Raw genomic sequence first — 117,092 nt, 5'->3', positions numbered from 1 at the left:
TGTCTGCTGTGGCAAAAGAAAATTCTGGTCTAATTCCAATATTTTTCTCTGCAGTTCCCAGGAGTTCTCCATGTTTCTGTTTGTGAAAAGCTTTTGCTCTAGGCAGGAAAGGAGTTGTGAATCTGGTTTCCACAACAACCAGCTACAAACATGCTTAGTGTATTATGCCAGCAGGGACTTAAAGAAGCTAGTGCCTTCCTTGTCTAAACAACATGGCTGTAGTGTTAGCTTCTGCAGGTTTTCTTACACACCTTTTTCAGATTTTCTGGGAATTTTCTTGTGGAGTGCCTTGGAGGTAACTTTCTATACGTCAGTAAAAATAGAATAAGATACTATTTTCCTCTTAAGGTACTTTTACTGTCAGAGCTGTAAAATTATCAGGTATGTATATTTCTAATTCTTAATACAGTCTTAAAATGTATTTTACCTCTGGATTAAGCAATTCCTGAGTATATATCTGGATAAAATATGCATTATACATCTGCATAAAATGTGTGATACTGCACTATTTGATATTGCAAGTACGTTAATGATCTCTAAAGCCAACCTCTTAGGCTATTAATTTTTGCTATGCTTTAGCAAGCAAGTACCTTATTGTATTGCACTGAAAGTACCAATTTAAAACATCTGTCAGTTGCCATTTGACTGTTTAAGCCAGTATAGGTAAAAACTGTGGAGTGACCGAAAGCTGGACAAGTTATGGTTAACTGAAATGAGGTGTTAGGAATATTTGTCATCTTGAACATACAGTTTCACAATATTTTTCTCAGTAAAGCAATAGGCATATATAAAAAATGTCTTGAAACAGAAGCTCTATAACATTAATTATTTTTTTATTAAAAAAAAAATTTAATGCCAGTATTTTATGTGCTTGAAATGCTGTTTTTCAGTGTATGATGTCCTTCATGCAAGTTGTCAGTGTTTTATCAGCTTTTCTCAACAGCTGTACAGCAGCAAGATGCTGGCCAGTGTGGGTGAGCACACCTGGACCTGAATATCCACTTGTGCTCTGGAAGTACTCCCGTATTTTTCATTAGAATAGAGCCTTTAAGCTCTGCATGATGTAATTTGCTTACAGAAGGGAGAATGTCTTATAAGGGCTTTCAAGAAAGCAGACCAAGATTCTCCAACTTGCTTACTGGTCAGTGCTGGATATTTCTGAAGAAAGGTCTAGATGACTTCAGAGATGGCTTTCCTCCTTCACCTGATAACATGCTTGTTAATGGCAGGAAGCAGCCTGTCTCAATTACCCTTGAGAACAGCACACCAAAATCTTTGTCCAGAGCTCCATGGAAGAAAAGGAACCAGTGCAGCAGAGCAGAGGTCTGTCTTTGCAAGCTCAGCCTGCTACAGCAAGCCAGGAAGGATTATGTTGCACAGAAAGAGTGCTATCTGAGCCAGCAGCCTTCAGTGCGCTACCCATGCTTGGAAAAGAGCACCTCCCCAAAGGTAATCATATTGTAACCTTGGTTAAACATTGTTTCTTTGGAGAGTGGGAACAGGAAACCAACATAGAAGGCAGCTACTATTGTCAATTCAAACCACACACCTAGTTCTGTTTCTTTCCAAACTAAAAACAAGGCAAATAATATTAATGTTAACTTATATTTAGATGGTCAGTCCAAATTGCTGGCAAGTTAATTGTGGAGCAGTATTGTAAATGGCTAATTGAGGAATCAACAGATCAAGGAAAATGTGCTATCTGCTAAGTTATCAACAGGCAGTGATGCAAATAGATGTTATAGAGCAGGAAACAACTCTAATCATAATTGTTAAGAATATACCCAAGATAGCAAAGTATATCTCATTAGCTTTATTTCTCAGCATGTTTACAGAATCTTCCTTTCCTTCCTTGTTTCCAGTTCTTGATATTGCTCTGCTTCATGCAAGCAAAAGGTAGCAAGTTACCTTCTGTGCAGCTGGGAACTTCCGGAATGCTCTTGTCTGGATGTTGTGGAGGGTAGATAGTGACTAAATACAATGGCAAAACTAAGTTATTTTGCTTCTAGTACCTCTCAAAAGGAACAGGGGGAAGCTGGGAGACTTTTGGAAAGACAGGCTTTATGCTAAAGAAGATGGGGAACTGAATGGAGTGCCTTAGCATTATTTTAGCCTTGTCTAAAGGGATATACTTCCCTAAGGCTTGGATGCAATAAGATGATAGATGGGTCCAGGGGGAGAAGCCTTATATTTCAGAGATGGAAATTGGGTGTCTGTTCTATGAGACCAGGCTCTCCCTGATCCTAGGCTATGATTACTGGGACAATGGGATCATGAAACCAGGGGTTGTACTGACAGGAAGGAAACCTAAAAGTAGTTGAAGGCAAGCTTCGTATGTGGTATAGCAGATGGCCATAGAAGATGTCAGAGACTAGACTTAAAGCATGATTCACAGTTCTAGCAAGCAGCCTGAGGTGCAATTAATGCTTTAGAGTTTTTTGGAAAAGGTCTGTAAATTGAGGCTTCTGGACTATGAACTGCCTTAACTGCTAGTAGATGTGTAGGTACTTGCATGTCAGGCAGTCCTTGACAGCCCCCAAAGCAGACTTCCTCCAATGAGGTTGCTTTTGATCACAGGATGTCCTTTTGCTTGGCTTGCAGATCCTGAAAGAGGTTGCAGGTGTCCTGGATCCTGACATGATGCTGAAGAGTAAAGCTGGCTACAGTGACTATGAACAGGAGAACCAGCCTGGTCAGGAGGTGCTGGGTCATATGGAGGACATGCAAAGCAAAGTAACAGCTTCCAAGACACAGGTACAGTGAGTACAGTACAAGATGAAGACAGCAACAGAAATGGCTCTGAATGCCCCGTTCTGAGATGAGTGGAAAAATAAATTAAAGCACTTAATTAAAAGTTACATCATTCTGTCATGGGAGTAGTTATCATTAAAAGATAGGTTCCTTTGCTTTCCTCAGTGATCCTGATTAACTGGCATCCCACCTTGTTCAGAGGCTAGTCGTGGTTGGTGCTGAGTGATTCAAAATCATAAGGAGACAGCTTTGCTGGTGGTTAGTTTTGCAGGCTGAATTAGCTGAGTCAGAGTAAGTGCTATCACTTGATTCTTTCCTAACCACTTCTGATAATGGCAGGCAGATGTGGTGATGGATGCATACAGTTACAGTTTTCTATTCTGAAGGTGGCAGGTTGACTGGTGACAGCTGCCACAGCAGATAAAAGGTGTTTCACATTGTACTGCATTAATACCTGCAGTGGCAAAGAGTCTTGAGTCAAAACCCCATGCGTACAGCTTCTCAAGAAGGTAGCAGCAAGAATAAAGGAAGCCACACTGGCTGACTTTGTTCACTGTGACAAACATGTAAAGCAAGCAACCAAGCATTTTTGTGACTGGCTTGTCTTCAGTAAGTAAAACAAAACTGCCACTACCTGCTTTCTTTGATTCTGTAGACTTATTTGCTACTTTTTAGGCTAAATGTGTTTGGGCTCAAGAAGTAAAAATGTGACTCTGGATGTGCAAATCTGAGAGCCAAAGTCAAAACCAGCATTTGACTCACAGCTCTGTCCTGTTGGGACTAATGGGGCTTAGCCCACTAAAATGAAAAGCAAGGAATAAATATCGCTATACAAAATTACTAATTAAGTTTGCTGCAGAATATTTTTTTTTTTCCCCAGGAAAGCCATCCATGTCCAAATGACCATTCAACTGCCTCACCTTGTAGCAATCCCCTTTCATATGAGATTAATACACCAATCCATGTGTTAGATCCGAACTTTGTGCTTGCCTTGTCACTGTGATGATTCTAATGCAAGCATACTTGTAGATCAGCTGAAACTATCACACTGAGTTGAGTTTAACAATAGTATAGATGGCAAGGAGGCGGTAACAGAAGCAAGAAAGTACTACTACTAAGGAGATGTTGATTTCTTCCCCATTCTGGCTCTCCTGGGGTGGATGTTCTGGGGTGGAGGGAATTGGAATATTGATGAAGATACCCTCATAAGCTTGCTCAACACCAGCTGTGAAAGGGAGGCCACTGTCCCTTCACTTTCCAATGCTGTGAAATTCATCAACATGAAACAAAGCAGCTCAAGAGCCAGGACGTTTCACCTCCCCAGTTAGCTGTCAGGAGTTCTCACTACCTAAGGAACCTGCCCTGCCAGGTTAATGTAAGGGACCCCACATTTATACTTGATAAAGATATAATTGTTTGGATGGTTTGTGGTGGAGCCTCTGGCTCCCAAAGTATGAACCTCACATGGTTCCTTCCCAAGTTCTTACAAAAGTGAGTTTAAAAAATGGCCAGATGACTTGAGGGTAGAGATTTCCAGAAGTACCTTTAAATACTGTTTCCCTTTGAGGGGAGTTGTGAGGAGGGAAGGGAAAAAATTGCTAGTCATTGTCATCAGCTGTCACCTAAATATTGTGCAGTTGTAGGATATAAGATCATCCCTGGTAGACTCTTCAGAGGTGGCATTCAGGTTCTGCGATGGTCTGTACTGCCTATGGTATGAGGGACAAATGCCAAGATGATGAAAGAACATTGCAGTAGTTATTTCGTTTTGTTTTTTTTTTCCTTCCAAGTCCCTTCCCAGACAAAATAGGAGAAGATCAGGTATGGAGCATGGTATCTTGATCCCAAAACATGGAGAAAACTGAAAGCAAATGAACCATTAAAATAACCAGAGGCCACAATCAATAGCCTTGGGAGTGCAAAGAACTGGTTTGAAAAGGTACTGTGAAAGTCAAAAGCAGTATCCATTCTTCTGTGACATAGCTATGAGATTTTCTCACAGGGATGTATCTGGGCACTTTATTGTAATTGGCAGCCACAAACAGATGTGGAACAGACCATGTTATCCAAGCTGAGATCACCATGGTTCAAACAGGCTCATTGACTTGGATTAGCCTGTGGCTTCATGGCACCAATATGTGGACAATAGCCCCAGAAGGCAAATAAGCACAAATCAAGCTTAAATAGCTGTTGCACATTTAGTTCTTTTAAGAATGTTCTAGGGTGTGCTTATCTTGGTTTAGTTGTCCTGCAATACCCACCTTGACAAAGGTGCTGGATTCAGCTGTGGCACAAGGTGTTGTTAGGAGGAGTTTGAGGAGTAGGCAGGTTCTTCAGTTGCTGGCCTTAGATGTAGGTTTAGTTTCCACTTTATTAAAAAAAAAAAAAAATTACTCCACCTTCACACTTAGGACACAGTACAAAGGGAAAACGCTGTTAATGCTCTAGAGGGCAGTCCTTCCAAAGGTCAAACTGAGGAGCTGCTGTGACTAAAACCATGCCACATGCAAAAGGCTGGTAAGCTGATGACAAGTGTTGCTCCTGGTTTATGAAGAAAAAAGACAAATGAGTAATTTTGGCAGGGAGGATGCCTGGGAACAGCTGAGCTCAGAAGAACATAAATGCAAAGGTTATAGCTGATGCTGCTAAAAATAAAGGAAAAGTTTACAATTGAACAACAATCTACCTCATTTTGTTCAGCTTTTCCTGAAAATAGACTGCAAATCAGTGAGGGTAGGTGTGCTTACTTAGAAAATGAAGAATAACTCTTCCTGCCTTGATGCTTGCCAAAGCTGCTGGGGGAAATGACTTTGTGTAGTACACAGGACATCAGATTATGGACCATAGGTTATAATTTGATAAAACCAATTTCATGTTCACAAAGCAACCTCATTGCTTTTAGAAGCAAAAATGAAATCTGAACTAGTTAGAGCTGTTAGCAGTTGAAATACGTATTGGTTGATAAGCTTTCATGAAAGTTGGACAGACACATACTGCATGGTTTCTTTAGGCATGTGAAACATACATGAATATGAAATGTGAATGTTTTAATTTGACCTACTGCGGAAATTAATTCAGGAGATAGAAGTCACACAGCTCTACAGCACACAGGCCTTTAAGGAATTCCTAGAAAGAAAGGGCCTCAGACAGCCTTTGGTGAGTCATGAGAATCTGCTTAGGGTGTTGTGTGCGTCCCCAGGTTGATGTGCTTGTGGCTATTGCTGTGTTGTCCTAATGTCCTGGTTGTAAAAATGCCTAGACCAGGGACTTGGAGTTGTTCTCTCCTATGTATTGGAGTTTTTGGAGGGGAGGAACTGCTGTAATAGCAAAGGGGGGGCTCAGAAAGCAGCTGGGGCTCTGTTGAGCAGGGGGTCTTGAAAGCAATGCTGTGATTCCCCCTGTTCAGACTTAGTATGAAGGACCAGTGCAAAGTGCCATCCTGGGAACAAGCCTACAGGTATTGTGATGTACACCTGGGACTCGTGTAGCTCTGCAGCTTGTGTGGCTGGAATTCTTAAATGCCATCAGCATGTGCAAAACCCTGTGCTATGTGTTAACTGTGGATGCAAAGCAGATTTAAACCTCAGTGCTGGAGAAGAGACTAGACTGAGTTGGATCTCACATCACAGGCAACAGCTGCAACTCAGCCATAGGTGCACCAGATATTTTACCCTTTCTTTTCATGTATTTTACCTTGTTCTTCAATTCTAAGTATCATTTGAGGCTGCTAATCATGTTTATGTTTAATCTCTTGTTTCAGTTCCTTTGGAAAATGGTGGCTGAGAAAATGATAGAGCTCCAGAGGAGTCAACCAAAGCTTGCAAGAAAGTGTCTGAAGAGGTACAACAAAATAAGAGAAGGCTGTTCATGACCATGAATTAATACAGATTTCTAAATTTTCTTAAAAGGAATAAAACTAGTAGCTGAGTTGCTCCTAGAAGAATATTCTCACATTGGAATAAGCCTTAAGGTAGTTTGGAGTCAATTCTGAAATGGACAAATAGTTTGAAGATTGGATTTGGAGTACTAAATTCCAGGCACAAACCACTTGGCTATCTTAGCAATGCTTGGGCTTGGCTAGAAGGCAGTCATGATGTCTTGTGCTGTAAGCTGCTGTCTAGACAAAGATCCTGGTCCACAAACAACTTCCTGCTTTTTTAAGCTTTCACTTTGTGCTTACTGCTTTACAGAACAGAAATAAGTGATCTCTGAATTCTCTAAGGTATAACTGGTGCTGCAATCTACACACCTACTGAAAATTGAAACCTTCCAGCTCAAAGTGTATAAGGCAGTTAGCTATAACTAGACAAGAAATGCCTAATAAAGACAGCTGAAGCCTTTGCAGTGCAAGAACTGGGCTGTCCCATAACCCTTTGGCCTATTTGTGAGTGAAACTGCAGCTTTGCCTTGTTATCATAATAAACTGCCCTGATGGCTGAATTCCCTACTGTAAAAGAATGCCTTTGAGCTCAAGGATTTGTTCCTCTCAGCCTGTATATGTGCTGTAATTTATGCTGCTAATTATACTTTTTGGTCTAACTAGAAACAGGATTTGAGGATAAATTTCCATAGTTTAAAAAGGATGTCTGAAACAACTAGCAAAAAAATCCCTCTAACCCCACATTGTGTAAGCAACAGAACAGGATTTAGGCAAGGAAGACAGACCTGGGAAGAGTTAAGTCTAAAAGCAGTCTGTGAGGAGATGAAATAGAAATGTATTCCTACAAGTCTGAGGCAAAATGAATTAAGCTTAAATGCACTAATTATTCAAGAAACATTAAATGCAGCTGAAAAACCACCCTGACCTGTGAAGAGCAAGGACCTGGTAGGTAAGCATTGCAAGCCCAAGGGGGAAGCCTTGTCCCACCTTAGTCAGAGAATGAAATGAAGGAGTTCACACCAAGGCATGCATTCTTCCCCCCAACATCAGGACTCGCCAAAAAAAATCCCACTTGACGTAGCAGCTGCACAATCTGAGAACCATGATCTTTCAAAGCAAGGTGTGGTTTTGTTGGCACAACTAAGCCTCCAGCAAGGGGTATTTGTCTCATCCATCAACACTTCCACTGGTTAGAAGGCTGCAGACACTCTCCAGGGTGCTTTCAGAGATAAGTAGACCTCACTTGCTCCTATTTTACTGTCTTGGCCTTTCAGGTAAGGATTCAGAGCCTGGTTTAACTTGCTGTGTTGCTTTGAGTTGCCTAAAACCTGGTTAACACAATCCAGGTTAGTGGTGTAGGCTTCTCCCTTTTAGAAAACATGGAGGGAATGAATCCTGATGCATTATAAAGCTTAAAAGCACATAGGGAGTTTGCTGAATGCCTTTTTCTTGTTTCCCAATGGCTGATTGTTCTGCCCAAGGTGATCTAAGCAAGTAGTTGCTCACAGCTGCTTTGACTTCCTTCTTCCTGAATGCCTCTCATAAGTAGTCTGTTGTGCTGGTGTTGCTGGGCTTCCAAGATCTGCAGCAGGGTGATTTCCAGTCTTATGGAGGTGAACCTTCCATTGTCTCTACAACAGGATGCACAAATCGATATGGAAACTTTGTATTTAGGCACAAGCCTCTAGAGTTAGAGGCAGAGCCCCAAGGACTGACTAGTTGTAACCTCAAGAACTGTGCTGGGAGATGAAATGCAGCCTCACCATGACATACTAATTTCTTATATCATATTTGAAGAAGAAAATGTCTGAGATGTTGGTGAGTTTAGTACCTAGCCCCTGAAATATGTATAGTTGTGTTAGCAGATGGCAGGAGTCTCTTTGCAGGGAGGCCCCTTTGCATTTCTCTGAGTTGGCATCTTTTTGCCGTCTTTCATTTTTGAGTGCATGGTCCATAACTCTGATGTAACAGAATGTAGTTAGGGTAATCTGTCTGTCCTCTTTGCTCTTTTCAAGACTGTTTTTTCTTGGAGGACAAGACACCTTGTATACAAATGACTAGCCCCTGGCATACCTGTCTTGAAGGCACTTTTATCAGTGGTGAGGTAGGATTCTGATCTGCACCTTGCAATTTCAAGAGTGATTTAGGTGATCTTTGGATGTTCAAGCTCTGGTCCTACACTGACTGACAGGGCCTTGAAGCAGTTCAGTCAGGTGGAACTGATCCTAAACTCATAAACCAGTTCAGCCTTGATCTGTTATAGCTTCTGCAAGTACATCATGATATTTCTATCCCAGTATTTCAGAAGGCTTTGCCTGTAAGTATAGGCAGTTATTTAGGGAGAACTTCTTCCTCACTGTGAAGGAGGGAAGAATACAATTATAGACTTGGCTTTTTCTGAGTTCTCATTGAACATAACACACAGGCTGCTGCAGAAAATATTTTATTCAAAGTTTCACTAACAAAGCTACAATTAGGGGAGTAAGGCTTTTGCTGGTTTATTTCAATTATGTGTGAAGCCAGAGATCAGCCTAAGGCTTAACAATCAATTTCTGACAACAGTGAAAAACATACCAGCCATCCCAAACGTAATGCTGGACACCTTGGGCACTCATTCACAATGTCTCTATGGGCAATAGAGAGTAAACCACATGTCAGATGCAATAAAGAATCGGCTCCTTGATTTGGGTGGGGTTTTTTGTATGAAGAGCAAGTCTACTGATGTGAAAGAAGGAATAAATCCCTAGCTAAGGCACTGCTTGAGCGATTGAGTCACCATGGGATTTCTTGAAGTTTTAAATGCGAAGTGAGGAACAAAAGGAGATATTTGAATTATCTTGTGACTGAACTGGGAGCAGGAGTGGAAGAAGGCACCAGTATCAGTAAATAAGCATGGAAGGTGAAATACCTAATGTTCTAGAGGGGTTTACTATTCCTGGCACAGCTGAGCTCCTGGCAACTTTGCAGAAGAGTTCAGGGTAGAGTTATCTGTTGGTCTTCTCCAAATGTACATGCAAGCTAGAAGCTTGCAACAGTCAAAGTGCTTTAGAATGCCCAAATGAATATGACCTTTGAAATAGGAATCCTTGGTCTTATCCCTCATCTTTTCTCTCAAATCTGGTTGTACTTCTAATAATGACACAAATTCTGCTAATGCAGTCAAAGGGTTTTTTTTTTAAGGTTGTGCAGAGGCTTGCTTGAGATGGCTCAGGGAGAGAAATACACAGATGTTCCAGCAGCCTTGCTCAGATGAAGACTGTTGGAAGACCACCAGAAAGACGAGCTCTCCAGTGCTGTAAATCTATGTAGTTCCCTTTCCTTAAAGAGAATTACTGATTTAGATCTACTTAGGATCTGGTCTATATAGTGATAACATCTGGGGCATACAATAATGGCATTGTAGATATGTGCCGGGGATGAAGAGTCTAACAACCAGTACCTGTTCTTGGGAGATGGCAGTAGTCTGCTGTTGAAAACAGTATGAAGAAGCAAGTTGGCATTACTCTGGGATCTGGTATTTTGGACACTCTTGTCCAGGTGCTAATGGTGCTATACAATTTTTTTTATAGGAATACTAAATGTGAGGAGGCAGTGGATTAAGCTAATCAGCATAGCAGGATGCTGGTGTCAGAACTGCTTGCAAGTTTTTCATCTCTCCGTGGTAGAGGAATGGGAAATTTGTAGTGTAGCACTTGTCCCGGTTGTAGGTGTAGCAGGTTTCAGGTTCATCGCAGGAGGTGCTTTGCTGGGCCTTGTGTATCTCACCACCCAGCTCAATCTCTACAGGATCACATTTTTTGCAGCTGGAAGAGATGGAGAACAGAGCAAGTGTTCAGAGCTGTGATGAGAAGATGCCCCTGGTGAAACCCCCATCTTCCTTGCTGATCTGTACATGGATCTAGGAGAGTATTGTGGCCTTTTTAGGTTTTACAAAGGAACCCCCAGCCAGATGCTTTTAGTGTTGTCAAACTGCTATTGTCAAGACTGGTCCCTGAAAGGGAGGGTTAAGCAGGCTATGTGTAATCTGCTTATATTTAAGACATTTGAGATGAACAAGGGTCAGAATGAAACATTTCCTGTAAGTGTGAGCCCTTTTCATGTGAATTAATGTCCTGGGTTCAGCAGTAGCACTCATTTTTCCCCTTCTTGGTAGCTGGTGCAGTGCAGTGTTTTGACTTTCAGCTTGGGAACAGAGCTGATAGTGATGTTTAGGTTTGGCCAAGGACTTTGTGAGCCTCATGCTCTGCCAGGGAGGAGGGGAGGCCAGGAGGAAGCAGAGACAGGACACCTGACCCAAACTGACCAAAGAGGTATTCCATACCACAGCACGTCATGCCCAGGAGGCAACTGGGAGTTAGCCGGAGGGGCTGGGAGACTGCAGGGTTGGAGGAGGTATCGGTCAGAGCTTGGTCGGGCTGGGGGGGCTGGTGGTGAGATGATGTATTCTCTTCCCTTGTTATTTCCTTTATCATTATTATCATTGGTGGTAGCAGTAGTGATTTGTGTTATACCTTAGTTACTAAACTGTTCTTATCTCAACCCGTGGGAGTTGCATTCTTTTCGATTCTCCTCTCAGTCCCTCCGGGAGCAGGGGGAGGGCAAGAAGGAGGGGGGGGAGTGAGTGAACGAGTTACCTGACTGGGTTTAAACCACGACAATTAATCATGGAGATAACTATTTCTTGGCCTGGAACAGAATATGAAAGCTGGACTGTGGGGAAAATTTTCCTCACTGACCCTGCCTCACCTTCTCTACTGGCCTTCGAGCATGTTTTTGAGCTTGGGTAGACAATGCTGGTGGGGTGATGAAGTCTTAGGAAATTACTTTAGTAAATAATTACTTACAGGTCAGTCATGCGGTAGACAAAAGTGGTTCTGAGTGGGGACAGGGGGTCAGAGATGTTCTCTCGAGCCTTCAGGGGGACTCTGCAAAGGAGGGAAGAGAATCACTGTCATGAAAACTGCTTATTAACCAGAACTACTCTGCTGGGAACAATTCTGAGTTCTCGTTGTCTTGTTCAGACTGTTTGCATTCCAACTTTTCTCTGTAACAAAGCCCAGGAGCAGCGCATTTTGGCCCTTCAGTGCCCTCAAAGGCAACCCCAAGATGACTGCAGCAATTTCTGAAAGTGCCACTTGGAAGGGGACAGTGCTGATAATCCTTTAGTTTAAACTCTGAGCTCTCAGATGCCTGAGAGACTTGCAGGACATGGACATGTTTAATTACTGTTTCCCGTGTTGTGAGCTCTACCAGAATCCCTGTGGCTCTGAGCCTGAACTTGGTCCATGTTTCAAAGACACACACACTGCTGTAAGGTTTGTGTGAATAAAGAAGACAAAATCTTACTCTTCAACTGAGGCATGCCTCATAGAATTAACCTTTGTGATAGTTCAGGCATTAACCAGTTTTCTCAGCCTATATAAATAGCAGGCTCGCTTTGAGTCCAGCGTCATCGGCCCAGTTTGGGTTCAGATTTAATCAGCTGTAGAAATGTTACACCCTACTTCCCCAGTCTATTATGTAAAGCTACAACGGGACTTCTTAAAACATGAAAATGCTTTTTGTATCTGAAGGAACAAAACACACATCGATTCATGTAAACTATAAAAACATGAAGCAAAGGGAACATTCCAAGATACCGTAGAAAGCAGCCCACAGGAAAAAAAGTTCAGTTCCTTAATGCAAGAACATGGGAAACAATGCAAAGAAAAAGGAACTCTTGTAACACTTCATGTAACACTCGTCTGCCACTTACAGGATGCGTATGTTTCTCTGTAGAATTTCTGCATCAGGATTTTCTTTGGAGGGGACGAACTTTGAGGTCACTGTTACACACTGACACTTGTTATTGACCAGCACGTGCTCCTCGTCCTCAGGGTCACGTGGATAACCTGTGAGCACAGGATATGCAATCCCAAAGTCAAGAAGACAAACCCTGAAACCTGCTTTAGCAGAAAGCCAAGTGATGAAAATGCCAGAACTGCATTACAGATACCATTACTGCATCTGGGTTGATTAAAACCTGGGTTGCAGGTACAAATGAGCCTCTTGGCAAAGATGAGTTCTGCTGTCCTCTCTGCTTCATCTACAGTATGGTTCTGTATGCAGAGGCGATGGGACTGGGAAGGAGCAAATGATGGACCTGGACACTGTGTGGCTGGTCAGAGGCAAACATGCAGCAGTTTCTCATGAAATAGGAAGAAAATCCCCTTGCAAGCCTCAAGCTACACTTGAGAGCTGAAGTCCTGCTTTTACCTGAATGGGAGAGGTTACCCAATTCCTTTGTCATGCACCAGGACTAGTCCAGCAATCCAAATCCTAGTTTGGATCTGGCCTCTAAATAAATGTCCCTGATTTTGCCAATGTAACAGTTTTCCTTAAGTAATATGTTGTCCTTCAAGCCCTTCAGGGAACAGATGCCAAAAAGCATGACGACCCAGCAATACAGCAGCCTGCTGACTTGGCAGTGAAAGGCAGGTGGCCCTCATGCTTGTGGTTTGTAGGGACGGCTGCAGTTTTGATGTTCTTAAATAGAGAAGAACCACCTTAGGTTCAATATGAACTATTACTATTCAATATGAAACCCAGTTAAAATGGGGTAAAACATCCTGTCACCCAGGGGCTTTTTGAAGGTTCCTGGTTGCGTGCGATACCTTCTTACTGTGCAGGTAGATGGATTTTAAGTAGCTGGTTCTTTGCTAGTTGGTTTTGCCCAAACCCATAATAAGCCAGCCCTGCTTCTATATGCACACAGTCATACCCTTCTTAAGGGATTGTTTTACCTCCCTCTGTATTTCTAAATGCTGCTGAAATAATGTTCACAGCCATCAGTATGGTATTGCTCTTCTTACAGAATCTTCAGCCTGCTTAGAAGTACCAAAACCAGTGATCTTTGTCAGATGGGGTAGTTTATATTGGGCTCAGCAGGACCTCAGTTCTGGGGACTGTCCTACTCTGCTAGTCCCTTGGCTTAACCATGGAGGGAAAGAAAAAACAGGCTGATGATGCCTGTGTTCATATCTGTGAAGGATTTCAGAGTCATTTTGACTTAAACGGTTTGGTCCCAGCAGCTGGGTTTGAGTTATCAAAGCACACATCAGTAATGAAGCAGAAACACACATTGTATAAGCTCATGTCTGGTTTTTCTCTTAATCTCCATGTCCAAAGCTGCTGGGTTTTATTAGCAACAGAGCCTGTTGCTACAGGGTGAAAGGGATAGTGCTCAAAGCCTGTGGGAGCAGCGCATGGACTCTCAGGTGGGCTGTAAGTTTTCTGATTGTCAGACACTGTTGGCAGCAGCTTAACTGTTACGTAAAGCTGTATGCCAGACCATGCAAGGACAGGTCTCTGCAGTGTTGACTGGCAGAGCCTCCAGGTGTCTAGTCCATGCAATGTCATGCCAATTGCATTCCAGGTTTTCTACCTAAGGTTTCTTACAGCTTCCTTCCTGCTCCACAATATGTTGGTCTCATCTGCTGCTTCCTTTCCTCGGGGTTATTTTCTGTGATCCTTGCAGATGCTGGTTTTGTGAAAAAGCCACCAAAACTGTAAATGATGACTCAGAGTGACCCTAAAATTCCCCAGGTGGTTACAAATGCAGTTTCTGTGACAAGCAGCAGCAGAATACTTTCCTGAATAGGACTGACTGCGGAGTTTCTTGATCAGGAAGGAAATTACTTTGCTTCCTTACTTTGGGCAGTGGAGCAAGCCACCATGGGCATATTCCCCCACTTTTCTTTATTTCTCTAAAGCATGTCCTGCTATAGCATGTGCCCATTGAGCCCTCTGGAGCAAGGGCTGGCTTTTAGCATTTCTCTGTACTGCACCCAGCACAACCCAGCAGTACAAATGCCACTGTAAAATGTGACTGTGACCTCTGCGAGTCTTGGCCTTTCTTTTGTCTTATACAAAGTCTCTTGCTTCTTGTCCTTCATACAGACCTTCCTCTGGTGTCTGCCAGACATGCATGCAATTCCTTATAAATCCTTAATTCAAAGCCAATAGTCAAGTCAGATTCTAATGGCTTTGGGAATTGCTCCAAAAAGTTTGGGAACAGGCTTTAATTCATCTTCTAAAAGCATATTAACATACTCTTATGAATATGCAGAGGTTTTTTGACTGTACTCTAAAAACAGTGTCCTTATTTAATTCCTTGTGTAATGCTCTTGGCTTCAGTAAGCATAAATTAGATATATTCTATATAATGTTTTCAAATTAAAATTACAAAGCTCAAAAAAGGGTGGCTTTATCAGCACTATCTCCATGCACCAACCCAGTAAAGTCCCTTTGGGAAGATGGTAGTTAAATAAAAAATTTCCTCATGCCCTTTTAAGTGTCTGCAGGTTAGATTTTCTGCTGCATGATTCACTGCAAGATGGGTGTTCCCTCCCTCCTTAACAGTTACACAGATTTCAATATTGGCTGGTCCTGTAACACACTATGAAGCCCAACAGAAGCCAGCTTCAGCACAGCGAAGAAGCAAATGCATTCCAAAGATCTGTTCAAACCCTGCTGCAGGTCCAAATGGCTAATTTATTAAAGTAGGAAGAGGCTCAAATAGCCCAAAAATACATTCATTTCAAGGTAAACAGTCCAAACAGCAATCCCATAGCTACACATAACTCTAAATTGACCTCCCCTCTAAACTGCTCATGTATATATATGTTTCAAGCCATGCATATGAATGGGGAAAGCCAGACTGGGTTCTGTGTTGAACCAACACAGTTGCTGAACTCAACATTTTCTGTCTTTTCAGCAAATAAACTATACAGCTGGATGCTTTTCACAGGAAGCAGTACTTTACAAGGACCTGCCTGGGTAGGGAACAAGATGCCCTTTTCCCAAAAGTGGGAGGAAATGCAGGGATGCTGCTGTCCGTGCTGTTGGGATGGTTATCCTCGAGCATTGATTTAATCCTGGGGACCAGACCCACCTTGTGAATGAGGATGACTGTTGTATAGTATTAGTACAGTCAGCACCCATTATTTGTGAACCACACTGAGAAGTGTGTTGGGATGACAGTCTGATCTCAGTCTAAATCAAGAGTATCCAGAAAATTCAGTGGAGTTAGACAATAAATTACAGTTTAATTGGAAGTAAATTTGCTGTAGCAATATACAGGATTACCAGAAAAACTTTGGAATCCTTTAAATCTGGCAGGTAACAGTCTTGCAAGCTTCTTACCACTGCAGAAAAGCAAGCATGCATGTTTGCTGTTTGTTGCTTCAGAAACCCAATGAAAAATGGCTAGAGTCTTAAATTTGCAGATAGTCTTGGCTTTTTTAGCCTCAAGGCAGCAATTAAAACCACACAGCTCTGTGGTGCAGAAAGACTCTGAGGTGTCCAAGCGGCACTGAAGCGTGACTGCTTGAGCAGGACTTGAGGTAGTATTTTTGGCTTATAGAAATATTACTGACTACACAAACCCCATCACTGATCTCTTAAGCAGAGTTGTCCATGCTCTTCATTTCTCACCTACCTGCCACCAGGACGAGCCCCAAGGAGATGGCCAAGGCCACACACAGCAACAAAGAGCTCTTCATGGTGCCTTCCCTTCTTTTGAAGAACACTAGTGGACAGCCTCCCTCTGCCTATAAGGGTGCGTGGAAATGATACAGCTGTTTCCTAAAATAAAAGCCCAGCCGGCCAGCACAGCCACTGTGGAAAATGTGGCTGGGGACTGAAACCAGGCAAGTTCACTGCATGAAGACTTCCGGCTTTCAGAGATGAAGAGGGGCAGATGGTTGCAATATTACTGTGCATTTTTATTAATCACAAAGTAACAAAGCTGCTGAGTGCAAGCTAGTGCAAACCCACCCTGGTCCTTAAGGGACATCTTGTCTTCAGGGCTAGTGGTGCTGAAAAGGAACTCCATGGATTTGCTGGTTAACAAAAAGTTCTGAGTCAGGTCCTGGGCAAACTCTGTGAGGTACTAGGCAAGCAGACTTCTCCTGATGGAGGGGAACACTGGAGAGGACCTGAGATTTGGCTTTTTTCCCAGATTTGGGATCACTTGTATAACTCTGAAAGCTGTCTTTAGGATGTTTATGTGACTTGTGCAGAAAAGCCCACTTCTTAAGGGAAGCCCAGTCTTAGCGAGGGCCTCCAAACACCTACACTGGGGGACAAATGCGGGGGGCAGAGCAAAGTACAAACCCCTGGCCTGTTCTTAGCCAGGGTTATTGCTTCAGTGTTTCCTGAATTTCTCCTCCTGCAATGTGTGTTTCTCTCAATTAACATGAGAAGCACATGGTAAATCTTCCTGCATCCTCCAGATTTTCCTTGTGCAGCAGAGCACCAGCCCAGTGACCAGATACAGGCTTTTCACCCACCCCATGCCACCTTGGGCTCACCCAGGGCTGGTTGCTCTCAGGAGACTGAAGTCCTTAGGCCATGCTGCCAGGCACCCAGTTCCTGAAAGGGCAGCCTGTCATCTCCTTTGTTCAGACCTTGCAGGCTGTGTATCTGACCCTAAAGGTGTTCAAATACTCTGGGATCTGTCCCCTAAGCTTTTTCTCCTAGCACAAGCATCTCCTATGGCAGCTGCATGATGCAATGAGCTGTTGTGTTGCATCAGCAGTGCTCACACGCAAGGTTTCCCCGGGGGGGGGGGGGAACAATGACATGGGTACAAGCCCACCTCCCAGCAGGGCATCAGGTTATGCATAGCTCTTTATAAACCTTGTTCTCTCACTAGGGCTCCATCTTTAGGAGGGCAAAATTTGATTTCGTTTCTTTTCTCCCTCCCCAGAAAATATTGCCAACAGTTTCATGTGGAGCTCTCTTCTGAAGCAGCAGGAGCAAGAGGTTCAATGTGCTCCATATTTTGCATAAGGTTAAAAATGAGCCTGGTTAACTATAAGGTGGTAGGGGTGTCTGTCTAAAGCACTATTTGGTTCAGTCACCTTTGTAACAAAATAGGTAACATATTAAAAACATACAAGATGGTGGGACGCAGGCAGCAAAATAAAGCACTTTGCAGAAGATGCTGGTTCTGGTCAGTTTTGCCAAACCGCGCTGATAAAACACAGCACTGGTAAGATCCAAGCAGAATCATCCATGCCCATTTTCAAGCCCAAAGGGAGAGACTGAGCAGAATTATATTTAGTGTGATGCTGTTGATTTTGATGTGTTTCCCCAACTGCTGGTGCTCAGCACACCTGAATTTCGGTTGCTATATCGATATGACTGCATATAGGCCCTTTGGGCTTTATATGGTGGCACAAGAGCTATTTTAGTCCCGGTCAGCCACCTGCATGTCTCTGAGCATTTTGATCTTGCTTGCAAGCTCTTTAGAGGAAGATATCTTTTACGGTCTGTTACTTTTATGGACTACCCCCTTTTTACTGTGTGACATTCTGAATTACCAGAATATTATCTGGGGAAGCAAACATTAAAGAACTGCAGCTGTTGGGTAAGGGGCTGGCAAACATCACTGGCAGAGGCTAGTGGAGGAGTAATTGAGAATTTGAAAAGAAATGGGAACCAGCCTTGTAGTCTCAATCTCCCTTCACTTGTCCTGTGTCTCCCATCACCCCTGGACTTGCTGAATGAGTTTTCCAGGTCAGATGCTGGACAGGTGCCTGGATAAAGTGAGACAAACTTGTGTCTGTGGGTGTCCTTGCCATGCTGGGTGAGGAGCGGGAAGGAGGACAGCTGTACCATGGCATGGGCCATCTCCAGATAACACACCCCTGCTAGCAGTCTGTCCTACAGCTGGCTTCTCTCCTCATTTCTCATTTGGAAGCAAAGGAACTGGTGGGTTAAATCAGACCTACAGTGGTCACTGATTATTGTATTGGTGGTGGTTATTCCACTGATGCTTACAGCAAACCCCTGTGGTTTGGCTTGACCAGTTCCCACTAACTGGATGAACTGACTCACATCAGATATCGTTTCCAGCTTCATCAGAAATGGATGATGTTTTCAGCAAGTCCTGGAGAAGGTTCACATGTCTGTAGATGTGATTTCTGCTTTTAGACATGAACCTTGGACTCAGAGGTAACACATCAATTCCATTTAAATCCAAGTGGAAGTTTGTCTGATGTTAAGGCTCTGAATTTTGAAAGGGCAAGACTTAAAAAAAAGAAAAATAAAATAAGATGAGGGCACTATGTGGTGAGGGCAGTTACATGACAAGTGTCAGGGACACAGTGAAGGCCTGGGCTTCTGTAGGTCACGCTTACAAAAGTTACCTGGAATTTTAATGACACAGAAATCAGCTGCAGACTTCTCTGGGTGGACTTCACACAAAAGAGGGTGGGATTAAGCAGCAGGATTACAAAGCCTCATTAGCAGAGATGGCTGTGCTTTAGTGGCCAACTAGTATCAAGTGAGGATTTCCACTGAGGTGTGGCTAACAAATTGAATTAATGCCATGTCCCACCAAAACCAACTGATTTTTGTTGCTCTTTGTTATGCAGGCCTGTATCCAGGGGAAGTGGTATCTGAAAACTGGCACAGATGGATTTGGAAAGGGTGTCTTAGCCTGAAGTGAAACATATCTTTGGTACAAGAGCATACATGGAAAATTTAGACCCAGAAGTGACTATGCAGATGTCAGAAGAAAGGCTCCTAAGTGAGACTTGTCTGCTGTCAGACCTACCAGCATTCAAAGGAATCACTAAAAAGTGAGTAAAGTTGTGCTTTAAAGTTGTGCACCCCCATCCCCCCACCGTTTCAGTTAACTTTAATATTTGCTTGTCAGGTCTTTTTCCACAAGGAGGTGTGCAGGAGTATTTATAAATAGCACTGCACCTGTTCCGTGGTGAGAAAAAAGCATCTGCACTTGTACACAGAGCTCCTCTTGTGGGCATGTGTGCCTGCCTAATTTATCAGGCTTTGGGTTTCTGAGCTCAGACTAAACTCAGCACTGTGCCCCCCTCTGCTCTTGTGGCACAGCTACCTGCATCTTAAGAACAGACCGCTTCTGGGTGGTCCAGTAGTAATGTTATGTGAAGACTGGGTGATGGGAAGCACTTGGAAGAGTTCATGATCTCAGATGTGTCCAGAAAGGTTTTCAAATACTTTTTCTCTCTGAAAGTTTGATGCGATTGTGGGGGTAATAAGATGTTTCAGTAAAAAGGGGGACGGATGTCAGGTGCACTTTGTATCTTGCTTTCCACCTCCCCCTTGTTGTAAGACTATACAGACAGCACTTGTATGTGTCTGTGCTTTTAGGCGAAGACAAGACCCCCTGAGGAGGGAAAAAGGCACTCTTATTGTTGTGCGGCATTATTCATTGCTGATACCTGCCACGACTGAACTAACTCCGTGCTTGGGGCTGCCCGCGTGGCACAGCTCCTCAGGGCTATTACTCTATTAAAAACCTAATAGTAGAAATAAACTCAGTTATATTCCAGACTTTGGAGTGGCTACGAACTGGAGTTCAGCCCATGAACTAGAAGCTTAGCTGCAAGCGGTGGGGTTTGAATGAGCAAGTACTTCCAGGAGACACACCGGTGAGGGCTGGCCAAACCCCGGCTCAGAACCCGCCTCTCTGCGCTCAGGCCACCACGAATCAGCCCCACCGCGCAGCTCAGCCCTGGGCCCCGCACGGCGGAACCGGAACCGGAAGCGTGGGGAAGCGGAAACACGGCACGGCACGGCACGGTGGAAGAGCCGGAGCGGAGCTATGAGGACGCGCCGCGGCACTCTCCTGCGGCCGCGGGCAGAGCCGGCCGAGGAAGAGGACGAGGATGTCGGGGAGCAGGCGGCCGGCGGGCAGGCGGGCTCCGAGGGCCTGCGCGACGAGGTGGAGGAATTTCATGAGGCACAGTTCCAAGCGGTGATGGCGGCCCTGGAGAGCGGGGAGGAGACCGGAGGCAGCGAGGAGGAGGAGGAGGAAGTGCTGGGGCTGCAGCTGCCAGAGGACAGTGAGGAGGATGGACACGGTGAGGAAGAAGAGGAGGAAGAGGAAGCACAAGGGGTGGATCTTTTCCTGGACCACAGCGCAGAAGAGGATGGAGGTGAGGAGGAGCATGATGGGGAAGGTGAAGACAAGGAAAGCGAAGGTGAAGATAAGAATGGGGAAGGTGAAAAGGAGTTAGAAAACGAGGTTGAAGATGAAGATGGGGACTTGTCCATGGAAAGCGACTTGGAGGAGCACCATCAGGACACCAAACTGCCTCATGAGCTCTCCTGGGGCCAGCGCAAGCATCTCTACTACGACACAGACTACGGGAGCGATGCCCAGGCCAAGGGCAAGCGTAGCCAGCAAGAGGTTGATGCTGAGGAGGAGGAAGAGGAGCAGGAAGCTCAGGTCATTCAAAGGCGGTTGGTGCAGGACTTGGGGGAAGATGATTATGGTTTAGATGTGTTTCAGGGCTATCTGGCTGATCAACAGAAAACCCACGACAGCAAAGGGCAGAAGATTGACAAGGATTTGCAGGCACTTTCCAAGAAGGAGCAGCTCAAGCTGCTGAAGCAGGAGTCCCCTGAGCTCCTGCATCTGATTGAAGACTTTGAAGTCAAGCTAATGGAGCTCAAGGATGAACTGCACCCACTACTGCAGATGGTCAAAAATGGCACTATCCCGCAAGGGAAAGGCAGCCGCTATTTGCAGACCAAGTGTCATCTGTACTTGAATTACTGTGCCAATATCAGTTTCTATTTGGTTTTGAAGTCAAAGAGGATGCCAGTTCATAATCACCCTGTTATCGAACGGCTGGTTGCTTATAGAAATATAATCAATGACCTAGCTGTTATAGATCAAAAGCTGTCCTCACAAGTCCGTATGCTTCTGAAAAACTACTATGATAAGAAGGAAGACAAGTTACGGAAGGAGAAGAAATTTGCAGTGTTTCTACCACTGGATGTTAAGAAAACCAAATCCAAACATGCTCCTGTACTTGCTAATGGCTGGGCTTCAGCTGGTGAGCCCTCCAGTGAGTCAGACCTGGATGAAGAGGCTGCCCTAAAATACTACCAGATGATGGAGAAGAAGTTGAAGCTCAAGAGAAAGAGAACTGAAGATGAAGACAGGCTTGGAGAAGAAGCAGTGTTGGATGGAGAGGATCCAAATAAAAAGAGAGGTGTCACTTACCAGATGATCAAGAACAAAGGCCTCACACCCAAGAGGAGGAAGATTGATCGGAACCCCAGGGTTAAGCACCGGGAGAAATTCCGGCGAGCCAAGATCCGCCGCAAAGGCCAGGTCCGTGAAGTCCGGAGGGAATTGGACAGATATGCTGGGGAGGTGTCTGGCATCCGCGCGGGTGTTAAGAAAAGCAGGAAGCTCAAGTGATAGTTCTTTTTCTGCGTTCCTGAGAGCTGCAAGCAGCACTGCTGAATCCAATAAAGATTTTATAAAAGATTATGTGTTTTTTTTATTCTTAAGCAAGCTGGGGTTGGGGTAGTACGTGGGTTTGGTTTTTTTTTCACAGGATGCTTCTGAGAAGGTGCCACCTCTAAAAGTAGCACAGGACCCTTCCTCATCCAGCCTGTGAGTTAAGATGTTTTCCTCCATTGGAACACTGTCATCTTTCTATACTGTAAATGCTGGGTTTGGGGGGCTGCAAGGGATGTGTCAAGCAAATGGAATAATGTGGGACAGTGGGGAGATGGGATGGAGTGACCTGAGGGCAGGTTGTGAATAAGGTTGATGCAGCTGTCACCACCTTTTCCTTTTTACTGTCTTGGTTTGGTCCATCCTTTTTCTGTGTTGAACTACAGAATGAGATGCATATGGTTATGGTATTTAGTTGTTCTGATTATCTCCTCTTTGCCCTCATGTTTTGGAACTAACTACTCTGAGGCTCTCTTAAATCTCTAATTTTCTAACTATGCAGAAAGCTATTACCCTTTTCCCCTCCTCCTGAATTCAGTGAGAAGCCAAGCAAAGACTTTCCTGCATTTCATAGCTGTTTGCCAGTGATAAAATACATTAAATGCATCTGTGATAAATATGTTGTCTGCTGTTGTAGGTCTAAAGTAGCATTGATACAGGACAGACGGATGAGATGTAACATCGTCTTCAGTTTGAAGGTAAACTCATTTAACCACACTGAATTTCTGACTGGGAGCTCTGGTTCAGGCTGTAAAGGAGGAATGACTGATGAATTTTTCTTAAAAGCTGAACAAACACTGTCTCAGGTAAGAGCTGCACTTGAGCCTGGGACAGTTTTCAGAGAGCCCATCCTTTGTGTTCCAGTAGCATGTGAAAGGTACTGCTGTCAGTTTTCCCTGTGAAATCATTTACGGGGAATGAATGTTGCAGACACCCTGGTTGTATCTAGGTGGTCTGGTTTGGGTTATGTTTTGTTTTGAGGGGTTATTTTTGTGTGCTCTGCTCATTTTCTCCAAGCAAAATGTGCTTCCGTAGGTTTTTATGTCAATCTTTACACTCTAGGCCTGTTTATGCCAGGATTGTGCTGTTAATTGCAATTCTGAAGCAATTCTGTTGAATTTCAAAGCTGATTATTAAAGGGGGAGGTAGAAAAACAATTAACTTAAGCTGGGAACAGAAATAAGGAGACTTTTTGTAGTCCTTTTATGTCCTGGATCCATGGGATGCAGAGCTATGCATGGTGATTTCAGAGGGAATTCTGGTATGGTAGGTAGGGGTATAGGACAAAACAGTGAAATGACAAGTTCTGTTGATCTGCATGTTTACCCTCTGCTGCTTACAGGCCAAAAGGCATCTAAATGCTCCATGATTAAAAAAAAAAAAGATTGCTCCACAGAAACAAACTGCAAAGCATTGGGAATCAGTCCCTGCCATAGAATTGCCTGGGTCATGCAGACAAAGTTGAGGCTTTCTTCAAGAGGCTGCTGAATATGTCTTCTCATTTGACAATGCTCTCTGCACCTTGGTGGCCTTAGGTGAGATGTGAAACATATTAGCTGTGCAGATAAAGATATCCTTCACCTGTGCTTTCTTGTCTTCCCTTACTGTGAGCAGCAACCAACAGCGTCTTGCTTTTCCCATAGAGAAATGCAAGGCTTAGAGCTGGTTCCAGCCTTAGCAAGGAGGGAGACAGAGCTTCCCAAAACTGCACTTTGTATTAACCCTGTGTTGGGATCATGATGGAGGCCACCACTGATAATGCCAAGCTATGCTCCTGACGTCAGTAAAAAGGTAACATGCTAGATAAAAAGCAGCTTTTTCTGGTGAAGAATGGTGTGTAACAGTCATCACATGGGATGAGAAGAAGATCCAGCAGATCTCAGTACAGCACTTGGCCATGTACGTTTCACACTTTGTACAAAAATTAAAGGCTGATGATGGTTTGTAGATCTGCAGTCAAGCTGTAAGTATCCACGGCAGCTTTGTGGTCCCTTGAAAAGCTTTAGGCAGCTGGCATGAAAAATTCTGGCAACTTCCATCTGAGCAATAAATAAGAGAAATACTGAATTAGTGCACCATCACAGACACACTCCCAAGGAACATAGTGATTGAGGCCATACGGAAGAGGGAGCTCAGTGTTTTGGCACATCCAGCACAGGAAGCCAGCAGATGGCCCAGCACTGTAATTAAGATTAACCACAGCATTAAGTTCAGTTGGTTAGTTCAGAGATTGGACAAAGCCATGAACAGCTCACTCCTGTATGGTTTTATGAGTGAGTGATTGTGGGAAGGCTGTGAGTATGGCCATGTGAGGGAAGGCACTGTGATGTCCTAAGAGATGCTTCTTAGAGGGATGTTTTGAGCTGAAGGGAAATCCTTGGTGCCAAACAGGTTTTGAAGATCCCTGTGAAAATGGACACATGCAAATAAGGGGAGGACCACGGATGATGGTCAGGAAAATAAGTGAGAAGTGGGGCAAGGTTGTGGTTAATGGTGTTTTGGGGTTGGGATTTTTTTTGCTTCCAGCAGTGCTTCTGGATAAGGTTCTGATACTGCCAAGTGACACTGAATGGCACTTGTCCTCACCAGGCTCCTGCTTAGTGAGTGCTGGCTGCTCTGCTCAGAAGGGGTTGGTGGTGGGGTCTGCCTCAACAGCACCTAACACAGGTTAGCATTTAAACACTCGGGCAACAGTCACATCTCACATGAGTTGGCCCACGTGGCTGTGGAGATACCTGCTCCTGCATTGTTACAATGCTTCAAGCAAGCAGATGGAAATTCAAGAGACAGTCCTTTGTGCACTTAAATGTGAATTATTTGTGTTTAAAAAGCACATAGGCAGTGTGCAGCAAGCTCTAAGGAGAGGTAGAAGGTAGTCTGTTGTCTTTATACACATGGCAAACAGTCCTTGGTGGGCGATCAGCATCTAGAGAAAGCCTGGGTTGCCTTTGGAAGCATGGGCAGAAAAAGCACAGTGGCAGAGAGGTGGACAGTGCTTTTCCTGAATCACAACCTGAAATTTCTATTGATTCAAGGTAAGCAAAATACATTGAGTAGCTTATACAGAAATACTCCTGCTGCTGCCTTAAATTTTGTCAAGTCTTTCCTCATTGTCTTCCATAATACTCCACCACAGTCTGGGTGTTATTTCATTCTTGCTAACACTGGAAAATTGAAATTCAAACATTCAGCTTTGAGATTTGGAAAACGAGTTAAAGCATCTGTTAAATTAGTTGCAGCAAAGCAGCAACATGCTTCAGCTTCACCACAGGGCACTGAATGCAAAATATTCTTTAGAAACAGGCAGATTCGTGTTCTCCCTTCTTATTGACAGCACTACAGTCCACAGCAACTGCCCTGCCTTAATGAGAAGTCTTTATTACTGTCTTCAGAGAAATAATCTCCTAAGTGAAATTCCAATTGGCATGGTCGATGTGGTAGTTGTGATAGTAAGGAGTATATTTGGACCTTGTATTTTCACCTTTTGTCAGAGAATGTGAAAACGTTGTTGATGGGATCTTGCCCTTGGGAAGGTGAGGGGGAGGCAGGATGTGGTGCAATAGCTTTTCTTTGTGGGTGAGTTAAAGCATGTGTGAGTCCAACTTCCTTGTTGCCGTGTGAAGGGGTTTTCTTACGATTAACATCTGTGTTTCCCTGTGCAGGCTCTGGTCCCATGAAGGCATCTTTACATGTACAAGGCTGCTGCTTCCTTCCTTCTGGGCCAGTGTAGAAACAGACAGTGAAATACAGGTGATAACATTTAATTGGAACAGGGCGGGTGGTGGTTGTAGCAGGGTGGAAGGTTTATGGTAGAAGCTGAGGTAGGTTCACCTTGGTTTTGATAAAGCGGGAGAAAGATGAATTGGCAGCAGTGACAAAGAACGTGTTAGGGTATGAGGCTGGAGGCAAAAAAAATCTCTCGGGAAGAAGGGTAGACACAAGGCTCTATACCGCGTGGAGTTCGGTTGCCCGGTTTTAGTCAGTCTACGGTGAGCCATCCTTCGGGGAGCGGAGGCCTGCTGCCCCGGGCAGAGGGGAGAGCTCCTGCCAGGAGCAGGGCCGGTCTGGGGCCGCTGCAGTCACGGCACCGCCGGGCTCCAGGCGGCAGCAGGTGGGCGCAGGTCGGGTCGGGGCGGCTGGTGTAAGGGGGTCGCCGCAAGAGAACCAGCCGCCCCTCCCCGCAGCGGGCGAAGGCGGACCGAGGCGGGCCGCGGCCCTGCTTCCCGGGCGGGGCGGGGCCGGGCCCTGGCGGCGATGGCGGAGGCGGAGCGGGCGTCGCTTGTGCCGCCGCTGGCTGAAAGTTCCCGGGACGGGGACCTTGCGGAGCTACCTCCCGCCATGGAGCGGCGGGACGAGCCGGGAGAGGGGGTGGCGGCAGCGCTGGAGGAGGAGGAGGAGGAGGCGTCGCCTGCCTCGCCGCCTGTCTCGCCGCCGTTCTTCCTCCTCTACCCCGGCCATGGAGGCGCCGCCGCCGCCGCGCCGCGCGGTGTGTGGAGACCCCCGGCGCCCCGCGGCGGAGACCCCCTACCAGTGCTCGTGCTGAGCTATCCGGGGCCGGCCGGAACCCGTGAGTAGCAGCGGGGCTCCGGCTCCTCCCCTGGCGGCGGGAGCTTCCCTCGAGGCGGGGTGGTGCGTGCGGGGGGGGGGGGGGCGGAGGTGCCGCGGCAAGGCTGAGGGCCGCCGGGCGAGGCGGGGGCTCCGACGGCGATTGGTGCATGGAGCGGTGCCCGTGAGGTTTTGAAGGCACCCTGCCTTTGGCTTGGGGTGTAGTTATGTGGTGGGCAACACCCGCTGGGGCATCCGCCCGGTGCTGGCATCGAGGGCAAGCCGAAGGCGGGGTACTTGGCGAGGCTGAAGTGTGTTGCCGCCTGTGGGGCGGGGTGGATGGGTGGCAAAGAGTTTTCTGCTTTGTATGATTGCTTGTGATGTTCTTGCGGTGTATTTGGGTAAGCCGGAGTACTGTGAAGTAGGTGATGTGTTTTAAAACCAAACAAAAACTATGTGTATGGGTGCATATAGAAGAGGTCTCCCCCCTTCAGCCCATCCATCTTGAGTGGATAGCTGCAGCTTCTGGGCTTGGGCCAGGGTGTGGGTAACCCACCTCTTTGCCTTTGTTGTGTCTGCTCCTGCCTATATCCCAGGTGAGTGTTCACTCACGTATTCGCTGATTATTTGGGGAGGGTATCTTTCCTTCTCTCTCACCCTCCTCCTCCCTCTTCATCCCCCCACACTCCAGCAGAGCACTAGCCTGTGAAGGAAAAGTCCATTTCTGTAATGCCAGTAGCAGGTGAAATGACCCAGCTTTGCTTTGAGCTACATGAAGGGCTGTCTCTGATAGCAAACTTTTGTTCGCAGTCCAAAACACCCCCCCCCCCTCCATGAGTTGGTTAAACTGACAGCGTCCTGTCAAAACCTTCATTATTACTTCTCTCCCTCCTGTCAGGAAATCTTTACTGAGTGCAGTCCTGTGATGTGTGTGCAAAGTACCGAGCTATTTCTGACAGATAATAAGCTTTTAAGAAAAATATGTAACCTTAGCCATCATGCTTCTGCTGTTCAAACTTCGTTGTAAGAAGGTTTCTGTGTAGATGTGGCAAAACTGAGGCATTGAGGTGGGCAGCATTGGTTCACAAGGAGTTAGTGTAAAACTTCACTTGTTGGGCAACGCTTTATCCCTCGTGTGAGCCTTGTTCAGTGGCTGTACGCTTTGTGGAAGACCCTTATAAAATAAATGTACGCGTTTCCTTGTTCTTTGCTGACCCTGAGGTAACAGATGTCTGTGCAATATCCTATGTCAAAGCCTCCTCAGGAGGCATCAGTGATTGATGTGGTGATAGCAGTGTCTGAAGGGAGCATAGATCATGGTCTGCTTGCATGGTGTCTTGGAATCTATTTCTCCCAGGGCAGACTCTGTAAGTAATTTTTTTCATCATGTCTTGCTTTTTTTGTTGCGTTTTCTTTCCCGGTTCTCATGTCTGTAAGAGCATTTATCATTGAGTAGCAGGAGCAATGGATTCTGCTGCTGTCTTGCTCATTCACTTGCTGCTTTGGGTTGACCTTAAAGCAGTGGGTTGAACTTCACTCAGGAGCAGACAGTATGTTGTGTGCTTAAATGTTGACACTAATCCTGGCTACCTGTAGAATAATGTGGCCTTACAGGTATTATCTCTTCTTGTATCTCCTATAAATGACAGTCATTCTGTGCAGTGGTGTTATTCATGGTCTGGGTTATGAAGACTGTCATGTCTATGCTCTGCTTCTCCTTTTTCCACAGTAGCACCTGAAGTGATTCTCCATGTCTGCTTCCCTTGATCCTTCAGTGCTGGAATTACTTTAAGAGTTAAGATAAAACAAGGAGTGTAAAGAAGGCTTTTTGCAGCTTGTGTGTATATTAAAAAATCCCAGTGATACACTTCATGAATACTAGTTCCCCTCTATGTAGCTGTGAAATGAAAGAACAAATGCAAGTGAAGGGTGTTTCCTGCTACATCCCAAGTTCCTCCCTTCAGCACCTGAAGGCTGTTATTTCCATGATTACTAATAAAAATAATTACTATGTATTGGCATTTGTGTGTTATAGTGGAGGTAGAGACCAACGCACCAAAAAGTCAATACTTGAGAATATTTTGGAGGCTTGTTTAATCTTGGGGTTTTTCCTGATCTGACCCAATGCTTAAATTGTTGTCCCTCAAGAGGTCTTATGACAGGATTGAAGGGTACTTTCAGCTGCTTTTTAGATACAGGTGTTTCCAGACAGACAGAAGGAACGAGAAGATTTACTTAAACATGCTGAGCTGCAGGAACTACAGTGAAAGCAACTTGATTATGCTGGCTTTACAAACAAAACCAACCAAAAAAAAAAATCCTGCCAAAATAATTCCTTGCTTTCACTGAAAGCCTACCAGATACCATGATACTTCAAGTAGAGTTTTCCTTCCTCTTTTTTAATGGTATCCTCAATTAGGGGGTTTACTTGAATTCTTAAATAATATCTCTGCATTTCACAGTAGGGAGACAAAAAGCAGTTTGTCATTTATTCTAGAAATTAAGGAATTGTGTCGCTGCTTTTCAGGCTGTTAAACTTTCTTTTGCCCACTTACGTTTTTAGCATGCAGGGTTCAAAGTGCTGGTGTTATTTGAGGTAATATATGAATCTGTGCTGACGGAAGAGTCAGAAACGGGCTTTGCAGTGTAGATGCTTTGTTACTAATTTTAGATTATATTCCACCTAAGAGATTGCCTGGAGAGAGGCTATTGGAAGAGCATATGATTTGTGGAGTAGCAGCTCTGTTGGTTCGTGAAGCAGGCACAGCCCTGATGCTGTTTGTAGTTGTCACAACTGGTAATGCCATTGCTGGATGGCACGTTGATGCGAAGTTGAAGCTGAAGTGAAAGAGCAAAAGTCATGTTCATAGGTTTGCTAGAAGGAGGTTTTCACATGTCAGGCAAGAGCATGGGCAGAAAATAGGAACATCAGAATTGTTTCCCTTAGAAATTGGGAGCTACCTTACTGGACCAGGCTGCCAGGCTTCTGGGTCTGATAGAGCAGTGACAAACAGGTTACAAGCATTAGGAGAACTTGGAGGAATCTGCTCACGATTCATATTTGTCAGAGGCTGCAATATAAAGACTTGTATTTCTTCATAGTCTGAAGTAATACTCTCATCTGCCAACACTGGCACTTTGCTGTACGGCTGCTTTGGTATACACAGTGATGGGGAAAGTTTTATCGTAATGTCTGAAGTTCAGCTTGCTGGCACTGGAGGTAAACGTACACCCAAAGGTGCCCCTTGGAGCCCAAAAGGCTGTTTGGGAATTTGGTTTTTATTGCTTAGATGATTCTAAGTTACTCAGCTTTTGAAACTAAAAATACTTCACAGTACAGCTGAGCTTTCAAATCCTGGTGGCTGATGCAGTGCATTGCTCTCAGGTGGTTATTCTTAAAATTACAACAAAGTCAATCTCTAATTCTTTAATCATGAAAACCTTTTTGCAAAAACTGCCTTGTTTTGTCATCTAGCCAAAGCCTCCGTCTGCTTTTGCCAAAGTGTGGCTAACATGAGGGTTTTGTAAGACCAGCCAAAGCTGTCTGACTCGTTTGAGAAAGTGGTTCTTTGTGAATAACTCCTCTTCATATATACCTGCATTTGGTTTTCTTTCATCCGTGGACCACCCCTTGAATCCTGATGGAGTTTTATCAGTAGGCCTTGAGCTGGACAGTAGTTTTATCAAAGAAATTATGAAAATACAAATATTTGATACCTTTCTCTTTTTTTCATCAGTGTTTCTAAGTATATCCATGCTACATATATTTTTTTTTTTTTCTTACAGGACTAGAAGGTACAGTTTTAGAGAGGTGAAGTAGCTCTGTTTTAAGGTGGCAATTATTAAGTGGTATGTTGTGTCCAAAGCTTTGTTTTAAGAAAAAAAATCAAACTAATAAACTGAAATTATTTGAAGTTGGGAAATTATTTTCCAAGTCCTTTAAGTATCCTTGTGGAATATTTGCAGCAGGAACTTGGTGTAGAAGAGCCTGAAAATAGAACTGAGGTGGACAGGGCAGACTGGCTTCATTTATTTCTTCATGTTAAGAAGTAAACTGTATAAAAGAAATCCAGTGGAAGTTGAACAGTTACTTATTTCTTTTTAACAGAGCTCTGCTGTGATGCTGTGATTCAGCTTGCCAGTGCTGAGTTCAGTTGAAGACCTGCGCTGTGAAACGGGAACTGCTGGGTCACACCTAATGCTGTTTGCTTTTCTAATTGGTCCAAACAAAAAAAGAATTAAACTGTCTGAGGATTAGGTATGTTGGACACCACCTTACACAAGGCTTATTGTACTATGTTGATTCTAAGGAGTTTATCTTGATCATTTGCTGCTTGCTTAGGCTTTTTTAAAAGGTTAGCAGGAGGGACCAGCTGTTCTCCTGTAGCTGTTTGTATATGGCGATTTCCACTGGTTTAAGAGCAGTGAAACTACAGGTTGTCATTTATGACAGGATGTATAAATATCACAGGAGTTAAAATGCTGTCATCATAGTTTATAAGCCCCATTCTCTCTCAGGGAGGAGGAACAATAGTAGCTGTTGTCGTTCATGAAATAACTCTCCTTTGCATCACTAATAACACACTGCATGGCTCTTTGTTTGCTTTAGTCTGAGGGGGGGAAAGAGTTGCTGAGTCAAAATGTTATGCACTGAGCAGGAGGCTTTCACTAAAAGCAAATTCTTCCTCTTGCCTGTCAGAAATGACAGCTCTTAACCCTTTTTGCCAGTGTTAGGAGGTTATTACGTAATGGGTGCTTTTCTTCAAAAATTTGTATGCACTGGTACGCTGAACTCTGTCAAATGATCAGGTTTTGTATTGCACAACCTTAAGCAATAGATGTACATCTTTGTATTTCTTCAGGGAAGAGCAAGTACAGAGAATAAGGTCCAATGCATTAATCATTCATGTGTTCCTATAAATATACTGTTCTGGTCAACAGTCAGCCTTGTCCAAATTTAGCTGGGGGGACTAGGCGTTAATTTCAGGTAGATGCACCGTATCTGCTCTCCGTAGGGGTACTAGAGCCACGCAGGAATCAAGATAAACTAATTTAGTGTTGCCTGATGTCACAGTTCAGGTGGGTGGTGACACTGTGTCCTGTGCCCTGGTTAAACAGTGACCTCCGGAATAAGGAGGGTGTCTGTGACCTGGGACCTCTTGTCCTTCAGCGGTGGCTTGGGGAAACGGAGGTGATGGAGCTGGCTCTGAAGCGACAGCAGCACAGTGCTGTCACCTGTTTTTGAGTCATTGAAAGCCTGTTTGTCTGCCTGTCTGCCTGCAGGGGCAATACTTCATCAGCCTCACCTGAGCTGTATCAATTTTCAGATGAGGTTTTGAAGCGCTGAAATTCTGTCATGAATCTTATAGATGTTTGTGGTATTCACCCTCATTGTTCTTCTGTGTGCATGTGCCCTCCTAAAAAAGCTTAATCCTTGACACTGAAGTGCTTGGAGCCAGGTCTTTTTTCCCCCCCCTCACTGTTTCCCTGAAAGAATAAATCCGTCTGAACATTGTTCTGTGTGTGGGAAATCTTAGCTCAATGGTACCCTTTGGGAAGGTAGCGCGGCGACTAAAATACAAATTGTGACTTCCACATCTACTATGAAAACAAAGGTGGTACTTTAATTCCTGTAGTGGCATCCAGGCATGCGGAAGGAATACAAATGTGGCTTTGTATTCCTCACGCTGCCAGTCTGTGCCTCTTTTGTAGTGTGGAGATGAAGGATGAGAAACCTGCATGTGGCCTTATGCTTGCTCCCAAATGGACTAGCACAGCCTGATGAGAAGGTGCTGTGCATGAAGAGAGCCTAATTGCTGTCCCTGCATCAGCATCCTGGGAATTGCTTGCCCTCCGCTCGGAGCAGCTGATCACATGAGCCTGATTTTTCAGTTCAGTTCATTAGTCAGCCATTTTGGTCACCACCCTGTTCACTGCGCACAGCCAATCCTGTCGGCACTCCGGCTTTGCTGGGAGAAAGAGACCAGCAGTGTGATTCTGGCAAACCTGGATATCCATCTCTGCATTCTTTCTTTGTTTTTGCTTGGGTAATCAGCAGAGGAAGCCATTCTTTTTCCTTGTTCTGCTTTGCTTTTTTTTTTTTTTTAATATATTTTTTTTTTCCTTGTTTTTTCCCACCCCCTGGCTTTGATGCAGCAGCCAGGTCTCCTGTGGTTGCTTAGGATCAATAGCCTCTAGCACAGCTGAAGACGACAACAGTTGGTGGCAAGAAGGGAGGAAGAGAGGAGCCTGAAGGAGCAGCCTTTTTACCTTGCTTTATATATGAAAAGGCCAGAGCACCCTGTGCGACCCTGAGCACATCTGTCCTTTAACAGCAAGGTATTTCTCATTTTCTTCTTCGGAAGGCTTTTCAGTCCTGATTTTTTCCCCCTGTTCCTGTTGTTGTTGTACCAGCTGAGTCATCATGTCTGCTCTGACGCCTCAAAGCGACATGCCAACCCCCACCACAGACAAGATCACTCAGGCTGCCATGGAGACCATCTATCTTTGCAAATTCCGAGTGTCGATGGATGGAGAATGGCTCTGTTTGCGCGAGCTGGACGACATCTCGCTGACACCTGACCCAGAGCCTACCCATGAAGGTATGGTCCGGTTCCCTGCCTTGGGATCCCTGCACCCATCGCATTCTTACAGACGAGGTAGGAGGTGTGTCTCCTGGATGAGATGCTCTCGTCTTGCCTGGAGAACCTTGGACACCGTTTGACAAGTTATAAAGCCACACTGGTGCTTTGGACTGCTCTTAGATTTTGCTGTGTCTTTCACAGTCCCGCCCCCCCCCCCCCCCGAGAGAGATTCATGCTTAACTGTTAGTATTTTTTAAGATGTATCTGGAAAGATCAGCTTTGTAGGTCTCAGGAAGGAAGATGACCGTGATGTGTGCTTAGTGATACATTTCATCACAATTTTACTCTTAAAACAGGGCTTATAGCTTTATTAGCTGCCAGCTTATACAAATGGAGCACATTGGCAAAACACAGCCCTGTGTCTGCATATGGTCGGTGGGTAGTTTTTGGAAAGCCGCAAGTGATTACGCAGTTCGGCCCGTTGTCAGGTGATGATACCATCACACATCTGCTCGCTCACTTCTGTTGAGTGTGCCAAGTTTATACTGTCTTGGAAGCCTGAAAAGTGTTACGTATCTTGCTTTCTCCTTGAAAAGGGCTTTGTTATCTGGGTTGTGGGTAAGAGCACTTTAATACCACCAGGTCATATAAAATGAGGTTTGAAAGTTTTGTGATACTAAAAACACAAGAGGTCATACATGCATTGCTCTACCAATAAAAAAGTGGGGAAGAAGGAGGTTTGGTGTATTTCTGCTGGAATTTTGGCCAGTAACCAGTGCTGTCACCAACACCGTCAGGTTCTAAGTGCCCTTTTGCTGGATGCTGAGTGTCTTTGGGTCTTACAGTGAGAGGGCTCCATCTTTTTATGTGTGACCCTTTTCCTGTAACTACTGAAGTGTCACTCCACCAAGTAGTCTTGCTTGACCCGTTTACTGGCTTGTTAAGTCAGTAATGTCTTATATTGTTGTCTTGCTGGATAAGGTAACTTAAATTGTGGTAAGGATCTGAGCTTTAAAATTAGTTCCCAGGTGATAATTTAATTCCTATTTGACAGCTGCTTTCAGTGGTGGCAGCCCTTGGCTTTGGATTTGCTTGCCAGATTCTTAGTCACGCAGTGGGATACTAGACAGAGGTTTCAAAAGCAGAGCCTAGTGCTCCCTTGGAAGCATGTCCTGAGATTTCAAGGGGGGTGCTGTAGGCACAGGAATGCAGAACCAGAGTAGTGAGCAAAGGGTGAGCCAAGGATGCAGTAATTCAACTGTCTTACTCTTGTATGGGGCGCAGACCATTTCAGACCTTGCTTGGTCTCATCTAATTTTGGACTGAAGTGTTTTGGGTTTTTGAACAGTACATTCTAGTATAGGTGGAATGATTTTTATATATTCTCTCTACCTCTTTCATAAATGGTACCTACTCTCTTGGCTTGTCACATTATAGTCAGTAAATGGCCTTCCAAGCAGTCTAGGGCTCTTCTCTTAGTATTGCCTGGAAAACCTTGCAGTCACACTGTGAGTCAGTCCTGCAACTCCTTGTTTATTGTATGCATCTCTTTCCTATCTGTTTGCTTTCTTGCTCTGAGCAAATTCATGGGGAAAGCAGGCTTGGCTGAATCCAGTGTCTGTAATGGAGCTTTTCTGGGTTGCCTTACTGAAGTATGCTGAATATTCAGTGTATTGAATATATCTGTACACTTCAGTGTACAGTTTTCCCCCTGGGTTGCCTAGGTAAGCAATTCTAACACTAATACTAGACTAATCATTCCCCAACTAGAAAAATAATTGGTTTTAAAGCTTTAATTACAGTCACTCTCTTGCAAGTACCATAAAGGGTTAGAAATCAGCAAAGGGTTAGTATTTGCTTATTTCATTGCCATTATATTTAATTCTATATAAAAAACTGAATAAAGAAAGCTGTATCATAACGACCTTTACAGAGATGCTTATACATTCATAAATTAAGGTTGCTTGTTGAAAGGCTGTGAGACTGGTTATTTTGGGGAAGTGAGGGGTGGTTGAACTCAAGTCATTTTTTTTTAACAGAGGTAGAAGGTCAGGAAGAAGTGTGCATAGTAGAAAAGCTGACACATCTTTATTCCTAGTGTTTGAACTGGTGCTACTGCATCAGCACTGCTGCTGTGTCCTCACTGTATGTGCGGAACAGGCATCCAGTGCTTGTCTGAGAGGAAAAGCAGGACAAGTAAGACCTGAGGCTGGTGTGTCTTGTAATATCTCCATAAAACTAATGTAAAAAAGTGGGGATTATGAAGAAGAAGGGGAAAAAAAGTTCTAGACTTCTGTCAAAAGCATAACAAAAAGCTGCCTTTTTTTCCCCTTACAAATTAAGACATGTAAAAATAGTATATTGCAGCAGCAAATCCAACAGTTTGTTGTCATCAGCGTTTGAAGTCTCCAGTTGCTGTCTTTCAGCTCTTGTTGCTTCCTGACAGTTTTTTGCCGCTGGACTCTCTTCACTCTGTCAGCTGCTATGCCCCAGCCCACAAGCAGCTATCCTGCCTTACACCTCCCTGTGCACCCATTGTGTGGTCCTTGTTTTGCATGGTAGGTGTCTGCACCCATCCTTGCATCCCAGAACTGCCTGCCCATAGTGTCATAGTGAGAAGAGGAAGATCATGGATGTGGGCGGTGGGGAAGTAAGAAGACAAAGGGTCAGGAACACAATAGCAGGCAGGATGGGGAAGGTTAAAAATGCAATGGGAAAATAAGATGGTAGTCTTGAAGAGTTTGACAGCTGTATGCTTCTGCTGGGCTGCTCTTCTGTAGGATCCTGTGAATGACTTGGTTGTTATATGGAGGATGAGTAGTCCCAAGTGTCTCCTCTCGTGGATCCCTGGCTTTTTCAGCCAAGTTATCTTACAGGCCTTGCACCTTCAAGCTTTTCTTCATACCATTGGCTGTGGTGCGAGTTTCTACTTTGCTGTTTTTAAAGATGTTTTTTTTTCCTTGAACCTATACCAAAGGTAAGGCAAAAAAGTAAAATATCTGAGAAAACAGAGTTGTGATAAGCAAGAAGCTTCAATACTTTCTTCTTTCTCATTCCAATGGAAATAGTTTGTTAATAGTGGTTAGGTTTATTATATTTTGGTTTTGGTTATTTATTTAAAGCAGATCACTTGGAAATGACAGTTTAAACATCCAGGAAGAGGCTAAATAAGCAATTCTAATCTGCTCTGGTTTGATATCCCTATCCAGATATATTGTATTTTAATTCCAGTGAGAGAGAGGCATCAGAATAGTTTTAATCTTAGAATTGGGGTGCCAGGGGAGCTAGAGGCTGGGACAGGAAGAGAGTCAGTAATGTTAAGTGCATAGTGGTAAGCACACTCTTACTCACTGGTGTTTAAAAACAACAGGCATCCTCCTGTGGTCGTGATGTTGTCTGGTAAGCCCAAGCCCAATTCCCTTACTTTTTAAGCCAAAGGCATTATACTCTGGGAGATGGATTCAGAGCTGAGTTGGAACAGTGCAAATCTGGAGTAATTCCATTCCTGACACAGAGTTGGTTGTTTCTGAGTGTAACTCTGAGCAAACAAGTTTTAGTCAAGTTAGGAGAAGCATGTACCATTAGTAGAGTTGCTGAGTTTCTGGCTGCTTGTATGTATTCAATATAGCATCCAACACGGATGCTCTATTTAACAATAAAAGCTTGTTATTGTTGCACAGTTTGCTTTTCCAGCTGTTTGGAACAATTGTATGTGTATGAAAAGATGATGAATTTGCTACATACTGTAAATCTGCTTGGTTTGGAGAAATTATTTCATTTTTTTAAGCAGTGGTTCTTCATTAGGTAATCAGAACTTCACTGTGCTCTGCAGGCACCACAAAATGAAATGTGACAGGAGTGGCTATTGAGCTCTTGTTTGTATGCAAGATGTAGTGATCATTGAGGCATCTTTAGGGACCAAGGTGTGAAAAACATCTTGATTGTTTTTCTGTTGCACGTTCAAGAGTGCATGTGTGTATGGGGTTGGACCCTAATCTCAACTTTGGGAGAAGCTATGAAATGCAAGAAAGGCTTTACACAGTTTTACTGAATGTTAAATTTCTGCTTGGAATAATCAGGAGGCGCTTTACATCAGAGCAATGGAAGTTTTAATCCTCATGGGATCAGCTTGTAATTGAGAACAGAAGGAATACACATGATAACACTATTATCTGAGTTGCAGCTGCCAGGAATTACAGAATTCCCATTTTGTATTTTTTTAAAAATCCTGTTCTGTTTGCACTAAAAAGGAAAAATTATCTTTTCTATATTACAATTTTTGGTAGCTAAGGTCAGTTTGGCGTTTTTTTCTGCTTTTTTGACCATGACTTCAAAAGTTTCAGTTTCAGACACGTGCTTATGTAAAATGCCATGAGTAGAAGTTGCATAGCTCTTCCAAAAAAGCAAATTCTCTTTTCAGTACTCAAATAGCTCTCACCCATTAAACTGTTGCATTGTTTACTAAATCATCCTTTGGATTCTACCTTTTTTGTCTTTGTGCTTTTGTCATCACGAAAGTACTCCTAAAATACATATGGTGGCAGAAACCCCTGAACGGGTCAAAAGGAGCTGGGGGCTAAGATTTAATGGAATAAATACAAAGTCAATAGTATGCAGGATAAATGAAATACAGTGTGTTAATGGTCATAAATCCTTCAAATAGCAGTTAGGTCCTATAACTCTGAAAGCATGTACTGAAAAGTAATATGATAAAGATGATCATCTCCTCAGAGAGGGATACATCCTCCTTACTATATTTGCACTGAATCCCATCGTGATCTGGGCAGAAAAGGAGGTGTCCAAGAGAAGGTGGACACTTGACCCTGAACCAAGGCAGACGGAAAGTTCAGTTTCTGAAAGCTCCTAAGGACAGTACGCACAATGTGCCAGCCCTCCAGCTGATCTGAAGCAATTTGGAGAAAAAGAGATTGAGTGCCTAATTAAGGTTTATGTTTTACATTTTAGACTTTTTGTAAATATTTTCAGTGCTGTAATTGAGAAATTACAATCATGAGCTTTTTTCTTTGCTCTTTTAAGATTGTTTAATCCAAATTAAGTCAGATCTGGGAAACGTGGAGCAGACTTATTTCCCTCAGAAGTAATGAACCAGAAGTGTTGCAGAGAAACCTCTTGGGTGTCAACAAAGATGGGAAGTGAAAGAGGGGGAGGAAAGGGAGGGGGGGGAAGGATTTTGTTTTTTCTTTTCCTTGTGCAAACTATCAAGTGCCAAAATAAAATGAGAAGTTTCCTGGAACAGTTATTCAGGTATTTACCTCTGGAAAGAGGATAGTTGCGGAGAAACATTCCATGCACATCCGTGCAGTTGCAACACATGGAAATGCCTAATGGTACATGTGGAGACAGGACCAAAGCTTAGGGTGGGATTACACCATTAGGGTATGTGACATGCATTGCTATTTCCTTGTCCTATACCTATAGTGGAGAGTGGGGTTGGAATTCCTGAGTTCTCTAGGATTTTTTTCTTTCTTTTTATCTCCTCCCAGTTTGCAGATCTGTCACTGCTATTTCTTTTGGCACAGCACAAGCTTGAACTTAGGTCAAGATGTGCATGGCACAAGAAAAATGGTCATGTCAGTCTGGTGCTGCCAAATGGTGATCTGGTGCTGCCAAATGAGGAACAGTGTGCATTAAAACAGAAGTGATGACAGCGGCCTTTAAAAAAGAACAAATATAATCTCCTAACAATTTCACTCTAAAAATATTGCAGTCGGTTGTCACGATTTGTAATGAAAGCACAAGCTGTAACGTGAGGTGGAGCAGTTCTGAGCAGCTGGATGCTGGATAAGGATGCATTAACTGAGAGAACAAAGAAGGTGGGAGCAGGACAGCAGCGAGGTGATCATGGATGTACTGATGTGGTCAGAGGCAATATATAAAATGAACTGTTACCTGCAGGTATATATTACCTTGCTGATACTACAGCAAGGTCAGGAGCATTGGTGAAGGACAGCTATAGACAACAGAGGATAATGGAAGCTGCCCAAGGCAGCAGCAGTATCAAAGCCTGCGTGTTCTCCATTTTGTTCTCCTGCCCTGCACATATAGCCAAAGTTTAGAAATGGGGTTTTTATGTAACAAGTTTTTAAAACTGGGGTTTTTTGTAAGCTACTTTCTAAGTTCCGAACAGATTGTTCCTGGCTTTCTAGGCTGCAGGCTGGCTGGTCACCTCCCAGGTTTTTGGGTTGCAAGGTATTTGAACATGACACCGACACTCTCTGTTGGTCCCTTGTCCTTGCTTGACATTTCATGATTCACCTGATTTTCAAATCTAATCTGCAAAATATCATTTCATACCTCTGATATTAACAGCAGCTTTGAGCAGCCTGGTCTAGTGGAAGGTATCCCTGCCCATGGCAGGGGTTTGGAGCTGAATGAGCTTTAAGGTCCCTTCCAACCCAAACCAGTCTGTGATTTTATGATTCTTTCTTGACCACTTCAATTATTTCTTATTAAATGTATTATTCATAAGTCCTAAGGCAACAAATACAAGTTAATGCAATTTAAATAAATATAATAATCTGACTATAAGTTTGTGTTTCATGATAGAAGTAGTATTTGTCCATATAGTGAAGGAGAATGTGCTAGCCTTAGGAAGAAAACCCATGTGAACTCAATTTGTCATGCATATTCAGTATTTCCCAGAAAGCTCTTCCAACTTTCTCCTGTGCTGTGGCCCCGAAAAGAACAGCAGGTGGTTAGAGCAGCAGAGTACAAGTTAAAATCAGACAAATTATCCTATAATGAACCTTTTGAAGAGCACATGTGCCAGCATTCCTACCAGTAGCATCTTCTCTGGAATACTTTTTCCTATGTAGGGCATAATGAGGCATAACTGGCATTGAAACTACCTGGTTATACTGATGGCTGTTGTAAAATGTCACTTTCAGTTCAACTTGAAAGTGCCTTTGAGTGAACATGGGGCTTGCGGCTGTCACTCCTGGCGCTCTAATTCAGGCACAACAGTGAGGCATGGTAGAGTGGTCTTGTCTCTCCTTTGTGGCTGAAAAAGAGTGCTTTGAATACTAGGGCTTAGATAAAAGAAAGATGTTGAGCAAAAAAGGGCGACTGGGAGAAAGCAACCCTTATTACTTGACATTTCTGTTTGCAGTTGGATTGGGTTCACTCAACTGTCACCTGATTCCTGCATTTAGTGTTCAGTCCTAAGTTGTCTGCACTTGTGCAGGTCTTTTTTTAGACTTGTTGGCTGTTTTTCCTTCTTTCCTCAGACCGTATTTCAGTCATGGCAAATGACTAGGCAGGAGCACAGGGAATTTTAACACTAGTGTGTTGGTAAAATGCACTCCAGTTGTCTTTCCTGCTGATGGAGTTCAGCTGCTGGCATGTTCAGTATTTATCTTGACTGTTGTGGGCAAGCTCCAAAATCACTCCTTTCCTTATCAGTAAGCAGAACATGGGGGCCCTGATCTTGCTGCAGTTTTATTTGTTTATAACCTTTCAACAGAGTTCATGTTTTCTGTAAGCTTAGTACAGAAACTAACAGATTTGAGTCAAGCCTTTCATAGCCACAGCAGCATGACTGGTATTTCTCCATGGCTAGAGTACTTCCTGTATCAAGCTCAGCTTTTACTTCCCCAGGCCGGTGCTAGTTGTTTTGAGTTCTCAGCTTCTCCTTACGCATTTGTTAAGAACTTCTGTACTTAAAAAAAAAACACAAACCAAACCCAAGCCAAATCCTGACCTATTTAATCTGTCTTTGGAGGAGCTAGATTATCACATGATGCTTGGAAACTATAGTAAGGATGTATGGATTTATTGCTTTGCTCTGAATATATATATAGTTATATAAGTAGTTTGGAGCATTCCATCCTCTTAGTTGTACTAACAAGGTATTTACTAATAAAAGTAAAGAGGATGTGGACAAAAAAATGGATGGCCTGGAAGCTGTGTGTGTTGGGAACTCAGCTTTTGTATGTAGCATGTTTTCTCAGCACTTTGTAGTAGTATTGCAGCTCACTGCTTACCAGTGTTACATATGGACTTGGAACTTATGCACAGCCGTGCTGAGGGCTGCCAGGAGGGGTAGAAGCACATCAAGATAGGAGCTGGAGAGGTACAGTGGTAGGTTGGAATATGCGTAAAGGTTTCTACTACCCAACTATTTTAGGCTAATAACTTCAATCTTAAATAATGAAGCACTTCTTCTGTTTAATAACAGCATGAAATAATTTTATGCTGGTACATTCTCCCAGGGTTTATTTTTAAAAGCTTTTATTTGCATGGGAAAGCGTATCCGCTGGCAATATCCCTACTCCTAAATGAGTTGTTCCAGATTGTAATGTAACTGTTAGGTATTGCATATGTACGTACAGCAAAAATGAAGATATGAGCAAATTCAGAAAGATAAAGTTAGGATGGGGTGGTTTTGTTTGTTTCCTTTGACACTGGCTTTAAAAGACACTGTGGCTGCTATGCCAGTTAAAATAATGGGTGGGATTTTCATGGTTAACATGTTAGTGATCACAAGTACTCCAGTTTCATTAAGAACTTCCTTGTAGATTTATTCCAGTGGGATATTCAGTTCCTTAATACTGAACTTCCTGGAAGCCTAGTTGGAATGAGGTAATTTTTTATGAAGTTGTGGTCATACTGTTTCTTAAACTTGGTGTGCATCAGAGACTTGAATATTTTTCCATAATAAACTGTCGAGATTGTCTTAGATGTAGCATGACAGGGAGCATGGAAACTATCAATTTGCAGGTCTTTGTGATTTATTGATTTACTGATTTGTGTGTATGTGAAGGCTTTTTCCCTGCTGTTTGGTGGAAATTCCAGACAAGTAGAGAAAACTGCAGTACAAAAGAAGAAATTAAATGCATGCAAATGCCAGTTAGATGCATGAAGAAATGTATGAAAACATGAAACTAAGTGGTAGGTAATTAAATGTGTGCTTTTGCCTCTAAATCTATACAAATCTCACAGTGTCTGTGTGCGAGTATGAATTCATGCAGGTTTTACAAGCATTTCTCACTGGAGAAAAGGGTTATTGCCTGTAGGGATGTAATAGAAAATATTTGTGACTCTGCTGGATGTTTTTCTGTAACCTTTACATGAATCACTTGCTAAGGGTTAAATAAATAAATAAATATGCCTTAATCCTTTCCCCCGAAGAGGGTAGAGCTAGCCATGGTCCTGTGAGGCTCTTTGCTGCCTTCTGTGTATACAGGGGCTGTGTATCCAAGTGATGAGAAAGCAAAACCTGTTCTACTGTGTGTAGGTCTCCTCTTTCACTGTTGTTAACATTTGTCATAGTATATCATAGGTTTCGGGGATATGGAGCTGAGCAAAGAAAGGCTCTGGAGAGTAGAAAGCTTAAATAAGTGGAGGCTACATGGTGCATGTAAGGAGTTTGAAATGACAATATCAAACAGTAGCATGCTTATGCAGTGTTGCTACATGCAACATTTTCTGCAAATACTGAACTTCTCAATCACACTAACATCTGTATTTTAAATCCTAAAAAAAAAAAAAGGGAAAGGGGTGGAAGTGACTTGTGAGGGAGGGAGATCAATTTGTAGCCTTACAAGGTAAGAGTATGGTCCAGGGAAGAGCTGCACTGAGCTACAAGTCTCCTGAGCCCTCACAAAGCTGTAACATCCTTGTAAGACCAAAAGCCATAAGCTGACAGAGGGGAAATTGAGATGAGATCTCAGGAAGAAGTTCTTCCCTGTGGGGGTGCTGAGGCCCTGTCACAGGTTGCCCAGAGAAGCTGTGGATGCCCCATCCCTGGCAGTGTTCAAGGCCAGGTTGGACGGAGCTTGGGGCAACCTGGTCTAGTGGAAGGTGTCCCTGCTCTATAGCAGTGGGTTGGAATTGGATGAGCTTTAAGGTCCTTTCCAATCCAAACTATTACATCCTTTTATGAAGTGTAGCACGTGGGGAAAGCTGGTGGTGGTGGGGAACATCACCAAGGATTTGTTCTTGCAATAGCTGGGAATTTCTTAGGTGAAACTTCTAGTGGTTCCTAGCAAGCAGAGGGAGATTAACCTGAATGTGTTCACTGTGCATGCCCGACAGAATGGGAAATCCCTGCTGAACTGAAAGATGTCCTGGTGCGTAAAGTTTATAGGTTTTTTTTCTTAAAATCCAGTGATAGTGGCTGTGCTGTTTGGGCACTGCTGGCTCTGACAGCAGGAGGAGCAGGCAATAGCTTTTCTGTGGGAGGGGGGAGGTCCCAGTACCATGTGTACTTTGCTCAGGACTTTGGCAAGGTTGGGCTGTGAAGGGACATTCAACTGATTGCAAATGAGCACTGGGGAGAGCGGGCACGTAAGTAGGAAGCTGAAAATCCCGCTTGGTTCAGACCCTCCAGGGCCTCATCTGGCTTCACTTTCTGGGTTGGAAAACAGGGAATTAGTGGGCATGCTGAAACAAGTTTTCCTTGTCCTGCCTGCTCTTCTGCCAGGACACCTTCCTCCTCCCCAGGCCTGTCGGTGTCTGCAGGCTCCTGCCATGGAGATAAATGTGTTTCTGACCTAGGACTCACTAAATCATCATCAGGAAAACAGCACAAAACCTGGGACCCAAGTCCAGGCTCAGCTGGATTGTCTCAGCAGGAGTTTTCATTTGAAGTGACAGTCATAATAGACATAAAGCTCAGTTCAAGCTTCTTTTACAATGTCCTCACTATGTCCTTTTCCCAAAAGGTGGTTGCTTTTCATGTGTGTCTGTATTTCTGTGTTTGGGGATTATTTTGGGGCTGGGTAGGAGGAAATTGAAGCAAATGCTGACTTTGTACAAATATAACAACTTTGGTGCTTTGGTCTTGCAAAAAAAGTAATGCTTTTCTTGCTTCTCTTTTTAGGATGTGCTTTACAAAAACATTGCTTGTCTTAATGCAGAAAGAAACAAAGCTATAAAAGCTTTACTGAAGCTTACCTTAACTCAAACTCTCAAACGCCTTGCTGTATTGCTTTGTGCAGACTAAAACCCTTTTGACTTGCAAATCTCTTGCCACTATGAATTAAGTCTTGTATTATGCAAATCTCCCTTTCAGTTATCCTTTTTTTATACCTTGATTTTGAATCTTTCCTTTAGATCATGGCTTGCATGACATTTTCTTTCTTTTCCTTTCTTTTGGCTGTTTGCAAAGACTCTTGGGAGGATTTGACAGATGTGGTGGAGCAATTGCGTGATGATACTGAAGGTGCGTGCCACACCAGCGTCTTTCAGCTATTATTTCCACTGATGATTGGCTTTTGCCTTATGGTTTTGAGCCTGAGTGCAATGTACAGTTTGCCAGTGCCAGTGGCTGGGGCTTTCTGAACGTGCTTGTCTGGTTGAACCAGGTTCCCAGCCAGAATGTGCTGTACTAGTTGCACTCTGTGTGGATAGTTCGTTTCTGCTGTTAGAGTATTAAACAAAATGCCTTTGATTGCTCAAGGCTATGCATTGCTCTTGAAATTGTCTCAATTTACATTTAAAATGGATATTGTGAAGGCTTTTCTTATTTTTATCAGCCCTTTCATGGGTTCCATGTGATCAGTTTTGGCTGCTAAATTCTTACTGATCTCTCTTTTGAAAATATGTGCATGTAATATTGCTTAAAAATATGTTCAAAAATGTTGGGGTGTTGTGACTTCAAGTAGAGGTAGAAAAAGCGATTCAACAAGGGGCTAATTTACTTGTATCAAGTGCTTTCTAAGGCAGTGATTTTTCTGATCCTGATATAAACACAACTTAGAAGGTTGCAGCAATATATGGAAGCTAAATTGTAAAAAGATATCTCAGAAATCACCACAAAGCTTTAGATTTTCTGAAATATTTTTGTTGATCAACTCCAGACTTTACAATAGTGACTTGAAAACTTGGAATTGCGAATTTTGATTAAAACTTGTCAAGTACTCAGATTATTTTTTTGATAGTGCTTCTTGTTTCATAAAAATGGTGAAAGCGCCCCTATTTCATGAAATAGCTGAATCTCCAATTCAGCATTCACTCAAGTAAATTTGTAATCTGATGACAAGATAAAACTGTTCATGCCTGGAATGGAAGTGTTTGCAGCACAAAAGGCTAATACGCCTTTGAGAGGCAAAGGACTTCTTTTGTGGCTGGGAAGTTTAAGTGCTCATCACTAGGAAGAACATAGATGAGTGTGTAGAAGGATGGTTAGGGTATTTATACAGGCCAAATGATTTAAAATGGCAGTCTCAAATTAGAAGCTAAAGATAGTGTTGTTGATGTCTAGAAGATTTATGAGCAGAACTACTGTTAATCTCACACTAATAATCCTAAAGGAGTAAAGTCAGCCAGTGCATTTCAGCTCTTTTTGCCAGTTTGAGCATGGAGTGTTTTCAGAGGTGGTGTGGATTGCAGATCCCATGGAGTTACTCTTCTTACCAGTGTTTTACTCAGTTTGATGTAATTCTCACTGGTAGGATGATAACCAAAAGATGCATTTGTTTCTTTATAGCACAGATAAGCAGTTTAAACATGAGACATGGAAAAGCCAAATAGTGAAATGGAGTGGGTTTATGTTATAGATTAGGTTATATAGGGTTATAAACAGAGCATAAAGTATGAGCAACACCATGAAGGATGTATCTGTCTTAAAATATGTAGTTGTGATTACTGCTAGAATGGTAACTGATAGTTAAGGAAGGTAATGCAGCTAGGTTTAGGGCTTTCTTACGAAAAAAAGCCAAATCAATCATGACGAAGCAAAATTTGTTTATATTTGGAAACTTGGACGGTTTAGATCATTTACAAGAGGGTGTACTGTGCACAAAAATTAGTTTTGATGCATTAACTGCATCTTTGGCTGGTCATATTCTGTGGATGGTGCCTTTCTTAACCGTTGTGCTTAGTTAAATTCCTGGGCTTCTGCCTGGTGGCTTGGTAAACCCAGCAAACTTCTCAACAGAGCTATGACACATGGAGATGTTCTTTCCTAGCATAACAGCTAATTCCCAGCACATCCAGCACAAGGCACCTCCAAGGCAGTCTTTATGGGGAAAAGAAAAAAAAAAGGGTTGAGACTTTTTTCTGTTTTCCATGAGTCATTGTGCAGTTATTTTGTATTTATTTTGCTGTGTGTGGGGTGGGGGCATGGGGGAATGTATTTGAAATGTGTGTCTTGGCTGTTTGCACTTCTGTCTTTATTTTCCATGACCATTCTGTTTTTTTTAAACCCCTACATGCTGGTGTGTGCGGGAAACTGTCCTCCTTGGTGACTGATCAGGGACTGGTAGATGCTTGATGTAGGCTGGGATTTCCCCCTCAAAAGTCAATAGTAAGGACATAATAGCAAGGACAGATGAAGCAGTGGTGAGGTCCTGGCGCAGGTTGCCCAGAGAAGTTGTGGCTGCCCCATCCCTGGCAGTGTTCAAGGCCAGGTTGGATGGGGCTTGGAGAAACCTGCTCTAGTGGAAGGGTGTCCTTGCCCATGGGAGGGCATTGGAACTGTATGAGCTTCAAGGTCCCTTCCAACCCAAACTGTTCTATGGTATGATTCTATGAAAATGCATCTTCTCTTAAGGAAATGAAATTTCAGTTTCGTAAGATGTTAGTCCCACTGCTTTCTTCTTTATTGACAGTCCCTCAGAGTAGACAGGTAGAATTTTGAGTATAGAAGCAAAAAAATTTGTAAACTTAAACATACTTGTGTAGAAACAGACATGCTTCTGCTTTTCACTTGTGAATAGTCATGTCAGTTTTATTTTTATCACCCTTCAAGAGAATGTTTGCATGACCCACAGAACGTGCATCGCCCCATCCTTGAGGTGGTACTTGGGGGCTTGCATTGCTGGAAGGCAAATGAAGCGTTTGGATCTGAGGGAACGTCAGGAAATAGAAGAAGCTTAAAAAATATGTAATGATGTTGAACTCCAGTTTAAATGATGACCATCCTTAATTTATCTAGGGATTTGCTTTCCACATTTATTTGAAATTGTACATGTGTTCATGATTTCATAGTCTGAGCAGCTGGAACTAATGTCTTTGCTGATGTGAATTGGCTTAACTGAAACTCGGTGCCCTGTAGATAGCAGTCTGATTTGTTTTGAAAGCAAGTCTTTGCCCATTAACATATCTCAGTTAATCTGAAAACAGTATGAACAGCTTGCAGGATGTCATTTCTCTTTCACAGGCAGAAGCAGCCTTTCTAAATTTCAGATGGCTTTGTTCTTGGTTGAGGATGGATTCAGTACATGGAGCACCTTGCTCAAATACTAATTCACTGGCATTACTTTGAGCAGATTTGTTCACATCTGCAGTGTTTCATGACTTTTCAGCATTTGATCAAAGTTCTGGTTTTATTCTAGTTTTTTTTATACTTTTTTAGAGTAATTTAATGACAAATTATTGTGAGTAGGTGAGAAGTACTTAGACCACAGTTGCAGCTGAACCCTTTGAGATCTGACTTGCATTGACTTTTTCCTTGAGTTTCATGTTCCTAAGTATTTTAGAAACCCAAGACTTCAGTGTTTTAAGGAAATAGGTGAGCTGGTTGGTTTACCCTGTCATTTTGGTGGGATGCAAGTCCAGTTCAGTCATGATCACTTATATCCCATGTGGTTAGAAAAAAATTCTGTTCTGTAGAAGCTACAATATCTAAATAGCAAAGTGTCTTGAGAATTTAAGATTCTCAAAGCCAAACCACATTGACAGGCAAAGTTTAAGGGCCAAGGTTTTACTTTTTAATGTTTTACAAATATAGCATGTATAGTAAAACACAGGCAGAGGTTTTGCAGTTCAAGGCAGCAAGAGAGAGTTGGGGAAGATCCTGACACAGAGATTCTCAATTGCACATCAGTGTCAGACTTGTCAAAGCAAAAAGTGTCTAGTTGAGTTAAAGCTCTTTGGGTAGTGTTACTGTGTAAAAGTCATCTTTGCTTACTGCTTTAAAGCTGTATATGTTGCAGTGCACATAACAATAGTATAAATTAGGATTTAATTTTTGGAACAAATCTTTGTGATTTTATCTTGTTTCATACTATATAACAGTTATTTGGTTTGCAAGATGACAATCTTGGATGAGCTGCCTACACAGAGCACCACTGTTCACAGCAGACTAATGAAGTAGAAATCTTTAATTAGTGAATGTAATGATTCTTTAGACTGTGATTGCACATTTTAGTCTTAGATGAAAGCATAGCCCTATGTTTTATGCAGCAGTCACAGACCTCTCAGACTCAGGGAAATCCATGTGCCTTACCCTTAAAAGCATGCCTTCGACCTCAGTGTGTAGGTTTGTGTGAGGCAGCAGCTCTCCATACTCTTAAGAAATGTGTATGGTTTCCTGTCAGTATGTAATGGAGTAGGACACTGATCCTGAGCAGTATCCTTGGACTCTGCCATAATTCAGATTAGCTAATAACTGATGCCAAAGTAATATTTCTAAACAAGCAGAGCATTATTTTGTGACAGTATTTGTCTGCAGTAGAAACAAATGCCACAGTTATGTTCATGTACTCTGAAAGGGCAGCTGTGATAGATGCTGTTGGAGGTGTTCATCATTAGTTTTATCCAGAAGAGTGTTTTAATTGCATGCACAATTAATAATAGTTAATAGTTTTTGCAAATACTACATCTGATATGCTTTTCTTGAGTCTGTGTTCCTGGTAATGGTGACTGTTAGCCTTGCTGGAAATCATAATATGGATTGCAAATCATAGAACAGGTGATCTGCTTAATGTACGTGCCAGATCTGTTGGCTTAAAATAGTGGTAGCTCTGCAAAGGGAATAAAAATCCCCCACTAAATGAAATCTTTCTGCAGTCTAGTGCTTCTGTGAGAATTTCATTCTTAACTGAGTACTTTGAAGCTTCCTAAATGATGAAAATAAATTGGAATTGCCTAATCTCAGCCTTTTGATAAGATGCGAGCCGAGGCAATCAGTGCTTGAAGAGCGTAGTGCTAGTAGAACAAAACTCTCGAGGGGTTTTGATCACTTTATCCCTCAGCAATGGAAGATTGGATGGAGATAAAGGAACAACTGGACTTGTTTGCCAGTTCCCTGGACAAGGAGGTGTTTGTCCATGGCAGCAGGTTTGTCCTGGCACACAGCTAGACTTGGGGCTGTCAACTGGTGGCAATTCCAGCTGGCATTGCTTAGTGCCATATGTACTTTCCCCTTCTCCAACAAACATCTCTGCTTAGTGCACTTCTAGTGGAATTTAGAGCAGGAAACTTCAGGTCCTGCTTTATCCTGGAGAAGAATGGGGTCCATCTCACCTCTACACTATGGATTTCTTCACAGCCCTCAGCTTCAATAGTGTGTACACGGGTGTTAGTGCTGTTGCCACAGTGCCTGGTCTGAGTATTTTTTCACGTCATCATCAGCATCCCCAATAAAACAGTCTGTCCTCTGGCAGACAGGCCACCCAAAAACTAAGTGGCAATAATGAGACCTTGCCTGCTGTGGAGCTGTGGGTACCTGACCATGATTCAAAGGCAGATTCAGCACATCCCCCGTTGTTCCAAGGTTTCACAAATGCTGTCTTTCCATTCCCTTTCATAATTTCTCAGGTTCTTTGAGGATGTTTGCATTTCTGCTTCAGTAGTTGCTTCTTGTCTCCCAACCCTGAAGTGCCTTTTGGTGTCTTCTTCTGTCTGGCATAAGCAGCATCAGTCTGGTTGCTCTTCTTGCCTGTTTTGGATTTAGACATAGGTTACTGAAATCAAAATGTTACTCCTGTCAGCTACAGATTGCTGGGCCTACAGTGCTTTTCAACCTGCAGGAGATAGTGAAGGTTGGAGGTGGGAACAATGTGAATTTTCATGGTTCTATGAAGTGTTGCTCCTTGCTCTCCTTATGGCTGATGGGTGCTGCAGAGATTCCTCTCTGCAGTGGCACTAGGTTTGAGAGGACGAGAAGTTTGTGTTTCAGCAACTGGACTTAGTAGCAGCATCATGATGAAGTAGAATGATGACTTCCATCATCAGGACAAGTCCTGTAGGAGTTTGCAGTAATCTCAGAATATACACCTTGGCCTCTTCTGCCTAGGTTGTTGCTTTTAAAATTGCAAGCTGTAGTTCTTCACAGTTGTATTGACAAGAGGATGAGAAATGTTAACAATCCACATGGCTCAAGTCTACCTGCCTAGTAGAGATTTGATGTATACTCAGTGGCAGACCTGCTGAAAGCAACCCCAAACTTCTGCAAGACATCCCCTAGGGAATTGTATCTAGTTCTTAGGTCTCCAGTGTTTATTTGCTTTACTTGTTTGCTACATGCAAGCATACTTTGTCAGTACAGCAGATAAAATGTGTACCCTGTGCTTAGATATGTAGTCTTAGATGTCCTCTTGTCATGTTTTTGCTGGTAAGTGTGGTAAATTCACACTCATGAAGGTGGCAAGTTGGCTCAAGCAAGGGTCCATGGCTGTTTACAGAGTAAATGTACCTTACAGGGATGAAGCTGCTTGCACTGAAGAATTTCAGTGCAAAAATTGGTTGTGCAATTGTCAGGGAAAAGGAAGAAACATAAAACTTAACCAACGCAACATCATTTTAGGAACCAGGGGTCAGCACTGTTGTAAATGAGTATCTTTCTTGAGGTGTTGGAAATGCACTGATGGTGTTTGGGAGGAGAGGATAGGTGTTGGTATGGGCATGCTGTTCAAGTCCTGGAGCAGGAGGCCTGAAGGCCTGGACTAGATTGGAAAATAGATGTCTGTATTTATTTCATGTGATGAAAAGCAACTAGCAAGTATGAAGTCCAAAATATTTGTAATGTGGTAAAGGAAGAATATAGTCTTAGAGGATCTGTCTTTGTTGGGATATAGAGTGAGCTGGCAGAGGAGCCATGAAGATCAGCTCCTAATTGTCAGGGGTAAAACTCAGTAGTCTTGATAAAATGAAGAGAGGAGGGGATTGGCTCCATTTTACATCCAAGTTGGAAAAAAGAAATAATGAGAAGGAAAGATGCAACATTGGGTAAAGACACATTACTGGATTAAGTGTGAGTTGATTAATGGTTACCTTTAGGTGGAAGAACAAATACCGAGTTGCAAATTCTTATGAGTTTGTAGTTGTTTGACGTAGGGAACAACGTCGAACTCGCTTGGCATCATCACGCCTATCACTTGTTCCAACTCATATCCCCGACGTTTGGGGATATGAGTTGGAACAAGTGATAGGCATAACATTCAGTAACATGTCATCAAGACTTAAAGCACAATGTTAACAGCAGCCTTCAAGCTTTTCTGTCTTGAAAATGTAAAGCTTTGGTAGTTATTTGAAGTATTGAGGCACCCTGAATGTGGTATATTACCTATTCCCATGTCATTGTGGCTTTGGCCAAAAAATGCTAGTTAAATTTGATTTTTTTCTACAAAAGGCCTGAAGAAAGTGCCTCATGTGAAACTCTCACTCCCCCTAAAAATGTCCTCAAAATTGAGGAACAGAAAGAGAGAGATGGGATATGTTATTGTATTAAAAATGGCTTTTGTTATTTGACAGTATTTTTCTTCCTTTTTTTTTTTTTTTAATAGATCCTAACTATCTCATGGCGAATGAACGCATGAACCTGATGAACATGGCGAAACTGAGTATCAAGGGGTTGATCGAATCGGCGCTTAATCTGGGCAGGACACTGGACTCCGACTACGCACCTCTCCAGCAGTTTTTTGTTGTGATGGAACATTGCCTTAAACATGGCCTGAAAGGTAAGATGCTTGAGAGGGGTCCTCCAGGCTGTTTGTCAGAGTGTAGGAGTGAGCAAGAGAAATCTTCTTCTAAACTCTAGTTTTGGAATCTGCAGTAGGCTAAAGAGGGGTGGACCAGCGTCACCTCTGTGGTCACAGTTGACTTGTGAGGCCATAGGAAGGGAGAAAAATCCCACCCAAGGTATAACACTGCAGGTGAAAAGTTCACAGTTGCTGCTGGAGCTTGCCGTTTTTAAACCAGCTTTACCGGTGATTTGAGTACAGCTAAGTTATCAGTGATAAAATTAGCTCCTCAGCAACTTCATGACTCCCTTTTTGTCTGTGGAGAAGGAGCAGGTTCCAAGTGGTGGTGTGGTCCTCCTCCCTGTAAGGTGGTGGCCAGTGAGAGAAAATGACTGTGCACACATCAGGTGTAATGTAGAGAGAGTGACAGCATCTTAGTAGAAATTCTGACCTCTGGCAGTGAGGCTGAGTTGCTGGGTTTCACTGGATGTTGTTTTTTTTATGTTGGGATGTGTGGACTTTTTTCTGGCGTCTGTCTCGAGCTCCTGTTGCCTTATTTGAATGACACCAGTAACTATCACACTTGGGCAAAAGAAGTCATCTTTGGTACTTGCTGCCTACAGCAGCAGGCCTAGAAGAACCTTTCTGGCAGTCTTTGTCTACTATTTCTTTACTTCTGACCATGCCTAATGGGTTCTTTTTACATCATCTTCTCTTCTAGCCAAAAAGACTTTTCTTGGGCAAAACAAGTCATTTTGGGGACCTCTAGAACTAGTAGAAAAACTTGTTCCTGAGGCTGCAGAGATTACAGCAAGCGTTAAGGATCTCCCAGGGCTGAAGTAAGTACAGTCTTTTACTGCACAAGTACATAATATGTTTTTTCTTATTGTATGTGGGATCCTGGAGAAGGAAGGGATAACCTTCAGGAATAATCCTGCTACCTTGGTGTTGTGGTTTAAACCCAGTCAGGTAACTCGTTCGCTCACTTACCCCCCTTTTCTTGCCCTCCCCCTGCTCTCGGAGGGACGGAGAGGAGAATCGAAAAGAATGCAACTCTCACGGGTTGAGATAAGAACAGTTTAGTAACTAAGGTATAACACAAATCACTACTGCTACCACCAGTGATAATAATGATAAAGGAAATAACAAGGGAAGAGAATACATCATTCACTCCAGCCAACCGATAACTCGCCCCCCAAGCCCGACCAAGCTCCGACCGATACCTCCTCCAACCCTGCCGTCTCCCAGCCCTTCCGGCTAACTCCCAGTTACATCCTGGGCATGACGTGCTGTGGTATGGAATACCTCTTTGGTCAGTTTGGGTCAAGAGATGAGGCTCACAAAGTCCTTGGCCATATCAGCTCTGTTCCCGAGCTGAAAGTCAAAACACTGCACTGCACCAGCTACCAAGAAGGGGAAAAATGACTGCTACAGCTGAACCCAGGACACTTGGGCTGATAAAAATAGATCGTTACTCTCTTTTTCTTAATCAAGGACTTGCAGAAGGAGAGCATAGGATATACTCCTTCAATGGGTTCTTATGGGCAGTAGTGCATTTATGGACAGTATTGCATTTATGGACATTCATTACAGTGCATTTATTACTAGCTCTGAACCACTGACCATGAGTCTTAGGGCTTGGAATAGCCTTTACTGACTTTTTCTGAAGTCAGACTGAAGAGGAAGGGAATTAGGAGGAGGGTGATTACAGGTTAAATAGTTCTGAGGCTGATAGACAGAGGTGATTTTCCTTCTAAATAAATTCAGGTAAACTTGTAAAGTTTGTGTGAAATGGAAGCTCAGCACGAAGTTGGACAAGATACTAGCTTGTGTTAAAGAGGGGAGGAAAAAAAATCACCTAAACTATATATTGCTTTTAAAAATTCCATAGTTATTTCAGATATCAGATTCAGGTTTGATTATTCCCATGCTAAAAAAGAAACGGTAAGAGGCTTTCAGCCTGGGAATAGAAAAAAGATGCAAGGAAGCTTTTGTATGAGCAGCAGGACTAAGGTTGAATCTTTTTTGCTGAAAGAGGAGATTAATAGATTTAGTAACAGCTTCTTTCAGGTTTGTATTTAGTGATGTGTGTATGGACAAGTGCTTTTACTGGAGATCTGTGCAAGACTCTTCCTGGCGCAGCTAACAGGACCAGTGTACAGTGCCAGCAATGTTGTGCCAGAGCTCCTGTACCCTTTCCTATTGTAAAAGAATATTAAAATATGAAATAAATTGAAATAAAGAGCAGTTTTAGAATTAAGTGTTGAAACCTTGGATTCATACTAACCCTTGGGAAACGTCATGTCATGTTTTACTGAGGTCAAGAATGGGGAGTAGTGAGGATGGCTTTCATGGGCAGTTGCTGCTTATTCCAGTTAAGGCTAGAAAAAGAAGTGCCCCATGTGCTCTTTGTATAAGATAGTTGACTGACTGCTGCAGGTGGAGAAGAAATTTCCTTCTGATCAGTATATTGGTCAATGTGGTGGGTTTACATCTTCCTTTGGAGCAACTGGTGCTGGCTTCTGGCCAGGGTAGATGAGCCAGAGCTGTGATGCAGCGTATCAGTTGTATCTTTAAAGCTGTGTGCTTCAGATTGCCAGAAGAAACAGAGGAAAGGACTGTGGCTGTAACCCATTGCATCCTATGAGCATGTTAATAAGCAAACTAGTTGAAGAGAACAATACTGAAGTTGTGTTTTCCATTGTCTTTGTGGCTTCTCACTCAGCTGAATACCTCCCTGAAGGAGTGACACTTGGGCATCTGTGATGAACTCAAGTATACATGTTATTCTGACTTGCCTTGTGCAAAGCTGATTTTGAATTAGAACGTGATGTGTTGAAGCAGTTGATCTTTCTCTGTGTAGTAACATCCAGCAATGTTAAGTCAGGGAAATATTTTTAGTATAACAAAAAATGCAGAATTACTTACGAGAGAAACAGTGATTGCTTAAAGTATTTTGTAACTATTTGCACTTAAATACCTTCTATTTCCTGGTTTTCATGGACTCCCAGGCTATTTTGGTTGGAAGGGACCTTGAAGCTCATCCAGTTCCAAGCCCCTGCCATGGGCAGGGACACCTTTCAGTAGACCAGGTTGCTCAAAGCCCCATCCGTTCATCAGTGCCAACTCCCTTTGAGATGTGGATCCTTCAGATAGAAGGGGATTATTGGAGCTGTTTGTGAATGTACATTGAAGTATGTCTGTAACCGTTTTGTTTCTGGCGTTTGTAGGACACCTGTGGGTAGAGGAAGAGCTTGGCTTCGCTTGGCTCTAATGCAGAAGAAGCTTTCTGAATACATGAAAGCCTTGATTAACAGAAAGGATCTTCTCAGGTGAGTGCTGAGTTTATCCTCAGATTAGATCATGTTCGCCTCTGTCTTCTTGTAAGATCTTTGTGAACTTCTACACCCAAGTGTTAAAGTATGTGTGTACTTTTCATGAGAAATGTTAATGTTTGTGAAATGCAGACCATCTTCTGGGGGATTAAAAAAGCTCAGTATTCTTTCTTAATTCAGAAGCTGTTAATTCTCCACTTTGTCTCAAATATTCATTAGGATAAACACAAGTTTTGGCTGCAAAGAGATTATTTAGGTGAGGTACAGATACAGAAGAGATACAGTGTTCTCCATCTGCAGTCTTGGCCCTGGGAAAATTTATGACCTTGTCACTCCATTACTGTCTGTCTTCGAACAAATAATTTCACTTCCCCATATCTCTGTTTCCTGCTCATAAACCAGCAATGATTTTGTAGTTTAATTGAAAACCCATGGATTTGAACTGCTATGTCTGTGTATAGCAGTAGGATTTAATAAACATGTTGGCTGCTCCTTGACTCAAACCAGTAGGTGTTTGTTGGCTGTCCATGTAAATCCATACCTGACTTGAGGTTAGAAAGGACAACTTGGTATTGTCTGCTGGAAAATATGGCAGTGGCTTGTGTTAATCACAGTAGTAATAGGGGAATAGAAGGGTGCTACTTAAACTCTGATATTAAGCCCACTCTTAAATCTTCAATGTGCTGTGCCATTACTCCACAGCTGTGCTTACTTTCCAGCACATTTCAGTGGTGAGTAACCAGGTCTTCAACTCCCTGGGTTTTTGCCTTGCCTAAAAACTTAATCTGCTGAGAGAGATATGTTCAGTCAGAGCAAAATTACATGGACAGTACACAGAAGTATGTTTCTGTGTGGACAGCATGCCACAGCCTAGGGTTTTGTTGAGGCTGAGCTTGCTTTGTGTCTGAAATAGAGGGGATCCATCCCATGCTAATTGACATATTTTTAGTTGACTTTTAAAGATTCAACACTTGTCTTCTCTTTCTGTACTTCATGCAGTGAATTTTATGAGCCTAATGCACTGATGATGGAAGAAGAAGGTGCAATCATTGCTGGCCTCCTAGTAGGTTTGAATGTCATCGATGCCAACTTCTGCATGAAGGGTGAAGACCTGGACTCACAGGTATTTGGTATTCAGTTAATGTGGGGTTTTTCTGCTCATTTGAATTGAAAGAATTTTGCATTGTAGAGGACTTTAATCAACTGAGATGTAAGTTTGCTACTAAATGCAATGCAAGGCTAACATAAGCTTGTTACTGTGAGTGTGGTCTTTGGTTAGCTGGTGGCACTGAGATCAGAGACTCAAGGTTTTTGTTTGCTCATTGCTGTTATAGTTTGCTGTGGTCTGCACACAGGTCACTGTGGAGTGAAATGTAGTAAATGAAAAAGGAGGTGAAAATGGGCAAGGACTTGGCTAAAATAAGGGGAGAAATGGATAGAACTGTTAATTCACTCATGCTGCGTGATGAAGTCATTGTAGCTGTTAAAAGAAAATCAGCCTGTGTGCACTTATGTTCAAGCTTGCATAAGCAGTGAACGTACAGGTAGGGTGATGGTAACAGCTTATTCTTACAGCCTATTACTTGCAGTTTATCCTAGGATAGTTTTGCTTGAAATAAGCTATGTTTTCATTAATTTTGGATAGATAACTGGTATAATGAGTCTTTGTTGTAATACATCATGTATCGATATCCTAACTGAATGACTTCAAACTTTCAGAACTACAGACAGTGTTTAGTCTTAGAAAAAGAGTTTAATGTTAAATGAATTTTTTTTTACCTTTAGGTTGGGGTTATTGATTTCTCAATGTATTTGAAAGATGGGAACAGCACAAAAGGCAGCGAAGGGTAGGTACATACACAATTGTCCTGCTTCTTACCTCTTGGTAACTTGTATTCAAGTATTCCAGGTTGCCCTGCAAGCTGTTATGTTTTTAATTAAAAAGCTACTTAGGCTGAATTGCTGTTCTATGATAAACCATAATATTAATAAGATACTGGAAATGCTGAGAGGGGACAGAGGAAAAGTAAATTCTTGTAGGAATTCTGTGTTCTTCCTCAACTAGCAATTGAAGATAAAAATGTTCTAAGAGTGAGTTAGGACTGCCCTTCTTTAAAGCCTTTTTGGTAGGCAGCTTAGTAGCCTTTGCCCCTTGTATGGCTAGCAGGTAGGTGATTTTTGGTACCAGAATATCTTTAGAAAAGAAATAATAATTCTCATAACTAATTCCCATAACTAATAATAATTCCCATAACTAATAATAGCCTAAAGTACTTGTGCCACCATATTCAAATGGGCTGTGAAACATTCAGAGCAAGTAGTTGGAAAATAAAGTGCAGGCACATTGACATATGCATCAGGTGTTGGGGTTTTCTGAGCTTCTTAAAGAGTACTTCTTCCTTCTAAGGAAGTCCTTAAATTCAGGTATGTATTTAATAATTATCCTTCAGGATCATGTGTTTTGTTTGCATTTATTTTAGCTGTAGTTTTTAGAACATACTTTTCTTTAGTCAAGATTTCCTGCTACAAGTGCATGCAAAATGTGTTTGTTGACAGTTGGATTTTGGTGGGATGACTCTTGGACTCCTGTCCAGTATCACAGTAGTTCAGAACCCTTTTTTTTGATCTTTTGAAATAATGCTGTGCTCTTTGAAATGCCATCTGATTTAATCATTCTGATTGGTGTGTCACCTCAGTGTAGTCCAGGTGAGTGTAGCAGTTGCAGCTTCTGAGAAGTCAGGGAACAGTGACTGATGATAAAGGCATAGACTGTAACTTGACTTTTCTATTTCGTATGCATCCTATAGTCCGTTGAGACCTAGGGTCTTGGTGCTATGCTGGAGAGATATATAGATGGCAACATTTCCTCTTTGACCTTTAGTAGAGTCTCTTAGTTCCTTGAATCCAAATGATTGAGCTGAATGGTATTTCTTCTTTCCAGAGATGGTCAGATAACTGCTATTTTGGATCAGAAAAACTATGTAGAAGAACTCAATAGGCATTTAAGGTAAGATGTGATTTATTTATTCTTTATTATCTAGTGTTACAAGATAGAAACCAGGATTTTTAAAAAGCAGGAATTACTGTAGGGCTTTTTTTTCTCTTCAACAGTGCTACAGTAAACAACCTGCAGGCCAAGGTGGATGCCTTAGAAAAGTCCAACACTAAACTGACTGAGGAGGTAAGTGTAATAGGAAATAATTTGATGTTTTAGCCTTTTGGAATTGGGTTTAAAAAGGTAATGGAGGAGTTATTGTTGGATGTCTGTATGTAATGATGAGTGTTTAACGATGAACCTGGAATAACTGACCTGCTGAAGAATTACACTGGCTGCTGCTACGAAGTGTGAGGTGGAAAATCAACTGAATGTTGGCGTTAAAAAACCCAAAAGCTGCTGAATGCACTTGATCATTCTGAAGTCTTTGCATGCTTTCTGATATTTGGAAAATATCTTAGAATAAGTTGTATGGTGCTTGTAGTTTCAAATGCCCTACAGCTGATGCAGGTTATGGGAGGTCCGGCCATGGCAAAGACATTTTTGATGGTGCAGAAATTCACTACAGTGTAAAGATAGCAATTGAAATGTTTCAATAACTTTCTCTAGCCTGTCGCAATTTGCAAGAAATAAAGGAAAAATTACTATTATGGATGAAACATTTTTCAGTCTGAGTATGAGAAATGGTTGGTATATGAGTCAGAGGTCTAACCTGTATTTTTAAATTGGTCTTGCACTTCATTAGTAATGGCATAAATGTAATAAAATCTTTTGGGGTCAGTTCCCTGACAAATGGGTGATAGAAGGTCTCATCCTAATGGTTGTACAGAGTATTTCTGTCCCCATGTCACTTAGCTGAATAGAATGACTTTGATTGGGATGTCTCAGTGCTCTTGCAGAACAAATAGGAAATAGAAATTCTTTTTTGCTTGTTCATCCTCATTAAGAGTGTGTCTGGTTATTGAACTATTACTCTAATGGATCTATTCCAGACAATGAGAAGCTTTAGTGATGGAAGTTACCGTATCCACTCTTGCAATTAAGGAGCAAGAAATGCTTTTTACAATTAAAATGTTTTTTTAGTTCTAAATAAGTGGTCTGCATAGAGGCTGGCTTTCTCAGTGCTACTGATTTATCACCTGCAGAGTATGGGTGCTGTGCCAGTTAAGGAGTGTACCCATGAGAGTAATTTCAGTGCTGACTGAAGTGGTTTTTGATTTTTAATGATTTACTTGTTTGCATCTCAGTGAAGTCTGCACACTGTTCAAAGTAAGAATATGAGTGACACTGGAACACACTGTGCCAGCCCGGGGTGTTTGCAGGATGTAGTTAATGAACTGTGTCACATGTGACATCAATTTGTGCATTTGGCTTGAGCTGTACCAAAGCTCAGGCTTTTATCAGAGTGATTTCTGTTTGGGTTTGTCACTTAATAAAATGGCTGATGTCTTGGAAAGTCACTGAGTTTTTCTAATGTGCAAGGCTTATGTAAGTTACGATTTACAAAGCCAGGAGGAGTTTTCTGAAGTTATTTTGGCCTTTGACACATGATGTGAGTCTGCAGTGATGTCTTCTTTGGGAACTCATTTGAGGGAGATGTGCTGTCTCCTAAGGGTGGCCTGTGCTGTTGATCCTCCATTTCCAGTCAAATCTTCCTCCTCTGGTGAGATTCTCACTGTGCTTCTCCTGCCCAAATACTTGAGCATCTTACATCTCAGGTGCTCTGCCTAGCAGTGTACCCAAACCACTGAAGCTTTAGTAAACCCACACAAGCATTTCTTCTTGGTAGCAGATTTCAGTTGCTAGAAATCGCAAAATTTAGCTGCTGTGTGCTCACGTTTTTCCATCTTGTTATCTTTGGCAAGGGAAGGGAATGGAGTGAGGATTTCGGTTGAGTTGCGCTAACCACATGTTACACCAAGTCTAGCAGGTAGAGTCCTCAACAAGTCAGTAATTTTACTGAAAGACAGGAACCAAAATAGGTTAGGAAGTCTCTGTTTTGGCTAATATTAAAAATCCATCACACTGGCACTAACTGATGCTTTTGGTTTTTCTAGTAGCCCTTCTCTGTTTTTAGAGGCCAAGTTGTCTTTAGCCACTCCAAATACAGAAGAAGATGGGTCTAAAGAGGGGGAAAAAAAAAGGCCAAGTATGTTTGTGATGTTACTGTTGTTCTGTTTTGTTCACAGCTTGCAGTTGCAAACAACAGGATTATTACACTGCAAGAGGAGATGGAACGGGTTAAAGAAGAAAGCTCTTACATCTTAGAGTCCAGTCGTAAGGTTGGTGTGTGTGTGAAAGATTTACTGGCCCTTTGGGGCAGCTTCCACCCAGATTGAACATGCAGTCCATGTTTGAAAGAGACTTTATTTCCTTATGTATCTCACACAAAAATGCAATAGGTAAGAGTGACTGCAGATGGATCCTCACGGAGGGTAACAGATGGATCCTGGCTACAGTAAATCCTGTCTGGCCATAGCTGATGAAACCATGAGCATGTGCAGAGCTGAGAGCTCATACAACATGTTCATGGCTTGCATGGCAAGGTGTCAGAGGGGACAGGAGGAAGAATAATTTACTGAGAGGCTAGCAGAACAGTTTGGATGTAGGAGTTGTGCTTTTTTGGCCTGAAACACTACCCTCTTCAGAAATCAAGGGGCAGGATCTCTAGTAACTATGGCAAAATCAGGTTTTAATTTTAAAACCCCCAAGATCTTTTCCTGAGGATTTGTAACCATCCATAATATACTGTGAAAGTCCTGAAAACTGACACTGTTTAATTCATACCCATTGAAGTGTATGGAGCACTTGGTGAGACAGGGAAGTAGAATAAATTCCCATGTAAGCTGCATGCTGAATGGAGCTCTGATTTTTGATAGTTGCAGAATTTGTTTTCCAAGTGGTGGGAAAAGCAAATAATCAGCAAATATGAGGGTTAGTAGTATATAATGACAAGCTAATTGGGTGTCTTGATTAATTTAGGTCACTAAAGACAGAACTGCTGATGGACATGCACTGACTGAGGCACGAAAACAGTTAAAGGAGGAGACTCAGCTGCGGCTGGTAAGGGCTGTGTGAGCTGGGAGCTCCTGGTAAATGGCTTTTTCACCTAATAACTCCATGTCAGACAATCACTTTTGACAGTGCTTGACCAGATTTTTTTTTTTTTTTTTTTTCATTCTCATCTTCCTGCTTAATTTTGTGGCTCTGTTGATCAGTTTCAGGACTGTTTCTCAAAATGAGCAGTGCAGTTGCGTTTCTGGGACTGATGCATCTGCCTTGCCCCATCCCTGGGAGTGTCCAAGGCCAGGTTGGACAGGGCTTTGAGCAACCTGGTGTAGTCGAAGGTGTCCCTGCCCATGGCAGGGGTTTGGAACTGGATGAGCTTTAAGGTCACTTCCAACCCAAACCATTCTGTGATTCTAAGAATATTGCCATTATCTGAACTGTTACTCCATATCGTATGTTCAGCTAGTGGGGAGAAAAATGCCTGAGCAGGATGCTTTTAGGAGGTAAAGTTTTCCAGCTTGATGCTGCCTGATCTGTGTGTTCCAGGATGTGGAGAAAGAGCTGGAGGCACAGATTGGGATGCGGCAGGAGATGGAACTAGCCATGAAGATGCTGGAGAAAGATGTTTGCGAGAAGCAGGATGCGCTGGTCGCACTCAGGCAGCAGCTGGATGATCTCAGGGCCCTAAAGCATGAACTGTCTTTCAAGCTGCAGGTAGGAAAATAATTCAGTCAAATTCTGGATAAAAGTGATGGCTTTTCTTCTTCTTTTTGCCCCTCTCTATTTAAAAGGTGCAGTGTGTGGGTTACAGGCTGGACAGCACACTTCTGTCTTGATGCAAGAAAGCTCTAGTATTTGAGGTGGAGGTTGAGGGAAGATAGAGTTTCTTCTGAAGAAAGACACATCGTTATCCAGAAATATGTGTGTGTCACTGGGGAAAGTACCTTCTGTGGTATAAAAACTGAGCCGTGGTAGCTGCTGTTCCAGTACAATCTGGTGTTGAAGGTGTATGGTGTAGTTACATACATTACTGAGTAATGGAAAAGCAGCCTCTTAAGACAAAGAGCAACACAAAATGCTCAGAAAAAAATCCCAAAATAAACTTTAGAACAGGAAAGAGTTGCTTCTGCTTTCCTTGAGCCAGTCATTCTCTGCAAAGCAGTTGAATGATATTAGCTGGAACCACATTAATATTTGTTGTACAGGAAGCTTCACTGATGGTGGTATTGCCTTTTTGTAGGGCCCAGATGTGGCCTGCACCAGCATGGCAAGATATTTGTCCTTGGAGTATTGATCCGGCCTTTGCTTTTTGAGCACCTTTTCCTACCTCTTTGGCTTCTATTCCTTTGGTTTCATTGGCCACATGATTTATGGTGGCTTATTTTGGTTTTACTGCTACTTACAAAAGCTCCACAATGCTACTTTTTGCAGAGTTCAGACATGGGAGTGAAACAGAAGAGTGAATTAAACAGTCGTTTGGAAGAAAAAACAAATCAGATGGCTGCCACCATCAAACAGCTTGAACAAAGGTAAAAAATGAAGCTTTGACAATTACAAAAGCATGTGTATATTCTAATGGTAATGTCCTGCAGACCCTGAATGGAAGTGCTCTGCTCCGACACTGATGAGCAAAGCTACATGAGGAGAGCTCTGATTTTTGAGATGTTGTTCAGAGTGTCTTGCATGTTCTGGAGGGCTTGCAGGAGAAAAGAATATATGACTAAATCAGTAATGAACACAGCAGCTTTGTTTATCTACATCAGCTGCCCTTTTGTATGTTGTTCAGTCATTACAAGTCAATCACTGTCTCTGATAGCACTGATAAAAAATAGAAATAGGAACTTAGAGAAGTTCTTGACTGTTAATGACAGTATTAGAGAGGGAGGAGGAAGGAGGAGCAGCAGAAGCCAGGCTTGGAGGTACCTTGGTTATTCCACATCTCTCTGGTGCTCTTCGGAAAAAATACCCCCAACAGAAGCATTCTCTTTATGAGAAATCAGATTGATTTGAGAAGAAGCAATGCTCCTTTTTCCTTTTTGTCCTGTTCTCAAAGCCAAGCTTTGCAGAGCTTTGGCCAGAGGTTCAGAACTTCAGTCTCTGGGAATTTTGTTGACTGTTGTGCTAGCTCCAAGAAAAGCATAGCTCTCAGGAGCATGTGGTGCCTGGGACTTAGTTAATGAGTAGGTTGTTGCACTAAATTAACGTTCTCATTTTAAGGATTATATTTTGAGTGGTTGGTTGTAAAAAAAGTCGTTTTGTTTGTAGAAAATGTGTATTTTAAAATGTTTTATTATACCTACTCAGCTAATTTATCTACTCTCTTTCTCTTGCTGTTCTTATTTTCCTTTTTTTATCATCACCCTCATTCTGACTTACTTAAACAGTGAAAAGGATTTGGTGAAACAGGCAAAAACCTTAAATAGTGCAGCAAACAAACTGATCCAGAAGCATCATTAGACATTTTTATGTCTGGTCACCTCACAGCTCTGACATCAGAACTCCTTTATGAGGGGAGAACTTGCAAATTGCTAAAAGCAACTGTTAAAATGTTAATTGTCACCTAAAGTTGGTTTGGAATTTGCAGAATTTTTAAAATCAGTGAGTTTTTTTTCAGAGATTTAGAGTTGGGTATAAAAATCCCTAAGTTTGCCCTTTAAACCGTGTTAAAGTACCAATGAGTTGGCCAGTAAACACACCAGGAAAGCATAAGGAATGGGAGATCTGTGGCTCTGTACACCCTGGTGATGCACACCGTATACAGCAGCACAAGTCTTCAGCCGTTACGGATTCTAGGCGCGTTGGTCAAGCCGCTGTCAGATTGGCCAGCTCTGGGAAATCAAATAGTTTTCTGTGTTCCCCTTTTTGTGCAGTAGATGAAAAAAATGCATCCCTGGAAGTTGTTGAAAGTAGTTGTGTGCGTAGCCCAAGCCGTTCCCTGTTCACTTCTGTTGTGTGGGTTCAGCCCCAAGTCCGAGATGCGATAGATCATCACCATGAAGACCAGCCCTCTTGTAAACAAGACTGCTTGCAACGATTCTGCCTTAGTGACTTGGTGGGAGGGTGGGGACTTCTCCTTATTCCTTTAAACTTCATGTGTCCAGAATTAGTAGCTAGGTGTCTTAGAGTAACATGATAGAGTGGTAAGTTCAGTGGAAACCTCCTTATCTTTGCATTGCCTTGCCTTCTACCTCTGCCATGAATCCTGCTAGATGTGCATTGAGGTTCTTCCCAACTGAAGGAAGCTGAGGAGAGGTGTTTTGATAGGTCTTTCCTCTTCCGAGGAAGGGAAGTTACATGTTTAAAAGCAAAAATCTGATCTTCTTACTCTAGAATTTAAAAGAAACAAAAGCATAAAATAAAAATAGAAGAAAGGAACGAAATGTGCAATGGTGAGGAGCGGAAATGGTAATTTGGTACTTGACCATTCCTTGTCTGAGTAGCTAGTGGTTAAAAAGGAAGAGTTACATTTTACTATCGCACTTCTTTCATTTGCTTGGGGAGATTTTCTTGCTCAATACAAATGGAATTTGCTAATGGAAAAACAGCTAAAGCTTGGGAATCAGCTCTTGATAAGAAAAATAATTGCCAATTTAACATCCCAGTGTAAAACTTTAAATAACTGTAGCTGGGACTATTAGAAACTAATAATTCTTATGCCTGGGGCCACAGAAGTTCACCATGCTGGCCTGCCACAGGCCTTATGCTATAAGTGCTCCTTGAGATTATTCTTTGCTTTCAAGATCATATCTGGGTGGTTTCTGTATTGAATAAGGGTTTTTTGCTGTGGTGAGATGACTGTAAAAATTCTTTGATGCCAGTTCTCCCTTTTTTCTGTGGGATAGTGCTCTTTGGGGTACTAGGTGGCAGATGTAACTGAAACACAACAGGAGAAAGAAGCCCTATTGATTCTCACTAGATATGTTTAAAATCAGTGAGGCTCAGCCCAGTCCTACTGTACATAAATGTGTACCATCACTTGGCTTATTTAATGGACACAAGCAGACTTGGAGACCCCATTTGAAATCTCTATGTTATGCCCAAGTAGTGTGCTTGGAAATATAAAGTTAACCTTTAATAACCTTTAACTAGAAACTCATTTTAACTACCTGGAGGATAATAAAATAATAATTAAAAGGTGGAGGCTTTCATCAAGGTGTCCAAGTTGCTGATTAGAACAGTTAACTCACCTGCTCTTCCTCAGATTTCTGTGGAATTAAGGGGTTGTGCTGGGTTTGTTGTCACAATAATGCTAAAATAAGGCAGAATTAAGGATCTGGCCTTTTCTGTTGTCAGGCCCAGAGCGGAAATGCTTTGGTATACTAATGCCTTGTGTCAGTCCATGGAAGAGACCAGGAAAATGCACTAATTCTCTATAGAGTAGCTAACCTATGTTGCAAGTTCCAGTTACACGTGTAGAGCTGAAATGTAATGTACATTAAAATCAAATTGGACTTAAAATTCTGTGTACTTGAGGTTTGCTTTGAATCTGGATAAAAGTGTTGTTTTATGTTTTTCATCTAATGGCTGTAAACCGTAGTAATAGAATAAAAACTATTGAAAATCAGAGCTTCTGCCTGATTCACCTACGTTTTACTTTTCTTTAAAATATTTTCCTCCTTCCCATTGATTTTATCATTCCTTTTTTGTTTTTTTTTTTGGCTTTACCTTTTCACTGGGTGTTTTATTTGTTGGTTAAACTCAGTCTTCCTCCCCACCATGGCTTTTGTTTTTTATCACAAGTTCATGTGGCTCAAATCCAGATTGCGACAGTCAGAGAAGGACCGTCAGTTGGCCGAGCAAGACAACCGCCTCTTCAAGCAGGAGTTTGGGGACAAAATCAACAGCCTCCAGCTCGAAGTGGAAGAGCTCTCCAGGCAGCGGTGAAGAGACCATTTTCCAACCTCTTTTTTGGGCTGTTCTTAGTAGAAAGCAGGCAGAGTGATGGCAAAGAGAGGGGGTTGAGGTGGAGAAAGACACATGGTGTGTTAGATGCCAAGCAGGTGTTAACTATGAGGTGAAATGCTTTAAACTGACAGAGGGGAAATTGAGATCTCAGGAAAAAGTTCTTCCCTGTGGGGGTCTGAGGCACTGTCACAGGATGCCCAGAGAAGCTGTGGCTGCCCCATCCTTGGCAGTGCTCAAGGCCAGGCTTGACAGGGCTTGGAGCAACCTGGTCTAGTGGAAGGTGTCCCTGCCCATGACAGGGAATTGGAACTGGATGAGCTTTAGGGTCCTATTTTCCCCTGCAGTGTCATCCATTTACCAGTATTGGGAAAACGGCTAAATCCTCTTATCTTAAAATAGAAGAGTGTCTCCTTCTGCAGCCATGACACGTCTTTAGTTTGTTGCAAGGTTACTGGGATGAATTGTGGAAAAGCGTTGCTGTGTGCTTTCATTTTATTTTCATCCCCTGCTCCCCTCCTGGCACAGCTTTTTGTTTCCTTGTTCAAAAAGATACAGAGGCTCCCCGGAAAACCAGCAAATGGCTTTTATCACAGATTTGTGTGAGGTCCTGGGTGTGTGTGGGTGAGCTTAGCAGTGTTCTTGGTTATAAAGGGGGAAGGCATCTTCTCTGCATATGCAAACTGGTCTATTTTTACATCAGCTGGACTTTTTCTTAAGCTAAATGGCAAAGAAAGTATGAAAATGATTGAGCCTCCTTTATCAGGAGGCTGTACTGCTTTATTTTGCTGAGGTTCTACAGCAGGGAGTTGCTGGAGGGTGCTGCAGTGGGATGTGGGCAGTCTTGCTTGAATTACATTCCTTTAAGAGGAGATGGGGCTTTTTGTGGTAGTGTTGGTTGTAAATCCAGTTATAAACAAGAACTTCCTCAGTTGATTTAAGCATCAACATGGGCAAGTGTTCATTGCTGTGTCTAAGTCTCCATCAGCTTAACTCAGTCCAGTTGGGCTATGGAATTAATGCAGCTGTAGTCATAACGAGTTATTTCAGCAACTGTCGGAGTGGTATGGAGATGAACAAGGGTAATAATGGATAATGCTGGTTTAAATATCAAAGAGGATTCTGAACGTTTTGTAGTACAAGTCTTGCTGCTACTTTTACCAGCAGATACTCAGTTTCTAGGATCTGATTTCAGAGCAGGGGTCATTCCCTATGGCAGCTACTGTGTTTCACTTGGAATGATTTCAGAAAACAGCGTTTCTAGTGCTTTGGTCCCTTATGGTCTATGTGCACAGAGAGCTTTGTTGGTGTTCCACGCAGGCAGTCATGGAGGTTCTGAGCTTTCTGGTGGCCCAGAGTGAAGGCTCCTCCTTGATCTGGCAGTGTTCAAGGGAAGGTTGGACAGGTCTTGGAGCAACCTGGTCTTGTGGAAGCTGTCCCTGTCCATGGCAGGAAGTTGGAACTAGATGAGCTTTAAGGTCCCTTCTAACCCAAACCAAACTGTGATTCTATGATCCACAGCTAGATTTAGAGTTGTGCTCTTCTTGAGCCTCCTTCAGACTGTGTCAGGGACCTCAGATGTTCTTGACCACTGATGAGTTGTTTTCCCAAATATGAATGTGCTGCACTCAGACACATTTTTCTTCTCTCTGGCTTGATGCACCACTGCACATGGTGCATGGCACTGACACCAAAGCCTAGGCTGCTTGGCAGTCTTGAAGCAGCACGTGTCATCCCTTAGTACAGGTTAGGCTAGACCAGAGGCTGCAGAGCACTTCTGGTGAGGAGCCTACAGTTGTTCCGTGAGGACTAAGCTCCACTTTCAGGTGAGGTGTCAGAAGAATTGCCACAGCTCTCAGGGGGTAACAGTCCATCAATCCCATGTGGATAGCTTTGGGAAATGGTTAAAGATGTTGGCTTTCGTCCTGTAGCAGCTGATGTGCTGAAGAACGTCTTTTTGAAAAAAGGTGCATATTGACAGCTCTGTAACAGATGAAGAAGTAAGTATTGTTTCAGGACTTCCAGACGTAGTCAAGAGGTTTATTACCCTTAAAACTGGAATTAGATGACGAACGTCTAGATTATCCATCCTGACATATTATGGCTTAACACACTTAACACACAGAGAAGTTGTTATTCAGAGGCAGTTTTCAGCTCCTGAGTTGGGGTTCAGTTTCTTTAATGTGAAGAGAGGGTTAAATAGTTCATTATGTTTCAATGTCAAGCGTTAGAAAACCATAGCCTTTGTTCACAATTCCACCTCGATATTCTAGGAGCCACCTAGAACTAGAACTGAAGCGGGAAAGGGACAGATGGTCACACAGTCACCAAAGCAGCCAAGAAAACAAAAAAGGCACAAAGTCTTGGCTCAGGCAGGTAAGACAACTTGTATTTTTGGCTTGTGTTTGGAGTTCCATTTTGCTCGTTTGCTGTTCCTGAGCTTTGTTGGGCAATAAGTACATAATATTAATATAGTACAACAAAGGGAGCTTTGGAACATTTGTTTACACACACTAAATAGGCTGTTCCTGAGTTGAGCCTCACCAAAAAAATTGCAAGAACACTGGTTTCCTCTTCCAGGCTGGGTACCTGGCAAGGTTTTGGTAGTAATTGCGGTTTGTCTTCACTAGATGAATAAAACCAAGGGTAATACAGCAGGAGAGATGCTGTACACCTTACATCTGATGAAAAGCAAGTTTCCTTGCTTCTATTTTTTGTTTTAGAAGGGAAATTCTCCCAAAAGAAATGGATAGTAAAATTTAGAAGGCAAAATTCTCTCAAGGGCATCACAAATTACTTTTCACTGTTCTTTTAGTGCTGCCCATTAGTGAATTTGGTGGTTTTAAAACAAAGGGCAGTGTTCATCTTGAGAGCAGACCTCATAGTTCCCAAGTGAAACTCCCTTTTTAGTAGGAAGTTTGCCTTTGAAAGCTAAAATCCGCTCTGGAGCTTTTTCTGCAGAGCAAATCAGGCTTTTCTGCTGGGGACTGGCAGTAAAACAGTTGTTCTGGAGAACAAAACTTGTAACTGTGAGAACTGTGAAGTGATAACAGAGGCTGTATCAGCAATTCCCATGTGTGCTGCTGCCCTTGAGAGTTGCCTTCACTGGGCTCCCCTGGGCTGCTTCAGTGAGCCAAGGTGCAAAAAAAGTGATTGCAGAATGGATGCCTCTGTTGCCACAAAACTTGCAGGCGGTGCTTGATGCAGTGGAAGTGTCTTTAAAAAGCCTGTTCATCCCATCTGCCTCTTCTGCCTCTGCTGTTAACATAAGCAATAGTGACTGTGAAGTTTCTTGTACCTTCTAGCAAAAGGAGGTCATTGGACCTGTTGAAGAGTCCATCTGTAAAATGTGAAGTCAGCTTTTTGATCACAGCAAAAGAAAGTAAACTATGTAGGGTGGATGGGTGTGTATGTGCCTTCTCATAGTGTCCAAAGACACTTCTGTGCCAAGGAGGGGCGGATCGGTATTCCCAAAATAGCAAGGTAAAGTCTCCCTTTGCAGTATGGCAGGGGTGAAACTGGAATCATCACACAGTTCAACTGATGGGTAAATGTTTCCTTTTGGCAGGATGGGAAGCTCAAAATCCAGGAAGAAAATGCTAAACTGAAACAGTCGCTAAGAGGGAACAGTGTCCTGACACACAAGTATGAAAGAAAGGAAATCTCCTTTTTGCCTTCTCCTTTTTTAAGTCCTGCTTCCCCTTCGCTGATTTCTGTGCTAATGGGAAGTTTGTAATAGTGCGGCTCCCCTTTCTTAAAAAGATTTTCAACCTCAGGCCCTTTGTTGAGGTCTCTGCTGCTTTTTCATAACACTCAAAGGGAAGGAGGAGGTTCTACCGCTTGCCCTCAGCCCTTCTGGATCTGAAAAGCTCTGTCTCTCTCCCAGTTCTATTTCAACTTGTGTCTATAAACCTGCTCTTGATCAATTGTTCTTACTCAGTGAGCCTTTTGTAAGCCTTTCTGTTGGTGAGGGAAAGGAGAAGGGTTGGTGGATTAGTGGTGTTTGTAGGTAATAAGCTGTGGCTTCTGGAACAGAAGAGAAGCTGCTGGAGAAAGAGAATCAAAATAATTTTCAAGAAGATGGTTGTATGAAGATCAAGTTCAGATAGCATGATTCTTAGCTGTACCTGGATCTAAATCCATTACCACTGCCTGTTTGCAGCAGCTGGAGAGGCTCAGACATTTTGCAGCAACAAGTTTAAAGCTAGGTTTAAACTGTGTTTATACCATCGAAACAGTCTTTTCTATAAACTTCTCCCTTTCTGAAGGTATTTTACTAGTTTTTCTACAGCTCTTCCCATTTAGCCAGGTGTGCTGGATGTCTAAACAGCACCAGTCACATCCTGCCACTCTGCTTTGCTGTTTGACAAAGCTTATAAAGGCCTCATCTCTTGTTCAAGCAGCCATGGCAGTGTGGTTTTGAAGAGACAAACCCAAAGCTCTGTGTGGGTAGGATGTAAAAAAAAAAAGTATGAGGAATTCTCTGATGGTCCAGATGTTTTTCTGAAATGATGCAATGAGTGAAGTACCAGCTCCAGGTGATGATGTTCTTCTCTTGCAGGTTACTGAGCAGCATGCAGGAAGAGCAGGTTGGTGATTCTTTTTCTTGCACTGAAATACTTGAAGGGACAAGGGTGCTGAGGGAGCTCCTGGGTCACTGCAGCATCTTCCCTGCCCAAATACCCCGAAGTTTGGCCTTGGGTTTTGCCTTGATGAGAATTTGGCTGTAGAGTCCATAGAAGCTATTGTTCCCTAGTAGAAAAAAACATTGCTGTGCGTGTCAGCTCTTGTTCACAATGAAAAAGGTGTTGATTTCCCACCTTGATGCTGGGCCAGCAGCCTGACACTGGCCTGAAAACAGAGCTGCATGGTCCTTGGTTCCCACAGCCGTGCTGTGATTCCCTGTCTGCCCTGTGGTGTAGCCAGTGTGACTGTAGATGATCCTGCCAATGCATGATGTGCTGTGAATAGAGGGGGGTTAAACACATGAGTACGTGAAACCTTCCTCCCTGTTCTATGATGCGGATCAGCTGCAGAGCTTTAACACAGGTGCTGTGTAAAGTAGCACATAAAGCAGAACGTCTTGGTTTTTACTTGGGGTTTAGGAGCAGCTCTCAGGACCTGGAAATGCTGAGATTTGCCAGCTCTGCCAGGAGGAAAACAGCCGGAGTAAAAGAAAGGTAACTTCAAGGACTCGCTGTCCCTGCCATATGGTGACACTGTGTTTCCTCCGATTTTCATTTCAGTAGTGCAGATTTCCTGCTGGTGACCTGGGACAAGGAAATGAGCCCTGTTGTGAGCTCCACTTTACACTTAATGTTAAAGTTGTTGAACAGTGCTTGATTGAGGGCTCCTCAGTCTGCTTGGTGTTCAGTGGTTTGTTTTTCCTTCTTCCCTTTTCAGCTAAGTGGGGTCCTCAGGGACCAATGGGAAGTGAGAATAGGCAGTGGTACAGTTCTAATTTCTCCACTTGCCACCTTGCCTTATTCTTATTTTTAGTCTCTTTTTTTGTGGCTAAGCCCCTCTTGCTTTCCTCACTGCTTTAGTGCGAATCTAGAGGGATTACAAGAGTTACCAAAAAGGGTGTTCAGTGGGAGTGCTCCACTCCACGGTGGAGCTGTGAAGCATTTCTCTAACCCAGCAGAAGATTTGGGTTGACTGAATATTCATGAGAGGAAATGTAAGTTTTTTTTTTGTTGGTCATGTCTTGAGCATCTCTATTCTATTCTCTTCCTGCCTTCCAGAACATCTGCAAGAACTGTGGTGGCATCTTCTGTGAAGCCTGCTCAGTGAATGAGCTGCCCCTCCCATCTAGTATCAACCCCGAGCATGTCTGCAATCCCTGCCATGAGCAGCTCATGCAACAGTACTCAACCAGTCCCTTGTAGGGGATGGGCTGCAGAGAGAGGTGACAAGAAATGGTTGTAGCTGATGATGGTTTCTGGGGTTGTTTAGGGGGAATGTGAAGAGAAGACTCTTGCCTGTGTTCTTTGGACGTCAAAGGGGAAGCAGCTTCATGGTGTTTACAGTCTCTTGTGACAAAAAAAAACAACATTCTGAGCCTTCCCTGTACAAAAATCTGCCTGCTCTGAGGCCTGAGCTTGTGCGGGAGAACTGCTTTGTGAATGTCATGGGAAGTAGCCCAGGATGTGCCTGAGTAGCCTCAGGACACAGTGAGAACAGACCCCAAAAAAAGAGCTGTGTGTGTGCAAGTTGAGAATGTGCTCATCATGAAGCATGTGGTGTGAAAGCATGCTGCTGTGAAGCAGAGGCTCACTGAAAGCAGAACAGGAGCTTTTTAATCCTCATGTCTGGTTGCACTTGAAATCCCATTTCTCCTTTCCCAGTTGCCTTTGACAATCTGGCTCTACCTGCTACACCAGTGCCAGGCGTCAGGAGGTGGGTGAGATGCCACTAATCCCTTCCTAGCTTCGTTTCTTTGGCTCAGCCCTCTGGCCATGGGCTTGGTATTCATATCTCTACCAAAACCAATCAAAGCTGTGAAAATTCCCCTTCTGTATTGTAAGGGGTGAAGGTGTTGGTGGTTTTGATGGATGCACAGTATGAGAACTGATGGCCTGCACTGATCTGGCATGTAAGTGCCTTATGGCATCTCCGACCTCCCTCTCAGAGACCCTCACTGACTTTGTGACTACGCAAGGGTGTAAATTGTACCTCCCACCTCGGTGTGGTAACAGAGGAATTGGAGTCCCAAGTATTTAGACACAGAAAGTGGTTTAGGGCCACCTCACCTTGTCCCCTTGCACACATGAGAGTCACCATGGAAAACCTGGTGTTTCACTTTCTGCTAGATCACAATGAAGGCAAGATGAAATCGGAATGCTTTGCACCTACTAGAAGTGGTAGTTTGAAACACAGTTTAAAGAGGTTTCACAGTTTATGCTGCATCATTCTTTGTTGCTGTCATCTCATGGAATTTGTTGTTACTCCAAAAAGCGGTGGTGGCCTCCTCACAAACACACAGCAGGTCAGAGTTGTATTGGAAGCTTATGTCAGTCTTGAAGACCACAGAATGTTTTGTAGTCCATAGAAAACTGATGTATTCGTGTAACAAAAAATGCATTTGGGTTTGTACAAATACTATTAGCGGGTAGTGGTTTAATTCCTCAGAGGGGATTTTCTGTTCAGTATCTTGGCTGGGACTGCATTAAAAAGTGTTTCAGAGCTGAGATTTTCTGGCTGGCGCTAGTTTGGACCATGAATTACTCTTCTAGATCCCTCTAGGCCTTGGTGTGTTGAGCCACGCAACTTCTCCAACTTCTCTTATTGCCCTTCACAGGGGGGGGGACACGACGACTTAATGTAGTTTTTCTACTCTTTTTCTCCCCTTGTGGCAGTTACCAGATCCATTTCCTTGCTGCTGTCCCTTACAGTAGATTAGTAGTTGTAAACAGTGTTAAATACGAAAAGCCTAGAATTTGAGTGTGGGTGCCCTCCTTCAGGGGGGTGAGACACCAGAGATGGATGGGGAAGACACCGAGTGCAGTGTTACAGTTTTGTGTATGTGCTGTACATGTTGAAAAGATGTCAAATCCCTGCACCCAAACCCAGTGTGACTCACCCCCATGGAGAAAGTGAGACCCACACAATTTCCACGTGAGAGGGTTAAACTAGAACCTGGGCCCTCCCTGTCAATCACTTTAATGCTGGTATGACCAGCACACTGCAGCTCCCAAGGGTTGTGTGCCCTGTGCCCAGTTTTTGACCATTCCAGCTGGAGCGGCTGCCACTATGCTTGCTCAAGGTGAAGGCTGTGACTATTGGTGTGAAAAATAGGACAGCTTGTGAGCAGGTCCCCTGAAGTCACACAAGATCCCTACACACAAGCAGGGAGGAGATGGCAACTAGCATGGAAACAGGCATTTTGGAAGGTTAGAGCGAGTGGGTGCTCTGTGTCAGCACTTGCCTCTTCCCTTGTATATCAGCCTCAGTGAAGGTCTCTGCTGGGACATACTGGATGCTGCAGATGTTCAGGGTGTGTTTGCTCAGGTACAGCTTGTAATGCTGGAGTGTGTGTGGGCTGACACTGGCCGTCAAGCCTGGGGGTGCAGAGGGCAGTTTTTCTGATGTTCATTTTGTTCCACACAACAGTAAAAACTTGATCATCTATATCCCATGTCCTGAGTGGTCTTTCCATACCCTTCTGCCATGATTACACATAGGAGGGGTGAGGTGTTGGCTGTCCTGCTCCACACCCACTGACCTGTGTGTGAAGATCTGAAATTGCACTGGTTTGTTAACTGTGGATACTGGTGGTTTATTAACCTTTGTACTCCATAATGCAGCTGGAGACTAGAAGGGCTCCATCCTGCAGCACCTGCCATCCCTCCAGTGCAGCTGCTTCTGCTTTTCAGCACACAATCTGTCCACAGTATGGCAATACAATTTATTACATGCTTTTACACCACGCTAACCTAGATTTTATACAGTTTATCGTAGTTAGTGTGCAGTGACACTTGTCCTCCATCTTTATGCTTGTATCTCCGGAATGTTCACTTGGCCTAAAAAGAAAAGAAAAATCACTGCCTTGCTGTGGCTTATTGCTTTCCTTTTCTCAAATGCCCCACTGCATTTTATTCTGAATTACTCCCTCCAATAATAGAATAGTAGACTTTGGCATTACACAAACACCTCTAACAGGGAGATGTTTCCATGGGGGTGGCAGTCCACACACATAGGTTTGGAAGTGTTAAATTCCACTGCTGCTGGATCCCAGCTCAGGGTCAGAAGTGGTTCTGGCTGTGCTGGTGCCGCTGGGGTGGAGGGAACAGCCAGGTGTGTGCCTTGAATCCCCGGCAAGAGCTGCTCCCTGGCGCAACAGCAATCCAGAGTTGCAGGGGTGGTGGGGCACTGGGGGGTGCCAGGCCTCCCTGCTGCAGTGGGCAGCAGCAACCGGCACCCCACCTTTCCCAAGGGAACTGAAGGAAGCATTACAAGTAAGCCAGGGCCTTACTTAAGGACACAGGAAAGCTGCTTTCCTGGAACAAACACTCAGTCTCACAGCAGTGGAGCTGGGAAACCCTTCTGCCGCAGGGAGGGCTGGTGTGTTTTGAGGAAGGAGCATGACCTGATGATGTTCTGGCAGCAAGAACTGCCAGGCCACACTGCGACCTCCTCCATGGAAGGGCCACGTCCCTCATCCACCCAACACAGCTTGCAAGTTTTCTTTTGTAAATGGCAAGAGACAGTGTTCCTGTGCAACAAAGAAAGCAAGAACTGTCCTGCTACAGGATACTACCCCCATCAGCCTGTGGTTAACATTATGAAAAGCACTGCACGCCCTTTGCACTGAGAACAGGCTGGCTACCACAAGCAAGGGTGCTTGTCAGAGTGGGTGGATTAAAACATTAAGAAATAACCTGAAAAATGTTACTGTGTCAGATTCCACTGTAATTGTAAGCAACATCCCCCCAGCCTAAAGACCAACTGCTGTTAAATCCATGGGAAAGGTTTAGCCACATTTCCTCTTCCACGTCAGGGAATACAACCCCATCAGAACCTTACATCAATCATGCTAGCAGACTTTTAAAGGGAGGAGGGAAACAAAGCTCTCCCACTCCCTGCAGCAGGCCTCAGCTGCAAGGGGGAAGCTGCTGTTGGAGCCAAACCGTGCCTGGGCACCACAGCAACCGCTGCCAGCTCTGGCTGTAACCCCAGAAGGAGCTGCTGCCCTGTCACCTCAAGACTGCTATACTGTGGAAGCAGCCTCACTGGGTGGAGGGTGTAGGCTCAATGCCTGACCTCAGATAAGCCCCTTCAGTTACTCTAAATTTTAGCCTTTAAGCTGGTTGAAATCCCATCAACAGAAGTGTCAAAAACAGTAAACGTGAGGCACACGTTGGTAAGAATGGAACAGAGAGGACTGAGAGAGAAGGATGCACTTACTAATCTCAGACTGTGCCACTGTCACTAGCAGTTTTCTTTTGCCGTCGGATGTTTATTCAGGAACAATTCAATGGCACTGCACTCTGGAGAACAAAGAGAGAGGCAGGCTGGGTTTGGGTTCAGTGACTTAATGAGTTTAGTGTTTCTCCTGTTTCTCTTTTTTTCATTTTCGCACAAATCCAATGTCTGATTACAGGGTAATTTGGAAATCTACATTTAAGATGATCCCTTTACAAGGGCAGTTAACAGCAGCTTGACAAGTTGTGCCCATATGCCAAATTACCCAAGGTCTGTAACATCCCTTGTCTTCACTTACGCAGCTGGGACCCCTCCTTGGCCATTGCAGCCACTGCGTCCTCATGGCTCTCAAAATGCACGTCCACTTCTCCTGTGGCATCTCCATGGGAGTTGTATTCTATCAGGATCCTTGTGGGCTTCAGAGGAGCAAAAAACTGAAAAGGAGTTTTGTAAGGAAGAAAGAGAACAAGAACATGCCCCATTACAAAAAAAAGTGCTGTTTCTACTTATAAAGCCTGTCTGGCTGTGGGGCAGCCTGAGCTCTCGAGTAGCAGAAGGCCCCCCCCTTCTCCATCCAGGTGAAGCTGGGGCAAACCCAAGTCACCTGTCCAACCCTCTGTAAGCTCCTGGCAGAGTAATGCTTGACAGAAACAAAACTCCTCACACAGCACACATGTTCTGTAGACACAATGTCATAAAGTGAAGGTACATTCACTCTGAGACACTGCTTTGCTATTAAAATCTATAAAACCGAGAAAAAATAATTCTGAAATTCATTTTTGTACAATCAGCTACTCTGAAACATAGATAAGATTATAAATGGCTACTCGAGCCGAAGTGACAGACATTAGGACAGCCCCACAAGCTTTAATCCACTGGTATTTAGAGAGACGGCTACACTGGAGTCTGTAACCTACAGTGAACTCCAGTTCTCAAACACATTCAGCCTGAAGCCACGCAGCACTGAGGACTAAGAACAACATGGATAAATTGAACATTTTATACCACTTATAGGATCATAGGAATCACAGGATAGTTTGGGCTGGAAGGGACCTTAAAGCTCATTTAGTTCCAACCCCCTGCCAGGGGCATGGCCATCTGTGACAATTAATCAAGGGTTTCCATTGGTAATGACTACCAAATGTCATTCATAGCTTTGCTGTTACTTACACTTATAATGTCTTGGGCACTAGCTTGGTTAGGGAAACCCTTCATATGAACAAAGTGCAGTGGTGATGAGACACTCCCAGATTGTACAACGTGCCTAGAGCTTTCCATTCCTTCCCTGCACAATTCTGTGGAATGGAGGAAAAAAACCCATCATAAATGCTGGCAATGATGACCAACCTCACGTGAAAGCTGTAAACAAACAGGGTAAGAAATGGGCCTCAGAGAACACACACAACAGCGGGGGGACTCACTATTTCCTCTTTCAGCATCGGAGCCGCCCATGTCACTCGATTCCCTTTCTTCAGAAATGTATTCATGTTCTCTTTTCACTCTGTGGTAGGTCACTGGCTGCCTGTCATAAGGCAAATGCTTTTGCATTTGATGCTTCCTACTCACATACACTTCTATGTATCTGGAATGCAAAGGAAAAGATTACATGGCACATCTTGCACCTCTGCAGAGAACCCAAGGTTTTGAGAACGCACCTTCAGGATGTTATCCCATCCCAACTCTGCTCACGTATGAGGTGTGAAAGCCATAATATGGCAAGCAATGGGTTTGAGGAATTTGTGTTTATGAAAGCCCTTTTCAACTTGCAGTGACAGTCACAGGCTTACTTCCTCTGAAAGATATTTTCTTTCAGTAGTATGCATCCTTTTATGTGAGCCTATTTTCCCCTCACTGCACATCTGCAAACTGCACTTTCCAATTTCTACAAACCCCTAATTAAAACCCCACCCAACTCCAAACGAGGCAACAGGTAGGCACAGAAGATGCACAGGGTCATATTAAATGCTTCAGTGGAACTCTAAGATTTTACAGATCGCTCTGAAATTGATGGGATAAAATCTAATGTACGTGAAAGTCCTGGGTATAATACACCAATGTGTAATGCAACATTAAGGGCCCCACTTACACCACAGAAAGGAAAACAGGTTAAAAAAACAGACAAACAACTCTTATTCATAGGTTTCGTCAAAGTATAAAATTAGTTATCTATGTTTCCAGCTACCTATCCCAGAACCCCTGAACGTGGAGCTGCCTGTGCTCATCTTTCAGAGCTGGTGGCAGTACCAGCCAGACTGCACAAAATATTTAACTGCTATTCTGAAGTGATTTCCACAACATTGAAGGAATAACGTGATGAAGAGGAGAATATGGGCATCCAGGTGAGGAAGCTTCCCTCCCTGCCTTGAGTAAGGAAAGTAACCCCACGTGCAGGCTGACAGAGGCCCCAGCTCAGCACTGTGTGCAGCTGAAGGCCATTTCTGGATAAAACTGTTAGCTCAGGAAGAATGAGTAAGTTCAAGTTGACAGCAGTTTTGGCAACTACTCAATTTCTTGGCTAATCCCCTAGCACCAGAGATGTATAAGCTCGGGTGGGTGAGTAACATCAGCTCATTTGAGCGTGACAAAAAAAAATGGCAGACTGAGAATTCATTAATTTCTAGTGGAGAGCAGGGAAGTACTGTAGTTAATTCAATTACTGAGCACACCTACAGAGCAGCTGTTCTCTTTTAATATGGAGGGGAGGCACAAACACACAGAAGTGCAGCCTGGAACAGGAAGCAGGGAAACAGAAGAAAGGAAATAACACAACAAAACTTGTGTTGAAGTGAGAAAGTTGAGAGGTTTTTTGTTAAGAGACAGAACTTAGTGGCTTAAGGAAGATTCAGCAGGGTAAAAACAATCTTGTTGAGGTTTTATTTTTTTTCCTCTGAGTGTAGCTGTGGAGGTATTTAAAGGAAGTAAAAATGTGGTGCTCAAGAACACAATTTACTGGTGGACTTGGCAGTGTTTAGGTTAACAGCTAGAGCCAATGTTCTTTAAAGTCTTCTCCAACCTAAATGATTGTGGTTCTGGGGAAAAGTGATATACAGTTCTCCTTGAGAAAAGAGGGGCTCTTGGGAGGTGTTTGGCACAGGGCTCAGTGCTCTGGAAGAAAATTATTAAATACGGATTCTTGAGGAAGAACAGCCTAGGTGAATGTGGTCACCATAGAGGCCAACAACTGTATGGTGTCAGGCAGCAGTCAAGGTTGGGAATGGATTCAAGCTAGGTAAGTGGTAAACTGTGCTTCATACAACATACTCTCCAAATGGAGACACTGACTGTGCTTGGTACTAGAGACAAGGGTTGCCAAAAGTGCTGAAAGCTAGGGAATCTGGTGGAAATCTGGTGAGAGCAAATGTCTGTAGAAGGGGCAGGATCCCCGTGCACTTGTGACTGGGCAGGCGGGTTAGTGTTCGCAGCTCTGAGTGCTGTCAAACCATTGTTGGGATGAGGCTGCCTTCAGGAATACTTGAACAAATGTTTTCTCAGAGGCCCCAAATTCCCCCAAGCTACAAGTGCTGAAGGGACATCTGCAGCACACAGAGGCCTGCAAAAGGCTCTTTTCTTCAATTTTCTCACAGTTCTAAAGAACACATGACCACTTGGGTTATCTGAAGGTAAATACTGAGTATTTTGAATACTTGAGTATTTCAGAGGTCCTAAAACATTTCTTTTTAAATAAGGCACAAAGTAACAGTCTGACACAACTATGACAAAGGTTTAGTTATGATTTCTACTGAAAGATGAACCTAAAGTTGAGTTCATTTTAAGAGTAATAAAGGCAGAAGCTTTCTTAATAAATATGGGGTAGCTGAAGATTACCTGTTGCACCTGGTAACAAGCAAGCCGTAAGTCATACAGCATGCTTCATACCATGCTCTTGTACCCTCACAAACCCCAGTGAGGTACCTACCTATTTCCCATATATTCCCTGTGTCGTAGCAGGGCTTTAGCTGCCATATCAGGAGCTGCAAACTGCACAAAAGCTTCTCCTGTTCTTCTTTCTCCCCGGTAAACGAAAACTATGTCAGTTATTTTCAAACCTATAGAAGGATGGGGAAAAAAAGGCATTTACCTTGTTAGGAACTTGTGCTCATGGAGGCATCTTTTTTCCTTACTCTTCTACAAGTTTTTGAGAAGCTAATAAGGCAGTTACATAGGTGTGAAAAGAGTGCTCATGCTGGCCTACATAGCTTTTCTTAAACTTCTAGTTACTGAAGTTTATTTGCTCGGTTTGCTAGTTATCACATAAGCTTGACTGCCAATACTGAACTGACTTCAGGCTTCAAATAGCAATGAAAATACCAAGTGAATCCAATTTCTAGACAACAGAGACAACCACAGCGCAAAATTTCCTGGAATAGCTTTGTATGTTTTTTTCCCCCATGTCTTCAAAACTGAGCTCAAATTCACTGAACTTCAACTTCTGTGCTTTTGTAAAACGTCTTGGGAAGCCTGTAATCCAGTAGGTAACTGTATCTGGCATGATACAGAGCACATGCTGGGCTAGGCTATTACACTTATTTTCTTCAGGAATGCTTTTGTGTACCTCACTGCAGCTTGTTCTTTTCTCAAAGGGTCTCTCCAAGATCCTGAAGAAATGGAAATACCTGCTTCACAATGCTGCCCTAGTCATTGTGATCACTCTGCTACTATATGCCTCCAAACATATTGAACTGCTTATTATCAGCTGACAAATTTTCTATCGGTGGCCTCTGCATTTGGTATGATCATGGTTACTATGAACCTTAGTGCTACATGACTCTATGTGCATGCCTACATGGAGTAGGAAGTGGTCAGGGAAGAACTGGCTTTGGTTTAGTCTACAACTTAGAAGTTTACCTAAAGAAATGTCCATCTATTTTGCAAAATCTAGAAAGGATACTTGCTAGATGAATGCAGGCAGCAACCACCTGGATTGCTCAAACACCAAGTGTGGTACATGACCATGTGTACACATGCTGTGCGACACTTGCTCAGTTGAGAACTGGTGCAGTCACCTTCCACAATCGCCATCAAGCCACTAATACTAAAAACTCAAAACATTGCTGTTAACATGGCATATGTGACCTAGCTGTCATGATTATACAGCTGTGAATACTCCATGTTGTATTCACTTGTACTATAATGATAATACAGACATTTTTTGCTGCTCTTGATGTTGCTAAATTATCTGCTGGCATAAATACAATTGCAGACAATAGGATCTAGGTTCCTCTCTTTCCTTCCCCTGGATTCAGAAGAGTGCTGAAAGTACTGATCTTAGGTTAGCCACAAGCTGTTCAGAAAGATTTAGTTACTTCTAGCTGCAGGAGGACAGCAACTCCTCATAGTGTTTAAGCTGTTGAAGCTTGTGTGTGCTTTTGCTTTTCTCACTTAGAGGAACAACAGCATCAATTTAGAGAAGTAAACACCTCACAACCAATTATCACAGAGTAGGCTGCATTACCTGAGAAAAAATACACGATATCATCCTCAGTGGAGTTGAAGGGAAGGCCTCTGAGTAGTACAACTCCATCATTAATGGCTTGTGACTCATCCCGCAGATTCTGTAGTAAGCTCTCTACATCACTATCGTGTACTTCAAAAACTACAAGGAACACAGGCACAAAACATGTTTTCCCTCACAGTACTCAGGTGGCATTCTGCAAAACTTCCTGTTTCTTCCTCCACCCCATATCCTATGGTCCTAAAATGGTGCCACTTTGTTTTTCCCATCCAGCCCAGGAATTTAGGTATAAATGGTGCCATGCTGGCTAATTTGCTGCTCTGTTTCAAATCCTGCATCTCTCCACACTCACCCCAGCCCACTTTATTATTCAAGCAGTTCTTAGTCACTTTATCATGAGTTTACAATGTAACTTGTGCTGTTGCAAACCCACCTTTCACATAGCGGGGGCCCATGTACCTCAGGTGCTTTTGCAAGGCTCTCTGGACATCTGCTTTTGACTCCAGCTCGATCAAGGCATCCCCTCTGCGTCTCCCATCCCTGTTTAAGAGGAAGTGTATGCCGTTCTCACCATTTCGAATTCTACAGCCTAGAAATCAAGGAACACATGATACAGGAACATACGCAACTGCATCAAACACGGAGCCTTTTGATCACAGATGAAAACTGAATATTCTGCATAAGGCTATCCCCCCTCAGCAGTGCAAAACACTGTCTTGAAACAAAGGTTAGAACACTCTTAATCTTAACTCTAATGCACCATGCTTAGCATGGATAAGAAAGTGATATCCATTAGCTTCCACAGCTGTATACAGCTATGCTCTGCCTGCTCTATGTTCCTATCCCCAAGACCTTAAATGGACCTAATTTAGTTAGGCAGATTATGAAACCATTGGAAAAACTTGCATCTGCTCTCCGGAAGGATGCATCACAAAATAGTATGGACGGATCAGTCCTGCAAGGGTATGCACAAGCCTATTAATTAGAACTGGAAAGCAACACTGAAGTTTAAACTAGTATGTAAAACCCACTCCAGCTTGTTTACAAGAGGAAAGTTGAGGGGTGAAGCCAACTACACCTGCCTTTAAAGGAACCACGTCAAACTGGATTGTCTTTACTGTGGAGACATCGATTAAGAAGGAAAGACTTGCCAATTAAATATAAAATGCCACAAGGATGAGTTTTGAAGTTGATTGTTTTATATGCGTAATCATGAATAATTTGGCAGCAATAATAAAACCTCCCCTTTCTCTGGATAATGATCTTCAAATTTTTTTCAGTTAACTTAATTAACTACTGAGTGCACTACAGTGAACAGTTACAAGGAGAATTAAGTCCCATACTATCAAAAAAGGTGAGCACGTCTTCCTCGGTGCAAGAGAACGGGAATCCTTGTGCCCTGATGAGAAAGACATTGTCGTTTTCTGCCTTGGGTGACTCTTGTTCTTCCTCTGAAAGGTGACCTTGGTGGGACGGTGCATCTGTAACCTGTCACCAAAAAGAAACAAATCCCAAATTAAGGAGGAACGGGCAGCTGTCAGCAGCGGTACCCGGCTCCGCTCCCCTGTTTAGCTGGTGTACGGCAATGGGGCAATGAAGTGGGAGGGAAGGGGCAGGGAGGCGAAAGGATGAGCCCACGACGCACATGGCGCACGCAGCCAACGCCTCCCGTTTAAGAGGAATCAGTGCGCCAGCGCTCTCGCTCCTGTCCGCGGCCTCACTGCCGGGCCGCGGACATGCCAGAGCGGCGGGGGCTACCCCCGGTTCGGCGGGGCCACTCCGACTGCCGCGAACGCCGCAGTCCCCCCAGTTTCGTCCCGCGCTCCGTCCCGGCGGGCTCCCGCCGGCCGCCGCCATTTTAGTCCCGATCCTCGCGGGCTGTACCTGACTGCAAGTGCGGACGGCAGCACGGAGCGCAGCGGGAGCCCGCGGCGCGCCCAGTCCCAGGGCAAGAGCGGTAGCGCCGCTGGGGAGTCTGCGGGGGGGCGACGAGAGCAGGCAGGGCAGCAGCGGCGGGCAGCGGCCCAGCACCAGGGCGGCCAGGCCGCGGCGGGCGGCGGCGGCGGCCATGGCCGACGAGAGGGGGCTGGGGGGCTCCGCCTCCCCTTCCCAGGAGGCGCCGGTGGTGCCGGGCGGAGCAGGGGGCCTTGTGGTGGGGGGTGGCCTGCCTTCTCGCCTCGTTTCGCTTCCCCGCAGCTTGAGGCGGGGAGTGTCCTGCCGCTGCCCGTGCTTCGCGTCCTTCGTGCCGGCGGCGGCCACTCACCTGTCTGGGCAGGCCGCGGCGGCTGTTGCTCGACTCGGAGAGCTTCAGGCGTGAAAGGAGGGAGCGAAACCGTGCCCCCAGCGCGGGGGGAGGCGATGGGGTAGTCTTCTGCCTTGTGGTGTGCGGCGGCGGGCGTTCAGTGGGATGCTCCTCTGACACGGGTGAATAGAGAAACGTGGTTCAGGGATTCAGAAATTACTACTGGCTTATGCTCATGTAGAGTCTCTGTCACCACTGACATTGTTTGATATAAATGTATCTTTGTGAAACCAAACACGAAGGGGGGGGGGGGAAATCCTCGCTAATTGTGCAATGTAAAGTTTCAAGGCAGACTTAACTACGATAACCCTTTTGCACCTCTTCCCTGTAGACTTTAATATAATTGATTTTCTACCCCTTGCTCCCATCCTAGTTTAGCAGTCTGTGAGGCAGTACTGGCTAAACCTGTTTGTGAGAAACACATGCCTTCCAGATGATCTGGAAAACAGAGTCCTGTTGTACTGCTGCACTGAAGAGGGATGAAGAGGAAAGAGCCAGCGCCAGCTTACCAGGGAAGGTACGCCATGCTGAACCCGGAAGAATATTTAGGATGAAGCAAAATGAGCAGGAAGAGAAAAGGCAGCCATCCCCCATAAGACCCACACCAAAACAACACTGGAGGAAACCAAGGGAGAATATGGAGGTTCAGATCCGAGGTGACAGGCAGGTGACAGTCACGACAGGGGCGATTTTCCTCTTCTGTCGTTCTTATCTTGGGATCACCAAGAGAGAGTTACCATCTTAAACCACTGCAGACTACCACTCAAAATATGGTCTTGGGTTTTTGAGCAGAAGTCTTTCAGCCTGTAGTAGTGCTAGTCCATTAGTTTATCTGAAACCTGGAATGTTTCTTTCTTATCAGTGTTTTGAAAATGTTAACAAGCTATTTTGTCACCTTGTTGCTGGCTTTAGCTTTTATAAACTATTGCTTATAACAAAATTCCATATGACAGATTATTGCCTTGAAAACAGCACAGTCTCTTGAGAATAGCAGTCTGAACTCATGAATTTTCAAGGTAAATCAGTTTTTACACACATTTTCAAAGGAATGTTGACCTCAGTGCTCAAGCAGTTCACATTCCAGTTTTTCATAGTCTACATGTCAGATTTCTCTTCAAAACCTCTTTAAATAAGCAAGAAAATTTTGTAGAGCAAAAACTGAGATAACTATAGGAATTCATCTTGAGCACTTTATCTAGGTTGGCTTTCACACTGTAAGTTTAATAAACAGATCCCTGAATCTTACTGACTGAGGGAATGTTAATGCGCGTTCAGCTCGTAAACAAAGCAGGGTGCAAGGAAGAGTCCTTTTAAGAGATGCTTTCTTCCACCCATTTTTCATTCAATATATTTGCTTCCCAAGTACAGTAAAATACATCCCACTGCTGTTTGTCTTGCAGCTTGTCAGTGTGTGTGAATTTACCTTTAGAGAGCAGCATTTTGTTGGGCATCTGCACTGAAGTTTTCCAGAAATCTCAGCGCTTCCTTGGCAAATATGAGGGATCAAAGTCTCTGCACCTATGATCAGGGGAAAAAAAGAAATTAAAAAAATCATCCAGGGACAATAGAGTTTGCATTTATTTTCTCAACAGAACTGGTATTAAATGAAGTCTACTTATGAGAGGAAATTTGTTAATATAAGTAGAAATAAAAAACCTCAGGAGATGTCCCTCCATTCTGCTGCTGACCAGGAAGCTGGATTTATCTGCCTTGGGAGATGCCTTCAATATCTAATGTTAAACTGGTTATTGTTAAAAATAATATTGTTAAAAATAATACTGGCTGTGCTTTAGTTTGATCAGAGGAAAAAGAAAAAGCATCTGAGTTGATACTAAAGCAATTACTGATCTTATATTGGGAAACATTACTTATCACTTTGTTTAATCTGTCATCAAGAAAAATTGACTTAATATTTTTTGTTGTAGTATTTCCAAAATTACTCATTTAGCTTTAAGCCACTTGAGCAATGAGCCTTCCATAATTTTCTATGAAAGATGAGCTTGTTACACAACTGCTCATCTGCGGCTAGCTCAGCATTCAGCAGGAAATAGCATGCTTAGCTTGAGTGAGCCCACCAACTCTGGGAAACAGAAAGGAGAGCAGAATTTGTCTGCACTATAAACACTGCAGAGATTTGTGGAGCAGGCCCTACACCAATAATATATTTCTGAGACATTATCCCTAATGTGTATGAAAATTATAGCAGGAATGATAACATCTGAGCACCGTAACAGCTGTGAAGGTAACAGAGGACAAATTTATTACTCTTTGTACAGTCCAGCAATCACAGGGCTGCTGAGTTGCTCCATCCCTGCTCCAGAACTAAAATGACTCAGGACCACTGTATAATAACCTCATAGTTCCTGTAATTTCTTCATGCTCTGCACTTTTTGTAGAGAATAATTACAAGTACATACCACAATTTTGACATCATATTAATACTTAAATATTTCACTTGGTCATAAATCCTTAATGCAAAAACAAGAATTAAGATATTGATGGATGCTATCAGTTTAATCTAGAATGTGGAGAGAATATTTAGAGAGCTTAATAATTAGATACTGTATTATTTACATTTTGTAAACATTTTTGGTTTTTTTTTTTGTTGTTGTTGGGTGTTTTGTTTGGTTTTTTTTACTCCTGGTAACATATGTATTAAGTTTTGTGACCTTAATTTTTGAACTTTTTTTCATCTGGAATGTTCTGTGCTTACTGAGCTGTGCTGCAAAAGCTGGAAACTTCAAGACCAAAGCACTTTGTCAGCTGGAGGGGCCTTTCAGTGTAATTCTCTTTAGCTCTAATGTAATGGATAAACCAAAGTGGCAGACGTGAGGCCACGGGTGCATTCACAGTGCCTTCACTGGAGCAACCAAATGGTTTTACGTAAGTCGGCAGCATGCTGCTTGTCCCTTCTATGAGCAGTGTCCAAAGCAAGCGCTCTGTATGACCCTGATCCATCCCGAAGAGACCAATATTAATGTCAGACATAAAATGTCCACATTATTTAACCCTTCCTTCTGACAGTTGCCCAGACCAAGTATTTCCTACTGACTTGATGCAGCAACAGACATTTAATTTTAAATTGCCACTAAAGTAAAACATTCTGTGGGTAGAAGGAAGTGTATGGGTGGGAACAGAGAACGGAAGTTATTCATGTTCCAACATGAATGTGCCAGAGAAATCAATTTTGGGTTTTTTTTTTAATTAGATTTATGTGGCCAACTTAGTCTGACAGCCTCTGTTAAAAAGTATGCCAAGACCCATTTCATGCCTGCTTTTACTAATACAGCCAAAAGGAAAATTGCAAACGTCATGAAATGCTTTTTAATTACACCTTCACTGCCTAGTTGAAACACTTGATTTTAAAAGTGTCCTAAAACCAGTCATATAATTTTAATTTGCTTAGAAATGCAGTGACCTGGCATTCTGACTTGGTCTGAAGGACAGAGCCAGAAAAGTAGCAAATGCAGTTTCAGCATTTAAAAACCTGAGACAAGCAGATGACTGTCATTTGCCACATAAGGCATTATAGCTGAAACCCCTTAGGAGCCATGCAGAAACTTAATGCTGTGTGTGGGATTTTGCGTGTTTTCCTCTGGCCTACCTGCAGCTTTGTGGGGTTGCTGGGCCTCACAGAATCCCCTTGGGGCATGAGGGAATCTCTGCGGGTTGTCCTGCCTGTTCTGTCCCTTATCCAAAATCCAGCTGGCTTTTTATTGACCTAAACAGAGGCAGATCTTTATGTGAAATTACACCCTGGGATTGTAATTTTTGCCATAAAGACGAAGCACTTGGATATGGCTAAGGCTACAGTGGAATGTGTGGTCCTCGTTTGATACAAATACATTGTATTTTGAAGCATTTCAGGTGCTGCTGCCTGTCTTTTCCCTGGAATGTATAAACTGAGCAAGACAAACCTCAAAATTAAGAGCGTTGTGCCTGGTTTGGGAATAGGAGGTGGGGATTCCCAGAGGACAATCCTGAAACCCCCAAAACATAACAGGTATCTGTCATCTAGTGTCAGGTGGGCTGCCAGACATCTTTTGTGAGGCATGGCACACCCTCTGTTTGTGCTTCAGTGGGAGGACATGGAATTTTTAACCATGCTCACGCAAGGTGAGGTGGTTCAGGGTGAAGGACTGGTCAGTGTTTATAAGAAAAATTGGTTTTATTTTTTTTTTTAACCTCAGTAGTTTGCCCATATCCTCACTTTGGGGGTGGGTCCTTAGCTGACTGCTTGCCCTAGCCAGCTGCGTTAAAAGTTGCTCACAAACCAAACATTTGTGTTGAAATATCAGAAGCCATTTTGACATGTTGCTTATAAAAATGGTCAGGCTATTGAGTGAGGAGGGCAGAAACACTGGTTAAAATATTTGTTAATGACCGTGGTGGTTATCTCTGGGTTGGGTACCTTAACCCCTTTGCCATGTACCTGAAGAAAGTGGATAGAGAGCCTGAAGAAGCCTGGATGGCATAAATAATGAAATTGTAATGTGTTTTGAGTCCCTGGCTTGACGTGTTGAAACAAACTGCCCTGTTCTTGTACACCCCAGGCTTGCTCCACAGGAAGCAGTTTGAGATAGAAGAGGGGTGAATAATGGCAAGCTGCACTATTGTTCAGGCACTTTTTGTGGTTCCCCTGCAGCATTTGGTAGGCAACCACGGGGATTTTAGCGCCATGTCTACCTAAAAGCTGTCAGAGGCATGTTACACCAGTGCCCAAAAAGTATTGCCCCAGTGCGACCTGGAGCAGTGTAGAGGTTTACCTAAGGAAGGTGGCCTTTGGGTCACCCAGGGCTGGGGGAAATGTTTCCAGGGATCCCTGTGCTGCCCCAGGGCGCAGAAGAGAGTGAGGGTAGAGGGGCGACGCCTGACGAGAAGGGACTGTTTGAAGGGAGGGCAGGGTGCCTGCAACGGTAAGACGAGGGTGTCTGAGTGATCTGCGGCGGGGGGGACGACGCGGGCATACCCGCGGAGACGCCTCAGCGGGAGACCTGTGCCTGAGGCCTGGCGTGAAGGTAGATCGGCGGAGGGGCGGTGCGGGCCGCGGGGCCTGCTGGGGGCGATGGCTGCCGGGCTGGCCGCGGGTGGTGGCAGCGAGAGGCGGCGGGGCTGTGTCCCCGCCCCGCGGCGTTCTCTCCGCACACGCCTGCCGTGTGCTGCCGCTGCCATTGGGAGCCGAATCGCACAGAGTCCAGCCCAGGCAGTCGCCGGTCCTGCTCCGCCGCCATCGCCATGAGCTTCTTGTTGTGAGTAATTGTGGAGGGGGGTCACGGCGGCGCATGGGGAAGGGGCTGCCCCTGCTCAGGCCGCCTCTCCTGCTTGAGAAGGAGAAAAGGTTCCCTTCCTCCTTTGCTGCTCTGTCCCGCCCGGCAGGGCAGCCCGGCCGCCGAGGGGACGCGGCCGCCGCCCGCCAGCCCTCCCTGCCTCCCTGAGGGAGCGGGGTGGTCGCCCCCGCCGGCATGGCGTCCCTTTCCGCACCTCTCCTCCTCTCTCCGTCCCGTTCCGGCGGCGGAGCAGCGCCCTGCCCGCTCTCTCCGTTTGTGCCCCAGTCCCCCGGAGGAACCCGGCCGCGCTAACGGCTGTAACGGCCACGTCCCTTCAGCCGCGGGGGCTGTGAGTTAACGGCCGCTCGGGGCCAGCCGGCGCCGCTCGGGCGTTTGGAGGGCGGTGGTTGGCGGTGGAGCGGGGCCGCGACTTTCCTCACGGGCCGGGCGCCTCCGACAGCGGGGACGTGAATTTATGAGGCTTTTAGCTGAAGGCCGGAGGGACCCTGCCGGTGAGCGCTGTGCTGCAAGCCGAAAGGGATGTCATGGGAGAGGCGAGAGCAGCCTTCAGGGGAGAGCACCCGTCTGCAGGGGTCTCCCTTTTTATTTAAAAAAAATGTTTTTTTTTTCGCTCATATCAAGGCCAGTGTGGGCAGAAGGTGCTGCCCGTAGTGTTACCTGCGGTAGATAAGTTAAAACTGGATTGCATTAATGCAGTTCTGGTGAGGAGCAGCGTTGAAAAGTTAATTCCAGGTTCAGGTAATGGTCGTGCTGATGAGTGATGGGGATCTGGCAGGGACAAGGGGGTAATTCTGGTAGGGACGGGGGAGTCTGCAGCGGACAGGGTGAGATGTGGTACAGACAGAGCAATCTGTTACGGACATAAAGGATCTGGTGTGGACAGAGCGATCTATTATGGCCATAGGGGGTCTGTAACAAACAGGGGGATCTGGTACAAACCCAGCGAGCGAGGAGTCGCTGGTAGGGTGTGTGTTGCTAATAAGGCAATTGTTTACTGCGGCATAAAGAAAGCTCCCTTAGGAGTTGGTGGTGCTTTAGGTGTGCGAAGAGCCTTACATTTTGCAGTTTTGCTTCGTGGACAGTAACTGAATGAACTTTGGTCCCGCCCCTTGGGAACAAAGAAGTGGTACTTGCGACAATTAACATAAACCGGTTCAGTGACCTATTAATTAAAGTGAAGATATGCTCTAGGGAAAGAAGGGAAATCCAACCAGCTGAAAAAGGCACCCTCGCAGAACTGAGCTCCATTAAGGCCTTCGCCCTGCTGAGAGTTCTTGCGCAGTTGGAGTTACGTGCGAGCAGTTCGTGGGACCGTTGCCATAATATCTGACAGTTGTTAAAGGCTTATACTGATAACCAACAGATGTATATGTAGCTTGCTTTTGGAGAAGATACTTTATCTTGGGAACCGGAGTGTTCTGGTAAGTTGTGTTCTCATGGAGACAAATAACACTGACGCTGGCTTCCTTCTGAATTTCTCCACTGCGTGTATCTTTTAACTCTGCTGTACCAAATCAGCTCGCCTGTTGTTGTGTTACCCCAAGAAGGGTTTTGAAAGACACCGATCAACTGGAGGGTGGAAGCTGCAAATGGGAGGTGGTTACAAATGACTGTCCATGAATTCAGTCTGTGAATTCTCCTAATGAGAACCCCAGCTGTCCCTCTCCTTCATAATTCTCAGCTGTTTCAACGGAGAAGGGGGGGGGAACGACGCACAGGATTTCGAGTACAGTGGTGTCCTGGGAGTCTGGTTTACAAATCAGAGAGCCTCAATCTCTGTGGCATTTGTCTAACTGGTAACAGAAGAGCAAGAAACGCTCCACCCTCTGTCACAGGCAGTAATGAGATGCTTGTTTCTTTTTCCAGACCCTTCTGAAACCCAGGAAAGCAAACCTTGCCCCCCACTTCCATTGTTTGAAGTGGCCCTGCTGGATAAAATATAGGAATGGAAACTGAAGTTACAGCATGGCAAAACTAGAAATGTTAGCCAGGCTGCCTCAGCTGTTGGTAGGGTGTTTTAGATGGCACCTAATTTGCTCATCTGCAGTCTAGAAATGGATTTTTAAAGTTTAATTTTAAAATATGCCTGGTAGGCCTCAGGGAGATCAGGGCAACTTTCTGTTACTGGGAAGTAGTGTTTGTTGTTGGTATGCTTTTTTTTTTTTTTTGGGTGTTTGTTATTGTTGTTTTGTTTTTTTAATATATCCACAAAGTTAGCATCACCTTTTGACAAACTTGAATTTCGTGTTAACTTGGTAGAGTTATTCAAAGATAGTGATTCAATATCTTAACAGTTTACAGATTTATTAGCGAAAGCTTGTATTTTGAGCTGCAAATTCCCTACATTTTCACAGTACCTTTTACATCCTTTTTCATAGTACTTTTTTCACCTCTTTTTTCACCAAGAGCTTCCTTGGTATGGAGGTGGTAGAGTTGATTGTCCATGCTGTTTTCTCTGTGTTGGTGGTGCTGTTGTCTTTTTGTGAACTGACTCCCAATTTCGAACAAAAAATAAAGATGTGGCAGATGAAGATTGTCCTTCTGCACTTCAGACCAGAAACGTTTTCTGAACTGCAGTGAACCTGTCACACAGGTTTATTATCATCAGTAGCTGGGCTGTAGTTTGTCAGTTTGACACTCAAATATGATATCCAAAGCCCTGCTCTGCTTGGAGGTTTGCTTGTTGTCAAATAACAGGGCGATTGTGCTTGGATAACACAGGGTGCTCGGGGCCCCCCTTGCAGCCCACTGACTGCACAGTCCTTGTCCACTGACAAACCCATTGCTATTCTTTGCTGTTGCTAGGGACAGGGACATATAAAGCTACAAGGGCGGGGGGGGGGGGGTGTGGAATAAAATCAAGGCAAACCATTGTCTTCTCTTGTTATGGATAACATTACAGAAAGACTGTCTTTTCAGACAAGTCACTGAATTAATACCACTCGTTTTTGACAGCAGTTATTTTCAGCATTGTTATATTCTCTTTCTGATCTGTTTATTCCTTTCTGAAAAGACTTTATAAACCTCTCTAATGGTTGAATAGGTTATCCTAAATCTTTTGTAGTCCAATTTCTTTCTTTTTTTTTTTTCCTTAAAGTAAAACCAATTTGACTAGAAACTACTTTCAGTTCCCCCTAAACCCCCAGTTTGATAAGTTCTCTCTAAAAGGAAATTAGAGCATAGTTGCAGGTACTTGGGCTTCCATCTCCAAGGAAGAAATTAAAGATAGTTCTAGTAGGTGTGCCATATGGTTGCATGCTTGTGTTATCCTACACTGGCAAAACTTACATAAAAAAGAAGTTGCATGAAAAGCTTTTATTTTTAAAAGGAAAAGATTAACTTTTATTATTGAAGTTGTGAAACTCTCTTTTCTTAAAAAAAAACCACAAACAAACCCCAAACCATTTACGTATTAGTAAATCCCTCTCAGAAAATTCTAGTGTATAGTATTCTTAAAATGAGATTCCTTTGAGTAGGAAGTTATATATACTTTGGGAAGACTAGGAGCTAATGGAGACAGCAAATAGGGGTTAGGACAAGTAGCTGTTCAGGGTGCATGTGTTGATGAATCAATGCAAAGTTAACTTGTAACCCAAACTGGGGGAAAGATGTCCTGCTCTTACTTCTCTGTCTCATCATATAGCATGTCAGAGCCTAGCAGCTTTTTCTGATGATGCATGTGTGCCTTTGGTTCAGCAGTAGCAGTCATTTTTCTTCTTCTTAGTAGCTGGTGCAGCATTGTGTTTTGACTTTCAGCCTGGGAACAGCGCTGATAACACCAATGTTTTTAGTTGGTGCTAAGTAATGTTTACTCTGACCAAGGACTTTGTGAGTCTCATGCTCTGCCAGGGAGGAGGGGAAGCTGAAAGGAAGCAGAGACAGGATACCTGACCCAAACTAGCCAAGAGGTATTCCAGACCACACCACGTCATGCCCAGTATATAAACTAGGGGGAGTTACCCAGAAGGGCTAGATCACAGCTCCGGTTGGGCTGGGTATCGGTTGGCAGGTGGTGAGCGGTTGTATTCTTTTCCCTTGTTATTTCCTTTATCATTATTATTATTGGTGGCAGCAGTAGTGGTTTTGTGTTATACCTCAGTTACTGGACTGTTCTTATCTCAACCCATGGGAGTTGCATTCTTTCAGTTCTCCTCCCCATCCCTCCGGGAGTGGGGGGAGGAAGGAATGGAGTGAGCGAGGAAGAGACAGAGTGAACAAGTGGCTGCGTGGTTCTCATTGCCTGCTGGACTTAAACCACGGCAATGTGGGTTATTTTTTCATAAATTTAATTAATATCAAGCTTTGTGTGTGTATATATATATATATATATATATATATGTGCAGAAGGTACAATGGGATGTCGGTTTTTTTTCCTTGCATCTCTTACAGAGTAATACCAAAGTCAGAGCTGATGTGTTTGTTTTCAGATTGAGAAGCATTGTGGCCTTCCTAATTTCCCAGTCTCCTCCTGCTCTTGAAGAACATCATGGATATTTGTTGTTTCCCCTTTCTCAGCTTGGCTTGATTCTACTGCTTAACAAATGAAAGCCATTTCTAAAGTAGGCGCTGTTTTTGATCTTACTCTAGCTGGAGAGCAACCAAATGCTTCATGAGTGCGCCTTCTTCTGATTAAAGCTGGAGATGTGGCATTTATCTCCTCTTTATCAAGGCCTCCCACAGAAGACTGTTAGGCACTTCTAAACTGGAATTTTGGTCATTGAAAATCAATGTGTAGGCACTTAGAGACTGTTAGAAATGGGAAATTTATGCTTGCTGAACATTCAGATGTCTTTCTCCGTGTACTTTCATGTACTGTTTTTCTTCAGATTTGGCTTCATGAATGTAATTCTACTGTGCAGGCTGTGTTCCTAGAGTAGAGATCAGGGTAGAGGCTCCTGACACATGACTCTGTTACCTTACTGTAAAATCTGTTGTTTAACCAGTAGCATTAGTGATACTTTTAGTTTCTTTTTTGAAGAGCATTGAGAGTCAGAAGTCTCTTGAGTTTGCCTGTGAGTAAATTGCAGAGATAATTGCAGAGTTATTGGCAACTTTTTAAAGATTTTTTTCTTTTTTTCTGTAAGTCTTGGTTACAGTAGCTTTGAGGGAAGCAAAAGGATTCCTTAGAGAGTAGAGTTCCTGTGGAATCAGCTCTGACAGTGAACTTCACAGAAAGCAGAAATTATTTTTTTTCTCTTTTTATTTTTTATTTTGGTAGCTGTCTCTAGCTTTCATTGGTAGTACTAGCCTTACAGTTGGGCTCAGTGATCTTAAGGGTCTTTTCCAATCTAAGTGATTCTAGGATTCATTGAATTAGTGACTGTCAAAAAACATGCTCTTACCTGAAAATTGTGTTTCATGTTATTGAAGCCCATCACTTCACTTGCTGTGTGAACTCTGTGTTTCATTCCCGTTTTGAAATACCGGCTGTCAAAAGATTTGTCCCTTGGCTGGCAGCTGGGTTTGCTTTTAAGAAAGAGAGCATCAAGAAAGTTTTCCGAAAACCATGGCGATGAAAAGGTTCCACAGTGTTTGCGTTGCCCCTTGTACTGCCTGTACTCAATCACCTGTCACTCTGCTTCCCTTCTTTATCTTCCCCAAAGCCCCCAAACCAGTTTGTTAGGGTGCAGCTTGCTGATAGGGTTAAACTTACTGAGGCACTTGTTATCCTTCTAATGAGCTTGTTGAAGAAGGTAAAGCAGCAGAGAACTATTAATTCCTTTTTGGTGTGATTAGTGTTTTGCTGATTACTTAGCTGTGTCGCCAACCCTGTTCTTCCAACTCCAACTTGTGTGTGCCTTACTACCCCTTTAGGTAGTTGAGTTCTTGCCATTCCTCTATCAATTACTTTGTTCTTGATGAGTTGGATGAAATGTCTGCTTGTAAGCTAAACTTTTTCAAAAAGTACGTGATCAAATTTGTGTATGATGTAGTAGAAATTAATTGTGTCCAGCAGTGTTTGAGTGCTGCTGCCTTGTCAGGGTGGTGGGAATTAGCTGTGAAGCTGTTTTCACCCTGTGCATGGCTGTGCACAAGTAATTCAGGCTGAAAGGTATCTGAGCTTGGAATTGTATTGGAAAAAAAGCCCCACTTTTGTTACTAATACTTTGGTTTGGGCAACATGTAATTGAAGAACTGAGCGACTGACATTTTTAAGTGTTCTTGGATGCTTCCTTCTTAGTATAGAAGCGTTAGTTTCGAATGAAAAAAAAACCAACCCAACATAGGAAGAAAGGCATTGTTCAGTGTGAAAGTTGTGTTTACGACATCACAGTGATGCCCGGTCTTAATTGCTTCCTAATTGTTTGCTTTTATGCAACAATTGTTTTCTCTTGTTTGTCCTTCTCTCCTTGTGTTTGCAGTGTAAATGAACCTATGCAATTAGCTGTTTACATTCCTCAGGCAAGAACACCGGTGGTACTAGGATCACTTTCAGGGAAGGGTTGGTGCACATGGACAGTGGCTTGATTTTTTCCGCCTGAAAAGCGGGTGATACTTTTCTGTCAAGTCTTTGGATTTAGGACCTCGACATGGCAACAGCCAGCCACGGTGAGGACAGGGGGTCCTCAAGTGGTCAAGTTGAGTCTTACTCTGTTTGTGTCCTGAGAGATACGTAGTCTTTCTTGTCTTGCTCGAAAAAGCCACCGACGGGTGGCTTATGAGTTGCAGAAGGCTGACAGAATGAAGCTGCTTGTTTTTCTTAGAGAAGCAAATCACTGCATTTAATTAGGCCACTTGAAGTCTTCCATAGTAAGCAATCAGAAGGATATTGCTGCCAAAGCTATCAATAAGCCTTTGACCCACAAATCAACCTAAACCACAGGATAAGCTTTGTGATGCTTTTAGGAGTTGTAAACTAAGCCACTTCCCTCTAGAGCTAAGCTACAATGAACTTGCTGTTTGTTTTTTGTCCCTTTTTTTTTTTTAATTTCTTTTTAAAGCACACAGGGAGATTGTGGGTTGTGTATTCAAACACTGTAGAATGTTTTCAGCTATAAGTGAATAGAACTTCATTGCTTTGCACAGACTTCTTGTACTCTTTCTAGCCTGTAGATTCCATCATGTGGGATTATTAGGATCCAGTGCTTTGCTTTGTCGTCTCTGCATGTGTTGCTTTTTTAAACATGGCATTTCTCTTCCTTTCACTTCAGAGCATTTCTGTGGCTCTAGTGTCATGTTGGCTGTCGGTGTTGTACCTTCCCCTGCTGTATCATATGTGAATGTTACTGAGGAGAGTGATGGATGTGTTTATACTGGTGTGAAGGACTATGTTGTGAGGAAGTGTGGTCTGGATAATCAGGTAGTGAGGTGGACTGTGAACTGGCTGAAGGAGAGAAGCCAGAGAGTTGTAGTCTATGGGGCGGAGTCTAGTTGGAGGCCTGTAACTAGTGGAGTGCCTCAAGGGTCAGTACTGGGACCAGTATTATTTAATATATTCATCAACAATTTAGATGAGGGAATTGAGTGTACTATCAGCAAGTTTGCTGATGATGCTAAGCTGGGAGGAGTGGCTGACAGGCCAGAAGGGTGTGCTGCCATCCAGCGAGACCTGGACAGGCTGGAGAGTTGGGCAGGGAATAACTTGATGAAATATAACAAGGGAAAGTGTAGAGTCCTGCATCTGGGCAGGAACAAGCCCAGGTTCCAGTATAGGTTGGGGAACGACCTGTTGGAGAGCAGTGTAGGGGAGAGGGACCTGGGGGTCCTAGTGGACGACAGGATGACCATGAGCCAACACTGTGCCCTTGTGGCCAAGAAGGCCAATGGCATCCTGGGGTGTATTAGAAGGGGGGTGGTTAGTAGGTCGAGAGAGGTCCTCCTTCCCCTCTACTCTGCCCTGGTGAGACCGCGTCTGGAATATTGTGTCCAGTTCTGGGCCCCTCAGTTCAAGAAGGACAGGGAGCTGCTGGAGAGAGTCCAGTGCAGGGCAACGAAGATGATTAAGGGAGTGGAACATCTCCCTTATGAGGAAAGACTGAGGGAGCTGGGTCTCTATAGTTTGGAGAAGAGGAGACTGAGGGGTGACCTTATTAGTATATATAAATATATAAAGGGGGAGTGTCACGAGGATGGAGCCAGGCTCTACTCAGTGGCAAACAATGATAGGACAAGGGCTAATGGGTACAAACTGGAACACAAGAGGTTCCACTTAAACTTGAGAAGAAACTTCTTCTCAGTGAGTGTGACGGAACACTGGAACAGGCTGCCCAGGGAGGTTGTGGAGTCTCCTTCCCTGGAGACATTCAAAACTCGCCTGGACACATTCCTGTGTAACCTTATCTAGGTGTTCCTGCTCCGGCAGGGGGATTGGACTAGATGATCTTTCGAGGTCCCTTCCAATCTCTAGCATACTGTGTGTGTACTGTGTGTGTGTGATGTAGGGAGGTCACCATAGGTGAATGATGTTGAAAGCATTCGGGAGATAAAACTTGAAAAGTCTTGTTTGGAGTCTCTATGAGACAACTCGATGCAAGAAAATGACTTTTCTTTAAATTTTCAGGGGGCTCTCTTCCAGTGGAAGACATCTGTTTAACTCTTATAGAAGGAAATACACTGAATTTTATAATGGAACAGGGTGCTATAAATTTCCTTTCAGAGTTATGGTATGTCCAGAAACAAGGAGGCACAAAAGTACAAAATGTAATCAGTTCTAAGTAATGTTAAGTTTGATGGCTTTGTAATGGAAAATAACTGCGGTGCTTGAAGGTAGTTGACATAGTTTCAGACCCTCAGGACCTCAGTACAAAAGGTGTGAAAAAAGCAGAATAGAAGGACAGGAGCTGGGGATGGGGAGTATCTGGGACTAGCAGATGTCCAGGGTGGGCACAGATAAACAGATAAGTAAAAGGACAGGATGATTGCTATGCTTAGGGTGTTAATAAACTGATTAAGCTGGTGTAAGCATCTACTAGGGAGTATCCCGGACTAGCAGATGTCCAGGATGAGAGCAGTTAAACTAACTGAGAAGTAGAAGGCCAGGATGATTGCAATGTCTGTAATGTTAATTAAGCTTGTTGGGAAAAGTATACGACCCTTAAAGACCACCACATTTTTGTACGCATGCCGGAAACTTTTTGGAAAATGATGTAATGTGCTCAGTGACCATATAAGGATGACCTGTATAGCAATTCGGGGACACACGTTAGGAGCTATCCCCCGTGTCTCCCGGAGCCGCGATAAAGAATACCTGCTTGTCAAATTGAAACTCTGCTGGCAAGTTTGTTCCTGGAGTTTTCTCCGAATCAGTCCTGACTAGGTTATCTAAAACCACATGTGTGCAGCTTGTCTGGATCACTTTAAAGCACATCATAAAGAGGTACCCACAAAGTTAATTTTACAATTTCTCTCTGAGCCAGCAAGGCGGTTAGTCTGCTTGTGGATATGTCAGATGCTTTCCTAGGGCACTGCTGCTTGGGTCAGTATTTTGGAGAAGGGGATTGAAAGGTGGGGAATGGGAGCTGGAGTGGCACATATCCATGCAGCTTAAATTGTTTTCTTTGTTCGTAAGTCTGAAATAACTTCTGTTTCTTAGTAAGCTCAGTAAGTGTATGCCTTCCAGGACCTAATACGCAGTTTTGTTCAATGTAGTACCATGTACTATATATCTCAGATGTGTTCTGTTTAATTCAAGTCTCTGCTGCTGGTTTCAGATCTGTAGCCTGACTCAGCAGACAGAGAATTCATGTTTATGAGATGGTAATTTTGTGTTAATAAAAAGGGAGCCCTCCCCCCGTGAATTCATGAAGGTAACAGTGTGGGTTTTTTGGTCGTGGTGTTTTTGTGGTTTTTTTTTTTTTTTCCTATGCAAATGTATTTTGAGACTTTTAAAAGGAATACTTGAATTCATTTGCTCTTGTGTTTTCTGGTTTTTTTTTTTTTTTTTTTAGGGGAAGGCTAAGGATTAGGTGCAGCTTTTGGTCTGTTTAGGCGTTGCCCTTCACAACATTGACTTCTGCTGCTCTGATATAACTTGCAAATGTAAATGATCTTTCTTCCTTTGTTCCCGTTCATTTTGAAATCCAACTGTGACGTCAGCTTCTTGTCCCAACCTCCCTTCTGTGGGGATTTTTTTTTCTTTTCTTGTGAAGACAGTTTCTGTCTTGCTCACTCTCTCCTCTCTTCCCTTTCCAGTTCACAGCTGTTCCTTGGCAGGAATCCACTCCTTTTGTTAGTCTTACATACCTTCTGTGATCCTACCCATATTTCATTTGAGGTTTAGTTAAAGTTTGCCTCTTTTCCACATACTTGAGGGTTGGTTTTTTTTGTTGTTGTAGCCTTGCACTTATCTTTAAAGGTAGCTTACCTCCAGAGTTGACTGCTTGTGTCCTAGAGATGTGGGCACTCTTGACGTATGGAATCTTAATCCCTTCCTCAGATCCAGGAATCAAATGGTATTACTGTGTCTTGTCATACTTAGTGGCACCAAAATACTGCTTTTTCTAATGCTGACGTGTAACTTTTAGAAAAAATCAAGTGTCTTTAATGTCCTATTATTACCTTCTTTGATTGACAGCTCTTAAATTTCTTGTTGCAGTGTGAGTGGAAATGAGGAAAAATCTTTATATTTAAACTCAATATAGAACAGTTAAACTGACTGTGCACTCAACTGTCAAATGCGCAAGATTAAATGATGTCAAAAGAAAAGTTCTCCTGTGTATATAGGAGCTATTGTTCCCTTTCAGATGCTTTGGGCAGGTGGATTTTCCTGATGTGATACTTTGCAAGGTGTAAGCAAATGTTACTGAAGATAGTTCCACACAGCTTACACAAGATCGTATTAAAAATGGGGGTAGTGTATGAAATACTTAGAGATGAGATAATTCAGTGTATTTTTGGAAAGCTGTTAGATTATTCATTACTGCCTTCTGTCCGTTTCTTCTTCCTGTTGTTCTCTGTGTTATTTCTTGCCTCTAATGATTGTTCTGTTAGTTTCTGAATTCAGACGCACATTTTACCTATTAATCAACATGTAAGTGTAATCTTACGTATGTGCTTTGAGGTTTTCTTTGGGGAAGTTGTAGAGTATTTCTCATTTGCTGTGTTGGTATCATCAGCCTGTTTTGTGTTGAGGTTAAAACACTTAACTTTGGTAAAGTGCTGAAGTGACTCCTCCCCCACTAAAATTTAATTAAGTGTCTCCTTTCTAACTTTGTCTTTTTCCTAAAAGCATTGATAGATAGTCCTTTTTTTGTGTGTTTAAAAGGATTGAAGACTTCCTTAAGATGTTCAGTTTTATATTTTTTTTCCAGTTCCCTGCTGTGATTTCTTAGGTTGTATTGACTAGATTTGCTTTAGTCATTCATAAAGCACTGGTTTTTAAAACCACTGATCAGCATTTTGGGAAACCATCCATGTTCCGAAGCGTGTTCTCCAAGCACTATATTTGGTATATAAGTGAAGATCTAATTTGATACTAGAGCCAAGCTTTTACTGCTGCAGTTTATCATCCTCAGTGGCTTGCAGATTGCTTTCTGGAAAGTTGTGCCTCCTACTTGCTTAAATGTATTTAAAGGGTGTGAATGTTACCAGCAGATCTGGTTTAGAATGCAGAGAGCATTAGTAATGTAAAGACAAAGAGAATTTAGCTGAATCTAAGGAAATCTCTGTGGCAGGAGGAACAATTTGCTATGGAAAGTGGTGTATACGTTTTGTATGGATGTTTCTGTTTTATCAAACTGAAAAAGTACTATAGTAAAGAAATCACAGGTAGGCAAATACTGTTAATCACCTGCTTTATTTAGCTGACCTGCTGCCCCTTTCCTCCTGCCCTTGGTAGATGGTACTGTATGGGATTGGCAGTAGGCAAGGTGGCCCAAGGCAAGATGGATCTCTCCAAGCCACTTCATGGTATTCTACTTCATGATATATGAAGGTCTTCAACTCCCTCATGTCTTCCTAAATGGCTAAGTAAACCTTTGTTAAAGTTTCCAGTATCTTTAAACACAATCAGATGTGTTATTGAAAGAAATAACCTAGACTCGTAGCTTTATGTATTTCCTAATATTTCTTTTATAATTTGTTTAGTTGTGTCCATGATGGTACTTTTGTAGTTTCGATTTCTGATCATCTGTGGGTACTCATATTCTGTGTTTGATAGGTTTCCTTCTCTTGTTGGTATTTGACTGCCTGGCCAGGACTTGAGTGTTACTGCTTCTCTCTTAAAAAAAGACCAAACCCAGCCCTAAAATTGTTCCATTCCCTTATGTTCTGCGTGATGTTTGAGTTGTTGAATACTGCTTTTCATGTTTCTATGTATCTGCATAACATGTGCTATGTCATCCTCACTCCCACATGTGTTACCAAGCGTTTTCCGTCTGTGTAGTTGTTTTCCTTTAGAACACAGAATTTTCTTGGAAGCATGAGTGACAGGGTTTAAGAATTTCTCAAAAATAAATTTTTTCTTTCTGTATTTGCCTTGAGAAGTTGTGGCTGCCCCATTCCTGGCAGTGTTCAAGGTCAGGTTGGATGGGGCTTGGAGCAGCCTGGTGTGGTGGAAGGTGTCCCTGCAGGGGGATTAAAACTAGATGAGCTTGGTCCCTTCCAAATCAAACCACTTGTGATTCTATGATCACAAGTTAGAGGGAGAACATCTGAAATAGTTTGGACTGCAGGCAGCACAGGGTTGAGTTTTTCTGCAGGTTTCAGTGGTTATGAAGCACATCATCTTCTGTCACAGGCATTTGACTTTGTTTCTGGATTTGCTTGCCACAGGGCAGAACTGCATTCTCTCTGGGATAGACTTAGTTCTCCTACAGCAGCCCTTGCTGCAGGGTACATACTGCATTGTTTTCAGCAACCTTTCTGCTGCTTTGTGTAGCCTTGCTATTTACAGCTTGATTGAGTCCTCTTTTTCTAGAGGAAAGTGCACCCCACGCTCATGCACAGCATAAAACAGTGTTCAGATGATGTTTTAGTGCCAATTTTTATTTGTAGGAAAAGGTAACTTTTATAAAAGAAGTGTGGTTATGTCTACTGGATGATTTGGTAGGCACATTCGTGCAGTAAAGTGAGGTTTGAACATATGTGGAAACTAAACTTTGAAGCATAAGTGGATGAAGTTCTGAATTTTGTTTGAATTCATGCTGTGCTATCCCTTTTAAGTGAGCTAATGCTAATTGACAGAAAAAAGGTTTTCCTGAGAAAAGAGGGGAACATTAATGAGAAAATAGCACTCGAGTTTGCTGAGAGCTTAATTAGTGACTGAAATGATAAAGATACTGAACTCTGTCTCTGGGGTCTGCAGGAAAAAACAAAGCCATTGGAGAGAAAGGAATACTTTGAGGTTCTGCAAAGCTGCTAGTAGCCTGCTCTTGTAAAGTGTAGTACACAAATACTAGGATATTAGAATCTGCAGAAATAAATCTGGTTTTGATTATGCCGGTTCCATGATGTCTGTATGTACACAGTAAATGTTAGTATTGAAACAGTCAAGGAATCTGGATCTGATGGAAAGAACCTAACAAAACAGCCAAGACTAGTCCTCAGCTTTCTTAGAAATGTCATTCTGTTTGTAATCGGACAGAAGTTTTGTGAGTGAAGACAGCACTGTGTTTGTCTTGAGGTGGTCAGTGGCTACCGGGGAGCATCCAGCAAAACCTTCTGGATAATTGTGATTCCTCTCACATGATAGAATTTCACATGGGTATCAGAGGAGAATATGTGGGGTTCCTTGTGTCTCTGCTAAAAACCTCCTCCTTGTGAACTGGTATGAAAACTTGTTTCAAGTGGTGGTTGTTGGTCTTAAAGCTCTTGGAAAAAATCCATGCTGGAAGTTGGGAGCAGCAGAACAGTGACATGGATAAAACATGCAGAGTAAGCCATGTTTTATATCACAGACACATTCCTGTTCTCTGCTGTCTGCCTGCTTGTCTCTGCAAGTGACTAGGGCATCCCTGGCTGAATATGTACTTCTTCCTTTTTTCACCCAAGTTTTTCTCTGCTGGCTACTCTTGCATGCTGCTTTTGTGACTATGGCCTGCCCTATCCTTGCAGTGCCCAGCAGGGCTGTGTCCAAGGCTTGAGAAGTTGAGTCACTTCCACAGCCATTGGCTGCTCTGGGAATTAGTTGAATTGTGTTTCTGAGAGCACAGGCACAGCTCTGGTAGTATCCTGGGAGGTCAGCTGTGACTTGCTTTGTTCATTTTGATGATTTTCCAGGAGATGAAAATGTATTAACATGTTGCAAATGAAACAAGGGAATTTATTTTGTGTGTGAGCATAGCAAACTGATGATGATTTCCTGGTTACAGGATGGTGTTCTGGATGCTTGCTCGCTCCTTGCATTAGAAATTGTGATTACTTGGGAGAACAGTTGCATCCAACTGGGTGAACAGCAGGAGCACCATTGCCGCCTACATGGGTGGGGTTGTAGCAGACTGGAGGGTTGTAGCATAACACCTCCGCCTTGTTTACAGACACATTCTGAGCTTGCAGACAGAAAAACGGAGGTGGAGAGACGTGGAGAAGTGTAGGTACCTGGCTGGAAAAGAGTCTGTGGCCATCTGACATCTCTGTGGATTTGGCACAGTGTCCTGCTGCAGGGCAGATGAGGCCATGTATTAGAGGGAAGAGGTAAATGGCCGGCTCCCAAGAGCCAGTTTCCTGTCCCTGAGTCACAGCTAAGCCAGCAAGAGCTAGTCTTCAGCTGTGTGCTGAAGTGGTGACTTCTGGTCGAATCCCACGTTTGCTTGATTTGACTGACTCTGTATATGTAGAAGAAAAAAAATTGTACTTTAAGAATGTGGATGTGTTAGGACAGCTTTCAGCACTGGGTGGTGATGGTTGGGACAACCAAAAGCAAAACTGTTCCTTAAGGCTACCTTAAATAACTTTCTCCTTACTGTATGTGAATCATCTGATAAACGTCTGCTGTTTTAACATGTGGAGTCTTGTGTATAAAGATACTTGTATTTTTTACGAGCTATTGATGAAATGATGGCTTTTTCATCTGTTCCCTCTCAAACCATCCTATGTAGAACTTCAGTGTATGAAAACAGCTGTTTTCCAAGAAGGGGAAGCCAGATTTTTATTCCCATCTCAATGGCTAGAGAATCAAAAAGTTTGTAACAATACCTGCTTCACTGTCAGTACTCTGGTAGAAGAAGGCACTATTTCAAATCAGTTACAGTGATAACAGTCACTGTACACCTTGAGAAACACAACTTGAAAAGCCTACAGAAAATTGAATTTACTCCATGGTGTAGAAAAAAAAAATATGGGTGGGATGAGAAAGGCTGGATAACGGTGTTTCACTGAAAAGAAAAAAAGCGGGATCTGGAGTTTTGTCTGGGTTTGTATTTATTCCATTTCCAGACATCTGACGAAGATCTTCTTTTAGGAATAATCTGTGCTGTATTGCCATCATTGTCAAGTCCATGTGCTGAAAGATAAGGACACTGTTTTAAATTCCCCTGGTCTGTCAAGAAGTAACTTGGCTCTGAGCCCTTGGGTTATAAAGCGTGGTAGTGGTATGGTCTGTTGTAGCCGTGGCAACTGGCTTTGGCTTGGGCAGGCAGTAGGTAAGTGAATCGAACAAAGACATTCCTTATAAAGTGGAGGCCCTGTGTAACCAGGGGCAGTGCTAGCTTTGGGAAGAGCTGTTTCTGAGCAACTCTTAGTTTTCACTATTCATAACTATCATGTTTCTAATATCAGTGACTTCCTCTAGGTGTAGTAAACAATTTATATAGTTGTTCTCTGTCATCCTAGCTACTCCGGGAAACTTCAGTTGTGTGCCATTGATCTAAGTATTTTTGGTTACTGTTTTCTACAGTAGAGTGTATAAGCAATCAACAACATGTATTCTGTTTCTCTAGGAATGACCATGTGTCTATGGAAATTTTTCAAGTCCAACTAATTATTTCTTAAAAAAAGTCTCCAAAGAAACAAAGCAACACAAAACCCTTGGGCCTGGAATTGCTTTCTAACCAATGCCTTACGTTTTGGGAGAGTAGCTATGTTGTGTAAGGAGTTGGCAGCTCCTGATTTTTTTCCCTGTACAGCCTACTTTGATTTGTTTATTTAACTTGGCAGAGTTTGTGTTTCCTTCCATGTGAAGGGAATTACACTTTTTACAGCTTGATGTTTGCGAGTTATTTTTGTCAGATGGGAGTGCTCTTTAGAAGTGTGTTGCTTTCATTAGTATTCAGGATAATACAGTGACTGTATCTGAAGAATTTAGACAGGGACATTTTTTCAGGGTGAGCCCTATCAGCTTATGCATTTAGAATCTTCACTTACCAGTATGGATGCTCACTTTTAACTCAACAGTGTTGAACAGTCTTCAGATACCTCTTAATGCTGAGTTGAAACACAGTATTGTACTGTCCTGGAGCACTTCAGGCTTCTCAGTTCTCTTTGGCAGGATTGACAGCATCATGTCTCATTTCAAACCGTTAACCTTCTCTGTGCAGGGGGTCTCAGATTCTCCTTCATGAGAAGCAACATCAGGGAATAGAACAGCAATTGCAGAACTGTCTGTAGCCCTTGAGTAGCTCAGCTCTGGGGTTTCTCATTCTTTGCTATCTTTCACTGTCCTAAGGTGGTGGTCACTTCATTTGACTTCAGACCTGCTGCATAGTGGTATGTCAAAGGAACGCAGGGCTGTGGAATGCTCACTTCCTGTAGTCTTATATTGGGTTTGTTACTTCCAAATTAAAGTGAACCGACTGAGGGCTGAGACAGGCATATTAATGAGTGGGAATTTCTCTGGAAAACAGTTGACAACTTGGTATTGTATGAGCCGAAGAAAACAATGCTCAGCTCACACACTGTCTTTCTTCAGAACAGAAATGTTGTGACTACTCAGTTTAGAAATGCTCAAATCTTGTCAGTGCATTTCTTGAATGTGTACCACTTTATTTTACCTGCTTTATTTATCCTTCTGGTGCTGTGATTGTCACAAGGAAAATGCATTTAAATGCTGTCACTAGGGTCTCAATTACCAAAAAGTAGCTTGCGTTTTCATTTTAATTTCTATGTTGATGTGTTGGCTCTTGGAAACTAACATGGTCATACTCTTGTGTGTCTATTCTTAGCAGGCTGTTATCATTTGAAGCTCCATATTATTGTTTGAAGGCTTGAAGTGTTTGCTTTTCTGGAATTTGGTTCTGGCCTTCCAGCGTTTCTGTATATCAGGGTTTAAAAAGAGAAGCGGCAGGAGAAAAACGAGGTACAGAACTAAAACATAGGACTTCTCTGATAAATCTACTCCTTGGCCTTTGACCGTGAGTCACTGCCTTGGTTTCCCTATGGCTAACAGGTTCCTAATGATGCCGACTTCAAAGATAGGTTGTGAGGATTAATTAATGCTTGCAAAGGCCTTTGAAGATGAAAAAGCAGGGGTAGAAAGATGAAAAAGTTTCCATGCCCCAAGTGAATGTTCTGCATGCTGTCTTGAGTTCATCTTTTTGAGAATCTCTTGAGCACTTCCAAATATTTCACTTGGAGTGTGGTGGTGCAAGAAAGATGATATCCCATAGCTTCAGCGTTATATGCCAGTTAGGAGAATATAGGTGTCAGGTATATCCTGAAAATGGTGCCACTGCAGCATTTTCTATTTATTTTTCCCCAGGGCAAATTTCTATCCTTTCCAGTGTTTGATAAAACTATCCAGTGATGAGCCCTGTAAGAAATGATTGATGGGATTTGCAGCAGTGTCTTCTTGAGCCTACAGGCAGCCTGAAACAGGTTGGAGGAGCAGTGTTCTCTATACCTGCCATGGAAATTGAGTGCTTGTGGTACTATAAAATAATATCTTTAAATTTCTTGTAAAACATGTCAGTTTGGTGTGTGATGTGCAACTCTGTGTGCAGGGAAAAAAAAAAAAGGCTTTCAGATGCTCCTGTCTTCTCCAGGGTGGCGTCTCTTCTTCTCCTTCTTCCATTTTGCCAATGGCATAGTAATCACATACTGTCTAAGTACTGCATTCATTTAAGGTGTTGTAATGAATTGTTACTGAATTATGGAATAACTTGGTCTGGTTTTGTTCCCTCAAAAGAAATTTGAGGAAGACCTTGGAGCACTTTGGGTATTTCGGTTGTTTAGGCTGTGGTGCTACTGCAGAAGAAATAGATTGGCAGCCTGGGTGGAGGCAGGATTTGGGCTTTGATCTGCATCCGTATGGTTGATTGTGAAGCATGCTTGGTTTATTTGCTTGTCAGCTTGAGCAGTGTTAGACACAACAGTAAGAGCGTGAGGTTAGTTCTGTGGTAAGAACAAGCTGTAAAGCCTTAAGTGCTAGGCATAAGGAGCCTAAACTTTCTAGTTTTAATTCAGGCTTCCCTGGGTATGCAGCAGACTTCACAGAAATACCTAAAAGCTCCATTAAGAGACTTGAGTGCACAAATAGTTGGGGATGAGGTGGTCTAAGCCAGGCTGGCCGAGATGCTTCTCCTAGGAACATGAAAGTTTAAGTAGCTCCTTTCCTGCAATTAACAAGAAGCCTACAATTATCAAGAATTTAAGCTGGATATTTAATGGCTTTGATTGTAAAAGATTTGCCAGGGCTGTGTTTGAAACTGAAGTGGACTGCTGAGGCAGCCCAGGAAGTGAAGCGTCAGCAGGATGCCTGAAAATTTGTCTTTCTTCTGGAAACAGCATCTTGCTAACCTAAGAGCAGCCTGCAGAATGCACATCATTAATAACCCTCCTTGTCAGCAGATGACTAGATAATATTACAGCTTTGGAGGAAGTGTTATGTTCTTGCTTACAAGCAAGTTGTGACGTCTATGTGAAGCCAAGCAGTGTGTGGGCTTCTTGTGGCTCGGAGGTGTGGCTTCTGAGCCAGCTTCAGTGGTTGTCCTGACACAGGGAGTCAGTCACTTCAAACATGTTTCCTGATTTAGTGTTAGGTCAAGCTGCATCTCTCTCTGCTGTAGCTGCACTTACCTATAAAAATAGAAGGGCATAATTTGCTAGAAATGGTGGATGTGGGAGTGAAGGGAGCAAAATGTCCTTGGAGTTGCAAGAATCTTTTGAGAAGCCAGTTGTCCTTGGCAGGCCAGAAACTGGTAGTGACAAATAGCGGAGGTGATGCATCATGTTCCCCATTTTATGACCTTTTTATGCCCAAGGAAAATAGGATCTTCAGTGTGGTATTTCTGAGGGTTTCTTTGTCCCCTTTTACTTCTGCATTAATGTGATGTTTCAGAACTGAGGGAGGATTCAAATAACTATCTGGGAAAGAAAGGCAGCAGGTGCTGCACGCAAGCTCGGAGCATTTCAGTCTTGAGAGAAAAAGCACACAGATACAGCTAATTCTATTATGGAATGTAGGTGAAAATTAAGTGCCACACTTAATCAAGACATCTCTTTAAAGTTAACTTTTTCATTGAATGCTCAAGGAGTTGAGGAAATAGACCTGGAACAAAAAGACTTTGAAATCTGTCACATGTAACAGATTTGCATAATAGGGAAAAAAAAAAGAAGAAAGGTATTATTTATTTTGGTTTTAAGATACCTTAAGCTCAGCACTGGGAATCCTACTGTAGGACAGCAGGAATAAGATGCTGCTGTGGGCAGGGTTTCGGGAGGAAGCAGGACTACTCAGTAAAATAACCATTTGAAAGGTTAGTTAACTGATGGTGCTAAGTTGTTAATAAATGATGATGGATTTTGGTTAAATAATAGAGTTTATGAACTAGTAAGGTAGTTGAAGTAATGTTTGCAGCAACATTTACAAGTAGACCTCCCAGGAGCAAATGTTTCCTGTAAGGGTTTTGTCTTAGAGAGTCTGTATTAGGTTGTTGAGTTTTTGTTTGTATCAAGGTACAGCAGTGCATGCTGTTAACCAGCTTCACATATGGTGAACTGCGTAAATGCATGGAATTCTTGTAAGTTATTGCCAAAATTGCTGGTATTTCCATAGCACGTGATGATAAATGCAGTCTGCATTTATCCTAATTGCTTTTCCTTTTGGATGCCTGCCTGCCTTTTGCGTGAAACCATTTCCTGCTGTCTTAGCATTGCCATGCTGAATTTGAGATGTAGTGATCAGAGAAGTAGTGTAGGCAGATATGAAATGACTTATTTAAAATGGTTGATGGGAGCAAATCATTGTGTATTCTGTTGTTACAGCTTTTGCCAGGTCATGGGAAGAAACCAGTGATTCTGGGAAGGGGGTAGCAGGGATTAAGTGGTAAGTGTTCCCCATATCTGGGTAGAGCTTTCTTCATCAGCTTGGGGAGCTGCACATGCCCAGTAGTAGTTTGTATGATGAACTTGCAGACTTTGCATGGGGCAGCTTCACCAGACCAGTTACAGCGGTGAAGTTTTTCATTCTTGATCATTGTATGAAAAAGGTAGTGTTGCAGAAGAGAGGCTGATGTATGTTAAGTTTTGAAACATGGTGAAAGGAGGACTTAAGGTTTCGGAACTAGGGGTTCTGTGTAAGCAGCAAGGAAGGATCTCTTTCTTATTTCTGATAAATGAATGTCTTGAGAGCCTTGGAGTGGGGGTAAGTCTGTGTAAACCTTCAGTTTACTTTTTTTTGAAAGTATTAGGAGCTGGTTTCCCCATTGTCTAGTTAGCAAGGTAGGAAGTGCTGTGCTTTTGCTTAGCATGTGCTGGTTTTCTTCTGCCTACACTGATACATGTGGAAAGATAACAATACCAGTTTCTCTAGCTCTTCAGTTGCTGTATTACCTTGTGTCAGTCCTGTCTGTGTGATCATACACTAAGGCAGTTGTCAGATGTTTAGATTTGTATTAGGTACATACTGGCATGGTGGCTGTGAACTGGATATGTTCCCAAAGATAAAAATTTGTATCTCTTAAGTTATTAGTTGAAAGATCTGGAGGTTTTTTTTGCTTGGTGGAGTTTCTTTTTTGTTTGCTTTCTCTTCAGAGCTGGTTTGAACCTGGCCTGGCAGCAAATGCAGGTGGCTGGAGGGGTGAGAAGTGAAGGGAACTCCCTGAGCCATAGAAGCTTCATACTCCCACTGGGAGGCAATTATTTTATTTAAGGTTTGGATCTGGTATCTTCGTGTAGGGTGAAATGCAAATGACTGGGTGCATGTTAGCAAGGTCCTTTAACAGAATATATATGGGAGTCATATGTTTCCTCTTCTGACTTTGGGCTCAGTTGTATTTAGTATCTGACTGCATTAGTATTGTTTTGGGGTTTGTGTGAATGTATGTGGCCTGTTGTACTGTATCATTCCAAGATCCCTATTAGTCCAGCCAAGTGCTTCCTTATCAGGTTAGAAAACAGGAAGAAACTCTGGAGGCTGGAAGCGGGAGGATGCTGCTGCAGTCAGGGTAGCACCAGGACCGTGTAAATCTTCAACCAAATGGATTTGTAGAATCTCTTCAATTCCCAAAGATGCACCTGCAAAGATGCTGTTACCTGGCAAAAAGGTGTTGTTACCTGGGCAAAGCTCATTATTTTATCTCCAGTTTCAGTATGTTTTCTTCCTCATTGCTCTTGTTAAGGTCTAAACTGAACTTGATGAGCTGTTGGACAGTTTTGTCAATATGCTTGGCAAATGAGATGTTTGCAATCACCTGTCACGTATTTTTGAAAGAACAATTTTTATTGTGTTCTTTGTTACACATTGTGTCTCTGCTAGAGCTGTTTGTGTCCAGGATTCTAGAAATGAGATCATCGTTAATTTTCTGTTGATGGCTGTAGTGTGGCGTGGTGGGGGGAATGACATGCAGAATTAAGTTTTAAAGTGCTTCTGTGTGACAGCATAGCTATGCTGGCATTGCCCAAGGAGAAGGTACAACCGTTGTGTGTTCAGCATGTGGTTTAAGTATTTAGTGAGCTGGAGAGAGAACATGATGCCTCACTAATAAAAATTTCTGTTTAGTCCTGTAGAGAGATGGTGAAAAATCATTCAAGTCTTTTATATAAAGAAATGAGAACTGGATAATACTTGCTGTGAAAACTCTGCGGTCTGGGTTTCATAGCTTTCCACTTACTTCCATTGGAATTTGGAGCTCAGTTTTCCTTTTCTGACTGAAATCTTCTCAGCTCATACACTAAACCACTCAAAAATACTGGGTGATTTGACACTTTTTTTGCAAATACGTAATTTTACACAACGTGTTTCTGTCACGTTAAGGGATAATGTACATCCAGGCTTGCTGCCACCATTTAAAATTCAAATGTCTGAGTTTTTTTCTAAGTCAGTCCATGTTTTCCAAACAAAATTACAGGCAAGAAAATATTTATATGAAAGTTTTAAAAGTTGTCATCCTTAGTTCTTTACTAACCGGGGGACTGAAAGGTCTGTATGCTATGACAGCAGGGGAAAATGGCAGGGATAGTTCAGGGGAAATGTGGAAATGTATCAGCAACAGCTAAAGCGTTAATGTATTTTTGAGCGGCTGTGTTTTCAAAGCCAAGTTCGTAAACAATACCTGATAGTGGAAAAGTTACTTTACGTTGGTAGGTAGGATAATATTCTGGATCAGCTAGGCCTGCAGAAAGTATGCTTTCCTAAATACTAGCAGCTTGGTTTTGAGGGGTTAATAGTAATTACTTATACCTCATTTGGAAAGTCAGAGCTCTGAACAGGCCCGTACCTCCTTACTACACTTTAGTAGGTGTGATGACATTTCATGTCTGAAGGTGGATATTAGAACATGGAATTTTCTGTTAAATAGTATGTTTGATTTACCAGGGTAAGCTTCCTCAGTGTTCAGAGTAAAGAAGGCTTCTGTTTGGCTTGGGTGCTATCCTTGATAAGCAGCTGTCCGAATTCTGGGGAAGGAAGTATTTCTGGTCTCACCTTCCCTGTGATCCAGTTTGCCCAGAGAGGGAAGGGAGCCTGAGCATTCCCACTTGTCTGACTGGCTTAACAGCAGTGTGAGCAGGTGAGAGGGCAGGGCAGTGGAGAATCATTTAACTGTTTAAAACAAGTCAAAGCATCTGTACTTTTGCATCCCAGTCTGTGTCAAATATCCTTTTCCCACATGAAAATACGGGATTGGGAAAGTGTTTAGTATTAATCCTGTGCTTATGCGTGCCTTGTTTGCTTCTTTCTTTTTCCTTTCCATGAGTTCTCTAAACATCTCCTCTTCTAACACAGTGGTAGTCGCTCTTCCAAAACCTTCAAACCAAAGAAGAATATTCCAGAGGGCTCTCACCAGTACGAGCTGCTAAAGCATGCGGAAGCTACGTTGGGAAGTGGTAATCTCCGGATGGCCGTTATGCTTCCAGAGGGTGAAGACTTAAATGAATGGGTTGCAGTGAACAGTAAGTGGGCTCTTTTTTTTCCTCTCTTTTTTTTTTTTTTTTTTTTAATTAAATGGGGGGGGGGCATGTTGAATATGGGTAGACACTTGTGGGAGGACAACTCTGTACTCCTTTCTAGTAGCGTGTCTTCTTCTATCCTGTGTGCACCACTTGCTGTGACTGGGAGAGGTGAATGTAGTACTGTGTAGAGCTGACAGATGCAGTGTGTCTCCCAGAGACAAAAACTCTTAAATCTCCTTGTGTAAAAAAAATATGTTCCTGTTAACAAAACAGTTCTTCCTCTTGGTGCTTAAACTCTGAGCACTTGATCACAAACAAATGCTGAAGTAGAAGTTTCACTGCTGTTTTTAGAAAGTAGCCTGTCAGTGCCATCTTAATATGTTTAATCTAGCTCTTCTCCAGCTGGGGTTCTTACCCAATAGTATAGTTAACCCTCTCTGAGCTAAGCATAAACCCTTAATTTAGTTAAGCGCGAAGACCTTAAATGATGCTAAAGACTATGGTCGTGTGTATGGCCTGGCTTTTCTTTTGCCTATAACAAACCCAGAGATCCATCTTTACAGTGTTTCTAATGTTAGTTCCTTCCTTTTTTTTCTACCAAGTTGTGAGCCTTTGCCCTGATAAGTGTCTGATGTCATTATTTTTGCTCCCTCTAAAGCTGTTTGTCCTAACCCTGTGCTTCATGCTAGGTCAGGCCAAACAATGAGGCCCAAATTAGTGTTTTCTGATTGCCTGACCATGTTTCCTCCTTCCTCTCCCTGCTGCGTGAATTTGCTGCCTGCCTTCCACTCTTAAAGAGTGGATTAACCCAAGTTCTGTCATGCTCAGTAGCCTATGTGGAGTTCTGGCTGCTAGACTCTGTGCCCTCTCTGGTTATTTCGTTATCTTTCAGGTCTTTGGCTTGGCCTTTTTCTGTGATTGCATAGTATTGATTGTGCATTGCAATGCAGTATAAATTATGCTCAAGAGAAATGTCTTCTAATTGTGGTTCTGTTTCCTCTTGCTCTTTGACATGTTCAGGAAGTGAAACTGTTGTACTGGTTTCAACCTTCAGTTCTGAATGAGCCACACAGTGTGCTGGTATGTGACCTGCCACTGTTTCCAGGGAACGATGAAATTGCTGACACCATTCTTTAGGAGAGTCTATTCGTATGGTATTGCAAAACTATCTAGAAAAAAAAAAGCCATCCCATTTTTCTGAGTAAGCATTACTAAAGAGGCTTCTGATATTGCTGGCATTCTTCCCGTTTGGTGCTTTCTTCACTCCCCACCTGCCTCTTCTTCTCTGTCTGTGGCAGTGGCATTTTTCCCTTCCCAAATGCTAAATGAGCTGGATGACAGAAAGAGTGGGAGCTGCCTTTGGGTAACAGCTGCATTCTGTAATGAAATGGTCCTTGGTCGTGACTTCTTGCAGCAGAGCTCTAACGTTGTTGGTGTGGGGTTTTTTTTGTTTGTTTGCTTTTGTTTGTTTACAAGTGGTTAACTGATTACATTCTCCATTTACAGCATTTCTCTACCACACCTAGTACCAGCTAATGGTAGCAGTGAACCCCCTTCTGTTGATTGAGATATCTAATAAGGAAATGTGGGACTTAATGTCCTTGGGTTTGACCTTTGCAATAGTGAAAGCACAGGAAAGCATGGCTCTGCTCTTCTGCTTCTTGCTCAGCTCTTAGCCTTACTCATGTTTTCTGGCAGTGAGTTGGTGTACATGTAGATTTTTGAAATAAGTTTTAAAAATATAAAGGTAAAAAGTCTATAATCAGTTTGGTTTGAATTTAATTTGAAATCTCCTTGATTTGAAAATACCAAAAATTAATTCCGTAATAACATCCTGCCCATACCTTTATAATAGAGCACCAGGCAGCGTGCACTTTTTCCAATAGAAAAGCACTTGGAAAAAATAGTCTAAGCCCTCAAAACTTCAGAGCAATGGGTAAAAAGAGGAAATGAAAATAGGCAGAGACACTGTACAGCTTTACACATGCTGGAAAGGAGGTCCTTGGTTTTTCTTGGTTGTTGCAAACTGCTGGCTGTTGGTGGTGAATGGGTGGTATGTCTCCTGGCCTTTTGAGACTTGGCGTGTGGGATTTGCAACAATCAGTCATCTTGTGGATGTCTGTGTGGGTTTTGCGAACATGCTTGCCTGAAGCAAACCCTGGTCTGTGGTTTCCACTGGGATCAGGGAATGGAAAATTAATTAACAGTTCTTGCGTACACTTAAGGAACAAGAGCTGTCTATAACCGCTTCTTCCTGTGTTAACTGCCTCCTCCCTCTGCCCAAACAAGCTGTAAGAGTCCTCCTGGGCCTCTGTAACTGCTGTCTACCTTTCCCAATGTTGTTTTGCTGTTTTCTGCCTTAGCTGTGCTGGGGGGAGAAAACCCACCCAAATTTTGTTGCTAGAGATGAGCTGTGCTAGGAGCACGGTGTACCAGTTTTTATTTGCTTCCCTTTTTTAATACCTGGGAAGTTGCATGACACAGTTGTAGCTCGTATCTTGCATCTGCTGTAACTTGCTACCATGATGGTCATGTAATCTTTGAAGTTTAAGGAGCTGCAGTATTTAACACTTGCTTTCCGTCAGCCATTAGTTCCTTTCACAGTACCTGGTATCTGCTAGTGCTTACATTTGGGATGCCAGTTTCCACCTCACAGCAAACCTGTATGTGTCTGTAACAGAGTTAAGCAAGGAATGCACATTTGGGTAGGCAGGCACAATACTTTTAGCAGCAGAAGCAATGTAGCCTGGACTGGGCACTGGGGCATTAAATCTTTATCTGTGTTATACATGGTTCCTTTCAGGGTAAACCTGTGTCAGCTGAATTTGCAAAGCGCTGTGGTTAAACAGGAGTGGAGCTCCACCACACTTGATTTGGGTTTTTATATGATTGCCGAGTGTCATCCATGCATCAGAAAGGATGCATAAGGACGCCAAAGGACACCAAAACTAGTCCCACAAGTCTTGGGTTCCTGTAGGCTTGTATTACATGGGTTCATCCTAAAGCAGAATTTACAATTTCCATTGTCTGAAAGACATTTTGGAAAAACAAACTTATATATTGATGCTGTGGTAACATGCTGTGCTCCCCAACAGATGCAAGGGCAGAGGACATTAATTGAGGAGAGATAAAGTGCATTTTATAAGTGATTACAATGTCTGCAGTTCTGAAAAGCAGGACCTGCTGTTAGGTTACTGAAGAAGAGCCTTGATTTCAAAGAGTACCAAGTAATCAAGCACCTCTTTAAAGTAGTAAGAACTATGGGAATATTTAGATACAATAAGTTTTAGTCTTTTGGGAATTCAACTGTAGACCATTTAAAAACAAAGTTTTGGCTAAGAGAACTGCTTTCTCAAACATGTAACAAAACTGAAGCAATAACCAACCACCCCCCAGAAGACCTCCCATACCTGCAGTGTTTTGACCATACCATAACTAAGAGAGGGTGGATTTATATTAGACATGAGGAAGAAGTTCTTCCCTGTGAGGCTGGTGAGGCACTGGCACAGGGCGTCCAGAGAAGCAGTGGCTGCCCCATCCCTGGCAGTGTTCAAGGCCACGTTGGACAGGGCTTGGAGCAACCTGGTCTCATGGAAGGTATTGCTGCCTGTGGCGCAGGGGTTTGGAACTGGATGAGCTATAAGGTCCCTTCCACCCCAAACAAGTCTGTGATTCTATGAAATGTTCTTTGAAAAGACAGTCTCTTGAAATGCAAAGCCTGAGGGAAGTCAGTGTCACCTAATGAGTAACAGCTCTCTTTTGCTGGAAACTTTACACTGAAAGTCTCGGTTTTATTCCAGACTAGCCAGTAGAATTTGGGATGGTAATAAATTGCACCAAACTTTCAGAAAAGGAAATAACTCTGCTTTCTCTTTCCCTTCTTTTAAAGAAAGATTTTGCAGCAGTGAACAATTAAATAGTCATTGCTGGAGGGTGGTGTAGGACATTGGTGGTTGCATTCTGCATCTCCTTTATGATGCATTTTAAAAAGCGGTAACAGTGAAGTTTTTTCACAGAAAGCATTCCAGGACCCTCTGAGCAATGTGTGCTGTTAAGGCTGCAGAAAGCTGGTGTTGCTGTTATAGTGCAGATTGTTAACTGATGGTTTAAATGCTTTTACAGCTGTTGACTTCTTCAACCAGATCAATATGCTGTACGGAACCATTACAGACTTCTGCACGGAGGAGAGCTGCCCAGTGATGTCTGCTGGCCCAAAGTAAGGTCTTCTTTCATGTGTTATTGAGAAAATGCAAATTTTTAGACGATTTTTGCATTTGAGAACTTGATACTGCCTCAGCCAAGTGCCAGAGATAAAGTAACTTTTGTGGGTGGAAAGGGTGTCCTCTTGGACTACTGTATACAGTTCGGGTGTCCCCAGTGTAAGAAGGACGTGGAACTGTTGGAGCAAGTCCAGAGGAGGGCCATGAGGATAAGGGGGCTGAAGCACCTCATGTATGAAGACAGGCTGAGAAAGTTTGCCTGGAGAAGAGAAGGCTGTGTGGAGACCTCAGAGCAGCCTTCCAGTATCTGAAAGGGGGCCTACAAAGATGCTGGGGACAGACTCTTCATTAGGGACTGTAGTGACAGGACAAGGGGTAATGGGTTAAAACTTAAACAGGAGTTCAAGTTATATGTAGGAAAGAAGTTCTTTATTGTGAGGGTGGTGAGGAAATGGAACAGATTGCCCCATCCCTGGCAGTGTTCAAGGCCAGGTTGGACATGGCTTTGAGCAACGTGGTCTAGTGGAAGGTGTCCCTGCCCATGGCAGGGGTTGGAACTGGATGATCTTAAGGTCCTTTCCAACCCAAACCAGTCTATGATTCTGTGGTTCCTGTTACCCATGAAGGGATGAGAAATTGGAAGCTTTAAGGGAATGGGGAATGAAAAGGTGGGTTTTTTTTAGGGTAAGGGTTTTTTGTTTATATTTCTTAGTCCTGGAAAGTAAACTCATTATCAAACTATTTTTTTTTCCTTTTATTTTTTACTG

General features: G+C 43.1%; 6 protein-coding genes and 1 long non-coding RNA gene across 20 annotated transcripts; 4 read left to right on the top strand and 3 right to left on the bottom strand.

Moving 5' to 3' along the window:
- Positions 1–902: 902 nt before the first annotated feature.
- Positions 903–7,034, top strand: FAM47E (family with sequence similarity 47 member E). Its single transcript, XM_062624968.1, is given in 10 exon segments — positions 903–1,449; positions 2,602–2,759; positions 3,212–3,352; positions 3,911–4,029; positions 4,032–4,124; positions 4,539–4,690; positions 5,830–5,907; positions 6,512–6,530; positions 6,533–6,613; positions 6,616–7,034. Coding segments are annotated over 10 exon segments (1,245 nt in total). The 5' UTR covers positions 903–1,086; the 3' UTR covers positions 6,657–7,034.
- Positions 7,035–9,530: 2,496 nt separating this feature from the next.
- On the bottom strand, positions 9,531–16,290 carry JCHAIN (joining chain of multimeric IgA and IgM). The gene is made up of 4 exons (XM_062624967.1): positions 16,110–16,290; positions 12,387–12,522; positions 11,476–11,556; positions 9,531–10,434 (listed from the first exon to the last, which is right to left on the bottom strand). The coding sequence occupies exons 1-4, from the start codon at positions 16,171–16,173 to the stop codon at positions 10,233–10,235; spliced, it is 483 nt and encodes a 160-aa protein (XP_062480951.1). The 5' UTR covers positions 16,174–16,290; the 3' UTR covers positions 9,531–10,232.
- Positions 16,291–20,206: 3,916 nt separating this feature from the next.
- UTP3 (UTP3 small subunit processome component) lies at positions 20,207–21,944 on the top strand. Of its 2 annotated transcripts, XM_062624966.1 has the most exons (2): positions 20,207–20,622; positions 20,665–21,944. In XM_062624966.1, exons 1-2 carry the CDS (start codon positions 20,265–20,267, stop codon positions 21,873–21,875), a joined length of 1,569 nt encoding a protein of 522 aa, XP_062480950.1. In that variant the 5' UTR covers positions 20,207–20,264; the 3' UTR covers positions 21,876–21,944. The 2 variants fall into 2 exon arrangements, with proteins under 2 accessions (XP_062480950.1, XP_062480948.1); XM_062624964.1 differs by having other exon boundaries at positions 20,207–21,944.
- A 4,203-nt stretch (positions 21,945–26,147) lies between these two features.
- Positions 26,148–72,935, top strand: RUFY3 (RUN and FYVE domain containing 3). Of its 13 annotated transcripts, XM_062624958.1 has the most exons (21): positions 30,571–30,720; positions 32,877–33,064; positions 44,178–44,231; positions 51,520–51,693; positions 52,418–52,535; positions 54,927–55,028; positions 56,031–56,154; positions 56,817–56,878; positions 57,973–58,038; positions 58,143–58,212; positions 60,216–60,308; positions 61,009–61,089; positions 61,582–61,749; positions 62,467–62,564; positions 65,796–65,915; positions 68,211–68,313; positions 69,364–69,420; positions 69,506–69,582; positions 70,499–70,526; positions 71,043–71,117; positions 71,682–72,935. In XM_062624958.1, exons 2-21 carry the CDS (start codon positions 32,887–32,889, stop codon positions 71,823–71,825), a joined length of 1,992 nt encoding a protein of 663 aa, XP_062480942.1. In that variant the 5' UTR covers positions 30,571–30,720; positions 32,877–32,886; the 3' UTR covers positions 71,826–72,935. The 13 variants fall into 13 exon arrangements, 10 of the variants coding, with proteins under 10 accessions (XP_062480937.1, XP_062480938.1, XP_062480939.1 ...); XM_062624953.1 differs by lacking the exons at positions 30,571–30,720; positions 32,877–33,064 and adding an exon at positions 26,148–26,484; XR_009966026.1 differs by lacking the exons at positions 30,571–30,720; positions 32,877–33,064; positions 71,682–72,935 and adding an exon at positions 26,148–26,484 and having other exon boundaries at positions 70,243–70,526.
- Positions 72,936–74,190: 1,255 nt separating this feature from the next.
- GRSF1 (G-rich RNA sequence binding factor 1) lies at positions 74,191–83,411 on the bottom strand. The gene is made up of 10 exons (XM_062624951.1): positions 83,198–83,411; positions 82,657–82,801; positions 81,747–81,902; positions 81,314–81,454; positions 79,778–79,907; positions 77,283–77,443; positions 77,032–77,156; positions 76,160–76,295; positions 75,844–75,926; positions 74,191–74,459 (listed from the first exon to the last, which is right to left on the bottom strand). The coding sequence occupies exons 1-9, from the start codon at positions 83,381–83,383 to the stop codon at positions 75,868–75,870; spliced, it is 1,239 nt and encodes a 412-aa protein (XP_062480935.1). The 5' UTR covers positions 83,384–83,411; the 3' UTR covers positions 74,191–74,459; positions 75,844–75,867.
- Positions 83,412–85,008: 1,597 nt separating this feature from the next.
- Positions 85,009–89,290, bottom strand: LOC134166886 (uncharacterized). The gene is made up of 3 exons (XR_009966024.1): positions 89,097–89,290; positions 87,220–87,336; positions 85,009–85,133 (listed from the first exon to the last, which is right to left on the bottom strand). It is a non-coding gene; the product is annotated as an uncharacterized LOC134166886 (long non-coding RNA).
- Positions 88,706–116,370, top strand: LOC134166884 (MOB kinase activator 1B-like). The gene is made up of 3 exons (XM_062624952.1): positions 88,706–88,864; positions 111,939–112,105; positions 116,228–116,370. Exons 1-3 carry the CDS (start codon positions 88,851–88,853, stop codon positions 116,323–116,325), a joined length of 279 nt encoding a protein of 92 aa, XP_062480936.1. The 5' UTR covers positions 88,706–88,850; the 3' UTR covers positions 116,326–116,370.
- Positions 116,371–117,092: the final 722 nt, after the last annotated feature.

The sequence above is a fragment of the Pezoporus occidentalis genome, unplaced genomic scaffold (genome assembly GCF_034315485.1).
Source record: "Pezoporus occidentalis ecotype Australia unplaced genomic scaffold, CSIRO_AGI_Poc_V1 ctg275, whole genome shotgun sequence".
Lineage (NCBI taxonomy): Eukaryota > Metazoa > Chordata > Aves > Psittaciformes > Psittacidae > Pezoporus > Pezoporus occidentalis.
Note: the sequence above shows the minus strand (reverse complement) of the source record. Positions and strands in the feature narration are given on the sequence as shown.

Coding starts and splice junctions, on each gene's coding strand:
- JCHAIN (XM_062624967.1), bottom strand. CDS start 16,173: ATGAAGAGCTCTTTGTTGCTGTGTGTGGCCTTGGCCATCTCCTTGGGG. Junction 12,523..16,109: donor GGGGCTCGTCCTGGTGGCAG/GTAGGTGAGAAA, acceptor CTGTGCTCACAG/GTTATCCACGTGACCCTGAG. Junction 10,435..11,475: donor GTCTACCGCATGACTGACCT/GTAAGTAATTAT, acceptor CATCTCTTCCAG/CTGCAAAAAATGTGATCCTG.
- RUFY3 (XM_062624953.1), top strand. CDS start 26,172: ATGGCGGAGGCGGAGCGGGCGTCGCTTGTGCCGCCGCTGGCTGAAAGT. Junction 61,090..61,581: donor AGGAGACTCAGCTGCGGCTG/GTAAGGGCTGTG, acceptor TGTGTGTTCCAG/GATGTGGAGAAAGAGCTGGA. Junction 71,118..71,681: donor ACAGCCGGAGTAAAAGAAAG/GTAACTTCAAGG, acceptor CCTGCCTTCCAG/AACATCTGCAAGAACTGTGG.
- LOC134166884 (XM_062624952.1), top strand. Junction 112,106..116,227: donor TGAATGGGTTGCAGTGAACA/GTAAGTGGGCTC, acceptor ATGCTTTTACAG/CTGTTGACTTCTTCAACCAG.
- GRSF1 (XM_062624951.1), bottom strand. CDS start 83,383: ATGGCCGCCGCCGCCGCCCGCCGCGGCCTGGCCGCCCTGGTGCTGGGC. Junction 82,802..83,197: donor CCGTCCGCACTTGCAGTCAG/GTACAGCCCGCG, acceptor TTTTGGTGACAG/GTTACAGATGCACCGTCCCA. Junction 75,927..76,159: donor CAAGGAGGGGTCCCAGCTGC/GTAAGTGAAGAC, acceptor TTTGTTCTCCAG/AGTGCAGTGCCATTGAATTG.
- UTP3 (XM_062624964.1), top strand. CDS start 20,265: ATGAGGACGCGCCGCGGCACTCTCCTGCGGCCGCGGGCAGAGCCGGCC.